This window comes from Bos taurus, chromosome X (assembly GCF_002263795.3).
Source record: "Bos taurus isolate L1 Dominette 01449 registration number 42190680 breed Hereford chromosome X, ARS-UCD2.0, whole genome shotgun sequence".
Classification (NCBI taxonomy): Eukaryota; Metazoa; Chordata; class Mammalia; order Artiodactyla; family Bovidae; genus Bos; species Bos taurus.
In genome coordinates, this window is record NC_037357.1 from 84,343,080 (window position 1) to 84,487,258 (window position 144,179).

Below are 144,179 nucleotides of genomic sequence, written 5' to 3' on the forward strand. Positions count from 1 at the left end.
TTGCATGGCATCACTGATTTGATGGACATGTGTTTGATCAAGCTGCAGGGGTTGGTGATGGATAGGGAAGCCTGGCATGCTACAGTCCATGGGATCACAGAGTCAGACATTACTGAGCTGCTAAACTGAACTGATTCTACTCGTGTGAGGTGATATCTCATTGTAGTTTTGATTTGCATTTCTCTAATAATGAGCAATGTTGAGTATTTTTCCATCTGATTGTTAGCCATTTGTATGTCTTCTTTGGAGAAATGTCTAAGTCTTCTTCCCAGTTTTTGACTGGGTTGTTTGCTTTTCAGGTATTGACTTCTATGAGTTGCTTGCATATTTTGGAAGTTAATCCTTTGTCAGCTGTTTCATTTGCTATTAATTTCTCCCATTAAGGGTGTTGCCTTTTTACCTTGTTTATAGTTTCTTTTGCTGTGCAAAAGCTTTTAAGTTAATTAGGTCCCACTTGTTTATTTTTTTTTTAATTTCCATTACTCTGGTGGGTCATAGAGCATCTTGCTTTGATTTATGTCATTAAATATTCTGCCTATATTTTCCTCTAAGAGTTTTATAGTTTCTGATCTTACATTTAGGTCTTTAATCCATTTTGAATTTATCTTTGTGAATGGTGTTAGAAAGTGTTCTAATTTCATTCTTTTTACATGTAGTTGTCCAGTTTTCCCAACACCACTTTTTGAAGATGCTGTCTTTGGCCCATTGATGGGTCTTGACTCTTTTGTCAAAAATAAGGTACCCATAGGTGCATGGGTTTATCTCTTAGCTATCTTGTTCCAAGTTCTATATTTCTGTTTTGTGCCAGTACTATACTGTCTTGATGAGTATATCTTTGTAGTATAGTCTTAAGTCAAGAAGGATGATATCTCCAGCTCCATTTTTCTTTCTCAAGACTGAGTTAGCTATTCAGGGTCATTTTTGTTTCCATATGAATTGTGAAATTTTTGGTTCTAGTTCTGTGAAAAATGCCATTGGTAATTTGATAGAGATCTCATTGAATCTGTGGACTGCATTTGGTTGTATAGTTGTTTTCATGGTATTGATTATCCCAACCCAGGAACATGGAATATCTCTCCATCTGTTTATGTTGTCTTTGATTTCTTTCATCAGTGTCTTATAATTTTCTGTATATAGTTCTTTTGTCTCCTTAGTTAGGTTTTTCTTAGATTATTCTCTTTGTTGCAATAGTGAATGGGATTCATTGTTTAATTTCTCTTTCTGATTTTTCATTGTTACTAAATAGGAGTGAAAATGATGTATGTGTATTAATTTTGTATTCTTTGACTTTGCTAAATTCACTGATTAACTCTAGTAATTTTCTGATACTATCTTTAGCATTTTCTATGTATAGTATCACGTCATCTGCAAACAGTGAGAGTTTTACATCTTCTTTTCCAATCTACATTCCTTTATTTCTTTTTCTTCTTTGATTGCCATAGCTAGGACTTCCAAAGCTATGTTGAATAATAGTGGTGAGAGTGGACACACTTGTCTTGTTCCTAATCTTAGGGCAAATGCTTTCAATTTTTCACCATTGAGAATAATATTTGCTGTGGTCTTAATATATATGCCTTTACTGTGTTGAGGCAGGTTCCTTCTATGCCCATTTTTGAAGAGTTTTTATTATAAATGGGTGTTAAATTTTGTCATAGGATTTTCTGAATCTACTGAGATTATCATATGGTTTTTACCTTTCAATTTGTTAATATGGGGTATCATATGGATTTGCATATATTGAAAAATCCTTGCATCCCTGGGATAAACCAGACTTGATCCTGGTGTATGAGCTTTTTAATGTGTTGCTGAATTCTATTTGCTAGAATTTTGTTCAGGATTTTTCCATCTATGTTCATCTGTAATATTGGCCTGTAATATTCTTTTCGGTTGTCTTTGCCTGGTTTTGGTATCAGGTGATGGTGGCCTTGTAGAACAAGTTTAGAAGTGTTCCTACCTCTGCAGTTTTTTTAAAGAGGTATAGAAGGATAGACATTAGCTCTTTTCTAAATATTTGATAGAATTCACCTGTGAAGCCATCCGACCTTGGGCTTTTGTTTTGGGGGAGATTTTTTTTTTTTTATCATAGTTTTGGTTTCAGTGCTTGTAATTGGAGTTGTCCATAATTTCTATTTCTTCCTGGATCAGTCTTGGAAAATTGAAATTTTCTAAGACTCTGTCCATTTCTTCCAGATTGTTAATTTTGTTGGCATTTAGTTGCTCATAATAGGCTCTTATAATTCTTTGTATTTCTGCATTGCCTGTTGTAACCTCTCCTTTTTAATTTCTAATTTTACTGATTTGATTCTTCTCTCATTTTTTCTTGATGAGTCTGGCTAAAGGTTTACCAATTTTATTTTCTCAAAGAACCAGCTTTTAGTTTTTATTAATCTTTACTAGTTTCTTTCATTTCTTTATCATTTATTTCTCTTCTGAACTTTATGATTTATTTCCTTCTGCTAACTTTGAGAATTTTTGTTCTTTTTCCATTTGTTTTAGGTGTAAAGTTAGGTTGTATATTCAATGTTTTTCTTGTTTCTTGAGGTAGGATTGTATTGCTATAAACTTCCTTCTTAGAAATGCTTTTGCTGAATTGAATAGGTTGACTTGTTGCGTGTTCACTGCATCTATGTCTAGGAATTATTTTATTTCACTTCTGGTTGCCTTCAGTAATGTGTTCATTATTTAGAAATGTATTGTTTAATCTCCATATGTTTTTTTTTTTTTACAGGTTTTTCTTGTAATTGAGATCTACTCTCATAGCATTGTTGTCAGAAATGATACTTGATATAATATCAGTTTTACTGATTAAAAAATTTACTGAAGTTTTATTTGTGACCCAAGATGTGGTCTATTCTGGAGAATGTTTCCTGTGCACATGTGAAGAAATTGTATTCTTCTGAATTTAGATGGAATTTCCTGAAGATATCAATGATATTTCTGGTCTAATGTGCCCTTTAAGGCTTTTGTTTCCTTATTAAAGTTCTGTTTTGATGATCAGTTCACTGGTGTAAGCAAGATGTTAAAGTCTTCTACTATTAATGTGTTACTGTCAATTTCTCCTTTTATAACCTGTTAGTATTTTCTTATGTATTGAGGTGCTCTTATGTTGGGTGCATAGATATCTACATTTGTTATGTCTTCCTCTTGGATTGATCCCTTGATCACTATGTGGTGTCTTCCCTTATCTCTTGTACTATTCTTTATTTTAAGGTTATTTTGTCTGATATGAGGGTTGATACTCCAGCTTTCTTTTGATTTCCATTTCAGTTCAGCTCAGTTCTGTCACTCAGTCATGTCCGACTCTTTGGGACCCCATGAATTTCAGCACGCCAGGCCTCCCTGTCCATCACCAACTCCCGGAGTTCACCCAAACCCATGTCCATTGAGTTGGTGATGACATCCAGCCATCTCATCCTCTGTCATCCCCTTTTCCTCCTGCCCCCAATCCCTCCCAGCATCAGAGTCTTTTCCAATGAGTCAACACTTCACATGAGGTGGCCACAGTACTGGAGTTTCAGCTTTAGCATCATTCCTTCCAAAGAAATCCCAGGGCTGATCTCCTTCAGAATGGACTGGTTGGATCTCCTTGAAGTCTATGGGACTCTCAAGAGTCTTCTCCAACACCACAGTTCAAAAGCATCAATTCTTCGGCGCTCAGCTTTCCTCACAGTCCAACTCTCACATCCATACATGACTACTGGAAAAACCATAGCCTTGACTAGACAGACCTTTGTTGGCAAAGTAATGTCTCTGCTTTTTAATATGCTATCTAGGTTGGTCATAAAATTTGCATAGTATATATTTTTCCATCCTCTCAGTTTCAGTCTATATGTGTCTTTAGGTCTGAAGTGGGTTTTTGTAAACAGCATATATATGGGTCTTGTTTTGGTATCTGTTCAGCCAATCTGTGTCTTTTGGTTGGAGTATTTAATCCATTTACATTTAAAGTAATTATCGGGGGAGGGAAGGCACCAAGATGGCGGAGGAGTAGGATGCGGAAAACACTTTCTCCCCCACAAATTCATCAAAAGAGCATTTAAACGTCAAGTAAATTCCACAAAACAACTTCTGAATGCCGGCAGAGGACATCAGGCACCCAGAAAAGCAACCCAACTCCTTGAAAGGAGGTAGGAAAAAATATTAAAGACAATAAAAGAGACAAAAGAGGGAGGGACGGAGTTCTGTCCTGGGAAGGGAGTCTTAAAAAGAGAGAAGTTTCCAAACACCAGGAAACCTTCTCACTGCCGAATCCGTGCCGAGCTTTGGAAGCACAGAGGGCAACATAACAGGGAGAAAAAATAAATAAACAATTAAAACTCGCAGATTGCGAGCCCTACGGTAACTCCCCCAGCGGAGAAGCAGCGCAGACGCCTGCATCTGCCATTAGCAAGCGGGGGCTGGGCAGGGAGGCGCGGCGCGGGCTGCATCGCTGAGAGTAAGAATCTGGCCTGAATACCCTGAGCACTATCTGAGCGAAATAATTTGGGCTAGCAAACCAGACTGTGGGATATCTACCATGCGAAAAGCCAGCCCTAACCTAAGACACTGCCAGCCCGCGCACGGAACAAAGGACTAAACAGAGATAGCCGGCTGCAGACCTTCCCCCTCCGATGACAGGCAGCCAGAGCCACAAGGGGGCAATCGCAGCCCCAGAGAGACATTATCTATAAAACTGGCTTCTTTGCTAATTAAAACTTATTGGGGGTCTGGACGGTCAACATCTGCCTGAGAAGGTGCGCCGGTTTTACACCCAGATAACCGAGTGGCGGGGAGGCGATAAGTCGCAGCATTGGCGCTCGCCAAACACCTCATCACCTGAGCTGCTCGGACCTGGGAAGAGCACAAAACGCAGGCCCAACTGAGTCTCCGCCTCTGAGGACTACCTGAGTGCCTGAACCTGAGAGGCTTGGACCTGGGAGGTGCATGCAACCCAGGGTCAGCCTCGGATTGTTCCCGGCGGAACAACCTAGAGCCTGAGCAGTGTGGGCAGGGAGGCTACACGTGCCATGAGCGGGGGGCAGACCCAGTGTGGCTGAGGCACTGCGAGCGCACGCCAGTGTCATTTGTTTGCAGCATCCCTCCCTCCCTCCCCACAGCGTGACTGAACAAAGAGAAGAAATACAGCTCCACCCACCAGAACACCGACACAAGCTTCCCTAACCAGGAAACCTTGACAAGCCACCTCTACATACCCACACACAGCGAGGAAACGCCACAATAAAGAGAACTCCACAAACTGCCAGAATACAGAAAGGACTCCCAAACTCAGCAATTTAAACAAGATGAAGAGACAGAGGAATACCCAGCAGATAAAGGAACAGGATAAACGCCCACCAAACCAAACAAAAGAGGAAGAGATAGGGAATCTACCTGATAAAGAATTCCAAATAATTATAGTGAAATTGATCCAAAATCTTGAAATTAAAATGGAATCACAGATAAATAGCCCTGAGACAAGGATTGAGAAGATGCAAGAAAGGTTTAACAAGGACCTAGAAGAAATAAAAAAGAGTCAATATATAATGAATAATGCAATAAATGAAATTAAAAACACTCTGGAGGCAACAAATAGTAGAATAACAGAGGCAGAAGATAGGATTAGTGAATTAGAAGATAGAATGGTAGAAATAAATGAATCAGAGAGGATAAAAGAAAAACGAATTAAAAGAAATGAGGACAATTTCAGAGACCTCCAGGACAATATTAAACGCTACAACATTCGAATCATAGGGGTTCCAGAAGAAGAAGACAAAAAGAAAGACCATGAGAAAATACTTGAGGAGATAATAGTTGAAAACTTCCCTAAAATGGGGAAGGAAATAATCACCCAAGTCCAAGAAACCCAGAGAGTCCCAAACAGGATAAACCCAAGGAGAAACACCCAAAGACACATATTAATCAAATTAACAAAGATCAAACACAAAGAACAAATATTAAAAGCAGCAAGGGAAAAACAACAAATAACACACAAGGGAATTCCCATAAGGATAACAGCTGATCTTTCAATAGAAACTCTTCAAGCCAGGAGGGAATGGCAAGACATACTTAAAGTGATGAAAGAAAATAACCTACAGCCCAGATTATTGTACCCAGCAAGGATCTCATTCAAGTATGAAGGAGAAATCAAAATCTTTTCAGACAAGCAAAAGCTGAGAGAATTCTGCACCACCAAACCAGCTCTCCAACAAATACTAAAGGATATTCTCTAGACAGGAAACACAAAAATGGTGTATAAACTCGAACCCCAAACAATAAAGTAAATGGCAACGGGATCATACTTATCAGTAATTACCTTAAACGTAAATGGGTTGAATGCCCCAACCAAAAGACAAAGACTGGCTGAATGGATACAAAAACAAGACCCCTACATATGTTGTCTACAAGAGACCCACCTCAAAACAGGGGACATATACAGACTGAAAGTGAAGGGCTGAAAAAAGATTTTCCATGCAAATAGGGACCAAAAGAAAGCAGGAGTCACAATACTGGTATCAGATAAATTACACTTTAAAACAAAGGCTGTGAAAAGAGACAAAGAAGGTCACTACATAATGATCAAAGGATCAATCCAAGAAGAAGATATAACAATTATAAATATATATCCACCCAACATGGGAGCACCGCAGTATGTAAGACAAATGCTAACAAGTATGAAAGCAGAAATTAACAACAACACAATAATAGTGGGAGACTTTAATACCCCACTCACACCTATGGATAGATCAACTAAACAGAAAATTAACAAGGAAAAAAAAAAAAAGAGTTAGATATGACTGAAGTGACTCAGCATGATTAGAATCTGTGAGGTCAGTCAGAGTTTCTCTTCGATGATGGTGATGAAGCAGTATGTCCTGAAACTGATTATTGGACCAGAAACACACTTAATGAAGTCCTTCTTGGGGTCTATTGCCTTTTTTCATCATGAAGGGTAGTCAGAGAGTTTGTACAACTCAGCTCATCACTCATCATTATAATATGTACCAGAGAGTTTCACCCAAATAATGTTAGCTACCATGATGTGAAATTAGATATGAAATAAATAGTGCCACCACAAAAAAAAAAAAAAATTAAATTAAATTAAATTAAATTAAACATAAAAAAAAAAAAAACAGGCAGCTTGGACATTAAGGCTTCCATGTATATATTTTAGGAATTATAATTCACTTTAAATCCATAACTAGTACAATGGCTAAAATAAAAATACTGACAATATGCAGATGTTAGTAAAAGTGCAAAAAAAAAAAAAAATAAAGTAATTATCGATGTATATATCCCTATTGCCATTTTCTTAATAGTTTGGGGTTGGTTTTTGTAGATCTTTTTCTTCACTAGTGTTTCCTGACTATGTAAGTCCCATTAGAGTTTGTTATAAAGCTGCTTTGATGGTACTAAATTCTCTTAATTTTTGTTTGTCTGTAAAGCTTTTGATTTCTCCATCAGTATTGTAAGAGATCCATGTCAGATAGAGTAATCTTGGTAGCAGATTCTTTCCTTTCAGTACTTGAAATATATCCTGCCATTCCCTTCTGCCCGGCAGAGTTTCTGCAGAAAGATCAGTTGTTAAACATAATGTGTTTCCCTTGTATGTTACTTGTTGCTTTTCCCTTGCTGCTTTTAATATTCTTTCTTTGTGTTTAATCTTTGTTAGTTTGATTTTTATGTGTTTCTCTTTTTATTTATCCTGTATCTGACTCTTTGTGCCTCTTGGACCTGACTGACTATTTCCTTTCCCATTTTGGGGAAATTTTCAACTATAATACCTTCAAAAATTTTCTCATACACTATTTTTCCCTTCTTTTTCTGTGACCCTGATAAGTCAAATATTGGTGCATTTAATATCATCCCAGAGATCTCTGATGCTATCCTCAGTTCCTTTAATTCTTTTTACTTTATTCTGCTCCTTAGCAGTAATTGCTACCATTTGACCTTCCATCTCACTGATCCTTTCTTCTGCCTCAGATATTCTTCTATTGATTTCTTCTGGAGTATTTTTGTTTTGCTGGAGAAGGAAATGGCAAACCACTCCTGTATTCTTGCCTTGAGAACCCCCTGAACAGTATGAAAAGGCAAAAAGGTATGTAACTGAAAGATGCACTCTCCAGGTCAGTAGTTGCCCAATATACTACAGGAGAAGAGTGGAGAAATAGCTCCAGAAAGAATGAAGAGCCTGAGCCAAAGCAAAACAACACCCATTTGTGGATTTGACTTGTGATGGAAGTAAAGTCTGTAGAGAACAATACTGCATAGAAACCTGGAATGTTAAGTCCATAAATCAAGGTAAATTGGAAGTGGTCAAACAGTAGATGGCAAGAGTGAACATCGACATTTTAGGACTCAGTGAACTAAAATGCACTGGAATGAACAAATTTAACTCAGATGACCATAATATCTACTACTGTTGGAAGGAATCCCTTAGAATAAATGGAGTAGCCCTCATAGTAAACAAAACACTTTGAAATGCAGTACTTGTGTGCAATGTTTAAAATGACAGAATGATCTCTGTTTGTTTCAAAGGCAAACCATTCCATATCACAGTAATTTTTCAAATCTATGCCTGAAATGCAAATGCTCAAGAAGCTGAAGTCAAATAATTCTATGACCACCTACAAGAACTTCTAGAACTAACACCCCCCCCCAAAAAAAAAAAATCGTTTTCATCATAGGTGACTGGAATGCAAAGGTAGAAAGTCAAGAGATACCTGGAGTAACAGGCAAGTTTGGCCTTGGAGTACAAAATGAAGCAGGGAAAAGGCTAACTGAGTTTTGCCAAGAGAACGCACTTGTCATTGCAAACACTCTCTTCCAACAACACAAGAGATGACTCTACTCATGGACATCACCAGATAGCCAATACCAAAATCAGATTGATTATATTCTTTGCAGGTAAAGATGGAGAAACTCTATACAGACAGAAAAACAAGACTAGGAGCTGACTGTGGCTCAGTTCTTGAACTCCTTATTGCCAAAATCAGACTTAAATTTATGAAAGTAGGGAAAACCACTTGACCATTCAGGTATGACCTAAATCAAAGCCCTTATGATTATACAATGCAAGTGACAAATAGATTCTAGGGACTAGAATTCTAGACAGAGTGCCTAAAGAACTATGTACAGAGGTTCATCACATTGTACAGGAGTCTGTTATCAAAACCATCCCCAAGAAAAAGAAATGCAAAAAGCCAATATAGTTGCCTGAGGAGGCATTATAAATAGCTGAGAAAAGAAGAGAAGCTAAAGGCAAAGAGAAAAAGAAAGATATACCCATTTAAATGTGAAGTCCCAAAGAATAGAAAGGAGAGATAAGAAAGCCTTCCAAGTTATCAATACAAAGAAATAGAGGAAAACAAAAAATGGGAAAGACTAGAGATCTCTTCAAAAAAATTAGAGATACCAAGGGAATATTTCATGCAAAGATGGGCACAATAAATGAAGGAAACTGTATGGACCTAACAGAAGCTGAAGATATTAAGAAGAGGTGGCAAGAATACATGGAAGAACTATGTAAAAAAGATCTTAATGACCCAGATAACCATGATGGTGTTATCATTCACCTAGATTCAGATATCTTGGAATGTGAAGTCAAGTGGGTCTTAGGAAGAATCACTATGAACAAAGCTAGTGTAGGTGATGGAACTCCAGTTGAGCACTTTCAAATCCTGAAAGATGATGCTGTGAAAGTGCTGCACTCAATATGCCAGCAAATTTGGAAAACACAGCAGTGGCCACAGGATTGGAAAAGGTCAGTTTTCATTCCAATCCCAAAGAAAGGCAATGCAAAAGAATGCTCAAACTACCACACAATTGCACTCATCTCACACGCTAGTAAAGTAATGATTAAAATTCTCCAAGCCAGGCTTCAGCAATATGTGAACCGTGAACAGATGTTCAAGCTGGTTTCAGAAAACGCAGAGGAACCAGAGATCAAATTGCCAACATTCGCTGGATCATCAAAAAAGCAAGACAGTTCCAGAAAAAGCATCTCTGTCTGCTTTATTGACTATGCCAAAACCTTTGACTGTGTGGATCACAATAAATTGTGGAAAATTCTGAAAGAGATGGGAATACCAGACCACCTGACCTGCCTCTTGAGAAACCTATGTGCAGGTCAGGAAGCAACAGTTAGAACTGGACATGGAACAACAGACTGGTTCCATATAGGAAAAGGAAGACGTCAAGGCTGTATATTGTCACCCTCCTTATTTAACTTATATGCAGAGTACATCATGAGAAACGCTGGGCTGGAAGAAGCACAAGCTGGAATCAAATTGCTGGGAGAAATATCAATAACCTCACATATGCAGATGACACCACCCTTATGGCAGAGAGTGAAGGGGAACTAAAAAGCCTCTTGAAGAAAGTGAAAGTGGAGAGTGAAAAAGTTGGCTTAAAGCTCAACATTCAGAAAATGAAGATCATGGCATCTGGCCCCATCACTTCAAGGAAATAGATGGGGAAACAGTGGAAACAGTGTCAGACTTTATTTTGGGGAGCTCCAAAATCACTGCAGATGGTGATTGCAGCCATGAAATTAAAAGACGCTTACTCCTTGGAAGAAAAGTTATGACCAACCTAGATAGAATATTCAAAAGCAGAGACATTACTTTGCCAACAAAGGTCCATCTAGTCAAGGCTATGGTTTTCCCAGTGGTCATGTTTGGATGTGAGAGTTGGACTGTGAAGAAGGCTGAGCGCCGAAGAATTGATGCTTTTGAACTGTGGTGTTGGAGAAGACTCTTGAGAGTCCCTTGGCCTGCATGGAGATCCAACCAGTCCATTCTGAAGGAGATCAGCCCTGGGATTTCTTTGGAAGGAATGATGCTAAAGCTGAAACTCCAGTACTTTGGCCACCTCATGTGAAGAGTTGATTCATTGGAAAAGACCCTTATGCTGGGAGGGATTGGGGGCAGGAGGAGAAGGGGACGACACAGGATGAAATGGCTGGATGGCATCACTGACTAGATTGACGTGAGTTTGAGTGAACTCCAGGAGTTGGTGATGGACAGGGAGGCCTGGCGTGCTGCAATTCATGGGGTCCCAAAGAGTCGGATACGACTGAGCGACTGAAGTGAACTGATGGAGGTACCTTAAAAAAATTAAAAATATAACTACTATATTCTATGGTAATCCCACTCCTGGGCATTTATCTGGATAAAACCATAATTGAAAAATAAATATGCACCTGAAAGTTCATTGCAGCACTATTTACAATATCCAGGACATGAAAGCAATATAAATGTACATCAACAGAGGAATGGATAAAAGAAAATGTTGTAATATCAGTGATAAAAAGAATGAAATAACATTGTTTATAGTTACATGGGTGGACCTAGAGATTGTCATACTGAGTGACATGTTCAGACAGAAAAATATCACATGATATTGCTTATATGTGGAATCTAAACAAAGGGAACAAATTAACTTATCTACAAAATCAAAATAGGGTTACAGATTTAGAAATGAACTTATGGTTACCAGGGTTTAATGAGGTTGGCGGGGAGGGAGAGATAAACTGGGAAATTGTGATTGACATATGTACACTGCTATATATATAGTAGATAACTAATAAGAACCTACTGAATAGTACAGGGAACTCTACTCAATATTCTGTAATATCCTATATGGGAAAAGAATTTTTAAAATAGTGGATATATGTAAATACATAGCTAATTCACTTTGCTGTACAGCAGAAACTAATCCAACATTGCATATCAACTATATTCCATTAAAATTAATTTTAAAAAGGCAAAATAATCAGTTGCAATTATCACTATTTTGAAAAAATATATATTTAATATGCCCAAAACCTCATACATGATTCTCTACCTCCATAAAACTGCTTCTCTGCCAGTCTTCTCAACTAAATAAATGTTGTCACCATGCATCCAGTTGTTCAGCCTAGAACCTAGGAATCCATCAAGTCCTACTTTTTTTTTTCACACTGCCCATACCCACTTCAATAGAAAATAATCTAAATCTTAACTTTAAAGTAAATACAAAATCCAACTATTTCTTAACAGTTTCATCAAAGTTCAAAAAAATATTATACATTAAAAGACTCAAATTTTATGCCATATGCAGTGGGAGGCTGTCATATAGGTTTTTGGGACTGCAAGGAGATCCAACCATTCCATCCTAAAGGAGATCAGTCCTTGGTGTTCATTTGAGGGACTGATGTTGAAGCTGAAACTCCAATACTTTGGCCACCTGATGTGGAGAGCTGACTCCTTTGAAAAGCCCCTGATGCTGGAAAAGATTAAGGGCAGGTGGAGAAGGGGATGACAGAGGATGAGAAGGTTGGATGGCATCACCGATGCAACGGACACGGGTTTGGGTGGACTCTGGGAGTTGATGATGGACAGGGAGGCCTTGCGTGCTGCAGTTCATGGGGTCGAAAAAAGTTGGGGAGAAATATCAATAACCTCAGATATGCAGATGACACCACCCTTATGGCAGAAAGTGAAGAGGAACTCAAAAGCCTCTTGATGAAAGTGAAAGTGGAGAGTGAAAAAGTTGGCTTAAAGCTCAACATTCAGAAAACTAAGATCATGGCATCCGGTCCCACAACTTCATGGGAAATAGATGGGCAAACAGTGGAAACAGTGTCAGACTTTATTTTTCTGGGCTCCAAAATCACTGCGGATGGTGACTGCAGCCATGAAATTAAAAGACGCTTACTCCTTGGAAGGAAAGTTATGACCAACCTAGATAGCATATTCAAAAGCAGAGACATTACTTTGCCAACAAAGGTTCGTCTAGTCAAGGCTATGGTTTTTCCTGTGGTCATGTATGGATGTGAGAGTTGGACTGTGAAGAAGGCTGAGTGCCGAAGAATTGATGCTTTTGAACTGTGGTGTTTGAGAAGACTCTTGAGAGTCCCTTGGACTGCAAGGAGATCCAACCAGTCCATTCTGAAGGAGATCAGCCCTGGGATTTCTTTTGAAGGAATGATGCTAAAGCTGAAACTCCAGTACTTTGGCCACCTCATGCAAAGAGTTGACTCATTGGAAAAGACTCTGAGGCTGGGAGGGATTGGGGGCAGGAGGAGAAGGGGACGACAGAGGATGAGATGGTTGGATGGCATCACTGACTCGATGGACATGAGTCTGAGTATACTCTGGGAGTTGGTGATGGACAGGGAGGCCTGGCGTGTGGCGATTCATGGAATCGCAAAGAGTCGGACACGACTGAGCGACTAATTTGATCTGATCTGAGCAATTGAACTGAACGGAGTGATAGAGGAACTGGGTGGAATCTTCTCATTTCTTAAGTGTGGAGCCTCCCCAGCAGGGGGTGACGTGATAACTAATGATGTTCTGAGGCTGAAGATTGATTTCTATGTGGATCAGGTGGGGGAACCTCTTAGCTTAGTGAGACTGCTTCTCTATAGGTGGAGGGCTGGGGATCAGAGAGATAAAGGTTATTAAAGGGAAGTTGAGGGAAGTTGTTGAGTGAAAGTAGGCATGGAGTTATTGCTGGAGAATCTTTAAGTCTCTTGAAATAAACCCAGAGGCATAGTAAATCATGAAGATGTCAAGAGAAAAGGATTCCCCCCTCCCCCCCCACCAATGGGAGGAATTCAAATATGTTTGTGGGTAGAGTGACTGGCCACAAGAGGAAAGGTGAACAATAAAGGTACCTGTGGAAAAGAGGTTAAAACATCAGGGTGCATAGGGTCAGGAGAGAGAGGATAGGCTTATTCTCTCTCCTCTCCACCAAGAGGAAAAGCCAGGGTGGATGGAGAGAGAAACTTACTGGCATAAAGAAAAGTGATGGAAGGGATTCATACCTAATAGCATCTGTTTTCTTGATGATAAGGGTAGGGGTCCATTTTTCTGGACTGATAACAAGATGCCAAAGTAGGGACTTTAGGGAAACTGTAGAAATTTAGAATAGTTGTGCAGGGAAGATGGGAATAGCTTCTAATTGGGAAGGAGAGAAGTTATTTCACTTAGTGCATTAGAACAGTGGTGTTCAAACTTGAGTGGGCATCAGAATTACCTTGGAGGGCTTGTTAAAACACAGATTTCTGGGCCTATCCCTGGAAATTTCTGATTCATTAGATCTGGGTTGGGGTTAGAGAATTTCCATTTAAAAAAAAGATCACAAACACACACACACACACAAAAAAAACTTCCATGTAATGATTCTGCTGCCAGAGACCTGAGTGAGAGTTCTGGAATCCATTGCTGTTTTCTGGCTGTATTACCATGAACAAGCTCCTTGGCCTCTATATATCTTGTTTTCTCATCTGAAAAATAAGGATGGTAATCATGGTACCTATTTCATATGGCTGTTATAAATTAGTTAAGACACACTTAGAACAGGGCCTGATAGTAGCTTAAGAGCAATATGGAGAAGTTAATAATCCTTATTTTTTCTGGCAACTTCTTCTCTTTGCCCTACACCTATCTCTAAGTCCAGGCCCTCAAACTGCCTTCACCTCATTCCTAGGTGCTGACTGGTTTCTAGGGATATTTCTGGAGAGACCTACTCCCTGAGGCTTAGTAGTAACACTGCCTATAGATTCTATAGCTAAGCTTGCATCCACTTCCTCCTCCAGCCTGCCTGGTTAGCACTGAGCTTTCTCATAAGAGGCCAACTTGCACCTCACTGAGTGCAAACACAACCAAAGTTCACAAGATCCTGCTAGGGAGAGTCTTGAGAGGTGGTTGGATGGAGGGCAATCTTGGGTCTAAACTCTCCTCTGGTGGAATCACTCCAAATCCAGACAGGAGGCAGACACTAAAGAAAATAACCATAGCTGCTCAGTTCCAGGCTGGTAACATTATATTAGTGAAGATAAATGTGAGATACTGTTATCTGGAGCACTGGAGACTGACTTAACCCTTCACTGTGATTATTAGAAAACCATGCTTTATACTGAGTATAAATCTGTATGCCTGTACATTCAACCCATATGTCCTCACTTTGCCCACTTAAGATACAAAGATCTAAACATAAGACAGAAACTATAAAACTCCTAGAGGAGAACATAGGCAAAACACTCTCTGACATAAATCACAGCAGGATCCTCTATAACCCACCTCCCATAATATTGGAAATAAAAGCAAAAATAAATAAATGGGACCTAATTAAACTTAAAAGCTTCTGCACAACAAAGGAAACTATTAGCAAGGTGAAAAGACAGCTTTCAGAATGGGAGAAAATAATAGCAAATGAAGCAACTGACAAACAACTAATCTCAAAAATATACAAGCAACTCCTGCAGCTCAATTCCAGAAAAATAAACGACCCAATCAAAAAAATGGGCCAAAGAACTAAATAGACATTTCTCCAAAGAAGACATACAGATGGCTAACAAACACATGAGAAGATGCTCAACATCACTCATTCTTAGAGAAATGAAAACCAAAACCACAACCAGGTACCATTTCACGCCAGTCAGAACGGCTGTAATCCAAAAGTCTACAAGCAATAAATGCTGGAGAGGGTGTGGAGAAAAGGGAACCCTCTTACACTGTTGTTGGGAATGCAAACTAGTACAGCCACTATGGAGAACAGTGTGGAGATTCCTAAAAAAACTGGAAATAGAACTGCCTTATGACCCAGCAATCCCACTGCTGGGCATACACACTGAGGAAACCAGAATTGAAAGAGACACATGTACCCCAATGTTCATTGCAGCACTGTTTACGATAGCTAGGACATGGAAGCAACCTAGATGTCCATCAGCAGATGAATGAATAAGAAAGCTGTGGTACATATACACAATGGAGTATTACTCAGCCATTAAAAAGAATACATTTGAATCAGTTCTAATGAGGTGGATGAAACTGGAGCCTATTATACAGAGTGAAGTAAGCCAGAAAGGAAAACACCAATACAGTATACTAATGCATATATATAGAATTTTAGAAAGATGGTAATGATAACCCTGTATGCAAGACAGCAAAAGAGACACAGATGTATAGAACAGTCTTTTGGACTCTGTGGGAGAGGGAGAGGGTGGGATGATTTGGGAGAATGGCATTGAAACATGTATAATATCATACATGAAATGAATCGCCAGTCCAAGTTCGATGCATGATAGTGGTTGCTTGGGACTGGTGCACTGGGACGACCCAGAGGGATAGTATGGGAAGGGAGGAGGGAGGGGGGTTCGGGATGGGGAACATGTGTATACCTGTGGTGGAGTCATGTTGATGTATGGCAAAACCAATACAATATTGTAAAGTAATTAACCTCCAATTAAAATAAATAATAAAAAAAGAAACAAACCTCATCTAAACCTTCTACCCTGTGAGGGCCTTTCCCTTCAGATATGGGCAGAAAGTGATCAAGGCTTGAGGCTTCTCAAACCAAACATAGTGCGGTGTGGGGTGTGGCAATGCCTGCATATCTGGATGTCTCACCAATGCTAAAAATAAGAATTTTAGAACCTGCTCTCTGGATACTAGATAAATCCCTTCAGTTCAGTTCAGTCGCTCAGTCCTGTCTGACTCTTTGTGACCCCATGAATTGCAGCACGCTAGGGCTCCCTGTCCATCACCAACTCCCGGAGTTCACTCACAGTTATGCCCATCGAGTCAGTGATGCCATCCAGCCATCTCATCCTCTGTCGTCCCCTTCTCCTGCCCCAGTCCCTCCCAGCATCAGGGTCTTTTCCACCGAGTCAACTCTTCGCATGAGGTGGCCAAAGTATTGGAGTTTCAGCTTTAGCATCAGTTCTGCCAAAGAACACCCAGGACTGATCTCTTTTAGAATGGACTGGTTGGATCTCCTTGCAGTCCAAGGGACTCTCAAGAGTCTTCTCAAACACCACAGTTCAAAAGCATCAATTCTTCGGCACTCAGCCTTCTTCACAGTCCAACTCTGACATCCATACATGACCACTGGAAAAACCATAGCCTTGACTAGATGGACCTTTGTTGGCAAAGTAATGTCTCTGCTTTTGAATCTGCTATCTAGGTTGGTCATAACTTTCCTTCCAAGGAGTAAGCGTCTTTTAATTTCATGGCTGCAATCACCATCTGCAGTGATTTTAGAGCCCCGCAAAATAAAGTCTGACACTGTTTCCACTGTTTCCCCATATATTTCCTTGTAGTGATGGGACCAAATGCCATGATCTTAGTTTTCTGAATGTTGAGCTTTAAGCCAACTTTTTCACTCTCCTCTTTCATTTTCATCAAGAGGCTTTTTAGTTCCTCTTCACTTTCTGCCATAAGGATGGTGTCATCTGCATATCTGAGGTTATTGATATTTCTCCCGGCAATCTTGATTCCAGCTTGTGCTTCTTCCAGCCCAGCGTTTCTCATGATGTACTCTGCATATAATTTAAATAAGCAGGGTGACAATATACAGCCTTGACATATTCCTTTTCCTATTTGGAACCAGTCTGTTGTTCCATGCAAAGAAAGAGAGGAAAACAACAGAATGGGAAAGACTAGAGATCTCTTCAAGAAAATTAGAGATACCAAGGGAACATTTCATACAAAGATGGGCTCGATAAAAGACAGAAATGATATGGACCTATCAGAAGCAGAAGATAAGTCCCTTATACGATTATTAATCATTTATGATTGTGTATTCCTTAGTGTGGTCACAATAGCTTTATTCTTTCCCCTATTTATGCATTTATTTATTGTCAACTTATGTGTTTGTTTATGTGCCAAGCATATCATGCTGTGGATTCATTTTGAAACTGAACTGAGATAAACAACTGTAATATTTTGCAGAAATGCTGCTTCAAGTTACTATGGACCTCATCCTATAAGTAGAGCTTTAGAATGAAGTATCTAAATCTTTTTTTTGTTTGTTTCCATTCCTAGTGACAGTTTTCTATCCCCACAAGGCTGTTGGTAGGTAAGAAGTAGCATGGTATAGTAAAAATGGTTCAAATCTCAATACTTCTGCTTAGCAATTCTGTGCTCATTTGGATGTCACTTAATGTTTTATATATTCCATTTAATTTTTTTTCATCTTTAAGATAGAGCTAATAATCCCCAGATCTTGGATGTGCTCTAGAAGGGTTATTCAGATAACATATAAATTGCCTATCTCAGTTCCTGCATATAGTACACATGCAAGAGTTGGCATTTCTGGCGTTTCCAATTAGTGTTGTTGTTGTTTATTTGCCAAGTTGTATCCGAATCTTTTGTGACCTCATGGACTATAGCCCGCCAGGCTCCTCTGTCCATGGGATTTTCCAGGCAAGGATACTGGAGTGAATTGCCATTTCCTTTTCCAGGTTACAATTAGTAAATTGGCATAGTAATAATAATGGCACCTTCCCATAGTAATAATAATTACAGGAAATACATGTGTAAAGAATTCTAGAGGACTATGCTACCTGTTGTTTTAAAAGTAATATTATTAGCAAATACATTTGTAGAATAGTCAGAGTTATGCAGCCTTCTCGTCACTGTGTGCTGAACTTCCAGTCCTAGGCCTAAGAAGGTAGTGTGTAGGGAAAACACAGGGATTTGACTAATTGCCTCAGTCGAAATTACATTCTCTTAGAGGAGGATTGAATCAGGAAAAAACAAATAAAATTAGAAACTAGTGACAAGAAAGTAGACTAATAAGGTTAAAATAATAATAAAAGGTAGAAAAGTAGAGGGAAAAGATTAATAATTATAGACATAGTAGTTATCACTCTCATTCTAACAGGTCTCAGTTATTGAGTTCCTGTGTCTGGAACTGGATTAGAAAGTCTATAAATATTCTCAAATCTTCTGACCTTGTTTCTTTCCATATTTTATAGATAGGGAAACAGAATTTATAAGAGATTAAAGTACTTGCCTAAAATGACACAATATGCAATTTTTTTTTTTTTTAATTTTAAGTGGCCGTTCTGGGATCCCAATTTAGACTCCAAAGACATTCTATTGTGCCCTGTCCTTATTCATTGGAGCAAGACAGCACAATGTAGCATGCTTAGAGTCAGGTTCTGGTTATAATTCTGGATTAAGCTTGTACTTGCTGTGTGCCTTTGGGCTATTCAGTTAACTTGTCTGATCTTGAGTTTCCACATATATAAAATAAGGAAAATAATACTTCAAAGAGTTGTTCTGTGGGATAAATGAGATTGTATGTATAAAGTGTTTTGAGAGTCCCAGCATTGCCAATATTATATCACTGGAGAATATCCAGTGACATAATCTGAGAAGGGTTAGAGAAATAGAGGAAAACCAGGAGATGACCATGTTTTCCAACACAAGAAATAATGTTTCCCAAAATAAAGGGTGGCTGATACTGAAAAAAAAATAAATAAATAAGAAAATGAGTGAAAATGTTCTCTAAAATGTGGAAGTATAAAGGTCATTTGTGACCTCAGGGAAAGAGCATTGGGCTAGAAGCCAGGTTACAATAAATTGGAAAGCTAATGGAAAGTGAAGACATGGAAACAGTGAATGAAGACTACTTTAGCCAGAAATTTGGCTGAGAAAGAAAGAGAGATGAGGCTATTATTTGATGAGGCAATGTGGTAAAAGATTTTACTTTGCAGTGGGAAGAAGGGTATGTTTTGTGAGTAGAAAGGTTGGGCACAAGAGGGAAGGTGAATAATAATGATACTAGTGAGGCAGTAGTTTTAAAATGAGTCTTGGTTCTACTGAGTGAAGTCTAAGAGAGAGAGAAAGACAAATATCATATGATATTACTTATATGTAGAATCTAAAAATGGGAACAAACTAATTTATCTACAAAACAGAAATAAAATTACATATGTAGAAAACAAATTTATGGCTATCAGAGTGTAAGAAGGGGAAGGGATAAATTGGGTGATTGAGATTGACATATATACACTATTATATATAAAATAGATAACTAATAAGGACCTACTTATTAGAGTTCCACAGGGAATGCTATTCAGTACTCTGTAATGGCCTACACAGGAAAAGACTAAAAAAGAGTGGATATATGTATATGTATAACTGATTCACTTTGCTGTACAGCAGAAACTAACACAACATTGTAAATCAACTATACTCCAATAATTTAAAAAAAATAAAAAAACAAAGTACAAAAAAATGAGGCATGGTTTATAGGGAAGGGGTGAAGGGAAGATCTTGAGCTCTTGAGGCTAGGGTTGTTGAAAGTCTCCTAAGTTTGACCTTGAAGAATGTTTCCATCTTAGCTGGAAAGGACTTGTGTTTAAAAAAAAAAAAAAAAGATAGCAAGAATGTGTCCATGGGAGAGTGCCCCCAGGCTAAAGGGTCCTCTTGCAGCCAGCTCACATTTCTTCATCCTGTGGGGCTCTGTGGCTACTCAAATTAAACATATTCAAAGTCTTTCTGACCTCTTCCATTCTGTCCTTTACCCCTGGTTCTCTAGTTAATTTATTTATTCCTTCTTCTATATACCAGTCTCCTTCCCAGCTCTGTCACATATTAGTTATTTGACATTGGGCAATCAGACTATGCCTCAGTTTTCTTATCTCTAAATTGTGAATCAAACTAGAGTAGTTATGAGGATTAAATTAGTTAATATATGTAAAACATTAAGAAGAGTGCCTGGAAGATATCAAGTGTTGCATAAGTGTTGTTATTGAGTGTTAGCTCATAATGTTTACCGATTAGTGGAAGGGAAAGGACAGACATTAAACAACCAAGCAAATTTATCAACTAAATTATTACAGATTACAATCCAGTGACAGTAAGGAAATAAGCATAATGCAGTGGACAAAGGAACGACTTGAATGAGTGAGGCTTATGTACAGAAGTGACACTCTGCCACAAAGACTCAAGTCCTCCCGAGAAGCCACAGATCTTAACCAGTTCCACAACCTCTCCTGCTTCTATTCCCTTTCTCCCTGCTTTAGTACCTGGAGTTTCCAGTTCCTGCCAAAGGTGGGGCTTTTTCACTATTCACCCACCCTTCCCCAACTCCTCCCCTACTCTCCCTGTCAGGGGTGAAACTTCTTTGTGTAGCCACGCCTAGACACTGCAGTGATCCAATAGCTGCTTCATGGGGGTGGGGAAGTAGGCAGTAGTATGAAAGGAAAGAGAATAGGTTCTGGCTGTTATTGCTGCACATGTGAAATGAGTCAGAGCAGAGCTTTGACTGTAATGGATTTCATCTACTGAGTGTGTGGTATGGAGGCTGGGGGCTGAGAAGTGGGGGCTTGGTGGGATATCTGGCCCACGCTGCAGTACACTTGTCCAAGAATTCTGTTGCTGGAGCAAGATCCATCCATCCATTCATTTACAGGGTAAGTGTGGAACACTCTCTGGTGTGGCAAGGTGGTTGAGATTTGTGGAGCATAGATATTGGAGTTCAGGATCATGTTAGGTTGATCCTGCTAAGGTGCTACAAAGTCAGAATGGCTGGGAAGGTGTCCTGTGGCTGTCTGTCTACCCACCCATCTGTATCCAGAAAGTGCTGTATAAGATGCCAGGGACCTGCACTAATACCCTGATGACCTTGGTGAGCCAGTTCCCCTGGGTAGGCTTTTTCTGTACCCCTATGTCCTTTGGAAACATGCCTGGACCGTCCAACACCCCTATCTGCAGTTGGGAGATAAGGAAGAGAAGGAGTCTAGGAGCTTAGGGAAGGGAGGGAGGAGACGGATCATATTTGTAAAGTATCCCTAAGAAAGTTGAGCTGCTGGCCTACCCACGTGGCCCCTGGGCAAGTCGGGGCTTGTGTAAAGAGCTTGTAGGTTCTATTTGGGGGCTTTCAGTTTTCACCCTCACCCACCGGGCTGGGTTTCACTTGATCCTTCATTCCTGGAAACTGAACCCAGGGCAGTGATATTTTGATCCTGCCTTATCTCAAACATTGGCCAAGGCTAAGACAGCTGTGAGAACTGGGGGACAAGAAAAGACCCGCCAGGAAACTAGGCTGGGGAAGCAGAGACTGCAAGATATTATTTAGACAGATGTTGGCAGCTTTGACCAGTATCACACCATGCAGGGTGGCTAAGGCAGGAGAGTATGGGGTATCTTCCCCTACACAATTCTGCAGTCCCTTCCTTCACCCCAGCATACCTCCAATTCAACATAACAGACTCATTGAGCACCTACTCTGTGCCACACTATATGAGACAGACATATGCCTAAAGACATAGTCTGTGCCCACTAGCACCTCGTCATGGGTATATTAGCAATTAAATAAGATAAGCTTTAAAGATCTTGTCAAAATGTTTTGATGTTGTCAGATAAGGATCACATCTAATTAAGCCAGAGAAAATCAGAAAGGGTTTTTGAATTTTTTTTTTTTTGACATTTTAGCACCTTTCAGAGCTGCAAAGCCAGACTACTTGAACTCAAATCCCATCCCTACCATTTATTAACTGTGTGACATTGATCAAGCATAATTACTACACCCTCTCTGAATTCTGTTTTAATCTAGGCTAAAGCCATAGATAATAATAGAGCTTACTTTATTAAGTTTCTGTGAGAATTAAATTAGATAATCTGTGTGAAATAATTGCACACACTTAGCACAGTGGCTGGACCAAAATAAGCATTTTATAAATGTTAACTATTATTATTATTTATGATGAGCCATGAAACACAGATAGGATTTCAACAGGTGGAAACAGGAGAGATGGCAGTCCAAGCAGAGAAAAAAACAAGAACAACTGTTTGGAGTAAGGGAAGCTCTGGGCTTGTGAAAAGAACACCAGCTGAACTGGATTTTAGATTACAATTAGGTGGAAAATGGAAGTTAAAGTTGCCATGGTAGATTGATGACAAACCATGGAAGACTTTTGAATGCTAGATTTTCTCTTTAATTCATTAGACTTTGGAAAATCATTGAAAGTTTCTGAGCTAAAGGAAGAAGACAAATCTGTGTCTCAGAAAGAATAATCTGGTAAACATGAGTTACCTTAATTGGAATAGGAAAACATGAGAGGTAGATAAACCAGATGCAGAGAGGGAATGAGACCCTGGAGGTGGTGACTATGGGAATGGAAATGAGGCAATGAATTTAACAAGATATCACAGAAGATGAATCTGCAGAATTTGGAAGTTAACAAATTACATGAGATTGAAAAAAGAAGAATGAGAGATTCAATATCTTTTGGGGTTGGTTTAGACTTTAAAATGTTGTGTATTCCACTAATTCCATCCATTTTTGTGGATGGTACAAATAGAAAGGGTATCCAATTTCTGAGTTAGACACAGCTTATTAAAGTTCTGAGTCTGCTACTTTTGCTGTTTGTGATCCTAAGCATATCAATTATTCCTTATTTCCAACCAGGACCAAAACAGTACTCATAGGACATTTAGAAATAGGTCCTGGGAGTGTGATTTTTGTACACAAGAAATGAAGTACTACTGCATTTAATGCCAACCAGTTTGATACAGCAAAGCGTTGTTCCTACTACTCACTTATTATGCAGGTAGCTAGCCCACTGAGAAATACGAATTTCTCCAAAACTGTTTAGAGGGAGAATAGTATCCATATCATAAGTTTGTTGAAAGGATTAAAAGAAGTAATCCTTGTAAAATGTCTAGCATGATATCTGATGCATAGTAGGTTTTTATGAATCATAATTTTCTTTCACTCCAATTAACTACACCTTATAAAATCTTTGCTAGTTTCTGCCTGAATACTTTCAGAGGGAATGTACTTAATAATCTCTGAGAGAGTCCATTCCCGTCATAGAAAGCCCTGACTCTGCCAAAGTTCTTCCTTTTGTTAAGCTAAACTCAGTATTCCTGTGGCTTCCAGAGGTTCTAGTCATTCTCTCTGGGGCCACTCAGAGAAGTCTACTCAGTCTCTTCAGGATAGTTCCTCAAAGATCTGAAAACCAAAGACCAGATTCTCATTCATCTTTCATTCCCAGGTCAAAAATTCTTCCATCTTTACTCTTATAGCATGCTGTTATGTCAAATAAGACTCTGAGATTTTAAGCTATGTAAGTTGGAGTGGTGGTGGTACATTCAAAGTGATGGGAAACACTAAAAGGAACATGATGGATGAATGTGACAAGTTCCTTTGTAATTTATTATTTCTTAAATTCCCACTATGTGCCATGTACTTTCAAATACATAATCCCACTGACTACTTAACCCTAGGGAAGGTCCAGGTCTTCTGGTCTTAATTGTACAGGTGGCCAAATAGGCCCAAAGAAAATGAAACTTGCTAGAAATCATCGAGTTAGTAAGTGAGCAAAAACTGGAAACCAGATTTTTCTTACTCCAAGGTCAGTTTTGTTTTGTTTTACTTTTGATACTAGGTCCTAAATTTGGAGGCTTCGAATTCTAGTCCTGGCTCTGCCACTGACTGGCTATGTAAATGAAGAGAAATTCTATACTTTCTAGAGGAGCCTCAGTCTCCCCATCTGGATCATCAAGGAAATGAGGTTAGGTTGTCTTAAAGAATCCTTTTGAGATTCCATGACAATGTTTTCAATTATTTGATGGTTTGAAGTTTTAGCCAGTTACCAAAGATGAGGGAAAAAAAAAAAAAACATAATGAACTGAGGTGCCTGCCTATTACTAAAGGAGTTCAAGTAGATATGGATGGCATTTCTTTATTGAGCAACAGACCTTTGGGAATAAGATGACTTTTGAATTTCTGTCTAATTCTAAGATTGTACAATACTGAACATTGTTTTATAGGATGTACATTTACATATGAGATCATGAACTTCTTGTTATATCAGTTTCACCTTTCCCCCACTATCCCGCCACCTATCTTTTCCTTAGGCAGCCTAAAAAATAAAAGTCAAGCAATATTTTGGCATCAATATCTCATCCTGTACAGACAGGCTTCACTCTATGGACTGATTCTCCCATTCATATTGTGAGGATAAGTAGCCCTGAGCTGTGCTTGCAAATGCTTATCAGTTTGTATGTCTGTTTCCTTAGGATATTTCTGGCCTGTGAGGAAGAGATAGTGCATATGATAGAATTTAGATTGCTTTGTGAGAAAAAGCACTGTTCTTATTGACATCCTCAGAGAGATAAAGCTATTCCAGATAGTCTGGTAAATTGGGCAGGGTGGAGAGAATATGGGGCAAGACCAAAGAACATTAATAAAAATCAGAAATGAGAGCACTTGAATGAGTTTTATCGAGTTCCTAACCCTGTAAAAAAATCATATTACAAATCCAGTTTTCAGCTGGGAGAACTCAGTCAAGAGTATATCCTCCTTGGGAAGTCACCTAGTACTACTGGTGGTGTGTGTGTGCACGCATGCATGTGCATGCTCAGTCAATTCAGTTGTGTCTGATTCTTTGCGACCCTATGAACTATAGCCTGCTAGGCTTCTCTGTCCATGGGGATTCTCCAGGTAAGAATACTGGAGTGGGTTGCCATGCCCTCCTCCAGGGGATCTTCCTGACTCAGGGATCAAACCTATGTCTCTTAAGTCTCCTGAATTGGCAGGTGGGGTTTTTTGTTTGTTTGTTTTATCACTAGAACCACCTGGGAAGCCTACTGCTGGTGATGTAGGTAGCTTTTAATGATACCAGAATTTCATGGTATCTTGTGTTGGTCAGTACATGAATGTGACTCACTTTGGCTAGGGACACTGGGGAACAAAAGCAGTGATTTGGGGTATTGGTTGTTTGTCTGACCTGTGGCCTCTCTTCAATGTCCTTTGCTCCCAAACTCTGGGTGGAATAGAAACAACACTCATAGCAACCCCTCATATGTGTAGCACAATTTGGAGTTTCCAGAGCACTTTCACATACATTATTTCATTTATCCCTTGAACATCATCCAGGGTAGTTTTTGTACCCTTGCTCATACTTGGGAAAACTATTTTAGCAATCATTGTTTTCCTAATATGCTGGGAAAGATTGAGGGCAAGAGGAGTAGGGGATGACAGAGGATGAGATGGTTGGATGGCATCACCGACTCAACAGACGTGAGTTTGGGTAAACTCCGGGAGTTGGTGATGGACAGGGAGGCCTGGCGTGCTGCTGTTCATGGGGTCACAAAGAGTCAGACATGACTGAGCGACTGAACTGAACTGAACTGGATATGTTTTCATAATCAGCCCAAAGATGGCTGGTCTTAATTATATCACCATATTCTTAGCTACACTTTTCTCTTCCCCACTCCCTTTAACAATTTTTTCAGCAGTTTCCAGACACTAACCACATATTTATATACATTTTAGCATGCCCCCCCCCTCAATTTACAGTCTTTTAAGTTATGTTTGTCTTTTTTAGATTTGTGCTTTTTTTTATTGTGTGTTTTCACATGTTTTGAAGGAGAAAGATTTTAACTCACATGGTTAACATTTGCTTTTGGATGAATTAGAATTGCCCCATTGGATATTAATTCTATCTGTACAGTGAGAATTGTTTTTAATAAAATTTTATTTTATTTTTCTACCCCAGCATCTTTATTCTTGCTGAGTCATTATCTGTTGCTCTGTACACTGGAATAAAAAACAAGGTAAATAGTTGTGACATCTTTAACTTTGCTAGCTCTCTTTATTCTCCTCTGTTGATATACTAATCAACAGTATTGGACCAAACATTGCTATCACTAACAGTTGAAATATTTCAACCACTTTGTAAATGAAAAGAGAAGCTTGATAAAAACTGTAACAACCACCTGTGGTCTCTGAATTATTTCTATTCCATGCACATATTGTGATATATTTGAATATTAAAAGACAATCTACTTTTGTCACATACCAACAAAATAATGCATTTCCAGTCCTGATGCTCCTTCACCTACCTGTACCAACAGCTGACACTATTGCTTATCTTTTACTTCTTAAAACTTTGTCCTGTACTATCCCATCCAGGTTCTATTCTTTCTTCCCTGGATTTCCCTTCTTGGTTGCTGCTGGCTATTCTTCTTCTTCCAGCTTCAAATATGGATGTCCATTAGTGTTTCATTCTTAACATTGTTCTTAGCTCATCAAGCCTCTGTTGTGATTTACTTAGGCCAATGCTGCTTAACCTTCCAAAAGTTTTTTTTTTTTTTTTTAACTCATCTAAGGTTTAAGTATGTTTTAAAAGTGAAAGTGTTAGTTGCTCAGTTGTGTCCAACTCTTTGTGACCCATGGACTGTTGTCTGCCAGGCTCCTCTGTCCGTGGAATTCTCCAGGTAAGAAGACTAGAGTGGATAGCCATTCCCTTCTCCAGGGAATCTTCCTGACCCAGGGATCAAACCTAGGTTTCCTGCATTTCAGGCAGACTCTTTACCATCTGAGCCAACAGGGAAGCCCTATGTTTTAAAGTACCCCAGATAATTCTGATGTGCATCCATGAACTGAGCTGGTATTTTTATGCATTTGACTTATTTCTAGCCCTAACCTATGTTCTACATATTTTAATTGCCTGTTGGGCACCACCACTGACATGTTCCTTTGTTTACTCCAACTTTCCAAACTTAAAACAATTTAATACTAAGTATGTTGTTGTTGTCATTGCTTTTAACTAAAAAGGAACTCCCCTTTTGCACTCTTTGTGGTCCCAAGATTAACCTGGCTTCCCAGGCAGAAACCTTTAGAATCTTCTCTGACTTGTGTCTTTCCCTCGATTCTCATGTCCATGTAATTGTAGAGTCCTATGGACTTTCCTTGTAAGATCTGTATCTCCCATCATCACTTCCTTTCTGCTCCTAGTGCTACCATGTTTGTCCTGGCACTTATCTCCTAGGGCTTGAGCAGAAAACCTATCTAGTCATTCTTTAAAGAACAGATGAATGTTCAGAAAATATTTCTGTCCCTATAAGATTACTGAGGAAATAGTAAATTTAAGTGACAGCCTGGGAGGACCTCCATTCCCTAATTTAGAGTTCAATACTGCCTTGGAAAGCATGTCATAATCATAAGTCTTAAATTACCTGTGAGTCCTGGCTTTGTTTAATGCTAGTTAAATAAATTTCAGTTCAGTTCAGGTGCTCAGTCATGTCTGACTCTTTGCAACCTCAAGGACTGCAGCAGGCCAAGCTTTCCTGTCCATCACCAACTCCCAGAGCTTGCTCAAACTCATGTCCATTGAGTCAGTGATGCCACCCAACCATCTCATCCTCTCTCATCCCCTTCTCCCCCTACCTTCAATCTTACCCAGCATCAGGGTCTTTTCCAATGAGTCACTTCTTCCCATCAGGTGGCCAAAGTATTGGAGTTTCAGATTCAGCATCAGTCCTTCCAATGAATATTCAGGATTGATTTCCTTTAGGATTAACTAGTTTGACCTCCTTGCAGTCTGAGAGACTCTCAAGAGTCTTCTCCAACACCACAGTTCAAAAGCATCTATTCTTCAGTGTTCAGCTTTCTTTATAGTCACATCCATCCATGACTACTGGAAAAACCATAGCTTTGACTAGACAGATTTGTTGGCAAAGTAATGTATCTGCTTTTTAATATGCTGTCTAGGTTGGCCATAACTTTTCTTCCAAGGAGCAAGCATCTTTTAATTTCATGGCTGCACTCACCATCTGCAGTGATTTTTGAGCCCCCCAAAATAAAGTCTGTCACTGTTTCCATTGTTTCCCAATCTACTTTCCATGAAGTGATGGGACTGAATGCCATGATCTTAGTTTTCTGAATGTTAAGTTCTAAACCAACTTTTTCACTCTCCTCTTTCACTTTCATCAAGAGGCTCTTTAGTTCTTCTTCACTTTCTGCCATAAGGGTGGTGTCATCTACATATCTGAGGTTATTTATATTTCTCCCAGCAATCTTGATTCCAGCTTGTACTTCATCCAGCACGGCATTTTACATCATATACTCTCATTATAAGGTAAATAAGTTAAATAATGCATATAAGTTAAATAAGCAGGGTGACAATATACAGCCTTGGCATACTCCTTTCCTGATTTGGAACCAGTCTGTTGTTCCATGTCCACTTCTAACTGTTGCTTCTTGAACTGCATACAGATTTCTCAGGAGGCAGGTAAGGTGGTCTGGTATTCCCATCTCTTTAGGAATTTTCAACAGTTTATGATCCACACAATCAAAGGCTTTGGTGTAGTCAATAAAGCAGAAGTAGATTTTTTTTTGCAACTCTCTTGCTTTTTCGATGATCCAACAATTTGATGGGTCAACAATTGCCAACGATTTGTTGGCAATTTTATCTCTGTTTCCCTTTGCCTTTTCTAAATCCAGCTTGAACATCTGGAAGTTCACAGTTCACATACCCTAGAAGCCTGACTTGGAGAATTTTAAGCATTACTTTGCTAGGGTGTGAGATGAGTACAATTGTGTGGTAGTTTGAACATTCTTTGGCATTTCCCTTCTTTGGGTTTGGAATGCAAACTGACCTTTTCCAGTCCTATGGCCACCGCTGAGTTTTCCAAATTTGCTGGCATACTGAGTGCAGAACTGTCACAGCATCATCTTTTAGGATTTGAAATAGCTCAACTGGAATTCCATCACTTCTACTAGCTTTGTTCATAGTGATGTTTCCTAAGGCCCACTTGACTTCACATTCCAGGATGTCTGGCTCTAGGTGAGTGATCACACCATCATGGGTATCTAGGTCATGAAGATCTTTTTTGTATGATTCTTCAGTGTATTTGAGGTATTTTTTTTTTCACTTTAAGCCTCTGTTTTAAAAATCCATTAATTGATGATAACAATCCATGGCTTATTCTCAGAGTTATTGGAAGAAACTATTGAGCTAACTGGTATGAAACCCTTTCCAATTGTAAAACCTTTCACTAGGCCAGAAGATTGTTACCATTTTTTTTTTAAATGTTTACCATTCACTCATTCAACAAATATTTATTTAGTCTCTACTGTATGCCAGGCATGTTCTAGGCATTGGGGATGAAGTACTAAACACAATGACCATGATCTCATGGTGCTTACATTTTAGTTGTGTTAGAAACAAGCAATAAAGAAGTAAATAAGTAAGATATAAAATGTGTCAGATGGTCATAAGTTCAATTGAGAAGAATGAAACAGGAGAAAGACATAGGGAATATGGTGTGAAGTTGAAGTTTTAAGAGGGTGGTTAGAAAAGCCTCCCTAAGAAGATATTATAAGATCAAAGAACTGAAGAAGGTGAGGAAAGTAGTGATGTACATATCTAGGGGAACACATGCCTGACTAAGGGAACAGTGAGTATCAAAGACCTTAAGGTGGGAGCATTTTCAGGTTAGTTTCAGGAAGAGCAAGGAGGTTGGCATGGTTTGAGTTAAGAGAATAATAGGAAGAAGAGTAGATTATGGGATCAAAGAGGTGATGGGGAGATAGGAAGATCACCTAAAGCCTCATTGGCCATTATGAGGACTTTAGTTTTATTGAGTAGGGAGAGCCATCAATGCATTTTGAGGTTGGAAGTGACATGATTTAACATGTTTTAAAGGATCATTCCACCTTCAGCCCATGTCACACTATTACTTATTCTTTCCAGAAAAATAAATGAGTAGGCCTCAAGTTACTCCCTCATCAAGTTCCCTCTAAATGTGACTGCATTTAGACTGCATTTTTCTGACTGCACCTAATATTCAGGAAAAATGTACAAGAGCCAAAAAGGGTCTTAAATGATTTTCAGGGAATTCCTTAACTACCCAGTGGTTAGGACTCTGAACTTCCACTGCTGGAGGCCTGGGTTTGATCCCTGGTTCTGGAACTCAGATCCCACAAGTTGAGTTGAGGAACCAAAACAGAAAAAAAACGATGACTTTCAAAGTTGGCTGTACATGAGAATTACCTCCTGAATTTTTAAAAATTCCAAATACATCAGAATCTCAGAAATGCAAACGAAATATATGTGTTTTTTGGAATTCCCAAGATGCACTAGGTGAGAACCACTAGTCAAAGATTTGACCAAATCCTCATGGTATGATTGGGGACCTTGAGTCCAGCAATGGGGAGGAATACACTTTTGATAGCACAGCTAGACCTGGGACCACTCACCATTCTGAGGAATGCAGAATTCACAAATATGTGGGCAGAAAGAAGATATGAAGTTTGATAGTTTGGAAGCAGATTATGGGCAAGAGAAAGCTGGGATAGAAGTGGCCCTGAGCCATGCCAAGAAAGAGAAGGCTGAGAGCCAGCACCAAGTGATAAAACATCTGGATTATAGGCCAAACATCTGGAAATAATGAAGGCATTGCACATATTAGAAGCTTGATTTTCAAAGAAATTACTATTCTCAAGCCCGCACTGAGCACCTACTTTGATTTTTGCCAGTCCCCTGCATGTGGGTGACTGGGTAGGCTCACAAGGAGAGGAATGGGCAGGGCATGGACCACCTGCTGTCTTCCTCATCCTCTTTAATCTCACATCTCCTGCACTGCCCAGGCAAGGCAAATATCTTCCATTAAGTCCTGAGTTCTTAATTTAGACCTGTCATCCTGTTTTGCCCACCCGTCCTAGATAGAGAAAGCACGTTTCATCCCACAGGCATGTGCAAGTTGAGAAGAACAGCAGTCACAAGCTGTGGCCAAAGGCAGCTGCACTGGCAGTAGTTTAAGTACCTAATATCAGCAGAAACTTGGCAATGTCAATTTTTCAGGGCACCATGAGCTCATGTGGGAATTACTATTAATGTCATTCTCATTGCTTATCCTTTTCCCTGTCAACTTGCATTCTTATTTTTCTAGATTATTTTTTTCAAAGGGGACAGGATCAGGACAAGAGGATAGACAGGGTGAACAGTCACATGACAAAGACAGACAAAATAAGGATATACTCTAGTCATCTTGCCACTTGTCAGCCCCTCTGGTTAAACCCAATCAATAACCCAAACAGCACTTAATAGATAACTTTGCATTAAAAATCATTTGGAGGCATATATAAGAATATTCATAATACCTTTTTAAATTTTAATTTGGGGAATAACAAGCATTGTCTAATAGAATGATATAGGGTAGTTCAAGGTATTAAAGGAAACGCTGAAGAACTAGGATTTTTATGAACTATAATTCTCAGGTCATAAATTTCACTTTTGTAAAGTGTACAGTTCACTGTTTTTTTTTTTTTTTTTTAACATATTCACCAAATCACACACCATCACTACTATCTAGTTCCAGACAGTACCCATTGAGTAGTTATTTCACATTCTCTCCTTCCCTCAGCCCCTGGCAACTACTAGCCTACTTTCTGCCTCTGTGAATTGTCTATTCTGGATATTTCATATAAATGGAATCATGTATTTGTCCTTTTGTGTGGCTTCTTTCACTTAGCATTATACAAGGTCCATCCATGTTGTAGTCCTTACTGAGTATTTCACTCCTTTTTCTAGCTAAATAATATTTAATTGTATTGCCAGTACTCTTGCCTGAAAAATCCCATGGACGGAGGAGCCTGGTAGGCTGCAGTCCTTGGGGCCGCTAAGAGTCGAGCACGACTGAGCGACTTCACTTTCACTTTTCACTTTCATGCATTGGAGAAGGAAATGGCAACCCACTCCAGTATTCTTGCCTGGAGAATCCCAGGGACAGAGGAGCCTAATGGGCTGCCGTCTATGGGGTCACACAGAGTCGGACATGACTGAAGTGACTTAGCAGCAGACTACACTTTGTTTATCCACTTATCAGTTGATTTATATTTGAGTTGTTTCTACGATTTGGGCTATTATGAATAGTGGTGCTAAGAATATTCATGTCCAGATTTTTGTGTGAATATGTATTTTCATTTATTTTGGTTATATAACAAAAGATAGGAATTGCTGGATCACATGGTAACTTTATGTTTAATATTTTCAGGAACTGCAAAACCATTTTTCAAAGAGAGTACACCAGCTTACATTTACCAGCAGTATATGAAGTTGCAATTTACCACATCCTTCCCAACATTTAATCATCCCCCTTTTTTTTATTATGGCCACTTTAGTGGGTATGAAATAGTATTCATGGTGATTTTGATCAACATTCCTCTAATTGCTAATGATGTTAAAGCATCTCTTTTTTTTTTTGTCCTTATTGGCCATTTTAATATGTTTTTTGAGCAACGTATATTCAAATATTTAATTAGATTATTTGTCCTTTTATTGTTGAGTCATAAGATTTCCATATTGTATGTGCTAAGTGTGTGCTAAGTCACTTCAGTCATGTCCGACTCTGTGCAACTCTATAGACTGTAGTCTGCCAGGGTCCTCTGTCCATGAGATTCTCCAGGTAAGAATAGTGAAGTGTGTTGCCATGCCCTCCTGCAGGGGATCTTCCCAACCCAGAGACTGAACCAGTATCTCCTATGTCTCCCGCATTGACAGGCAGTTTCTTTACCACTACTTCCCTGGTAGCTCAGAGGGTAAATCATCTGCCTTCAATGCAGGAGACCTGGGCTTGATCCCTGGGTCGGGAAGATCCCCTGGAGAAGGGAATGGCAACCCACTCCAGTATTTTTGCCTGGAGAATCCCATGGCTGGAGGAGCCTGGTAGGCTACAGTCCACAGGGTCACAAAGAGTTGGACACGACTGAGCAACTTCCCTTTCCCTTTCTTTACCACTAGTGCCACCTGGGAAGCCCATTATATATATATATATATATATATATATATATATATATATATATATATATGTGTGTGTGTGTGTGTGTGTGTGTGTATTACAATATATATATTATATAATATATATATTTTATTACAATATATACATTATACATGTGTATTTTATATATATATATGTGTATATACACACATACATTGATATATAGTTTGTGTGTTCATGCTTAGTTACTCAGTTGTGTCCGACTCTTTGGGACCCCGTGGATTGTAGCCTGCAAAATCTGTCCATGGAATTCTTTAGGCAAGAATACTAAAGTGGGTTGCCATTCCCTTCTCCAAGGGATCTTCCCAACCCAGAGATCGAACCTGGGTGTCCTGCATTGCAGGTGGATACTTTGCTGTCTGAGCCACCAGGGAAGCCCTTCATATAGCTTGTCAGTTCTCTATAACTTACAGTTTTTTTTTTTTTTTCCTGTTATGTGGGTTGTCTTTTTATTTTTTTTAAATTTTATTTTATTTTTAAACTTTATGTAATTGTATTAGTTTTGCCAAATATCAAAATGAATCTGCCACAGGTATACATGTGTTCCCCATCCTGAACCCTCCTCCCTCCTCCCTCCCCATACCATCCCTCTGGGTCGTCCCAGTGCACTAGCCCCAAGCATCCAGTATCGTGCATCAAACCTGGACTGGCATCTCGTTTCATACATGATATTTTACATGTTTCAATGCCATTCTCCCAAATCTTCCCACCCTCTCCCTCTTTTTCTTGATAGTGTCCTTGAAGCACAAAAGTTTTAAATTTTGGTTAAGTAAAATTTATGTATTTTTTTCCTGTTTTGTTGTGTTCCTTTTGGTGCTATGATCTAAGAAATCATTGCCTAATCAAAGATCATGGTTTATACCTATATTTTCCTATAAGAAAAAAATTTAATTATAAACATTTTTGTTTCCTTATAAAAACTCCTTTAAGAGTTTTATAGTTTTATATCTTTCATTTAGAGGTTTGGTCCATTTTAAGTTAATTTTATATATGGTATGAGATAAGAGTCCAATTTGATTCTTTTTCATGTGACTATGCAGTTGTCACAATATGTTTTTTTGAAAAGCTTATTGCTTTCCCATTGAATTGTCTTGGCACTCTCTTTGAAAATCATTTGACCATAGTGTAACAACTTTATTCTAAATGGCCGCAAATTAGAAACAGCCCCAAAAGGGAACCCTCTTACACTGTTGTTGGGAATGCAAACTAGTACAGCCACTATGGAGAACAGTGTGGAGATTCCTTAAAAAACTGGAAATAGAACTGCCTTATGACTCAGCAATCCCACTGCTGGGCATACACACTGAGGAAACCAGAATTGAAAGAGACACGTGTACCCCAATGTTCATTGCAGCACTGTTTATGATAGCTAGGACATGGAAGCAACCTAGATGTCCATCAGCAGATGAATGGATAAGAAAGCTGTGGTACATATGCACAATGGAATATTACTCAGCCATTAAAAAGAATACATTTGAATCAGTTCTAATGAGGTGGATGAAACTGGAGCCTATTATACAGAGTGAAGTAAGCCAGAAAGGAAAACACCAATACAGTATACTAATGCATATATATGGAATTTAGAAAGATGGTAATGATAACCCTATATGCGAGACAGCAAAAGAGACACAGATGTATAGAACAGTCTTTTGGACTCTGTGGGAGAGGGAGAGGGTGGGATGATTTGGGAGAATGGCTTTGAAACATGTATAATATCATATAAGAAATGAATCACCAGTCTAGGTTTGATGCAGGATACAGGATGCTTGGGGTTGGTGCACTGGAATGACCCAGAGAGATGGTATGGGGAGGGACGTGGGAGGGGGGTTCAGGATGGGGAACATGTGTACACCCGTGGTGGATTCATGTTGATATATGGCAAAACCAATACAATATTGTAAAGTAATTAGCCTCCAATTAAAATAAATAAATTTAAATTAAAAATAAAATTAAAAAAAAGAAAGAAACAGCCCAATGCCCATCAACCAAAAGAAAAAAAAAAAAAACACACATAAAATAAATTATGGCATATCCAAACAGTGGAATACTATACAGCAATGGTAAGGAATAAATGTTGCTATACACAATGTCATGGGTAAATCTCACAGATGTTGTACTGAGCAAAGAAAGCCAGAAACAAAAGAAGGCTCTCATATGAATCAAATTTACATGACATTCAAGGACAGGTTAAACTAATAATGGTGATAGAAGTCAGAATAGAAATTACTTCAGAGAAGGAAATGGCATTGACTGGGAAGGGGTATGAGAGAGTCTGCTGAGGTAATGAAAAGGTTTTTTATCTTTATCTGGAAGCATTTGTATGAGTATATTCCCTGGTGGCTCAATGGTAAAGAATCTGCCTGCAATGCAGGAGACACAGGAACTGTGGGTTATATTCCTGGTTCGTGACGATCCCCTGAAGGAGGACATGGCAACCCACTCCAGTATTATTGTCTGGAGAATGCCAGAGACAGAGGAGCCTTGTGTGCAATAGTCCATGGGGTTGCAAAGAGTCAGTGATGACTGAAGTGACTTAGCACACATCCATACATATGTCAAAATTTTATAGATCCATCTATGTTGCTGACTTATACAGCAGTTTGGAGGATTCAGATGTATCTTCTGGGATACTTTGGAAGAGTGTCTAGCTGCAGTTATAGGGCACCTCAGAGTAGCTCTGATTTTCTCAAAACTTAGTTATTCTCTTTCACCTTCTCTTAAAATAAAAAGGCAGTACATGTACTACAGGACACTGCTGACCACAGGGAAGAACTTGACATAAGGCCTGAGTTTGTCCCTTGGTAATAATTTAACCATTATTAGACAATTTTACTCATAGCCATGACCTCTTCATAACAGATCAGAGTCATTGTGGCTTCTCTTTAAAAAAGGTAATTTGTTAAACTTATTGTGAAAGACAGTTTAATTTGCTTGCTTGGGATAAACAGTTTGACAAAGTAGAAGGAAAAAAAAAAAAGCCCTATGTTTGTTCCCTGGAGCCTGATATGGGGATTTGGCCATACACCTAACTTGCCTACTCACAGGTCTCAAAGCCAAGGTTAGAGGGACATATTAAGATTCATGCCACATGACATTTATTAGATGGAAGGGGCTCTGGATACCAAATATAATAAAGTGTCTCAGATACCCAAAGGGCAGAAACAGATGCTATGGAGATTTCAGATGCCTATATTGGGAGCTTATCATAAGGGCATGACTGCTCTTTGGCTCCTGCCAATGATTTTCTGTTTTTGTGGGCAAGAATAGGATACAGGGGAGTTGCCCAGACCAGTATTCTGGCCCTGTGCCCATGACACTTAATTATCTTGTCATGAGAGCTGTGAGACCACTGATAGTTCTTGTTCCTAATGACATGATGCGGGGTAGGGAGGGGAGTGTGCCTACTGAGGCTGACACTATGGGTCAATAATAAAAACAACAGACGGGGGCATCTTAAGCTTATGTAAAAAATAGATTTTGTAGTCTACTTTGTTCTGAATTAAGAAATGGGAAAGAATGGCCCAGTTGATCGTGGGAAAAGGTACATTCAAGCAAGAATCCCAGACAGGAAAACTTACTCCATTGCTACTGGGGACTTTTAAAGGGAGGAATGATGGTATCTAGCACAAGTTATACATACACACTCTCCTCTCTTCTGACTGGAAGTACACATTTAGGATTTTATATACTTTGAGAAACCACCTTAAGTTCACCGTGGTATGAGGTTAAGGAGTGAACAAAAGAACCTCACCCCACCTTTCTCTTTGAGCAATGCAAGCCCCATGTATCAGTTACTTACAGTAAAATTCATCTTTGTAGAAAATTACCTCTCTATATACTCAACTCTATCTTATTTTGTATAACTTCTCAAATCCTTCAGAATGCTTTGATGGACCTTAGTTCATTTAATCATTCCAAGGACTATATAAGGTAGGTAAGGAACGTACCGACCCCTTTCTTCAGATTAAGTAACTGAAGCCAGAAAAAATAAAGTGACTCATACAGAATCATAGATTGAAAGAAGAGCCAAGTAAGTTGACCAACCATCCCAGTTTACCTGAGACTGTCCTAGTTTCAACCCTGAAAGTCCCATATCCTGAGGAAGCTTATTAGTCCTCAACAAACCTGTATCCAGGATAGAACCGATATCTCCCAACTCTTTGACCAATGCTAGTGCCAGTGCCCTATACCATTTGTATTTTGAAACCTGTGAGTAGTGTTTCCTTTTCTCTGCACTTTGATGTACCAGGACATTTCTTCAAGCTGGATCATTCTCCCCTCCCACGCTTCCAAGGACAGAAGCAATGACAGCTAGTTGTCTTCAAAGGTACTTGAGACAGTTTTGGCAAAAGAGAACCATGCTTCAGCTTTCTCATCCACAAAGGGATAATAATCTCTATTGCTTGCAACATGAATGTTATGTGGATCAAATATAATGAGTATGAAAGTGCTTTCAAAACTGTTGATAGCTGGTAACATGTGAGAGATTGTGGCTATACTCTAGTTTCTAGGCAGATACCAGCTCCTTGTCTTATCATTTTCTTTCCAGTTCAGCAAGTGTTACAACCACTAACTGTATGAACATTGGTGAATTCCTTGGCCTTTATGTCTCATTTTTCACATATTCAAAATTAGGTTAATAATAATTTATGATATGGTTGTTTTAAAGCTTGAATTATTACATTTAAACCATTTAAGACTTCTTGGCACATGGTTAGTGCTATCTAGGCATTAGCTGTTTTGATTTGGCTTCCTCAAACCTTCTAACCCAGGTCCAGAGAATAGACTAAGAGGTCCATAAACCAACTAAGATGGAAGCCACTACTTGCCTTGAGATCCTTTCCATTTGTTCCATAATTGTATTCTGTGCCCATAGCCTTCCCACCATGGATTGCCAAGAAAATGAGTACTGGGACCAATGGGGACGGTGTGTCACTTGCCAACTGTGTGGACCTGGACAAGAGCTCTCCAAGGTAAGTACCCCTGGTCAGGATACTTATTTCTGTTACATCCTAGAAAAGCAGAACTGGCAACCAAGAAAGTCCAAGATTAGGAGAGTCAACCCAATCTGTGGCTAATAGGGTTAGCAAATAAAACATATGAAATCCAAAGATTATGACAATAGCATTCACAGTTCCATTAAGAATTCAACCTGGCAGCATCAGAGGCAGGTGAGGATTCCATGAGATAATGGAGTATCTCAAGAGGAGATATATAATACAAAGGCTTAAGAAGGCTGTTAAGTATTATAGACATATGTCAACTAAAGCAAGACCCACTCATTTGGGGTTCAGGAGCCAGCTATCAAGTCTTGGGAATGGAAAAGAGAGAACTGAGTAGGCTGAAATGTGGCCTCTGTATAGAGGAACTGGGCCACTGAGGAAACTGCAAGAGAGGATTCACTGATGGGGAACTAGGAAGGGTCTAGAATCCCAGTTGGTAACAAAACAACCCACAAGGCAGGAATTATATACTCAACCCTGATTTGCAGAGCTGCATTATTGTTTCTGCTTCAGGTCCCCATTGATCCCAGAAACTGAGAGTGGTATTAAATTGAGACTGAAGTTGAGGACACAAAGGTTGGGAGCAGACAGCCAGCAGATTTTTTTCACACTCACATATTTTCTGCAGTTGTCTATTAATTCAGCAATCACTTACTGGTTTTGTTCATTGTTATTCAGTCACTAGGTCATGTCCTACTCTTTGCGACCCCATGGACTACAGCACACCAGGCTTCCCTATCCCTATCCTTCACTATCTCCTGAGTTTGCTCAAACTTATATCCATTGAGTCAATGATGCCATCCAAACATCTCATCCTCTGTCACCCCATTCTCCTCCTACCCTCAATCTTTCCCAGCATCAGGGTCTTTTGCAATGATTCAGCTCTTTGCATCAGGTGGCCAAAGTATTGGAGCTTCAGCATCAGTCCTTTCAGTGAATATTCAGGGTTAATTTCCTTAAAGGTTGACTGCTTTGATCTCCTTGCTGTCCAAGGGACTCTCATGAGTCTTTGCCAACACCACAGTGCAGAAGCATCAAGTCTTCGGTGCTCAGGCTTCTTTATGGTCCAACGCTCACATCCATACATGACTACTGGAAAACCATAGATTTGACTATATGAACCTAGTCAGCAAAGTGGTGTCTCTGCTTTTTAATATGCTGGCTAGGTTTGTCATAGCTTTTCTTCCAAGGAGCAAACGTCTTTTAATTTCTGCAGTCACTGTCCACAGTAATTTTGGAACCCAAGAAAATAAAATATGTCACTGTTTTCATTGTTTCCACATCTATTTGACATGAAGCAATGGGACTGGAGTGAAGAGGAACTAAAAAGCCGCTTGATGAAAGTGAAAGAGGAGAGTGAAAAAGGTGGCTTAAAGCTCAACATTCAGAAAACTAAGATCATGGCATCTGGTCCCATCACTTCATGGGAAATGGATAGGGAAACAGTGGAAACAGTGTCAGATTTTATTTTTCTGGGCTCCAAAATCACTGCAGATGGTGACTGCAGCCATGAAATTAAAAGACGCTTACTGTTTATAATAGCCAAGACATGGAAGCAACCTAGATGTCCATCAGCAGATGAATGGATAAGAAAGCTGTGGTACATATACACAATGGAGTATTACTCAGCCATTAAAAAGAATACATTTGAATCAGTTCTAATGAGGTGGATGAAACTGGAGCCTATTATACAGAGTGAAGTAAGCCAGAAGGAAAAACATAAATACAGTATACTAACGCATATATATGGAATTTAGAAAGATGGTAACAATAACCCGGTGTACGAGACAGCAAAAGAGACACTGATGTATAGAACAGTCTTATGGACTCTGTGGGAGAGGGAGAGGGTGGGAAGATTTGGGAGAATGGCAATGAAACATGTAAAATATCATGTAGGAAACGAGTTGCCAGTCCAGGTTCGATGCACGATGCTGGATGCTTGGGGCTGGTGCACTGGGACGGCCCAGAGGGATGGTATGGGGAGGGAGGAGGGAGGAGGGTTCGGGATGGGGAACACATGTATACCTGTGGTGGATTCATTTTGATATTTGGCAAAACTAATACAATTATGTAAAGTTTAAAAATAAAATAAAATTGGAAGAATAAAAAAAAAAAAAAGACGCTTACTCCTTGGAAGGAAAGTTATTACCAACCTAGATAGCATATTGAAAAGCAGAGACATTACTTTGCCAACAAAGGTCTATCTAGTCAGGGCTATGGTTTTTCTGGTAGTCATATATGGATGTGAGAGTTGAACTGTGAAGAAATCTGAGCGCTGAAGAATTGATGCTTGTGAACTGTCGTGTTGGAGAAGACTCTTGACAGTCCCTTGGACTGCAAGGAGATCCAACCAGTCCATTCTAAAGGAGATCAGCCCTGGGATTTCTTTGGAAGGAATGATGCTAAAGCTGAAACTCCAGTACTTTGGCCACCTGATGCGAAGAGTTGACTCATTGGAAAAGACTATGATACTGGGAGGGATTGGGAGCAGGAGGAAGAGGGGACAGTGGAGGATGAGATGGCTGGATGGCATCACAGACTCTATGGACATGAGTTTGGGTGAACTCGGAGTTGGTGATGGACAGGGAGGCCTGGCATGCTGCAATTCATGGGGTCGCAAAGAGTCGGACACGACTGAGCAACTGAACTGAACTGAACTGAATGGGACCAGATCGCATAATCTTAGTTTTTTGAATGCCGAGTTTTAAGCCAGTGTTTTCACTGTCCTCTTTCACCTTCATCAAGAGGCTATTTAGTTCCTCTCTGCTTTCTGCCATTAAGGTTGTGTCATCTGCATATCTGAGGGTATTGGTATTTCTCTTGGTAATCTTGATTCTAGCTTAAGCTTCATCCAGCCCAACATTTCATATGATGTACTCTGTATATCTGTACACATGATGTACTTTGGTCACCTAATGGGAAGGACTAACTCATTGGCAAAGACTGTGATGCTGGGAAAGATTGAAGGCAGAAGGAGAAGGGGACAACAGAGGATGAGATGGTTGGATGGCATCACTGACTCAATGGACATGAGTTTGAGCAAGCTCTGGAAGTTGGTGATGGACAGGGAACCCTGGCATGCTGCAGTCCATGAGGTTTCAAAGAGTTGGACATGACAGGGTGACTGAACTGACCTGACTGTATATAAGTTAAATAAGCTGGGTGACAATATACAGCCTTGATGTAGTCCTTTCCCTATTTGGAACCAGTTCATTGTTCCATGTCCGGTTCTAGCTGTTGCTTTTTGGTCTGCATACAGGTTTATCAGGAAGCAGGTAAGGTGGTGTGGTACTCTCATATCTTTAAGAATTTTCCACAGTTTGTTGTGATCCACACAGTCAAAGGCTTTAGTATAGTCAATGAAGCAGAAGTAGATGTTTTTCTAGATTCCCTTTCTCTTTCTATGATCCAACAGATGTTGGCAATTTGGTCTCTGGTTCCTTTACCTTTTCTAAATCCATCTTGTACATTTGGAAGTTCTCAGTTGATGTACTGTTGGGGCCTAGCTTGAATTATTTTGAGCATTACCATGCTAGCATGTGAAATGAGTGCAATTGTGTGGTAGTTTGAACATTCTTTCACATTGCCCTTCTTTGTGATTGGAATGAAAACTGACCTTTTCCAGTCCAGTGGCCAGTGCTGGGTTTTCCCAAGTTGCTGGCATATTAAGTGCAGTACTTTAACAGCATCATCTTTCAGGATTTGAAATAGCTCCACTGGAATTCCATCACCTCCACTAGATTTGTTTCTACTAATGCTTCCTAAGGCCTACTTGACTTCACACTCTAGGATCTCTGGCTGTAGGTGAGTGGTCACACCATTGAGGTTATCCAGGTCATTAAGACCTTTTTTGTATAGTTCATCTGTGTTTTCTTGCCACCTCTTCTTAATCTCTTCTGCTGCTCTTAGGTCCATACCATTTCTGTCCTTTATTGTGTCCATCTTTGGAGAAGGGAATGGCAACCCACTCCAATATTCTTGCCTGAAGAATCTCATGGACAGAAGAACCTGGTAGGCTACAGTCCATGGGGTCGCAAAGAGTCAGACATGACTGAGTGACTAACATTTGCATTAAATATTCCCTTGGTATCTCTAATTTTCTTGAAGAGATCTCTAGTCTTTCCAGTTCTATTGTTTTCTCTATTTCTTTGCGTTGTTCACTTAAGAAGTCTTTCTTATCTCTCCTTGCCATTCTCTGAAACTCTGCATTCAGTTTGGTATATTTTTCTCTTTCTTCTTTGCTTTGTGCTTCTCTTCTTTGCACAGTGTTTGTAAGGCCTCCTCAGACAACCATTTTGCCTGTTTTCATTTCTTTTTTGGGAGATAGTTTAAACACCTACAAACTGGCAGGCATGGTTTTAGGCACTGTGGATGTGGCAAAACAAAATTTTTTGCCTTCACCAACCTTACCTTTTTTTCTAAATTTATTTATTTTTTATTGAAGGATAATTGCTTTACAGAATTTTGCTGTTTTCTGTCAAACCTCCACATGAATCAATCATAAGTAAATTAGTGAAACAGTGAAAAAGATACATACATAGATATGGAAGTATGACAAGAATTAAATTACAGTGATCTTATACAGAATGACTGGTTAGCTCCTATCATGTAGTACAGGAATGCCTTTTTAAGGAGGTGCCTTCTGGGAAGAGGATAGAACTACTACAGAGTTCCAAGGTGAGAGTGAACTAGGAATGTTCAAAGAAGAGGAAGAATGTAAGTACAGCTGATGATTGTTGGGTGAGAGACAGAGTAGTACATAATGAAGTCTCAGAGAGAGATATTGCCAAATCATGGGGACTCTTCAAGTTTATGTTGAGAAATTTTTTTTTAAGTGCACCAGGAATCCTTCAGAGAGTTTTAGGTTTGAGCTTCCCTGGTAGCTTATATGGTATATAATCTGCCTGCAATGCAGGAGGCCCCGGTTTGATCCTTGGATCAGGAAGATCCTATGGAAAAAGGAATGGCAACCCATTCTAGTAATCTTGCCTGGAGAATTTCGTAGACAAGGAGCCTGGCAGACTACAGTCCAAGAGTCACAAAGAGTAGGACACAACTGAGCAACTATCACTTCACTTCACAGGTTGGAGAGTGACATGATCCCCTGACTGAAACAAAATGTAGTAATTATTTAGCCTGCCTCTTTTCTACCTATTTTGCAAATAGAGACTAAGGTCCAGGGATATCAAGAAACAAGCACTAATTCTAATTTTAACTCCTCTACACATAACATTCTATACCACAGTGGGGTACCCACATGATTTATAAGGGATCTCAAGACCAAGGAATGATCACCAAGAGTTCAGTCATGCTGGACATTAGGATGGACCCAATGGAATAAGCTGCTTGGCTTGATAAAATCTATTTTAAATATCACCTTGATCTTCATGATCAGAAGTCTCAGCACTTTTATAAGAACAAGGTATTAGATAAGTCACCCATATTTACAAACCCAAACTTCTCCAAGGGGAAAAAACAGGTCTTTCTGTCAAACTGTTATTTGTTACCAAACTCTCAAAATTAGCCCATGATGAAGTGTCTAATCATCTCTTTGGTTGTAATTTGTTTTAGCACTACTATAAAGCTCAGAAAAAAATGAATTAACTGCAATACTGTGTTCTTCCAACAACTTTACATATAAATAGCTTGTGCTTGTATAGCAGTCTGTGCTTTATAAAGAGCTTTCATGTGCATTATCTCATTTGGCTGTCTTTCCCACCAAGAAGGTATTATAAACCCCATTTTAGATGATGAAACTAAGACTCAAAGAGGATATGTGTCTTGCTTAAAGTCACAGTGGTTCAGTAAAAATAAACATGAGACAGATGCACATGGATTTGAGTCCCAGCTTTGCTGTGGGCAAATCAATCTTTTATTCAGTTAGGATGTACTAAGTTAAAAATAACATAAAACTTAAAACTGATTTGAACCATAAACACGTTTACTTATGTAATAAAATCTGGAAGCAAGAAACCTTGGTGTTGGTTGGGCAGAATGTTGTCAACATCCTGGGCACCTTGCTATTTTTTCCTCATGCTTGTGGTCTTTTGGTTACCATAACTGAAAGCATTACATCCTTACATCATAGTCAGTTAGGAAGAAGGGGCAGGGGAAAAAGCAGCTTAATATTGTAAGGGGAGAAGGTGGCGCTAGCAGTAAAGTACCTGCCTGCCTAATGCAGGAGACAGAAGAAACAAAGGTTTGATCCCTGGGTTGAGAAGATCCCCTGGAGAAGGGCATGGCAACCCACTCCAGTATTCTTGCCTGGAGAATGCCACGGACAGAGAGGAGCCTGGTGGGTTATAGTCCATAGGATCGCAAAAAGTTGGACACAACTGAAGTGACTTAGCACACACACACGTTTTCCTAGAAGCTCCCCAACAGATTTCCTTTTGAATCTTTTGTATCATATTAACCAGAGTTGGGCATTATAAGTATCTCAAAATTGCATCAGATGCTAGGACATGAGTACTTGGCAAACAAAAATGAGATTGCCATAACAGAATAAGACCAATTGGATGCTTGGAGCTGGTGCACTGGGACGGCCCAGAGGGATGGTATGGGGAGGGAGGAGGGAGGAGGGTTCGGGATGGGGAACACATGTATACCTGTGGCGGATTCATTTTGATATTGGGCAAAACTAATACAATTATGTAAAGTTTAAAAATAAAATAAAATTAGAAAAAAAAAAAGAATCAGTTCTTGAGACTGGTCACTTTACCACCCAGAATTAAATAAATGTTATGTTAATAAGGAAGAAAATGAGCAATGAATTTTGGATAAGAAGCTAACAGCATCTGACACAATCTTATTTTTATAATTTATTTTATTTAGTTTTTAAGTTCACTCATATGAACTGTAAAGTGTTAGTCACTCAGTCGTGTCCAACTCTTTGTGACCCCATGGACTGTAACCCACCAAGCTCCTCTGCCCATGGACTTGTCCAAGTAAGAATACTAGAGTGGGTTGCCATTTCCTTCTCCAGGATGAACTGTAAACATCACTGTAAATAAATCTTTAGAGAAGAGCAACACTCTTCCAGCAGGACATTTTTAGAAGTAAAATGGTCAATCTAAATAATGCATTCAGTTTTAAGAATCCTGTAATATATTAGCAGATAACACTTTTTTTTCTTTATTTTACTAATTTCCACTATAATTACAATTATTGTCAATAGTGCATGGAGTTAGTATATCCCAGAAACCTAACCAAGCATAAATAATGTATGTGTCTATCATCTATTTTATGTCTTCCTTTGTCACATTACATTACTAACATGAGAGGAGTTTGTTTTGTTTTGTTTTTCCTTTTTTTATTTGATAGGGGAAAATATCACCTTTTGGTGTTTGTTTATTTGCAGTGTTGTGAACTGTTTCTGAATTTTTGTTTTCCTATTCTACTCACTGTTTATCATTCATCCTTCACTCATGTAGGGCACCTGACTAGAAATACATATAGCAGAATATGGAGTATTTTAAAAATCTTTTATATAATGTATAATATTTTTAAAAATCAGAAGTGATTTTTAATTTTATTTCATTTTGTCATTATTTCTTGACTATTTAATGACTGTATCATTGATATATTAATTTGATAACCTATATTAATAAATTCCAAAATTAAAATATCTTCCATCCCCAGGATAAGGCATTTTTTATTGTGATTTTGGGTTAAATGCCCTCTTATGTTTTATGTTAATATTTTATTTATAATAAATAAGTACTCTTATTTATAAATAAGTATAATAAATAAGTTGGAGAAGGCAATGGCAACCCACTCCAGTACTCTTGCCTGGAAAATCCCATGGATGGAGGAGCCTGGTAGGCTGCAGTCCATGGGGTCGCTAAGAGTCCGACACGACTGAGTGACTTCACTTTCACTTTTCACTTTCATGCGTTGGAGAAGGAAATGGCAACCCACTCCAGTGTTCTTGCCTGGAGAATCCCAGGGATGGGGGAGCCTGGTGGGCTGCTGTCTCTGGGGTCGCACAGAGTCGGACATGACTGAAGCGACTTAGCAGTAGCAGCATAATAAATAAGTACACTATCAGCATCAAAATTGATATCAGCACTATGCTGAAAATGAAGTAAAAGTGTTAGTTGCTCAGTCGTGTATGACTTTTTGCGACCCCATGGATGGTAGCCTGCCAAGCTCCACTGTCCATGGAATTCTCCAGGTAAGAATACTGGAGTGGTTAGCTAGTCCCTTCTCCAGGGGATCTTCCCAACATAGGGATCGAACCCAGGACTCCTGCATTGCAGGCAGATTCTTTATAGTCTGAGGCACCAGGGAAGCCCTTGTGCCTCAAATTTTATATCAGAACTGTGTTAGCTTGGTAAAATTAATTAAGAACATCAATATTTTTCTTGTTATAAAACTAGTTAGCAGGAAAAGAATTTGGGCGGACATGATCATTTGAACATGTTTTCTTTGTTTCCCCATTAGGAAACAAAATTTTCAATATAAATTTTTCATGATACTTTCTTCCTTTCTAATTTCTTAAGAAATGAAACTCCTATTTAAGAAATTATTTTTAAAATTAATTAATTTATTTTAATTGTAGGATAATTAGTTTATAAGGTTGTAATGGCCTCTGTCATACATCAGCATGAATTTGCCATAGGCATATGTGTATCGTTGCCCTCCTGAACCCCTCTTCCAACTGCTTCCCTACCCACCCCTCTTCAGGTTGTTACAAAGCACCAGCTTTGGATCCCCTGCATCATAGATGAAACTCCCCTTGGCTATCTATTTCACATTTGTAATGTGTATATTTCAGTGCTATTTTCTCAAATCATCCCACCTCACCTCCCATTGTGTCCAAAAGTCTCATCTTTATGTTGTGTCTCTTTTGTTGCCCTACACATAGGATTGTCAGTACCATCTTTCAAGATTTCATATATGTGCATTAATATATATTTGTCTTTCTCTTTCTGCCTTACTTCACTCTGTATAATAGTCTCTATGTTCATTCACCTCATTGGAACTGACTCAAATGTGTTCTTTTTTATAGTTGAGTAATATTCCATTGTGTATATGCACCATAACTTCCTTATCCATTCATCTGACGACATCTAGGTTGCTATCCATTCTTATCTTATCCTTATCCTTATCTTATCCTTACCCATTAATCTGGACATCTAGGTTGATTCCATATCCTAGCAATTGTAAATAATGCTGCAGTGAACATTGGGGTACATGTGTCTTTTTCAGTTATGGTTTCCTCAGAATATATGCCCAGTACTGGGATTGCTGGGGCACATGGTAGTTTTATTCCTAGTTTTTCAAGGAATCTCCATACTATACTCCATAGTGGTTGTATCAATTTTCATTGCCACCTACAGTGTAAAAGGATTCCCTTTTCTCCACACCCTCTCAGTATTTATTGTTTGTAGACTTTCTGATGGTGGCATTCTGCCCAGTATGAGATGATGTTGTTGAAGACACTATTTTCTCCAGTGTATTTTTTTTTTTTTTTGCCTCGTTTGTCAAAGATAAGGTGTCCATAGGTGTATGGATTTATCTTCTGGTTTTCTATCTTGTTCCATTGGTAAATATTTCTGGGTTTTTGCCAGTAGTATACTATCTTGATGATTGTAGCTTTGTAGTATAGTCTGAAGTCAGGAAGGTTGATTCCTCCAGCTCGATTCTTCTTTCTCAAATTGCTTTGCCTATTCAAAATGTCTTGTGTTTCCATACAAATTGTGAAATTATTTGTTCTAGTTCTGTGAGATGTACAGTTCATAGTTTGATAGGGGTTGCATTGAGTATATAGATTACTTTGGGTAGTATAGTCATTTTCATTATATTGATACTTCCAGTCCAAGAACATGGTGTGTCTCTCTGTTTGTGTCATCTTTGATTTATTTTATCAGTGTCTTATAGTTTTCTGTATATAGGTGTTCTCTTTAGATAAATTTATTCCTAAGTATTTTATTCATTTTGTTGCAATGGTGAATGAAATTGTTTCCTTAATTTCTCTTTCTGATTTTTCATTGTTAGTGTATAGGAATGCAAGGGATTTCTGTGTATTAATTTTATATCCTATGACTTTACTATGTTCATTGATTAGCTCTAGTAATTGTCTGATGGTGTTGTTAAGGTTTTCTATGTAGAGAATCATGTAATCTGCAAACAGTGAAAGTTTTGCTTCTTTTCCAATCTGAATTCCTTTTGTTTCTTTAATTTTCTGACTGCTGTGGTTATGGCTTCCAAAACTATGTTGAATAGTCGTGGTGAAAGTGGCTCCTTCATCTTGATTTTAGAGGAAATGCTTTCAGTTTTTCACCATTGAGGATAGTGTTTGCTATGGGTTTGTTGTATATGGTCTCTATTATGTTGAGGTATGTTTCTTCTGTGCCTACTTTCTGGAGAGTTTTTATCATAATGGGTATTGAATTTTGTCAAAGACTTCCTCTGCATCTACTGAGATGATCATCTTGTTTTTATCTTTCAATTTGTTAGCATGGCATATCACAGTGTTTGATTTGCATATATAGAATAATCTATGTATCCCTGCAGTAAAGCCCATCTGATCATGATGTATGATCTTTTTAATATGTTGTTGAATTCTGTTTGCTAGAATTTAGTTGATGATTTTTTCATCTACGTTCCACAGTGATATTAGCCTGTATTTTTTTTTTTTTTTTTGCATGTGTGTCATCTTTATCTGGTTTTGGTATCAGGGTGATAGTGGCCTCATAGAATGAGTTTGGCAGTTTTCCTTACCCTGAAACTTTCTGGAAGGGTTTGAGTAGGATAAGTGTTAGCTCTTCTCTAAATTTTTGGTATAAATTAACTGTGAAGCCATCTGGTCCTGGGCTTTTGTTTGTTAGGAAGAGTTTTGTTTACAGTTTTGAGTTCCATGCTTGTGATTGGTCTGTTCATATTTTCTGTTTCCTCCTGGTTCAGTTTTAGAGGGCTATATTTTTCTAAGAATTTGCCCATTTCTTCCAAGTTGTCCATTTTATTGGCATATAGTTGCTTGTAGCAGTCTTTTATGATCCTTTTTGTTTCTGATTTGTTTGTGGTAACTTCTCTGTTTTCATTTCTAATTTTATTGATTTGAGTCTTCTCCATGTTTTTTCTTGATGAGTTTGGCTAATGGTTTGTCTATTTTGTTTATCTTCTTAAAGAACCAGCTTTTAGTTTTGTTGATCTTTGCTATAGCTGCCTTCATTTCTTTTTCAGTTATTTCTGCTCTGATCTTTCTGATTTCTTTCATTCTAGTAACTTTGGTTTTTTGTTTTTGTTTTTCTTTCTCTAGTTGCTTTAGGTGTAATGTTAGGTTGTTTACTTTATGTATCTCTTGCTTCTTGAGGTAAGCTTGTATTGCTAAGAACTTCCTTGTTAGCACTGCTTTTAGTGCATCTTGTAGGTTTTGAGTAGTTGTGTTTTCATTTTCACTTGTTTCTATGCATATTTTGATTTACTTTCTCATATCTTCAGTGATCTTCAGAACTGTGTTGTTTATCTTCCATGTGTTTGTGTTTTTTATAGTCTTTTTTTCTGTAGTTGATATCTAATCTTACTGCATAATGATCAAGAAAGATGTTTGAAATGATTTGGTTTTTGTTGTTGTTGTTGTTGTTTTTTAATTAACAGGACTTGATTTATGGTCCAGGATGTGATCTATCCTGAAGAATGTTCCATGTGCACTTGAGAAAATAAGTGAAATCTATTGGTTTTGGATTAAATGCCCTGTAGATATGTTAGGTCCAACTGCTCCAATGTGTCATTTAAAGCTTGTATTTCCTTATTAATTTTCTGTCTAGATGATCTGTCCATTGGTGTGGGTGGAGTATTTATTAAAGGCCTCCATTATTACTGTGTTGCTGTCAATTTTCCCTTTAATAGTTGTTGTCATTTGCCTTATGGATTGAAGTGCCCCTACATTGGGTGCATATATATTTATAATTGTCTTCTTGGATTGATATCTTGATCATTATGCAGTGTTCCTCTTTATCTCTTAAAACAGTCTTTATTTTAAAGTCTATGTTATCTGATATGAGTATTACTACTTCTGCTTCCTTTTGATCTCTTTTTGTATAGAATATCTTTTTCCAGCCCCTCACTTTCAGTCTATGTGTGTCCCTAGATTTGAGGTGAATCTCTTGTAAACACCATATATGGGAGTCTTGTTTTTATATCCATATGGCCAATCTATGTCTTTTTCTTGGAGCATTTAGCCCGTTTACATTTAAGGTAGTTATTGATATGTATGACCCCATTACCATTTACTTTATTGTTTTCAGTTTAATATTGTGTTTATATTTTGTTATTTTGTTTTGGATTTGTTTTTATAGGCCTTTGCTGTGTTTTCTATCTAGAGAAGTTCCTTTATCATTTGTTGAAGCATTGGTTTGGTGGTGCTGAATTCTCTTAGCTTTTGCTTGTATGTAAAGCCTTTGATTTCTCCTTCACATCTGAATGAGATCCTTTCTGAATAGAGTAATCCTGGCTGTAAATTTCTCCCTTTTATCACTTTAAGTATTCCTGCCATTCCTTCCTGGCCTGCAGAGCTTGTGTTGAAATTCAGTCATTCACCTTATGGGGATCCCCTTGTGTGTTATTTGTTGCTGTTCCCTCACTGCTTTTAATATTTGTTTTTAATTTTTGTTAGTTTGATTAATATGTATCTTGACATGTTTCTCCTTTAGCTTATCCTGCCTGGGACTTTCTGGGCTTTTGGGATGGGTATTTCTTCCCTATTTTAGGGAAGTTTTCAGTTATAATCTCATATATTTTCTCATGCCCTTTCCTTTTATCTTCTTCTTCTGGGACATCTATGATTCAAAAGTTGGGGTGCTTAATGGTGTTTCAGTGGTCTCTTATGTTATCTTCATTTCTTTTTATTCTTTTTTCTTTATTCCTCTCTGCTTCATTTATTTTCACCATTCTGTCTTCCAGTTCTCTTATCCATTCTTCTGCCTTAATTACTCTACTGTTGGTTCCCTCCACTGTATTTTTAAACTTAGTTATTGCATTGTTGACTGTTTTTTCATTAATTCTTCTAGGTCCTTGTTAAACATTTCTTGTATCTTCTCAATCCATGCCTCCAACTATTTATCCATGCCTCTATTTTGTTGTCAAGATTTTGGATCATCTTTCCTATCATTATTCTGAATTATTTTTCAGATAGATTCCTTATCTCCTCCTCATTTGTTTGATCTTCTGAGTTTTTTCCATGTTCCTTCATCTGCTGTGTATTTCTCTGTCTTTTCACTTTGTTTAGTTTTCTGTGTTTAGGTTCTCCTTTCTGCAGGCTGGAGGGTGGTAGTTTCTCTTAATTGTGGAGTCTGCTGCCCATGGGTGGGGTTGGACCAGTGCCTTGTGAAAGTTTCATGGGTGGGGGGACTTGTGCCAGTGTTCTGTTGGACAGAACTGGATATCTTCTCTCTGGAGGGCTTTGCAGTGTCCAGTAGTGAGTTTTGGGGTGTCTATGGGTTTGCTATGGCTTTGGGCACCCTGTCTGCTAATATTCAGCATTGTGTTCCTGTTTTGCTGGAGGATTGGAATGGGGCACGCTGCACTGGGAGCTTGCTGGCTCTTGGTGGAGTTTTGTCTCAGTGTAGGTATGGAGGCCTTTGGGTGGGCTCTCATCTATTAATGTTCCATGGCTTTGGGGGTTCTCTGATGGTTCAAAGAACTGGAGTTGAGTCTACTGCCTCTGGGGTTCAGGCCTAACCTCTTACAGTGGCATCAAGACTTCTCAGGCTACACAGCACAGAAGACATAACCCTTCATTCTGAGGAGATTGTTTTGCCATTCTGGACATCTGGGGTCCTCTGCCAGTGTTCAGAAGTTGTTGGGTGTAATTGTTCCACATGGAGATGATCTTTTGATGTGGGAGAGGTGATCTTTTGTAGGGGAGAAGATGCTCTCCCCATTCTATTCCTCCACCATCTTGAAGCCATCCCTGAAATTCTTACTGAGGGCAATTTGATAGTGTTTATTGTATACACTGTGCCAATCTCAGCTCTTAATTGGTGTACTAATTTTTTTATATTTACAGTAACTGTTGATATGTTAGACCCTAAGTATGCCATTTTATCCATTTGTTTTTTATGTTTCTTGTTCTTCCACGCATCATTCCTTGCTTCCCTGTGGATTACTTGAACAAATTTTTAGGATTCCATCTTGATTTATTTGTGATAATTTTGTATAGTTTTCCTTGACATCATTATGGGTATACTAAGTCCCCTACATTTGAACCTTCAAGTTGTGAATTTTCAAAGATACAAGTATGTGTTCCATCAGTGTCAGATGTGAGTGAAATTGCAGCTTGCCCTCCATCTCCTATTGTTGACAATCCTTTATCTCTACTATCTCCCACCTCCTCTCCCTCTCCAGTCATTAAATCTTGCCCATTCAATAGATGCCAACACCTGTGTGCCAGCTGTTGCACTGTACTAATGTACTTTTCAAGGTTATATACAGTAAGATTTAAAATGTTCTCTTTATTTTTTGTTTTTATGTATTATTTGTGTGAAAAGTATTATAAACCTATGACAGTACACTACTGTATAGCCAACTGGGTACCTATGCTAACTTCGTTGGACTTACAAACAAATTGGACTTAATGAACATGCTCTCAGAATGGAATTCATTTGTATATAGTGGACTTAGAGTGGATTTACTGTATTATACACATGTGAATTAACACTCTCCACTGGTATCAACATTTTATCATTTTTTGAATACAGTATGGAAACATTCATTCTACTTAGGTTCCTTTACTTTCTCACTTACAAATATCATTGCTATGAGTATCAGATAATTTTGAGATTTTTCTTTTAACCAATAAACACAATTTATAAAACTCATGAGGACAGTTGATTGTATATACCCATATTTTTGCTCTTTCAATGTTTCTTATTTTCTTCTTGATGCTCCAGAATTTCTTCTTCTATAATTTAATCATTTATTTTCTGTTTGAATTTTTATTTCTCTTTGAAGAACTCAATTTATCCATTCTTTAAGAATAGATCTACTAGAAACACATTCTTTTAGTTTTCCTTTGCCTCAGAATATCTTTATTTCCTCTTAATTCCTGAAGGATACTTTCACTGAATACAGAATTTGCACTTATGACAGTTTTTTTTTTTCTTTCAGCACTTGAGAAACATTGACCTCTTCATTGAAGCCTGCATAACTTCAATTAGAAAACCCCTGTCATTTCTATTGGTATTGTCTTTAGTTGGTGTCATTTATTTCTAGCTACTTCTAAGATTTTTTCTTAGTCTTTAGAAATTTCATTACAATATGTTTTGGTTTGCATTTCTCTAAACTTACTCTATTTAGGAATTTCTCATCCTCTTGAATCAGTAGCTGTTTTGCCAAATTTGTGAAGTATTAACATTTATTTCTTTGAAAATATTTTCAGTCACATATTTTACTTTTATTTTCATGAAATTCTGATAATATAATTGTTTGAACTTTCATTGTTGTCCCACAGGTCCATGATTGCATACATTCTGTTTTTCTGTCCTCAAGTTCAGTGATTCTATTATCTGCCATCTCCTCACTACTACTGACTTCATATAGTGAGATTTATTTCTGTTTTTATTTTTAGAATTTCTATGTAAAATTACATATTTTTATAATTCCTATTTCTTTGCTGTGATTTTCTAATTTTTCTTTTCTCTCAGTAAAATTTGTGATTGCTTGTTGATGCCTGCCTTAAAATCCTTGTCAGGTTATTCCAACATCTGTTTCATCTAAGTATTGATGTCAGTGATTGCCATTTCTTATTCACATTGCATTTCCCTGATTCTTGTTTTGACAGGAGATTTTTCTTTCACATTTTGGACATTTTCTCAATTAGGAGATTCAGGGTTCTATTTAAATCTTTTATTTTAGCAGACAGTTACCTGTTTGTGTTTATCACACAGATCATAGTCTACTTTTGTGAGTCTGGTTCTAATAATTTAAATTTCAGAGTCTTTGTGGTTGTGATTTTGGTCTGTGTGATTTATCTAGTTCTTCTCTGGCTCTCAATACTCTTACCTGATCCTGTCTAGGGGATGTAAGGGATTGAGCCAGGTCTCTGATGCATCTAGATTAGAGGAAAGAAGTCTCTGAGTTGTGGAGGAAAGGAAAGGACACTCCCAGACCAGTGCACTTTTTGAGGTAGGATACCATCACATTTCATAGCTGTGAAAAGCAAAGGAGAAAAGGAAAGATATAAGCATCTGAATGCAGAGTTCCAAAGAGTAGCAAGAAGACATAAGAAAGCCTTCCTCAGCGATCAATGCAAAGAAATAGAGGAAAACAACAGAATGGGAAAGACTAGAGATCTCTTCAAGAAAATTAGAGATACCAAGGGAACATTTCATGCAAAGATGGGCTCGATAAGGAACAGAAATTGTATGGACCTAACAGAAGCAGAAGATATTAAGAAGAGGTAACAAGAATACACAGAAGAGCAGTACAAAAAAGAGCTTCACGACCCACGTAATCACGATGGTGTGATCACTGACCTAGAGCCAGACATCCTGGAATGTGAAGCCAAGTGGGCCTTAGAAAGCATCAGTATGAACAAAGCTAGTGGAGGTGATGGAATTCCAGTGGAGCTATTTCAAATCCTGAAAGATGATGCTGTGAAAGTGCTGCACTCAATATGCAAGCAAATTTGGAAAACTCAGCAGTGGCCACAGGACTGGAAAATGTCAGTTTGCATTCCAATCCCAAAGAAAGGCAATGCCAAAGAATGCTCAAACTACCGCACAGTTGTACTCATCTCACACGCTAGTAAAGTAATGCTCAAAATTCTCCAAGCCAGGCTTCAGCAATACATGAACCGTGAACTTCCCGATGTTCAAGCTGGTTTTAGAAAAGGCAGAGGAACCAGAGATCAAATTGCCAACATCCGCTGGATCATGGAAAAAGCAAGAGAGTTCCAGAAAAACATCTATTTCTGCTTTATTGACTATGCCAAAGCCTTTGACTGTGTGGATCACAATAAACTGTGGAAAATTCTGAAAGAGATGGGAATACCAGACCACCTGACCTGCCTCTTGAGAAATCTGTGTGCAGGTCAGGAAGCAACACTTAGAACTGGACATGGAACAACAGACTGGTTCCAAATAGGAAAAGGAGTATGTCAAGGCTGTATATTGTCACCCTGCTTATTGAACTTATACGCAGAGTACATCATGAGAAACGCTGGACTGGAAGAAACACAAGCTGGAATCAAGATTGCCGGGAGAAATATCAATAACCTCACATATGCAGATGACACCATCCTTATGGCAGAAAGTGAAGAGGAACTAAAAAGCCTCTTGATGAAAGTGAAAGAGGAGAGTGAAAAAGTTGGCTTAAAGCTCAACATTCAGAAAACAAATATCATGGCATCTGGTCCCATCACTTCATGGGAAATAGATGGGGAAACAGTGGAAACAGTGTCAGACTTTATTTTGGGGGGCTCCAAAATCACTGCAGATGGTGACTGCAGCCATGAAATTAAAAGACGCTTACTCCTTGGAAGGAAAGTTATGACCAACCTAGATAGTATATTCAAAAGCAGAGACATTGCTTTGCCAACAAATGTCCGTCTAGTCAAGGCTATGGTTTTTCCTGTGGTCATGTATGGATATGAGAGTTGGACTTTGAAGAAGGCTAAGCGCCGAAGAATTGGTGCTTTTGAACTGTGGTGTTGGAGAAGATTCTTGAAAGTCCCTTGGACTGCAAGGATATCCAACCAGTCCATTCTGAAGGAGATCAGCCCTGGGATTTGTTTGGAAGGAATGATGCTAAAGCTGAAACTCCAGTACTTTGGCCACCTCATGTGAGGAGTTGACTCATTGGAAAAGACTCTGATGCTGGCAGGGATTGGGGACAGGAGGAGAAGGGAACAACAGAGGATGAGATGGCTGGATGGCATCACTGACTTGATGGACGTGAGTCTGGGCGAACTCCGGGAGTTGGTAATGGACAGGGAGGCCTGGCGTGCTGCAATTCATGGGGTCGCAAAGAGTCAGACACGACTGAGCAACTGAACTGAACTGAACCATCACATTGCACCAATACACCATTGCCACATGTCTCTCGGTCGGGGAGAAATTTCAGACTCACAGGACAGAGAGTCTTTTTGGACTGGATACATGTTGCTTTGGAATCCCCCTTGCATCCCAGGTGGCACTGCTACTGCTGCTAAGTTGCTTCAGTCGTGTCTGACTCTGTGCCTCCCCATAGATGTCAGCCTACCAGGCTCCCCTGTCCCTGGAATTCTCCAGGCAAGAACACTGGAGTGGGTTGCCATTTCCTTCTCCAATACATGGAGAGGCAGGTTTTATCCCTGGGTTGGGAAGATGCCCTGGAGAAGGAAATGGCAACCCACTCCAGTATTCTTGCCTGGGAAATCCCATGGACAGAGGAGCCTGGCAGGCTACAGTCCATGGGGCCAGTAAGAGTTGGACACGACTGAACAACTGACCATGTTGCACCCACTGCAGCCTAGTATCTCTGATTATGGAAGAGTTTTCCCAGGATGGGTCACTTGTTGTGATACACCACTGTACCTCAACCCTGCTTATTTGTGAAACATAGATGAGAGTGTACAACTTGGGATTGTTATACAGGAATTTTTCTGATTGATTCATTTTAGTCACAACATCTAGAATAGCATCATTACACAGAGTAGTTGCTCATTAAATATTGTTTGAATTTATGAATAAAATAAAGAGGCATGACTGACACATGGTTGATTCCCAATAAATACTAGCTGGCTAGGTCTCATCATTCCCTTGTCTAGCAAGTGAACAACGGAGGAGTGAGGTCCAGGTCTTTTTATTCCAGTGCTCATGATAAAGAAATGCCTCCGATAAGAACAATACCTAATGTATATTAAAGACTTACTATGTTTCAGTCATGATGATAGCATTATACACACACACACATCCTCCTTCCTCTCCCTTCCTCTTCTCTTTCCTTTCCCTTCTTTCTTCTCCCCTCCCCTCACCTTTCTTCTTCCCCTTCAGTTTCTTCTTTTTCTTCTTCATCATCTTCTTCTTTCTCTCTCTCTCTCTCTCTTTCATTTTAGGTTGACTTGTTTCATTTAAATTTTAAACAATTGGTTTATTTTCAATTTAATCTTGTTATATCATTGTGTAAAACCAATACAATATTGTAAAGTTTAAAAATAAAATAAAATTAAAAAAAATAAAAGCCTAATCTATAAAACAATGCATATTCCCAAATTCTCAGTTCTATGCTTGTCCCATCCAACGTATTCCTTCCTTCTTCTTTTAGGTATGTCCCCTCCTCTCCATTATTGTTTTAATTTTTGTTTTATGGTTTATCCTTCTATTGTTTCTTTTTGTAATATAAGCACATATGTATGTGTGTGTACTTGGACCAACTTTACTCTTTCATATTTAGGTAAATGGTAGCTTGCTTTTCTCGACCTTGATTTTCTTTTTCATTTAACAATATGTCTAGGAGATCATTTCATTGCACTCTATATAGATTATCCTCATCCCTTTCTATACCTGCAAGATACTCTGTTGTTTATCTTCCATAGTTTATTCAACCAGTCTCCTCCTGATGGAATTTTTTTCTATTACAAATAGTACTATAATGAGTAGCTTCACACATGAACCATTTGTCCATTTTTTACAAATGTCATTATATCTGTGAAATACATTTCTAAATGTGTGACATGGGTTTGGGTGGACTCTGGGAGTTGGTAATGGACAGGGAGGCCTGGTGTGCTGCAATTCATGGGGTCACAGGGATTCGGACACGACTGAGCTACTGAACCAAACTGAACTGATACATACATACATATACATATATATATATATATATATATATATATACACATATATATACATATATATATATATACACACACACACACACATATACATATCTACAATTCTACCAAAGAAAGTCTTGCACTGTTAAGAAAGTTCTAGGATCCACAACAGATTTCCCAACCTGGGAATCTGGGAGAGGGACTGAGAACCCCCAGGGAATGTGACTTTGAAGGCTAGTAGGATTTGTTTATAGAACTTCCACAGAACTGGGAAAATAGACTTTTTAAAAGAAGGTGCCATTACTTTCAATAATCCTACCATAGTTTGATCTCAGGCCAAAGAACACGGAGAGTACACAGCCCCACCCATCGGTAGAATATTTGATTAAAGATTTCTTGACCATGGCCCCAACCATCAGAACAAGACCCAGTTTCCCCCCACAGTCATTCTCTACCATCAGGAAACTCCCATAAGCCTCTTATCCTTATCCATCAGAGGGCAGACAGAATGAAAACCACAATCAGACAAAACTAACCAAACTGATCACATGGACCACAGCCTTGTCTAACTCAATGAAACTATGAGCCATGCTGTGTAGGGCCACCCAAGATGGATGGGTTATGGTGGAGAGTTCTCATAAAACATGATCCACTGGAGAAGGGACTGGCAAACCACTTCAGTATTCTTGCCTTGAGAACCCCATGAACAGTATGAAAAGGCACAAAGATATGGCACTGAAAGATGAAGTCCTCAGATCACTAGGTGCCCAATATGCTACTGGAGAAGAGTGGAGAAATAGCTCCAGAAAGAATGAAGAGACAGAGACAAAGTGAAAACAACACCCAGTTGTGGATGTGACTAGTGATGGAAGTAAAGTTCAATGCTATAAGGAACAACATTGCATAGGAACATGGAATGGTAGGTCCATGAATCAAGGTAAATTGGAAGTGGTCAAACAGGAGATGGCAAGAGTGAACATTGACATTTTAGGAATCAGTGAACTAAAATGGACTGGAATGGAAGAATTTAATTCAAATGACCATTATATCTACTACTGTGGGCAAGAATGCCTTAGAAGAAATGGAGTAGCCCTCATAGTTAACAAAACAGTCTGAAATGCAGCACTTGTGTGCAATCTCAAAAATGACAGAATGATCTCTGTTCATTTTCAAGGCAAACCATTCAATATCACAGTTATCTGGGTCTATGCTCCGACTAGTAATGCTGAAGAAACTAAGGCTGAACGGTTCTATGGAAATCTACAAGACCTTCTAGAACTAACACCCAAAAAGCTGTCCTTTTCATCATAAGGGACTGGAATTAAAGAGTAGGATGTTAACATATACCTGGAGTAACAGGCAAGTTTGGCCTTGGACTACAGAATGAAGCAGGGCAAAGGCTAACAGAGTTTTGCCAAAAGAATGCACTGGTCATAGGAAACCCCCTCTTCCAACAACACAAGAGATGACTCTACACATGGATATCACCAGATAGTCAATAATGAAATCAGATTAATTATATTCTTTGCAACCAAAGATGGAGACGCTCTACACAGTCAGCAAAGGCAAGACTGGGTGGTGAATGTGGCTCAGATCATGAACTCCTTATTGCCAAATTCAGACTTAAATTGAAGAAAGCAAGGAAAATCACTAGACCATTCAGCTCAGTTCAGTTCAGTCGCTCAGTTGTGTCCGACTTATTGTGACCCCAAGGACTGCAGCACACCAGTCTTCCCTGTCCATCACCAACTCCCAGAGCTTACCCAAATGCATGTCCATTGAGTCAGTGATGCCATCCAACCATCTCATCCTCTTTCTTCCCCTTCTCATCCCACCTTCAATCTTTCCCAGCATCAGGTTCTTTTCTAGTAAATCAGTCCTTCACATCAGGTGGCCAAAATTTTGGAGCTTCAGCTTCAGCATTAGTCCTTCCAATGAATACTCAGGACTGATTTCCTTTAGGATAGACTGGTTGGATCTCCTTGCAGTCCAATGGACTGTCAAGCCTCTTCTTCAACACCACAGTTCAAAAGCATCAGTTCTTCAGTGCTCATCTTTTTTTATAGTCCAACTCTCACATCCATACATGACTACTGGAAAAATCATAGCTTTGACAAGATGGACCTTTGTTTGCAAAGTAATGTCTCTGCTTTTTAATACACTGTCCAGGTTGGTCATAACTTTTATTCCAAGGAGCAAGAATGTTTTAATTTCATGGCTTCACTTAGCATCTGCAGTGATTTTGGAACCTGAAAAAATAAAATCTCACACTGTTTCCATTGTTTCCCCATCTATTTGCCATGAAGTGATGGGACTGAATGCCATGATATTAGTTTTCTGAATGTTGAGTTTTAAGCCAACTTTTTCACTCTCCTCTTTCACTTTCATCAGGAGGCTATTTAGATCTTCACTTTCTGCCATAAAGGTGGTGTCATCTGCATATCTGAGGTTATTAATATTTCTCCCAGAAATTGTGATTCCAGCTTGTGCTTCATCAAGCCCGCCATTTCACATGTGAATAAACAGCCTGGTGTACTCCTTTCCCAATTTGGAAACAGTCTGTTGTTCCATGTCCAGTTCTAACTGTTGCTTCTTCACCTGCATACAGATTCCTTGGAGGCAGGTAAGGCGATCTGATATTCCCATATCTTGAAGAATTTTCCACAGTTTGTTGTGATCCACACAGTCAAAGCCTTTGGCATAGTCAATAAAGCAGAAGTAGATTTTTTTTAATGGAATTCTCTTGCTTTTTTGGTGATACAGTGGATGTTGGCAATTTGATCTCTGGTTCCTCTGCCTTTTTTTCTAAATTCAGCTTGAACACATTCAGGTATGACCTAAATCAAGTCCCTTATGATTATACAGTGGAAGTGACAAATAGATTCAAGGGAGTAGATTTGATAGACAGATTGCCTGAAGAACTGTGGATGGAAGTTCATGACATTGTACAGGAGGCAGTGATCAAGACCATCCCCAAGAAAAAGAAATTCAAAAAACAAAATGGTTGTCTGAGGAGGCCTTACAAATACCTGATAAAAGAAGAGAAGCTAAAGGCAGAGGAGAAAAGGAAAGATATGCCCATTTGAAAGCAGAGTTCCAAACAATAGCAAGGAGCGACAAGAATGTGTTTCTCAGTGATCAATGCAAAGAAATAGAGGAAAAGAATAGAATGGGCAAGGCTAGATGTCTCTTTAAGAAAATCACAGATACAAATGGACCATTCATGCAAAGATGGCCACAATAAAGGACAGAAACGGTATGGACCTGACAGAAGCAAAAGATATTAAGAAGAGGTGGTAATAATACACAGAAGAACTATCCAAAAAAGATATTAATGACCCAGATAACCACGATGATGTGATCACTCATCTAGAGCCAGATATCCTGGAGTGTGAAGTCAAGTGAGCCTTAGGAAGCATTATTATGAGCAAAGCTAGTGAAGGTGATGGAATTCCAGTGGAGCTATTTCAAATCCTAAAAGAAGATGCTGTTAAAGTGTTGCAGTCAGTATGCCAGCAAATTTGAAAACGCAGCAGTGGCCACAGGACTGGAAAAATGTTGTTTTTCATTCCAATCCCAAAGAAAGACAATGCCAAGGAATGTTCAAACTACAACACAATTGCATTAATCTCACATGCTAGTAAAGTAATGCTCAAAATTCCCCAAGTGAGGCTTCAACAGTATGTAAACTGAGAACTTCCAGATGTTCAAGCTGGATTTAGGAAAGGCAGAGGAACAAGAGATCACATTTCCAACATCAATTGGATCATTGAAAAAGCAAGAGAGTTCCAGAAAAAATCTACTCCTGCTTTATTGACTACACTAAAGCTTTGACTTTGTGGATTACAACAAACTGGAAAATTCAAGAGATGGGAATACTATACCACCTTATCTGCTTCCTGAGAATTCTGTATGCAGGTCAAGAAGCAACAGTTAGAACCGGACATGGACCAAAAAGCTAGTTCCAAATTGGGAAAAGAGTACCTCAAGGCTGTATATTGTCACCCTGTGTATTTAACTTCTATGCACATTACATCATGCCAAATGCTGGGCTCAATGAAGCACAAGCTGGAATCAAGATTGCTTGGAGAAATATCAATAACCTCAGATATGCAGATGACACCACCTTTAGGGGAGAAAGTGAAGAGGAACTGAAGAGCCTCCTGATGAAAGTAAAAGAAGAGAGTGAAAAAGCTGGTTTAAAACTCAACATTCAAAAAATGAAAATCATGGCATCTGGTTCCATCACTTCATGGTAAATAGATGAGAAAAAAAATGGAAACTGTGAGAGACTTTATTATCTTGGGGTCAAAAATCACTGCAAATGATGATTGCAGCAATGAAATGAAAAGATGCTTGTTCCTTTGAAGAAAAGCTATAACCAACCTAGACAGCATATTAAAAAGTAGAGACATTATTTTGCCAACAAAGGTCCATCTAGTCAAAGCTATGGTTTTTCTGTAGTCATGTATGGATGTGAGAGTTGGACCATAAAGAAAGCTGAGCACCAAGGAATTGATGCTTTTGAACTGTGGTGTTGGAGAAGACTCTTGAGAGTCCCTTGGACTGAAAGTGGATCAAACCAATCAACCCTAAAGGAAATCAGTCCTTAATATTCATTGAAAGGAATGATGCTGAAACTGAAGCTCCAGTACTTTGGCCACCTGATTTGAAGAACAGACTCACTGGAAAAGACCCTGATTCTGGGAAAGATTGAAGGCAGGAGCAGAAATGTACAATGGAGGATTAGATGGTTGGATGGCATCACTGAGTCATTGGACATGAGTTTGAGCAAGTTCTGAGATTTGGTGATGGACAGGAAATATTGGCTTGCTACAGTCCATGGGGTCACAAAGAGTTGGACAAGACTGAGCAACTAAGCACACATATTATGGATATTAATATTCAGTCTGTTATGATTTCTTGTGATCAAACACCATTGGCTTTAAAGCCAGATTCTTTGTGGGCTCCTCCTCCCATTGCCAGAACCCCAACTGGGAAGCCTGACATGGACTCAGGACTTTCATTCCTGTGGCAGGGCCTCTGTGATACAATTGCTCTCTAGTCTGTGGGTCAGACTCCCAGCAGGTATGGAATTTGATCTTATCAGTTTCTCCCCTCCTACCATCTCACTGGGGCTTCTTCTTTGTCTTTGATTTTAGGGTATCTTTTTGTTTTTGGCAGGTTCCAGTGTTTACCTGTCAATGATTGTTCAGCAGTTAATTGTGATTTTGGTGTTTCTGCAGAAAGGGTTAAGCCCACGTCCTTCAAATCTGCCATCTTGAACTTATGCTTCTCTCCTCATTTTTTATGTATTTTTTTTTCTTTTTTTCTGTTCTGCTTCAGTGATTTCCACTACTTTGTTTTTCAAGTCACTGATCTGGTCCTCTGTATCATTGTCATATAATCTACTATTGATTCCTTTTATTGTATGTTTCATTTGCTTACTTCATTTTCCACCTCTTTTATTGTTCTTTATAGTTTCTAATTGTTTATTTAAAACTTTAAACATTTCACTCTGTTTATATCATCTTCTCATGAGTTCTTTGAGCATCTTTATGAACATAACTTTGAACTCTTTATCAGGTAGGTTGTCTATCTCCACTTCACTAGTTCTTCTGTAGTTTAACTTATTCCTTCATTTGGAACATATTCATTTTGTTAATTTTGCCTAATCCTCTTTTCATTTCTGTGCATTTGGTATATTGGTTATATTGTATAAGTGGCTTTTGGGGTGAAATGTCCTATGAACCTCAGCATTGCACTCCTTTTTGGTCATCAGAGATAGGGTTATCCCCCATGTGAGTTGTCTGGGTCCTCCTATAGTGGCAGGCTGACTACTGTGTGTGGTATGGAGGTTGTGTCTCACTCCCAGTCAAGTTGGTTGCTAGGCCCTTCCTTGTGAAGAGGCTATCTGCCACAGATTTGTAGGTCCAGATCACAAGGTAGCTGGCTGCAGAACCCTATGTTTTCCCAGGGCTAGTCCTGGCCCTCTTGTTGGGGGAGCCAGGTTCTGCATTGGGTGGCTGAGGGTTGGTATTCCCAGATCTGTTTTTGTTCTACTACTGGGCTAGGTCATTTCCTGACATAACTAGGTACTGGGTCTATGGTGTCCCAAATAGATGCTGGCCTTTTGGTGAATGGATCTACATCATGGGTCACCTGGCTAGGGTCCAAGGTATCTCTGGGCAGTTGTCCACCCACTGGTGAATGAAGCCATGTCCTGGGGCTAGTGCTGGCATACTGGTAGACAGAACCATGTCTTGAGGCCTCTGGCTGCAGGGCCGGGTCATCCCAGAGCTGGTATTGGCCCACTGAGGGTAGGACTGAAGCCTAGAATTTCTCAGGGCTAGTACCAGATCATTGGTGGCAGAACCGGGTCATGCGACCACGGGGATCCCAGTGTTGGTGTTTCAGGTCACTGGTGAGCAGAATTGGACTCACCGGGACCTGGGGATAGTTTCTGTCAACTGGTGAGTGAAGCTGATCTCAGAGCTAATGCTGTCCCAGTAGGTGAACATAGTCAGATTTCAGCATCTGTGGCTGCAAGGCCCTTGTGTTCCCAGGTCTAGTGCTGGTGAACTGGTTTGTTGCAGGCCAAAGTATTAGGCCATCTGGTGGACTGAGTTGTGTTCCTGGTTGGCTGTAGGCTCAAGGGATCTTAAGGCAGCCTTCCTCCTCACCAGTGGGTCTTCATCCCTACCTGGTGACTAGTTGCTTGGCTGTAGGTGTTGCTTACCCAGGCACGGCTGGGTCACTGCACTAATAAACTAGAAGTGTGATTCCAAAATGGCAATAACCAGCACCAGTATCTTCATGGTAGAACCAGCTCACAAAAAAATTGCTGCAATAAGTATCTATATCCCCAGGGTGAGCTGTCTCCAGTTGCATCTTGTCTCTCCAGGAGGCAATCCAAGACCAACAGGTGGGTCTGCCCAGCATCCTATAAGATTACTGCTTCTGATCTGGGTCCTGGAGTGTGTGAAATTTTGTTTGGTACAATTGCTCTCCAGTTTCTCCATCCTCTAAGAATGGAGTCTCTATGGGACTTCCCTGGTGTTCCAGTGGCTAAGATTCCACACTCCCAATGCAGGGGTCCTGGGGTTTGATCCCTGGTCAGAGAACTAGACCCAGCATGCCTCAACTAAGAGTTCACATGGTGTAACTAGAGGATTTTCCATGACAAAACTAAGACCTGTGCAGCCAAATAAATGTATTAATTAGAAAAAAATAAGAACAGAGTCTCTGTTTCCCACAACACTTTGGCTCTCCTGTAAGTAAACCCAAATGGCCAAATGTCCTGGGGACTTGTGTTCCCAGTTCAGGACTCTTGGACTGTAGACCCTAATATGGGTCTCTGCCCCCTTACTCCTTAGGGGAGAACTTCTGCAGTTGTAGTTGTCCTCCCACTTATGGATCACCCACATTGGGATGTATGTCTTGAATATATCATACTTTTATCCTTCCTACATTTTTGGTGTAGTTCTTTCTTTACCTTGAGCTGTGGAAGATCTTTTTTTTCTAATCTTCCAAGCGTTGTTAGCAATAGTCCCTCTGTAAATAATTGCAATTGTATGCCAATGGCAGAGGATTAGCTCAGACTATTCCTATCGTGCCATTTTGGACACTCCTCTCTTCAGTTAAATTAACTTCCAGATATTTTATGTATTTAGATATCATGAAGTGTAACTACTTTTTAATTTCCTCTTTGGATTGTTTCGTGTGGGGTATTAAAATACACCAGATTTTTCTGTGTTTATCTTGCATACTGCTACTTTTCTGAATTCATATATGTATTACTTTGCTAGGCCTACTATAACTATAGAACTATAACTATATATGTGTCTAGAATCTATGCATATATAATTTCTTAAATGAACAATGCAAAGAAATAGAGGAAAACAATATAATGGGAAAGACTAGAGGTAAGAAAATGAGAGCTATCAAGGGGAAATTTCATGCAAAGATAGGCAAAATAAGGACAAAAATGGCAGGGACCTAACAGAAGCAGAAGAGATTAAGAAGAGGTGGTAAGAATACACAGAAGAACTGCACAAAAAAAGGCCTTAGTGACCCAGATAACCACCATGGTGTGATAACTTACCTAGAGACAGATCCTAGAGTGGGAAATCAAGTGGGCCATAGGAAGTATTACTAAAATCAAAGATAGTGTGGATAATGGAATTCTAGCTGAGCCATTTAAAATCTTAAAAGATAATACTATTAAAGTTCTGCACTCAATCTGCCAAAAAACATGTAAAACTCAGCAGTGAACACAGGACTGGAAAAGGTCAGTTTTCATTCCAATCCCAAGGAAGGGCAATACCTAAGACTGTTCAAACTACTGTACAATTGTCTGAATTTCACGTAATAGCAAGGTAATGCTCAAAATTCTTCAAACTAGGCTTCAACAGCATATGAACTGAGAACTTCAAGATGTACAAGCTGTACTTAGAAAAGGCAGAGGAACCTGAAATCAAATTGCCAACAATCGTGGATCATAGAAACTTCAAGAGAAGTCCAGAAAAACATCTACTTCTGTTTCATTGACTATTCTAAATCCTTTGCTGTGTGTATCACAAAAAACTGTGGAAAACAATTAAAGAGATGGCATACCAAAGGACCTTACCTGCCTCCTGAGAAACCTGTATGCAGGACAAGAAGCAACAGTTACAACCATACATGGAACAAAGGACTGGTTGAAAATTGTGAAAAGAGTATGTCAAGGATGTATACTTTCACCCTACTTACTTAAATTTTATGCAGAGTACATCATGGGAAATACTGGGCTTAATGAATCACAAGCTAGAATCAAGATTGCCAGGAGAAATATCAATAACTTCAGATATGCAGACAACACCACCCTAATGACAGAAAGTGAGGAGAAACTAAAGAGTCTCTTGATGAAGATAAATGGGGAAAATGAAAAATTTGGCTTAAAACTCAACATTAAAAAAACTAAGATGCCAAATAAAGATAGCATCTGGTCCCATCATTTCAAGACTAATAGATGGGAAAAACATGGAAACAGTGACAGACATTTTCTTGAGTTCTAAAATCACCGCAGATGGTGACTGCAGCCATGAAACTGAAAGTCGCTTGATACTTGAAAGAAAAGCTATAACAAACCTAGACAGCAAAAATGCAGAAACATCACTTTGCTAACAAAGGTCCATTGGCAAAGAAAAATCATTTTTCCAGTTGTCATGTAGTTGGGCCTTAAAGAAGGCTGAGCACTTTTGAATTGTGCTGCTTGAGAAGACTCTTGAGAGTCTCTTGGACTGCAAGAATATCAAACCAGTCAATCAGAAAGGAAATCAACCCTGAATATTCATTGAAAGTACTGATGTTGAACCTGAAGCTCTAATACTTTGGCCACCTAATGCAAAGAGCTGATTCACTGGAAAAGACCCTGACGCTGGTAATGATTAAGGGCAGGAGAAGTGGGTGACAGAAGATGAGATGGTTGGAGGGCATCACCAACTAAATGAACATGAGTTTGAGCAGACTCCAGGAGATGGTGAAGGACAAGGAAGTCTGGTGTCCTGCAGTCCATGAGGTCACAAAGAGTCAGAAAAGCCTTAGTGACTGAAAAACATCAATAGTTGTTATAAATATGTGTGTGTATGTATATATGTATAACTCAGTGAAACTAAGCCATGCCATGTGGGGCCACCCAAGATGGCCAGGTCATGGTGGAGAGGTCTGACAGAATGTGATCCACTGGAGAAGGGAATGGCAAACCACTTCAGTATTCTTGCCTTGAGAACCCCATGAACAGTATGGAAAAACAAAAATATAGGACACTGAAAGATGAACTCCCCAGGATGGTATGTGTCCAATATGCTACTGGAAATCAGTGGAGAAATAACTCCAGAAAGAATGAAGGGATGGAGCCAAAGCAAAAACAACATCCAGTTGTGGAGATGGTTGGATGGCATCACCGACTCAATGGACATAAATTTGGGCAAACTCTGGGAGCTGGTGATGGACAGGGAGGCCTGGCATGCTGTGGTTCATGGGGTCACAAAGAGTCGGACATGACTGAGTGACTGAACTAAACTGAACTGATTATGTGTGTGTGTGTATATATTAGAGGTTAGAATGCTGAAATCAAAGTGTGGACTAGCTTTTATTCATTCTGAGGCCCTCCTTGCTTACATCTCTCTTCTTGCTCTTTGTTTTCACGATTTTCCCTCTATGCATGTATATATGTGATTTCTCCCTTTCTCTATTCCCTAATCTCTTTCTTATTTTTAATTAATTTATCTCTTTATTTGGAGGGTAATTACTTTACAATATTGTAACAGTTTTCCCATACATCAGTATGAATCGGCCATAAGCATATATGTGTCCCCTCTTTCCTGAATCCCCTCCCATATACCTCCACACCATATTCCTCCAGGTTGTCACAAAGCACCTGTTTTGGGTGCCCTGCTTCATAAATCAAACTCACACTGGTTATCTATTTTACACGTGGTAATGTATACATTTCAATGCTAATATCTCAAATCATCCCACCCTTCCTCCTCCCACTGAGTTCAAAATGTGTTCTTTATGTCTGTGTCTCCTTTGTTGCCCTATACATAGGGTCATTGATACCATCTTTCTAGATTTCATATATATGTGTTAATATATGGTATTTGTCTTTCTCTTTTTGACTTACTTCATTCTATATAATAGGCTCTAGGTTCCTTCACCTCATTAGAACTGACTCAGATTCAATCCTTTTTATAGCTGAGTAATATTCCATCATGTATATATACTATAACTTCCTTATCCATTTATCTATACATGGAAATCTAGGCTGCTTCCAAGTCCTAGCAATTGTAAACAATGCTGTAATGAATACTGGGGTACATGTGTCTTTTTCAATGCCAAGTAGTGGTATTACTGGCTTATATGATAGTTTTATTCCTAGTTTTTTTTTTTTTTTTTTAAGGAATCTCCATATTGTTTTCCATACTACTTGGCATCAGTTTGCATTCACATGAAGAGTATAAGAGGATTCCCTTTTCTCCACACCCTCTCCAGCATTTATTGTTTGTAGACTTTTTGACGATGACCATGCTGACCAGTGTGAGATGATACCTCATTGTAGTTTAGATTTGAATTTCTATAATATGAGTGATGCTGAGCATATGTTAATTAGCCATCTGTATCACGATGGTGTGATCACTCACCTAGAGCCAGACATCATGGAATGTGAAGTCAAGTGGGTCTTAGAAAGCATCACTACAAACAAAGCTAGTGGAGGTGATGGAATTCCAGTTGAGCTATTTCAAATCCTGAAAGATGATGCTGTGAAAGTGCTGCACTCAATATGCCAGCACATTTGGAAAACTCAGCAGTGGCCACAGGACTGGAAAAGGTCAGTTTTCATTCCAATCCCAAAGAAAGGCAATGCCAAAGAATGCTCAAACTACCGCACAATTGCACTCATCTCACACACTACTAAAGTAATGCTTAAAATTCTCCAAGCCAGGCTTCAGCAACACATGAACCGTGAACTTCCAGATGTTCAAGCTAGTTTTAGAAATGGCAGAGGAACCAGAGATCAAATTGCCAACATCTGCTGGATCATCTAAAAAGCAAGAGAGTTCCAGAAAAACATCTATTTCTGCTTTATTGACTATGCCACAGCCTTTGACTGTGTGGTTCACAATAACCTGTGGAAAATTCTGAAAGAGATGGGAATACCAGAACACCTGATCTGCCTCTTGAGAAACCTATATGCAGGTCAGGAAGCAACAGTTAGAACTGGATATGGAACAACAGACTGGTTCCAAATAGGAAAAGGAGTACATCAAGGCTGTATATTGTCACCCTGGTTATGTAACTGATATGCAGAGCACATCATGAGAAATGCTGGGCTGGAAGAAGCACAAGCTGGAATCAAGATTTCCAGGAGAAATATCAATAACTTCAGATATGCAGATGACACCACCCTTATGGCAGAAAGTGAAGAAAAACTAAAGAGCCTCTTGATGAAAGTGAAAGAGGAGAGTGAAAAAGTTGGCTTAAAGCTCAGCATTCAGAAAACTAAGAAAATGGCATCCAGTCCCATCACTTCATGGCAAATAAATGGGGAAACGGTGGAAACAGTGGCTGACTTTATTTTTCTGGGCTCCAAAATCACTGCAGATGGTGATTGCAGCCATGAAATTAAAAGACACTTACTCCTTGGACAGAAAGTTATGACCAACGTAAAGAGCATATTAAAAAGCAGAGACATTACTTTGCCATCAAGGTCCATCTAGTCAAGGCTATGGTTTTTCCATTGGTCATGTATGGATGTGAGAGTTGGACTATAAAGAAAGCTGAGCACCAAAGAATTGATGTTTTTCAACTGTGGTGTTGGAGAAGACTCTTGAGAGTCCCTGGGACTGCAATGAGGTCCAACCAGTCCATCCTAAAGGAGATGAGTCCTGTGTGTTCATTGGAAGGACTGATGTTGAAGCTGAAACTCCAATCCTTTAGCCACCTGATGGGAAGAGCTGATTCATTGGAAAAGATCCTGATGCTGGAAAAGATTGAAGGCATGAGGTAAAGGGGATGACAGAGAATGAGATGGCTGGATGGCATCACCGACCCGATGGACATGGGTTTCAGTGGACTCCAGGAGTTGGTGATGGACAGGGAAGCCTGGCGTGCTGCGGTTCATGGGGTCACAGAGTCGGACACGACTGAGCAACTGAGCTGAATGTCTTCTTTGGAGAAATGTCTGTTTAGGTCTTCAGCTACTTTTGATTGGGTTATCTGTTTTTCTGGCATTGAGCTACATGAGCTGCTTGTATTTTTTGGAGATTAATTCTTTGTGAGCTGTTTCATTTGTTATAGTTTTCTCCCATTCTGAGGGTTGTCTTTTCACCTGCTTATACTTTCCTTCATTGTGCAAAAGATTTTAAGTTTAATTAAGTTCTATCTGTTTATTTTTGGTTTTAATTCTATAACTTTGGGAGGTGGACAATCTTACTGTGATTTATGTCGATAGTGTGTTCTGCCTATGTTTTCCTCTAAGTTTTTATGGTTTCTGTTCTTACACTTAGGTATTTAATCCATTTTGAGTTTATTTTTGTGTATGGTGTTAGAAAGTGTTGCAGTTTCATTCTTTTACATATAATTGACCAGTTTTCCCAGCACCACTTGCTGAAGAGACTGTCTTTACTCTCTTGCATATTTTTGCCTCCTTGGTCAAAGATAAGTTTTTAATAGGTGTTTGGATTTATATCTGGGCTTTCTATATTGTTCCGTTTATCTATATTTTTGTTTCTGTGGCAGTACCATACTCTCTTGATGACTGTAGCTTTGTACTATAGTCTGAAGTCAGGAAGGTAGATTCATCCATTTCCATTCTTTCTCCAGATTGCTTTGGGTATTCAAGATCTTTTGTGTTTCCATACAAATTGTGAAATGATTTGTTCCAGTTCTGTGAACAGTACCATTGGTAGTTTGATAGGGATTGCATTCAATTTATAGATTGCTTTGGGTAATATAGTCATTTTCACATATATTTATTCTTCCAATTCAAGAACATGATGTATTTCTCCTTCTATTTGTCTCATCTTTGATTTCATTCATCAGCATTTTGTAGTTTTCTGTATACAGGTCTTTTATATCTTTAGCTAAATTTATTTGTAAGTATTTTATTCTTTTTGTTGCAGTGGTGAATGAGATTCTTTCCTTAATTTCTCTTTCTGATTTTTCATTATTAGTGTATAGGAATGCAGAGGATTTCTTGTTATTAATTTTATATCCTGTGATTTAGTATAATCATTGATTACCTCTAGTGATTTTCTGGTGACATCTTTAGGGTTTTCTATGTAGAGAATTGTGTAACCTGGAAACAGTGAGAGTTTTACTTCTTTTCCAATCTGAATTATTTTTTATTTATTTTTCTACTCTGATTGCTATGGCTAGGACTTCCAACACTATGGTGAATAGTAGTGATGAGAGGAAGCACCCTTGCCTTGTTCTTGATTTTAGAGGAAATGTTTTCAGTTTTTTACCATTGAGGATAATGTTTGCTGTGGGTTTGCATATATGGCTTTTATTATACTGAATTTGTTCTTTCAGTGCCTACTTTCTTGAGAGTTTTTTTTTTAATATTTTATTTATTTATTTATTTTTTACTTTACAATATTGTATTGGTTTTGCCATACATCAACATGCATCTGCCACAGGTGTACACATGTTCCCCATGTGTACCCCAATGTTCATCGCAGCACTGTTTATAATAGCCAGGACATGGAAGCAATCTAGATGTCCATCAGCAGATGAATGGATAAGAAAGCTGTGGTACATATACACAATGGAGTATTACTCAGCCATTAAAAAGAATACATTTGAATCAGTTCTTGAGAGTTTTTTTAATCATGAATGAGCTTCGAATTTTGTCAAAGACTTTCTCTGCATCTATTGAAATAATTGTATGGCTTTTACCTTTCAATTTCTTAGTATGGTATATCACATTGATTGATTTGCATATATTGAAGAATTCTTTCATCCCTGGGATAAAGCCCACTTGATCATGATGCTTGAACTTTTTAATATGTTGTTGGTTTCTGTTTGCTGGGATTTGGTTGATGATTTTTGCATCTGTGTTCATCAGTAATATTGGCCTGTAATTTTCTCTTTGTGTGGCATCTTTGTTGGGTTTTGGTATCAGAGTGATGGTGGCTTTGTAAAATGATTTTTTGAGTTTTCCTTCCTCTATAAATCTCTGGAAAAGTTTGAGCAGGATAGCTCTTCTCTAAATTTTTGGTAGAACTCTCCTTTGAAGCCATGTGGTCCTGGGCTTTTGTTTATAAACTTATTATCATAGTTTCAATTTCCATGCTTGTGATTGATCGGTTCATATTTTCTATTTCTTCCTGGTTCAGTTTTGAAAGGTTATACTTTACTAAGCATTTTACATTTCTTCCAGGTTGTCCATTTTGTTGGCATATCATTGCTCATTGTAGTCTTTTATGATTCTGTTTCTGTGCTGTCTGTTGTAATTTCTTTTTCACTTGTAATTTTATTGATTTTAGTCTTCTCCCTTCTTTATTGATGAGTCAGCTTAATGTTTTTTCTATTTTATTTTCTCAAAGAACCAATTTTTTCTTTTATTGATTTTTGCTATATTCTCCTTCATTTCCTTTTCATTTATTTCTGCTCTGATCTTTATGATTTCTTTTCTTCTACTAACCATTAGTGGGGTTTTTTTTCTTCTCTTTCTAGTTGCTTTATGTATAATGTAAGGTTGTTTATTTGAAGTTTTTCTTGTTTCTTGAGGTAGACTGTATTACTATAAACTTCCTTCTTGGCACTGCTTTTACTGATTCCATAGGTTTGACTTGTCATTTTTTCATTTTAATTTGTTTCTATGCAGATATTGATTTCCTTTTTGATTTCTTCAGTGATCTGTTGATTATTCAGAAGGGTGGTTCTTCTGAATAATGAACACAATTCCATGTGTTTGTTGTTTTTTTACTGTTGATATCTAATCTTATAGCATTGTGATCAGAAAAGATGTTTGAAAAGATTTCAATTTTTTAAAAAATTTACCAAGACTTGATTTGTGGCCCAGGATATGATTGGTCCTAGAGAATATTCCATGTGCACTTGAGATAAAAGGTGAAATCCATTGTTTTTGTGTGAAATGCCCTATAGATATCAATTATATCCAACTGTTCCAATGTATCATTTAAAGCTTATGTTTTCTTATTAATGTTCTGTCTGGATGATATGTTCATTGTGTGACTGGAGTATTAAAGTCCCCCCTATTATTGTGGTATTGTCAATTTCCCCTTTATTTTTGTTGTTGTTCAGTCACTCAGTTGTGCCTCTTTGTAACCCCATGGACTGCAGCATCCCAGGCTTGCCTGTCCTTCACCATCTCCGAGAGCTTGCTCAAACTCATGTCTATTGAGTCAGTGATGCCATCAAACCATCTGGTCCTCTGTCATCCTCTCCCCCTTCTGCCTTCTATCTTTCCCATCATCAGGGTCTTTTCCAATGGGTCAACTCTTTGCATCATACTGGTATAAGTCCTTTGGAGGAGGTTACCATTACCCCTACCATAGTTTGGCCTTACGCCAAACTACAGGGAGGGAACATAGCCCCACCCATCGGCAGAAAATTGTATTAAATATTTACTGAGCATAGCCTTGCACACTAGAGCAAGACCCAGTTCTCCCCACAGCCAGACCCTTCCATCAGGAAGTTTCCAAAAGCCTCTTATCCTCATCCATCAGAGGGGAGACAGAATGAAAACCACAATCACAGGAAACTAACTAAACTGATCACATGGATCACAGTCTTGTCTAATTCAGTGAAGCTATGAGCCATGCCATGTAGGGCCACCCAGGACGGACGGGTCATGGTGGAGAGTTCAGACAAAACGTGGTCCACTGAAGAAGGGAATGGCAAACCACTTCAGTATTCTTTCCTTGAGAACCCCATGAATGGTATGAAAAGGCAAAAAGATATGATACTAAAAGATGAACTCCCCTTTAATAGTTCTTAGCATTTACCTTATGTATTTTGGTTCTCCTATGTTGGGTGCATATATAATAATAATATTTATGTCTTCTTCTTGGAATGGTCCCTGCATTATGTAGTGACCTTCATCGTCTCTCATAACAGTCTTTATTTTACAGTCTATTTTATTTGATATGAGCATTGCCACTCCCACTTTCTTTTGGTCTCCATTTGCATGAAATAGTATTTTCCAGCCCCTCACTTTCAGTCTGTATGTGCCCCTAAGTTTGAAGTGAGTCTCTTGTAGACAGCATATATAGGGTCTTATTTTTATATCTATTCAGCCAATTTGTGTCTTTTGTTTGGAGCACCTAACCTGTTTACATTAATGTAATTAGTGAGAAGTATGATCCCATTATCATTTACTTCACTGTTTTGAATTCCCTTTTATTGACTTTGTCTCTGTTTCCCTTTCGCATTTGTTGAAGAGACAGGTTTGAGGTGCTGAATCATCTTTGTTTTTGCTTATCTGTAAAGTTTTTTATTTCTCCTTCACATCTGAATGAGACCCTTGCTCTATAGTGTAATCTTGCTTGTAGGTTTTTCCCTTTCATCACTTTAAGTATATCCTGCCATTTCCTTCTGGCCAGCAGAGTTTCTGTTGAAAGTTCAGCTGTTAGCCTTTTAGGGATCACCCTGTATGTTATTTGTTGCTTTTTCCTTGCTGCATTTAATATTTGCTCTATGTGGTTAATTTTTGTTAGTTTGATTAATATGTATCTTGGTGTGTTTCTCCTTGAGATGATCCTGTATGGGACTCTCTGAGCTTCTTGGAGTTGGGTGACTATTCCCTTCCCCATTTTAGGGAAGTTTTTGACTATTATCTCTCAAGCATTTTCAAATACCCTTTCCTTTTGTCTTCTTCTTCTAGGACACCTATGATTCAAAAGTTGGGGTGCTTAACATTGTTGCAGAGATCTCTGAGGCTGTCCTCATTTCTTTTTATTGTTTTTTCATTATACTACTCTGCTTCATTTATTTCCACCATTTGCTTTTAGCTCACTTATCCATTCTTCTACCACAGTTACTCTACTTTTGGTTTCCTCTCAGATCAGATCAGATCAGTCGCTCAGTCATGTCCGACTCTTTGCGACCCCATGAATCGCAGCACGCCAGGCCTCCCTGTCCATCGCCAACTCCCAGAGTTCACTGAGACTCACGTCCATCGAGTCAGTGATGCCATCCAGCCATCTCATCCTCTGTCGTCCCCTACTCCTCCTGCCCCCAATCCCTCCCAGCCTCAGAGTCTTTTCCAATGAGTCAACTCTTCACATGAGGTGGCCAAAGTACTGGAGTTTCAGCTTTAGCATCATTCCTTCCAAAGAAATCCCAGGGCTGATCTCCTTTAGAATGGAGTGGTTAGATCTCCTTGCAGTCCAAGGGACTCTCAAGAGTCTTCTCCAACACCACAGTTCAAAAGCATCAATTCTTCGGCACTCAGCCTTCTTCACAGTCCAACTCTCACATCCATACATGACCACAGGAAAAACCATAGCCTTGACTAGACGAACCTTTGTCGGCAAAGTAATGTCTTTGCTTTTCAATATGCTGTCTAGGTTGGTCATAACTTTCCTTTCAGGAGTAAGCGTCTTTTAATTTCATGGCTGCAGTCACCCTCTGTAGTGATTTTGGAGCCCAGAAAAATAAAGTCTGACACTGTTTCCACTGTTTCCCCATCTCTTTCCCATGAAGTGGTGAGACTGGATGCCATGATCTTCATTTTCTGAATGTTGAGCTTTAAGCCAACTTTTTCACCCTCCTCTTTCACTTTCATCAAGAGGGTCTTTAAGCTCTTCACTTTCTGCCATAAGGGTGGTGTCATCTGCATATCTGAGGTTATTGATATTTCTCCCGGCAGTCTTGATTCCAGCTTGTGTTTCTTCCAGTCCAGCGTTTCTCATGATGTACTCTGCATATAAGTTAAATAAACAGGGTGACAATATACAGCCTTGACGGACTCCTTTTCCTATTTGGAACCAGTCTGTTGTTCCATGTCCCATTCTAACTGTTGCTTCCTGACCTGCATACAAATTTCTCAAGAGGCAGATCAGGTGTTCTGGTATTCCCATCTCTTTCAGAATTTTCCACAGGTTAGTGTGATCCACACAGTCAAAGGCTTTGGCATAGTCAATAAAGCAGACATAGATGTTTTTCTGGAACTCTCTTGCTTTTTCCGTGATCCAGTGGATGTTGGCAATTTGATCTCTGGCTCCTCTGCCTTTTCTAAAACCAGCTTGAACATCAGGAAGTTCACGGCTCATATATTGCTGAAGCCTGGCTTGGAGAATTTTGAGCATTACTTTACTAGCCTGGGAGATGAGTGCAATTGTACGGTAGTTTGAGCCTTAATCTCAGTTATTGTGTTGTTTATTGTTAATTGGCTGTTCTTTAATTCTTCTAGGTCCTTGTTAAACATATCTTGCACCTTCTTAATCCTTATCTCTAGTCTAGTTATCTGTATCTCCCTTTTGTTTTCAAAATTTTGAATTATCTTTGCTATCATTATTCTGAATTCTTTTTCAGGTAGACTCTCTATCTCCTCCTCTTTCGTTTGGTTTGGTAGGTTTTTATCCTCTTCCTTCACTGCTGGAAATTCTCTATCTTTTCATTTTGTTTAGTTTTCTGTGTTTGGGGTCTCCTTTCTGTAGACTGGAAGGTTGTAGTTCCTCTTAATTTTGGAGTCTGCTCCCTCTGGGTTGGGTTGGACCAGTACCTTGTGATGGTTTCTTGGGTGGGGGAAATTTTGTCTGTGTTCTGGTGGGTAGAGCTGGATCTCATCTCTCTGAAGGCCAGTACAGTGTCCAGTAGTGAGTTTTGGGGTGTCTCTGGGTTTGGCATGGCTTTGGGTGGCCTGTCTGTTAATGTTCAGGATTATTTTCCTGTTTTTCTGGAGGATAAGCATGGGAAGTCTTGCACTGGAACTTTGGCTCTTGGGTGGTGCTTGGTTTCAGTAGAGCTGTAGAGGCTTTTGGGCGGACTCTCATCTGTTAATGTTCCCTGGGGTGAGGATTTCTATGATAGCCCAAAGTTCTGGAGTTGAGCCTCTTGCCTCAGGTTTTCACTTCTCAGTCCACACAGAACTGAAGACAAAACCCATAGGTTAATGCTGGAACAACTCTCCACAGCCAAGAACATCCTAGGAGATTCACAGAGTTATATAGAGAAGAGAAGAGGGAGGAGGGGGAAAGAGGTGACAAGGAGGAGAAAAAGGGAGGGTCAGTAGGGAAGAGAGCAATCAAGCCAATAAGCAAATCCCTAACTGAAAATTAATACTAAAAAATTAGAATTTTAAGATACAAAATTAATAACAAAAGATCAAAATGCAAAAATTAAAAACCTAAAATAAAAATTAGACTCTCAAAAGTACAATATAAAAAAATCAAACACATTTTTAAAGTTATTGAATTTATTTTAAAATAAGTTTTTTTAGAAAGATAAAAGTAGAGTAAAAAATGAAAGCTAAAAGAGTAATAAAGAAACATATAGGACAGTATGAGGGAAAAAAAGAAAAAGGGGGGCAAAGAAAGGGGGAAAATTAGGAAAAAAGAAAAAAGAATTAAAATTTTAAAATAATAAAATAAAAATTTAAATAATAATTATAATAAAAAATTTATAGGAGGTGGAGATTATGTATCCGGTGGTACTGAGATGAATGTTCTCTTTTCCTGCTGTAGCTGAGTTGCTCACTCAGAAGGCTCCTGATATATCTAGGAAGGCCTGCAGAATTTTAATCTGTTGCACCTGCCATTTCCGGGGTGGTTCCCCTTCTTTCTTTACTCTTGCTGGCTGCCTCCGCTTGCAAGTATCTCTTCAGTGTCTGAACTCCACCCTGACACAAGGGGGCAAGAGTGGCCACTTATTCGGGCTCACTTGCTCAGTTGTGCTGTGGAGAGGGAGGGATACTGCTAGCATGTATGAGTGGATGGACCACACAGGGATTGCCACAGCTCACGGTGGGTGTGCACCTCCTAGGGCCATCCATTTGGGCTCCCAGGTACGTTGTGAGGTCACAGTCCCAGGTGGACCATGAGTCTCCTCAGGGGAGCTGGTCTCAAGCTATGACACTCCCAGTAGATCTGAGCTGTCCAGGATCCCAGGAAGACATGGGTAGTGGCTGGCTGTCTGCTCACAGCTTGGCAGCAGATGTGGTCTCTGAGGCTGAGATTGCAGGGGCCCTTTGCCTTCTGCCTCTGGCTGGTGCACATCTGCCTCTCTGCTTCCTGGGCTGTAAATGACAGCAAGTTCACCCCACTTTGATACTCTGATTCTATGAGCACACCAGGAATCAAAATGAGGTGTTAGAGCTGTCCCGTGGGAACGGTCCTTTGTTTCTCTGGAAATCCCACGTTTTCCCCATTCTGTCTGTGCTATGTCACATTAGCCCCCTCAGAGTGTCCTCACAGCATTCAACCTAGGTCCTTTCCCTGAGAATCAATGACACAGCCCATGCCTCTGCACCCAGCTCTCACTCGTTGTCTGTGGATGCAAGCATGTGAGCCTCTTCTCAGTACTATTTCTGTGGTGAAATTTTCTCAGTCTTCCCTCTGAGTTTCCTAAGCTCCCATTGACCCTGCTTTGAGAAGGTTTCCTATTGTGTGTGAACTTCTTCTCCTTCATGACTCCCTCCCCAAGGAGAGTCCCTGTACCAAAACCCTTTGTCTCTCTTTTCATCCTTATCCTCATTCTGAGGAGATTGGTTTGCATTTCTGGGCGTTTGGTGTCCTTCGCCAGTGTTCAGAAGTTGTTCTGTGGGAGTTGCTCCACATGCAGATGATCTTTTGTTGTACTTTGGGAGGAGAAAGTGAACCCCCTATCCAATTCCTCCTCCATCTTGGGACTGCCCCCCAAAATCTCTTCTTGTAAGGATATTAGTCATATTGCATTAGGGTACACCCTACCATCCCATTTTAATTGAATTATCTCTGTAAATATTCCAGCTTGGAAATACAGTCACATTCTGAGGTATAAGAGTAATGGCCTCAACATATGATTTGGGGGGTGGGAGGTAATTCTGTGGTCTTCTCTGGTAGCTCAGCTGGTGAAGAATCCACCCGCAATGCAGGAGACCCTGGTTCGATTCCTTGGTTGGGAAGATCCACTGGAGGAGGGATAGGCTACCCACTCTAGTATTCTTGGGCTTCCCTGGTGGCTAAACTGATAGAGAATCCACCTGCAATGTGGGAGACCTGGATTCCATTCCTGGGTTGGGAAGATCCCCTGGAGAAGGGAACGGCTATCCACTCTAGTATTCTTGCCTGGAGAATTCCATGGACAGAGGAGATTGGCAGGCTACAGTACATGAGGTCACAAAGAGTTGGACATGACTGAGTGAATAAGCGCACCACAGCACATAATTTAGCCTATAAAAATTGACTAGTAGGCATTTGTGTGTAATAATTGGATTTGCTACCCATAGGATCTTGTGATCTACAAATATAGTTTTACTTTTTTTTTTTTTCTTGGCCATGTTGCACAGCACATGGGATCTTAATTCCCCAATTAGGGATCGAACCTTCACCCTCTACATTGTAAGTGCAGAGTCTTAACCACTGGACCACCAGGGGAGTCCCTAGTGGTCCAGGGACTTCTTTATTTCCAATTTGTATCCATTTTATATATTTTCCTTCTATAATAACTTTGGCTAGAACTTCTATTAAGATGCTGACTTGTAGTAGTAAAAGTGGCCATTCTTTTTGTTTGTCATAGGGGGAAGGTGTCAGTATTTTACCATTGAATTTGATATAAACTTTGGATTTTTCATGTATGTTTTTTACCATAATGGGGAAGTTCCCTTTTATTTCTAGTTTAATTTGGCAATTGAGATGATCATGTCTTTTTTTTTCCTCTTTATTCTATTAGTGAATGATGTTAACACTGATTTTCTTATGTTAAATCATCCAAGCATGCTTATGATAAGCTTCTCTTGGTATGTAATCCTTTTAATATGCTATAGGATTCATTATGCTTATATTTTTTGAAATGTTTAAGTGAATATACATGGTGAATGTTGGTGTATAATTTTCTTTTCTTGTTGTGTGTTTTTATCTGATATTTTATCAGGTTATTGCTGGCTTCATAACATGAGTTAGGTATTAAATTTCATTTAATTTTTTGGTAAACTTTGAAAAAGATTAGGAGTAATTCTTTTATTTTTTTTTTCTCTTTTATTTATTTATTTTTTTTTAAACTTTACATAATTGTATTAGTTTTGCCAAATATCAAAATGAATCCGCCACAGGAGTAATTCTTTTAATGTTTGTTAGAGTGAGTAGAGAAGCTGTCTCTTCCTGAATTTTTCTACTTTGAGAGATTTATGATTACTGATTCATGGTCTTTCCTTGTTATAATTCTGTTGATATTATCTATTTCTTATTGACTCAGCTTAGGTAATTTGTGGATTTCTAGGAACTTACCCCCTTCATCTAGATTATCTAATATGTTGGTATATAATTGTTCAAATATTCTTTGCTAATTTTATTTAATTTCTGTAAGCTTGTAGTTAATAATAGTATACCCAAATTCATTTCTTTGTTATTAATATTTATTTTACATGTATACTTGTTTTACAATGTTGTGTTAGTTTCAGATATACAGAAAAGTGATTTTGTTATATATCTATACATAATATATTATTTTTCAGATCCTTTTCCCATATAGGTTATTAGAGAATACTGAGACAAGTTCTCTGTTCTATACAGTAGATCCTTGTTGATTATCTATTTTATATATAGTAATGTGTATCTGTTAAAACCAACCTCCTAATTTATCCCTCCACTCAACCTTTCATTTGTTAACCATAAATTTATTTTCTAAGTCTGTGAGTCCCTTTATGTTTCTTGAATAAGTTTATTTGTATCATTTTTTAGATTCCACATATGGATGATATAGTATTTGTTTTTTTCTGTCTGACTTACTTAGCATGATAATCTATAGTTCCATTTGTGTTGTGGCAAAAGGCACTATTTCAATTTTTATGATGAAATAATATTCCATTATACAAATGTACATCTCTTTAACCTTTCACTGTAGATGGACATTTAGGTTATTTCCATGCCTTGACTATTGTAAATAGTGCTCAATGAACATTTGAGTTCAAGTATCTTTCTGAAGTATGGTTTTTGCCATATATATGCCCAGGAGTGGGATTGCTGGATCTTCTGGTAACTCTACTTTTAGTTTTCTAAAGAACCTCCATCAGACAAGGCAATGGCAACCCACTCCAGTACTCTTGCCTGGAAAACCCCATGGATGGAGGAGCCTGGTAGGCTGCAGTCCATGGGGTCACTAGGAGTCGGACACGACTGAGCGACTTCACTTTCACTTTTCACTTTCATGCATTGGAGAAGGAAATGGCAACCCACTCCAGTGTTCTTGCCTGGAGAATCCCAGGGACAGGGGAGCCTGGTGGGCTTCCGTCTCTGGGGTCGCACCGAGTTGGACACGACTGAAGCGACTTAGCAGCAGCAGCAGCAGCAAAGAACCTCCATACTGTTCTCTATAGTAGCTTTATCATTTTACATTCCCATCAACAATGCAAGAGGGTTCCCTTCTCCCCCCGTCCTCTCCAGCATTTATTGTCTATAGATTTTTTGAAGATGGTCATTCTGACCAGTGAGAGGTGATACTGCATTGCAGTTTTGATTTGTATTTCTCTAATAATTAGTTATTATTAATTCCAAAAATGCTCACTCAGTCATGTCCAGCTCTTTGTGACACCATGGACTGTAGCCCACCAGGCCCCTCTATCCACAGGATTTTCCAGGCAAGAACACTGGAATGGGTTGCCATTCCCTTCTCCAGGGGATCTACGTGACATAGGGTTTGAACCTGCATTTCCTGCATCTCCTGCATTGGCAGGTGGATTCTTTATGGCTGGCACCACCTGGAAAGCCCAATAATGAGTGATGTTGAGCATTTTTTCATGTGTTTTTTTGCCATCCATTATTCCTCTTTGAAGAAGGATCTATTTAGATCATTTCCCCATTTTTTGATAAGGTTCTTTGCATATATATATATTGAGCTGTTTGTATATTTTGGAGATTAATCCTTTGTCAGTTGCATTGTTTGGAAATATCTTATCCCATTCTGTGGGTTACCTTTTTGATTTGTTTATTGTTTCTACTGCCATGAAAAACCTTTTAAGTTTAATTAGGTCCTATTTGTTTATATTTATTTCTATTTTCATTACTCTGGAGGTGAATCCAAAAAGATATTTCTGTTATTTATATCATAGAGTGTTCTCCTTATGTTTTCCTCTATGAGTTTTCTAGCATGTGGTCTTATAATTATGACCTGAATCCATTTTGAGTTTATTTTTTGTGTATTTTGTTTGAGAATGTTCTTTTTTAAAATTTATTTATTTTAATTGGAGGCTAATTACTTTACAATATTGTAGTGGTTTTTGCCACACATTGACATGAATCAGCCATGGGTGTACATGTGTTCCCCATCCTGAACATCCCACTCACCTCCCTCCCCATCCCATCCCTCAGGGTCATCCCAGTACACCAGCCTTGAGCACCCTGTCTCATGCATCAAACCTGGACTGGTGATCTGTTTCACATATGATAATATACATGTTTCAATGCTATTTTCTCAAATCATCCCATGCTCGCCTTCTCCCACAGAGTCCAGAAGACTGTTCTATACTTCTGTGTCTCTTTTGCTGTCTCACATATAGGGCCATCGTTATCATCTTTCTAAATTCCATATGTATGTGTTAGTATACTGTATGGGTGTTTTTCTTTCTGGCTTACTTCACTCTGTATAATAGGCTCCAGTTTCATCCACCTTATTAGAACTGATTCAAATGTATTCTTTTTAATGGCTGAGTAATATTCCATTGTGAATTTGTACCACAGATTTCTTATCCATTCATCTGCCAATGGACATCTAAGTTGCTTCGATGTCCTGGCTATTATAAGCAGTGCTGCAATGAGCATTGGGGTACATGTGTCTCTTTCAATTCTGGTTTCCTTGGTGTGTATGCCCAGCAGTAGCATTACTGGGTCATATGGCAGTTCTACTTCCAGTTGTTTAAGGAATCTTCACACTGTTCTCCATAGTGGCTGTACTAGTTTACATTCCCACCAACATTGTAAGAGGGTTCCCTTTTCTCCACACCCTCTCAAGTATTTATTGTTTGTAGACTTTTGGATAGCAGCCATTCTGATGAGTGTGAGATGGTACCTCATTTTGGTTTTGATTTGCATTTCTCTGATAATGAGTGATGTTGAGCATCTTTTCATGTGTTTGTTAGCCATCTGTATGTCTTCTTTGGAGAAATGTCTGTTTAGTTCTTGAGCCCATTTTTTGATTGAGTTTTTTTTTTTTTTCCTGGTATAGAGCTGCATGAGCTTCTTGTATATTTTTAAGATTAATTCTTTAGCAGTTGCTTCATTTGCTATTATTTTCTCCCATTCTGAAGGCTGTCTTTTCACCTTGCTTATAGTTTGCTTCATTGTACAAAAGCTTTTAAGTTTAATTAGGTCCTATTTGTTTATTTTTGCCTTTATTTCCATTACTCTGGGAAGTGGATCATAGAGGATCTTGCTGTGATTTATGTCAGCGAGTGTTTTGCCTATGTTTTTCTCTAGGAGTGTTATAGTTTCTGGTCTTACATTTAGATCTTTAATCCATTTTGAGTTTATTTTTGTGTATGGTGTTAGAAAATGTTCTAGTTTCATTCTTTTACAAGTGGTTGACCAGTTTTCCCAGCACCACTTGTTAAAGAGATTGTCTTTTCTCCATTGTATATTTTTGCCTCTTTTGTCAAAGATACGGTGTCCATAGGTGCATGGATTTATCTCTGGGCTTTCTATTTTGTTCCATTGATGTATATAGCTGTCTTTGTGTCAGTAACATGCTGTCTTGATGACTGTAGCTTTGTAGAATAGTCTAAAGTCAGGCAGATTGATTTCTCCAGTTCCATTCTTCTTTCTCAAGATTTCTTTGGCTATTCGAGGTTTTTTTTTTCCATACAAATTGTGAAATTATTTGTTCTAGTTCTCTGAAAAACACCGTTGGTAGCTAGATAGGGATTGCACTGAATATATAGATTGCTTTGGGTAATATATTCATTTTCACTATATTGATTCTTCTGATCCATGAACATGGTATATTTCTCCATCTATTTGTGTCATCTTTTATTACTTTCATCAGTGTTTTATAGTTTTCTATACTTAGGTCTTTTGTTTCTTTAGGTTGATTTATTCCTAAGTATTTTATTCTTTCCTTTGCAATGATGAATGGAATTGTTTCCTTAACATCTCTTTCTGTTTTCTCATTTTTAGTGTATAGGAATGAATTCCTATACACTAACAGTTTCTTTCTTTTGACAGTTAAGTATGTCATCTTATTGCCTTCAAACGTCCACAGATTCTGAAAAGATATCAACTTTGAATTTATTGAGGATCCCTTGTACTAGACAAATTGTTTCTCTCCTTCTGCTTCAAGATTTTCATTTTGTCTTTGACTATCTACATATTGTTTATGTCTCAATATGGGTCTTTTTGAGTTTTTCCAACTTAATGTTTGTTGAGCATGGTGAATGTGTTATTCATGTCTCTTCTAAATCTTTAGAAATTTCAGCCATTATTTATTCAAAAAAAATTTTTGGCTTTTTTTTCTCTCTCTCTTACTTCTGGGTCTCCCATAATGTGTCTATTGGCCCACTTGATGGTGTCTCCCCAGGTTTTGTTTGCTCCTTTCATTATTTTTATGTTTATGCTCCTCTGACTTTATACATTCAACTGTCAGGTTTCAGGTTTGCTCATTTATTCTTAAACCTGCTCAGATCAGCTGTTGAACTCTTCTAGTGAATTTTTTATTTCACTTATTTTACTTTTCAATTCTATTACTTCTGTTTTGTTCCTTTTTACAATTTTTCTTTACTGATAGTCCCATTTTCCTCATACATTTATTTCCTTGTATTCTTTAATTCTTTGTCTCTGTTTTTCCATGTCTTTCTTTGAGCACATTTAAGAAAGTACTTTTCCATCTTTGTCTAGTATGTCTGATGTCTGGACTTCCTCTGGAACAGTTTCTGTCAATTTTATTCGTTATTTTAAATGAGTCATACATTCCTGTTTCTTTTTATGCCTTGTGTTTTTTGTTGTCATTGTTAAAAACTGGTCACTGTTTTAATTATAATGTGGTAAATCTGGAAATCAGATTCTCCCCCTTCCCCATTGTTAACTGTTTTCAGTTGTTACTTTATTTGATGATGGCTATAGTAGTCCATTTGTTTAGGAGTTTTAACCAAATTGTTAGGTAGGAAGATAGGCATGAGCAATGAGGGGTGGTCTAGCTGAAAAAGATGCAAGCTTATCTCTAAATCCTACCCCAGACATGCCCCAGTGCAGCCAAGGAGAATTCACAGATATGGTACAAAATAACCACGGAGACCTTTCCAACTCCAGTGTATGCTCCCTAGGCACACAGTGGATACAAACTAACAATAGGGCTTCTCCAGGTCTGGTACACGCCCTCTTGATACACAGCTGAGACCTTAGGCAGCTGGGAACCTGTTCAGTTCAGTTCAGTCACTCAGACATGTCTGACTCTTTGCGATCCCATGAACCGCAGCACGCTAGGCCTCCCTGTCCATCACCAACTCCCGGAGTTCACCCAAACCCATGTCCATCGTGTCGGTGATGCCATCCAACCATCTCATCCTCCGTCGTCCCCTTCTCTTCCTGTCCTCAATCTTTCCCAGCATCAGGGTCTTTTCAAATGAGTCAGCTCTTTGCGTCAGGTGGCCAAAGTATTGGATTCAGCTTCAACATCAGTCCTTCCAATGAACACCCAGGACTGATCTCCTTTAGGATGGACTGGTTGGATCTCCTTGCAGTCCAAGGGACTCTCAAGAGTCTTCTCCAATACCACAGTTCAAAAGCATCAATTGTTTGGTGCTCAGATTTCTTTATAGTCCAACTCTCACATCCATACATGACCACTGGAAAAACCATAGCCTTGACTAGAGGGACCTTTGTTGGCAAAGTAATGTTTGCTTTTTAATATGCTGTCTAGGTTGTTCATAACTTTCCTTCCAAGGAGTAAGCGTCTTTTAATTTCCTGGCTGCAATCACCATCTGCAGTGATTTTGGAGCCCGGAAAAATAAAGTCAGCCACTGTTTCCACTGTTTCCCCATCTATTTTCCATGAAGTGATGGGACAGGATGCCATGATCTTAGTTTTCTGAATGTTAAACTTTAAGCCAACTTTTTCACTCTCCTCTTTCACTTTCACCAAGAGGCTCTTTAGTTCTTCAATTTCTGCCATAAGGGTGGTGTCATCTGCATATCTGAAGTTATTGATATTTGTCCTGGCAATCTATTAAGGGTTCATAAATACTCTATATATACATGTGCCGTGTGTTTAGTTACTTAGTTATGTTTGACTCTTTGTGACCTTATGGACTGTAGCCCACCAGAGACCTCTGTCTATGGGGATTCGCCAGGCAAGAATACTGGAGTGGGTTGCCATGCCCTCCTCCAGGGGATCTTCCTAACCCAAGGATCCAACCCAGGTCTCCTGCATTGCAGGCATACATATGTCTTATTGTAGCAGACTGAATTATGGGAAAGATATGCACAGTAGAACCTGTTGGTATGTAACTTGCAACGATCAATCAAAATTGTCAGTTCATGCCCACCTAAACAAATATGTAAATGCCCTGCCATCAAAATCCCTGATACTTCATCATTTCTGGTCCAGTGCCTCTCTTGGCTTGGCCTACCTCCCCCTTGAGGTGTTCTTTATGATCTTTCCTTAAAAAACTTGATTTTGCCACAGGTAAGAGCTCATATTCTTCTTTGTGTCCTCAACAAGAACCGAGGCCCATGAGGGAGGTTCCTCTTGGACCCTCTCCCTACCCAGTAACAGAACTATTTGCACAAAAGCTGTATTTCTTGTTATATGTGATCGCTGAAATCTGTATTCATTTAGATCATATTCAGCTAATATTTTAACAGGGATTTCCTTGAATCCAGCAGTTAAAAGCAAGCAACAACATAACAACCAAAACCCCCACATATCTCAGGCTTTGCAGATTGGTTCTGTGCTGAAGCATTCCTTCAACACTTAGCCAAACTGTCACTTAGCCTGTAGGTCAGTCTTGCATGTAAGCTTTGGGTGTTTTCCACTTTTTTCTAATCATGTATCTTGCCATAGACATGCTGGTACCTTTTTACACTACCCCTCCAAATATAGTGGTGCTTTTGAATGTCTTAATTTCCCAAATAATCTTCTCCAGCTTTTTCTTAGGCAGTCTATTATATGTCTCCACTCATAGTTTCTTTCCCCAGGCATCTCTGGCTTATTACTTTGCTTTGAAAATATTTTACACAAATACCCACCCATTTTCCAGGCTAAATTCTGAATTCAGTGAAACAGAGAAGAGAACCATGTATCTATCCTTCAGATAATAGTTTAAAATAGACATACATAATAATTTTTCAAGAATTTTTGTTTAATTCACTCTGGAACTAGGAGTGAGGGTTTCACATTAGGAACATAGGCTGCCGCTACTTTAAGACTTTTTTCATTTGAGGACTCTTGCTAGGGAGAAGGGTGCAGTAAAGGCAACTAAAAATGGCATAAAACTTTCCTATCATTTTCAGGATGACTTTTTCTTATTTCAGCATTTGCTTCATTGCTGTAAACATTTGACTCTTTTCCAGGGTTCTAATAACATTGATTTGGACACCTTCTGTTTGTCTTTCTACACCTCTGTGAGGGAATGAAAGCTTAGAGCTGCTGTTTCCTCCATTTCTCTGATGTCCTTGTCATTTTTAATATATTGATTCCAAAATCTCTCTGGAAGTCCCTGTACACAAGAAAAATCAAAATATAAAGAAAGTTAGGGAGATTCTAATTATAAAATAAGCATAAATAAAAAAAGGGGTTTTTTTTTGGCCAGTCCTGAGAGATACATGCATCATTTTATCCATATTCCATTGTCTGGAAATTAAGCACATGGACCTACAGAAATGCAGTGGAGTAAGGCAATGTTGACTAGTGGTATTCTGAGGAGAAAAGGAGAATGAGTTTAGTGAACAACCAGCAAGCTTCTTTCACAGCTGCTGCTGTTGCTGCTGTTAAGTCGCTTCAGTCGTGTCTGACTCTGTACGACCCCATAGATGGCAGCCCACCAGGCTCCCCCATCCCTGGGATTCTCCAGGAAAGAACAGTGGAGTGGGTTACCATTTTCTTCTCCAATGCATGAAAATGAAAAGTGAAAGTGAAGTCGCTCAGTCATGTCTGACTCTTCACGACCCCATGGACTGCAGCCTACCAGGCTCCTCCATCCATGGGGTTTTCCAGGCAAGAGTACTGGAGTGCATTTCCAATGCCTTCTTTCACAGCTAACAAATAAATAATATCCCTTGTTAAGTAGATTTGTGTCTTTGACAAAGAGCTATGACATAAGAACCAGGAGCCTTGTTCCTAGGTTATAATGTCAGAGCTTGAAGAATATTTAAAGACCATCTATTTCAGTATCTCCAGATGTCAGGAACTCTAATGCCTGGAAATGTAGAGGGGCTGGCCTGTCACATTGTTACATTGAATCAATACCAAACATGAGACAAGATCCAGCTGGATCACTCATCTCCCCTCTATACCATCTTCATTCAAACATTTTTGAGCTTCTACAAGAGTAAGATTAAGTCTTAAAAGAGTGTATTTTCCTAGAAATGTATCCATGTTTTCTAGGTTGTCCAACTTGTTGGCATATAATTATTCATGATTATTTGTACTTCTGTGATACTGTCTGTAACATGCACAGCAAAGGACATCAACAAAACAAAAAGACAACCTACTAGATAGGAGAATATATTTGCAAGTGAAATATACATTAAGAGGTTATACAAAGAACTGATAACATTAAACATCCAAAGAAAAAAGCCACACAAATAATCCAATTAAAAATGGGCAGAGGGATGGTGGTCCTAAGATGGCGGGGGAATAGGATGGGGAGATCACTTTCTCCCCCACAAATTCATCAAAAGAACATATTTAAACACTGAGTAAATTCCACAAAACAACTTCTGAATGCCAGCAGAGGACATCAGGTACCCAGAAAAGCAGACCATTGTCGTCAAAAGGAGGTAAGAAAAAATATAAAAGACAAAAAAAAAGAGACAAAAGAGGTAGGGACGGAGCTCTGTCCCAGGAAGGGAGTCTTAAAAAGAGAAGTTTCCAAACACCAGGAAACATTCTCACTGCCGAGTCTGCGGCGAGCCTTGCAAGCACAGAGGGCAACGTAAGAGGGAGGAAAAATAAATAAATAATTAAAACCCACAGATTATGAACCCAACAGTAACTCCCCCAGTGGAGGAGCAGCATAGATGCCTGCACCCACCACTAGAAAGTGGGGACTGGGCAGGGAGGCACAGGCTGCATTGCTTAGAGTAAGGACCAGGCCTGAATGCCCTGAGGGCAATCTGAGGGAACTAAGTTGGTCTAGCAAACCAGACTGCGGGATAGCTACCACAGGAAAATCCCTAACCTATGAAACTGCCAGGCCTGCGCACAGAACAAAGGGCTGAACAGAACCAGCCGGCTGCAGACCATACCCCTCCTGTGACAGGCAGCCAGAGCCAGAAGAGGGCAATCACAGACCCAGAGAGACATTATCTACCAAACTGCAAGCAGGCTTCTTTGCTAACTAAGACTTCTTGGGGTTCTGGACAGTCAACATCTGCCTGAGAAGGTGTGCCGGTTGTACACCCAGAAAACCGAGCAGCAGGGACGGGGGAGGTGATAAGTCGCAGCAACCACACTCGCCAAACACCTCATCACCTCAGCTGCTCGTACCTGGGAAGGGCACTAAACGCAGGCCCAATGGAGTCTGTGCCTCTGAGGACTAACCGAGTGCCTGAACTTGAGGGGCTTAGACCTGGGAGGTGCATGTAGCTCAGGGCCAGACTCGGACGGTTCCTGGTGGAGCAACCTAGAGCCTGAGCAGTGTGGGCAGAGAGGGCACACACAACGTGAGCGGGGGCAGGCCCAGTGTGGCTGAGACACTGCAAGCACACACCAGTGTTATTTGTTAGCAGTGTCCCTCCCTCCCCATAGCACGACTGAACAAGTGAAGCTAAAAAAGTGTCCACCACCGCCCCACTTGTGTCAGGGCAGAAATCAGACACTGAAGAGACCAGCAAACAGAAAAAGCTAAAACAGAGGGAACCACCTTGGAAGTGACAGGTGCAATAGGTTAAAATCCTGTAGTTAGTACCGACTACATAGGAAGGGGCCTATAGATCTTGAGAAATATAAGTCGGAACAAGGAACTATCCGAAAATGAACTGACCTCACACTGCCCACAACAATACAGAGAAAGTCGTACATATATTTTTACTATTATTACAATCATTCTTTTTTTAATTATTTAAAATTGTAAGTCCTCTATTACTCCTTTAATTTTCATTTTTATAGCCTATTACTTTGCAAAAAATACCCTATTTTTTAAAGCAAACTTCATATACATATTTTTTATATAATTTTTGTGACTTTATTTTTTCTTCTTCTTTTCTTTAATATTGTATTTTTGAAAATCCAACCTCTAGATTTTTAATCTTCGCTTTTTGGTATTTGTTTTCAATTTTGTGCCTTTAAGAACCCAATCTTCAGTACCCACTTTTACTTGGGAGTGAGATTATTGGCTTGAATGCTCTCTCCCCCTTTGGACTCTCCTTTTTCTCCACCAGCTCACCTCTGTCTCCTCCCTCCCACTTCTCTTCTCTATCCAACTCTGTGAATCTCTGTGTGTTCCAGACAGTGGAGAGCACTTAGGGAACTGAATACTGGCTGGATCTGTCTCTCTCCTTTTGATTCCCCCCTTTTTTCCTCCTGGCCACCTCTGTCTCCTTCCTCCCTCTTCTCTTTTCTGTATAACTCCATGAATATCTCTGAGCGGTCCAGACTGTGGAGTGCACATAGGGAAGTGATAACTGGCTAGCTTACTCTCTCCTCTTTTGATTCCACCTCATCTCATTTGAGTCACCTCTAACTCCTTCCTCCCTCTTCTCTTCTCCATGTAACTCTGTGAACCTCTCTGGATGTCCCTCACTGTGGAGAAACTTTTCATCTTTAACCTAGATTTTTTATCAGTGGTGCTGTATAGAAGGAGAAGTCTTGAGACTACTGTAAAATAAGACTGAAAACCAGAAGCAGGAGGCTTAAGTCCAAATCCTGAGAACACCAGAGAACTCCTGACTCCAGGGAACATTAATAGACAGGAGCTCATCAAATGCCTACATACCTACACTGAAACCAAGCACCACCCACGGGCAAACAAGTTCCAGAGCAAGACATACCATGCAAATTCTCCAGCAACACAGGAACATAGCCCTGAGCTTCAATATACAGGCTGCCCAAAGTTACTCCAGAACCACTGACATCTCAAAACTCATTACTGAACACTTCATTGCACTCCAGAGAGAAGAAATCCAGCCCCACCCACCAGAACACCAACACAACAAATAGTAGAATAAAGGAGGCAGAAGATAGGATTAGTGAAGTAGAAGACAGAATGGTAGAAATTAATGAATCAGAGAGGAAAAAAAGAAAAACAAATTAAAAGAAATGAGGACAATCTCAGAGACCTCCAGGACAATATTAAATGCCACAACTTTCAAATCATAGGAGTTGCAGAAGGAGAAGACAAAAGAAAGAACACGAAAAAATACTTGAGGAGATAATAGTTGAAAACTTCCCTAAAATGGGGAAGGAAATAATCACCCAAGTCCAAGAAACCCAGAGAGCTCCAAACAGGATAAATCCAAGGCAAAGCACCCCAAGACACATATTAATCAAATGAACAAAGATCAAACAAAAGAACAGATATTAAAAGAAACAAGGGAAAAACAACAAATAACACACAAGGGGAGTCCCATAAGAATAACAGCTCATCTTTCAATAGAAACTCTTCAGTCCAGGAGGGAATGGCAAGACATACTTAAAGTGATGAAAGAAAATAACCTAGAGTCCAGATTACTGTACCAAGAAAGGATCTCATTCAAATATGAAGGAGAAATCAAAAGATTTACAGACAAGCAAAAGCTGAGAGAATTCAGCACCACCAAACCAGCTCTCCAACAAATCCTAATGGATCATCTCTAGACAGGAAACACAAACAGGTGTATAAACTCGAACCCCCCAAAATAAAGTAAATGGCAATGGAATCATACTTATCAATAATTACCTTAAACATAAATGGTTTGAATGCCCCAACCAAAAGACAAAGACTGACTGAATGGATACAAAAATAAGACCCCTACATATGTTGTCTACAAGAGACCCACCTCAAAACAGGGGACACATACAGACTGAAAGTGAAGGGCTGGAAAAAGGTATTCCATGCAAATAGAGACCAAAAAAAAGCAGAAGTAGCAATACTCATATCAGAAAAATAGACTTTAAAACAAAGGCTGTGAAAAGAGACAAAGAAGGACACTACATAATGATCAAAGGATCAATCCAAGAAGATGAAATAACAATTATAAATATATATGCACCCAACATAGGAGCACCGAATATGTAAGACAAATGCTAACAAGTATGAAAGGGGAAATTAACAATAACACAATAATAGTGGGAGACTTTAATACCGCACTCACACTTATGGATAGATCAACTAAACAGAAAATTAACAGGAAACACAAACTTTAAATGATACAATAGACCAGTTAGACCTAATTGATATCTATAGGAGATTTCACCTCAAAATAATGAATTTCACATTTTTCTCAAGCGCACATGGAACCTTCTCCAGGATAGATCACATCCTAGGCCATAAATCTAGCCTTGGTAAATTCAAAAAATTTGAAATCATTCCAAGCATCTTTTCTGACCACAATGCAGTAAGATTAGATCTCAATTACAGGAGAAAAACTATCAAAAATTCCAACATATAGGAGGCTGAACAACACTCTGCTGAATAACCAACAAATCACAGAAGAAATCAAAAAAGAAATCAAAATACGCATAGAAATGAATGAAAATGAAAACACAACAACCCAAAACCAGTGGGATACTGTAAAACCAGTGCTAAGGGGAAAGTTTATAGCAATACAGGCTTACCTCAAGAAACAAGAAAAAAACTCAAATAAATAACCTAACTCTACAACTAAAGCAACTAGAAAAGGAAGAAATGAAGAACCCCAGGGTTAGTAGAAGCAAAGAAATCTTAAAAATTAGGGCAGAAATAAGTGCAAAAGAAACAGAAGAGACCATAGCAAAAATCAACAAAACCAAGAGCAGGTTCTTTGAAAGAATACATAAAATTGACAAACCATTAGCCAGACTCATCAAGAAACAAAGGGAGAAAAATCAAATCAATAAAAGTATAAATGAAAATGGAGAGATTACAGCAGACAACACAGAAATACAAAGGATCATAAGAGACTACTATCAGCAATTATATGCCAATAAGATGGACAACATGGAAGAAATGGACAAATTCTTAGAAAAGTACGACTTTCCAAAACTGAACCAGGAAGAAATAGAAAATCTTAACAGACCCATCACAAGCACGGAAATTGAAACTGTAATCAGAAATCTTCCAGCAAACAAAAGCCCAGGTCCAGATGGCTTCACAGCTGAATTCTACCAAAAATTGAGAGAAGACCTAACACCTATCCTGCTCAAACTCTTCCAGAAAATTGCATAGGAAGGTAAATTTCCAACCTCATTCTATGAGGCCACCATCACCCTAATACCAAAACCTGCCAAAGATGCCACAAAAAAAAAAGAAAAAGAAAACTACAGGCCAATATCACTGATGAACATAGATGCAAAAATCCTTAACAAAATTCTAGCAATCAGAATCCAACAACACATTAAAAAGATCATATACCATAACCAAGTGAGCTTTATCCCAGGGATGCAAGGATTCTTCTATATCTGCAAATCAATCAATGTAACACACCACATTAACAAATTGAAAAATAAAAGCCATATGAGTATCTCAATAGATGCAGAAAAAGCTTTTGACAAAATTGAACATCCATTTATGATAAAACTCTCCAGAAAGCAGGAATAGAAGGAACATACCTCAACATAATAAAAGCTATATATGACAAACCCACAGCAAACATTATCCTCAATGGTGAAAAATTGAAAGCATTTCCCGTAAAGTCAGGAACAAGACAGGGTGCCCAGTTTCACCACTCTATTCAACATAGTTTTGGAAGTTTTAGCCACAGCAATCAGAGCAGAAAAAGAAATGAAAGGAATCCAAATTGGAAAAGAAGAATTAAAACTCTCACTATTTGCAAATGACATGATCCTCTACATAGAAAACTCTAAAGACTCCACCAGAAAATTACTAGAGCTAATCAGTGAATATAGTAAAGTTGCAGGATATAAAATCAATATACAGAAATCCCTTGCATTCCTATACACTAATAATGAGAAAATAGAAAGAGAAATTAAGGAAACAATTCCATTCACCATTGCAATGAAAAGAATAAAATACTTAGAAATATATCTACCTAAAGAAACTAAAGACCTATATATACAAAACTATAAAACACTAGTGAATGAAATCAGAGGACACTAATAGAGAAATATACCATGGTCATGGATCGGAAGAATCAATATAGTGAAAATGAGTATAGTACCCAAAGCAATCTATAGATTCAATGCAATCCCTATCAAGCTACCAATGGTATTTTTCACAGAGCTACAACAAATAATTTCAAAATTTGTATGGAAATAATAAAAACCTCGAATAGCCAAAGCTATCTTGAGAAAGAAGAATGGAACTGGAGGAATCAACCTGCCTGACTTAAGGCTCTACTACAAAGCCACAGTCATCAAGACAGTATGATACTGGCACAGAGACAGAAATATATATCAATGGAATAAAATAGAAAGCCCAGAGATAAATCCATGCACCTTTGTACACCGTATCTTTGACAAAAGAGGCAAGGATATACAATGTAGAAAAGGCAATCTCTTTAACAAGTGGTGCTGGGAAAACTGGTCAACCACTTGAAAAGAATGAAACTAGAACACTTTCTAACACCATACACCAAAATAAACTCAAAATGGATTAAAGATCTAAACATAAGATGAGAAACTATAAAACTGCTAGAGGAGAACATAGGCAAAATCCTCTCCAACGTAAATCACAGCAGGATCCTTTATGACCCACCTCCCAGAATATTGGAAATAAAAGCAAAAATAAACAAATGGAACCTAATTAAAATTAAAAGCTTCTGCACAACAAAGGAAACTATAAACAAGGTGCAAAGACAGCCTTCAGAATGGGAGAAAATAATAGCAAATGAGTCAACTGACAAACAACTAATCTCAAAAATATACAAGCAACTCCTGCAGCTCAATTCCAGAAAAAATAAACGACCCAATCAAAAAATTGGCCAAAGAACTAAGTAGACATTTCTCCAAAGCAGACATACAGATGGCTAACAAACACACGAAAAGATGCTCAACATCACTCATTATCAGAGAAATGCAAATCAAAACCACAATGAGGTACCATTTCACACCAGTCAGAATGGCTGCGATCCAAAATCTACAAACAATAAATGCTAGAGAGGGTATGGAGAAAAGGGAACCCTCTCACACTGTTGGTGGGAATTATCAGAGAAATGCAAATCAAAACCACAATGAGGTACCATTTCACGCCAGTCAGAATGGCTGCGATCCAAAATCTACAAACAATAAATGCTAGAGAGGGTATGGAGAAAAGGGAACCCTCTTACACTGTTGGTGGGAATGCAAACTGGTACAGTCACTATGTAGAACAGTGTGGAGATTCCTTAAAAACCTGGAAATAAAACTGCCTTATGACCCAGCAATCCCACTGCTGGGCATACACACCATGGAAACCAGAATTGAAAGAGACACATGTACCCCAATGTTCATCACAGCACTGTTTACGATAGCTAGGACATGGAAGCAACCTAGATGTCCATCAGCAGATGAATGAATAAGAAAGCTGTGGTACATATACACAATGGAGTATTACTCAGCCATTAAAAAGAATACATTTGAATCAGTTCTAATGAGGTGGATGAAACTGGAGCCTATTACACAGAGTGAAGTAAGCCAGAAAGAAAAACACCAATACAGTATACTAACTCATATATATGGAATTTTAGAAAAATGGTAATGATAACCCTGTATGTGAGACAGCAGAAGAGCCACAGATGTATAGAACAGTCTTTTGGACTCTGTGGGAGAGAGAGGGGGTGGGATGATTTGGGAGAACAGCATTGAAACATGTATAATATCATATAAGAAATGAGTCACCAGTCCAGGTTCGATGCAGGATACAGGATTCTTGGGGCTGATGCACTGGGATTACCCAGAGGGATGGTATGGGGAGGGAGGTGGGAGGCTGGTGGGGAGGGGGGTTCAGGATGGGGAGCACGTGTACACCCATAGTGGATTCATGTTGATATATGGCAAAACCAATACAATATTGTAAAGTAATTAAACTCCAATTAAAATAAATAAATTTAAATTAAATAAAAATGGACAGAGGACCAGAATAGACATTTTTCTAAAGAGGATATATAGATGGCCAATAGACATGTGAAAAAATGTTCAACATCACTAATCATCAGAGAAAATGGAAATCAAAATCACAATGAGATATCACCTTATATATCTTAGAATGGCTATTACAAAAAAGACAAGAAATAACAAATTTTGGAGAGGATATAGAAAAAAAAAAGAACCCTCATGTACTGTTGGTGGGAATGTAAATTGGTGCAACCTTTATGGAAAACACTATAAAGTTTCCTCAAAAAAATTAAAAATAGAACTACCACTTGATACATCAATGAAAAGCTACCATATGATCCAGAAAATGAAATCATTAATTCATTTCTGATATGAAAACAAAAGATATATGCACCCCAGTATTTATTGCAGCATTATTTATAATAGCCAAGATGTGGAAGCAACCTAAGTGTCCTTCAACAGATGAATGGATAAAGAAGATATATATAGACAGATATATACAAGGAAATATTACTCAGCCATAAAAATGAAACCTTGTCATTTACAACAACATGGATGGATCTAGATGGTATAATGTGAAGTGAAATAAGTCAGAAAGACAGATGTTGTATGTTTTCACTTATATGTGGAATCTAAAAATATAAAACAAAAAAAAAGTGTAATAAAACTGAGACAGAATTACACATGTAGAGAACAAGATAGTGGTTGCCAGAGAGGAGAGAGGTAGAGTAAAATAGGTGAAATCAGACAGAGAAAAAAAATACTGTATGTTTTCACCTACATGTGACATCCAAAAACATCTAAAAACAAATAAACAATTCTAACCAAACAAAAATAGACTCACAGATACAGAGAATAAACTAGTGTTTGCCAGGGGTGAGGAGGATAGGGGTAGGGGGAAAATAGGTGAAGGGAATTAAGAGGTATAAACTACCAATTAAAAAATGAATACCTCACGGGGATATAATGTACATTATAGAGATTATAGTCAATAATATAATAACTTTGTATGATGTGTAATCTATAAAAATTATTGAATCACTGTTGTACCCCTGAAACTAATATAATGTTGTGTCAACTATATATACTTCAATAAAATCTAAGAAATAAAATTTTCATCACAACCTAACATATGCTTACATATTTTATCTGTAAAAGTTCTATAAAATAATACTGAGAATAGGTAGTGATTAGACTTCATTGTCAAATATTTCCAGCTCCCCTCCTCTGGCACATTATAGAACTGTGTTTTATTTTGCTTTGTAGTTACTAATGATCAGATCAGATCAGATCAGTCGCTCAGTTGTGTCCGACTCTTTGCAACCCATGAATCGCAGCACACCAGGCCTCCCTGTGCATCACCAACTCCTGGAGTTCACTCAGACTCACGTCCATCGAGTCAGTGATGCCATCCAGCCATCTCATACTCTGTTGTCCCCTTCTCTTCTTGCCCCCAGTCCCTCCCAGCATCAGAGTCTTTTCCAATGAGTCAACTCTTCGCATGAGGTGGCCAAAGGACTGGAGTTTCAGCTTTAGCATCATTCCTTCCAAAGAAATCCCAGGGATGATCTCCTTCAGAATGGACTGGTTGGATCTCCTTGCAGTCCAAGGGACTCTCAAGAGTCTTCTTCAACACCACAGTTCAAAGGCATCAATTCTTTGGTGTTCAGCCTTCTTCACAGTCCAACTTTCACATCCATACATGACCACAGGAAAAACCATAGCCTTGACTAGACGAACCTTTGCTGGCAAAGTAATGTCTCTGCTTTTGAATATGCTATCTAGGCTGATCATAACTTTCCTTCCAAGGAGTAAGTGTCTTTGATAAGCTCACAATATTTTCTTTTCTCTGATGCTCCAATGATAGCAGCATAAAAATGAAGCCTCTGTCATCCTATGTAGTCAAGGCAGAGTCCCTAGGAAATCTCTGGTAGCCAAATAGTGTGAGAAATAAATAACTTTTTGTTCTTTTGAGACATAGAAGTTTGGAGTTTGCCTGTCTGTCATAGCATTACCTACCCCAAAGGGAAGACTCTACAAATGGACATCACCAGATGGTCAATACCGAAATCAGATTGATTATATTCTTTGTAGCCAAAGATGGAGAAGCTCTATACAGTCAGCAAAGGAGGTGACAGTGGCTCAGATCATGAACTCCTTATTGCCAAATTCAGACTTAAATTGAAGAAACTAGGGAAAACCACTAAACCATTCAGGTATGACCTAAAGAAAACCCATATAATTATACAGTGGAAGTGAGAACTAGATTGACGGGATTAGATCTGATAGACAGAGTGCCTGAAGAACTGTGGACAGAGGTTCATGACATTGTACAGGAGTCAGGGATGAAGACCATCACCAAAAAAAGAAATGTAAAAAGGTAAAATGGTTTTCTGAGGAGGCCTTACCAGTAGCTGTGAAAAGAAGAGAAGTGAAAGGCAAAGGAGAAAAGGAAAGATACAACCATTTGAATTCAGAGATCCAAGAAATAGCTAGGAGAGATAAGAAAGCCTTCCTCAGTGATCAATGCAAATAAATAGAGGAAAACAATAGAATGGGAAAGACTAGAAATCTCTTCAACAAAATGAGAGATACCAAGGGAACATTTTATGCAAAGATGGCACAATAAAGGACAGAAATGGTATAGACCTAACAGAAGCAGAAGATATTAAGAAGAGGTGGCAAGGATACACGGAAGAACTACACAAAAAGATCTTCACAACCCAGATAATCACAATAGTATGATCATTCACCTGGAGCCAGACATCCTGGACTGCGAAGTCAAGTGGGTCTTAGGAAGCATCACTACAAACAAAACTAGTGATGGTGATGGAATTCAGTTGAGCTATTTAAAATCCTAAAGATGATGCTGTGAAACTGCTGCACGCAATATGCCAGCAAATCTGGAAAACTCAGCAGTGGCCACGGGACTGAAAAAGGTCAATTTTCATTCCAATCCCAAAGAAAGGCAATGCCAAAGAATGCTCAAACTACCACACAATTGCACTCATCTCACATGCTAGTAAATTAATGCTCAAAATTCTCCAAGCTATGCTTCAACAGTACGTGAACCATGAAATTCCAGATGTTCAAGCTGGTTTTAGAAAAAACAGAGGAACCAGAGATCAAATTGCCAACATCTGTTGGGTCATTGAAAAAGCAAGCAAGTTCCAGAAAAACATCTATTATTGCTTTATTGACTATGCCAAAGCTTTGACTGTGTGATCACAACAAAATGTGGAACATTCTTAAATAGACCAGACCGCCTGACCTGTCTCTTGAGAAATCTGTATTCAGGTCAGGAAGCAACAGTTAGAACTGGACATGGAGCAACAGACTGGTTCCAAATAAGAAAAGGAGTACGTCAAGGCTGTATATTGTCACCCTGCTTTTTAAACTGATTTGCAAAGTACATCATTAGAAATGCTGGGCTGGATGAAACACAAGCTGGAATCAAGATTGCTGGGATAAATATCAATAACCTCTGATATGCAAATGATACCACCCTTATGGCAGAAAGTGAAAAGCTAAAGACCCTCTTGATGAAAGTGAAAGAGGAGAGTGAAAAAGTTGGCTTACAGCTCAACATTCAGAAAACCAAGATCATGGCATCTGGTTCCGTCACTTCATGGCAAATAGATGGGGAAACAGTGGAAACAGTGACAGACTTTATCTTTTGGGGCTGCAAAATCACTGAAGATGGTGATTGCAGCCATGAAATTAAAAGAAGCTTGCTCCTTGGAAGAAAAGTTATGACCAACCTAGATAGCATATTAAAAAGCAGACATTACTTTGCCGACAAAGGTCCGTCTAGTCAAAGCTATGCTTTTTCCAGTAGTCATGTATAGATGTGAGAGTTGGACTATAAAGAAAGCTGAACACAGAATTGATGCTTTTGAACTGTGGTGTTGGAGAAGACTCTTGAGAGTCCCTTGGACTGCAAAGAGTTCCAATCCATCCTAAATGAAGTCAGTCCTGAATAGTCATCGGAACAACTGATGCTGAAGCTGAAACTCCAATACATTGGCCACCTGATGCGAAGAGCTGACTAATTGGAAAAGACCCTGATGCTGGGCAAGATTGAAGGCGGGAGGAGAAGGGGACTACAGAGGATGAGATGGTTGGACGGCACCACCGACTCAATGGACATGAGTTTGAGTAAACTCAGGGAGTTGATGATGGACAGGGAGACCTGGCGTGCTGCAGTCCATGGGGTCGCAAAGAGTAGGACATGACTGAGCAAGTGAACTGTACTGAACTGACCTAGCTTATGATAATTGATATAAATACCTAGCTTTAGTACATGCTCTTCACTCTGATATTTAGTGTCATTATGTTATTTTATCTTATTTCAGCTTTCAATAATAACTGGTTTAAACCTTTTAAATTGATGTCATGATTCAGTAGTGGGTTGCAACCTGCAGTTTGTAAAATGTTGCTCTATGCAGTGTCCATTAGTCCCATAGCTAATCCTATCTCAAAATTTCTGTAATGTTAGTAACTTACATTTCTCTACAGGATTGTGGTTATGGAGAGGGTGGAGATGCATACTGCACAGCCTGCCCTCCCCGCAGATACAAAAGCAGCTGGGGACACCATAGATGTCAGACTTGCATCACCTGTGCTGTCATCAATCGTATCCAGCAGGCCAATTGTACAGCTACCTCTAATGCCATCTGTGGGAACTGTCTGCCCAGGTGAGACTTCTGTATGAGGGCAAACTCTTCTGGTCCTTCTCTAGCCCTTGGAGATCTCACTGACCCTTACCTCTCAGAGCATAGTTGAAGTATTCTAACTGTCCATATAATGATGAGGTTAAGCTCCCATAAGGGCAAAACAGTATCTTCTCAAGATCCTCCTATAAAGTGCCTAGCACACAGTCAGTTATAGATGAGTTGTAAACAGCTTTTTTTTTTTTTTTTTTTTATCATGCTGGCATACTTTGCTCAGACCCAAGTTTCAAGGTAAATCTCATTGTTGATCTAAAAGAGATTAGGAAGCAGTTGGTATCAAAGCAGTGTTTCCTTCTCTTGTGAGACCAGTTCCTCTTTGGCTATAGGGTCTGGTGAATGGGGGAAGAGGTGAGGAGTCTGGAATTCTAAGTCAGAAACAGACACAGAGGCAGAGAACTCAAGAGGAGTCAGAATGAGAGATGGCTTCCTAGAGGGCGAGACTCTTAGAAGCGCCCTATGGTTCAAGACACACCAATCCAAGTACATTACTTGTTTGATCACCTTGCCATTTCTTTTTGTTCTGACCACAGATTCTACCAAAAGACACGTATTGGAGGCCTACAAGATCAAGAATGTATCCCGTGCACAAAACAGACACCCACCTCTGAAGTTCAGTGTGTGTATCCAGTTCTCTTCTCTCCTTTCTTCCCCAATCCATTGGATGACAGCAAAATGGGGTAGAAAAGTATTCCCCTATCCCCTCCTCCTCCTTCCTATAGGGTAAATTGGCAAGAGAATCTGTTACATTTGAATAATAGTTTCACAATATATTTTCTGTGTAACCTTCTAAAAATCATTGGAACTCATTGAACTTCATTTCCCTTATCTCAAAAAAATGTAAGTCATGAAAATTGTTCTTTATACCTTGTGGGATGCTATTTCTAATGAAATAATAGGTTAGAAGCACTTTATAAATTATAACATTTGTACACTTGTGCATTATTTATTTGAAGTTTATAGAAGTCCCTAATTGTTAGAAATGGTAACAGACTGAAATACTAGGATCTAGTCTTTAGCCATATCACTATCCATTTATATGTCCATCATTTTTGTCTATCTACTGTCTATATGTCAACACACATTTTTGAGTGATATCTTTTTAAAGCATAAAGTATTTCAAACATGTAAAAATATTTTAAATGCAGAAAAATATAAAAAAAATAAAAATGTTCAGTTATACAGTATCAGTTCAGTTTAGTTCAGTTCAGTTCAGTCACTCAGTCGTGTCCGACTCTTTGAGACCCCATGAACTGCAGCATGCCAGGCCTCCCTGTCCATCACCAACTCCTGGAGTCCACCCAAACCCATGTCCATTGAGTTGGTGATGCCATCCAACCATCTCATCCTCTGTCGTCCCCTTCTTCTCCTGCCCTCAATCTTCCCCAGCATCAGGGCCTTTTCCAATGAGTGAGCTCTTCGCCTCAGGTGGCCAAAGTATTGGAGTTTCAGCTTCAACATCAGTCCTTCCAATGAACATCCAGGACTGATCTCCTTTAGGATGGACTGGTTGGATCTCCTTGCAGCCCAAGGGACTCTCAAGAGTCTTTTCCAACACCACAGTTCAAAAGCATCAATTCTTCGGTGCTCAGCTTTCTTTATAGTCCAACTCTCACATCCATACATGATTACTGGAAAAACCATAGCCTTGACTAGACGGCTTTGTTGGCATTACTTTGTTGGCAAAGTAATGTCTCTGCTTTTTAATATGCTGCCTAGGTTGGTCATAATTTTCCTTCCAAGGAGCAAGTGTCTTTTAATTTCATGGCTGCAATCACCATCTGCTGTGATTTTGGAGCCCCCAAAAATAAAGTAGCCACCGTTTCCACTGTTTCCCCATCTATTTGCCATGAAGTGATGGGACTGGATGCCATGGTCTTAGTTTTCTGATTGTTGAGCTTTAAACCAACATTTTCACTTTCCTCTTTCACTTTCATCAAGAGGCTTTTTAGTTCTTCTTCACTTTCTGCCAAAAGGGTGGTGTCATCTGCATATCTGAGTTTATTGATATTTCTCCCAGCAATCTTGATTCCAGCTTGTGCTTCCTCCAGCCCAGCGTTTCTCATGATTTACTCTGCATATGAGTTAAATAGGCAGGGTGACAATATATAGCCTTGATGTACTCCTTTTCCTATTTGGAACCAGTCTGTTGCTCCATGTCCAGTTCTAACTGTTGCTTCCTAACCTGCATACAGGTTTCTCAAGAGACAGGTCAGGTGGTCTGGTATCCCCATCTCTTTCAGAATTTTCCACAGTTTATTGTGATAAATCTCAAAATCGTACATATTTGCTTCAGATATTTTTTAAAACGAAGATTCCACAGGTTAAACAGAGCTCATTTTTCTGTCCTTTCTGAGTTTCAGTCTTTCTTTACCTCCCCAGAGGCAACCAGTAACATAAAATTGTGTGTATCTTGTTGGTAGGATATACTACAGTAACAAACTCCCAAATCTCAGTGGTTTAATATAATAAAAGTTTGCTTTTTGCTATGCAAAGGTCTTCTCCCATCTTGTGACTATACCATCAAATTATGTGACTTCCACATTGGTGGGACAGGGGTAAGAGATAGAGGAGACAGACATATTAGCTGTTAACTATTTCAGTCTGAAGGTAACATATATTACTCCCACTCACAGTTCATTGGCCAGAATTACTCTGATGGCCTTACTACAAGGGTATTTGGGATATGTAGAGAAGCATGTGGATAACTGGTGAGCATTATGACTGCCATACTCTCCAACCATATTTTGATACATGCAAATGCATATATATATTGATAGCCAATATATGCTATTTTTAAATTTTGTAATATTTTGCATAAATGATATCAAACTATATACTCTCCAGTTTACTTTTCCCCTCTGGTTTATTTATATTGAACCATATAGGTCTTTTATTTCAAATGCTGTATAATATTACATTATAGAATTATATCATAATTTATTTATCCTGTGCCCTGATGAACATTTTAGTTTGTTTCTATTTTTCTAGGTTATATAACTAGATGTGACATGGAAAGACCACAAGATATGTGAATCTTCAAGTAGCTATACTAATTTATACCATATCAGCAATATATTTGAATTCCTCACTTTGTTCTGTACACTTTTCCTTGCTCTACAAGGGAGTAGAACCAATTTAGCAGCCCTAATTGAAGAATACCCTAGGGAGAGGGTGCTGGCCTGAGGAAGTCCAGACCCAGTGTCAGGATCACTACTGACTGCCTATAGTGACTGACCTCCCCCACTTTCTTGTCTCACAGGTGCCTTCCAGCTGAGCTTAGTGAAGGCAGATGTACCCACAGTATCCCCTCAGGAGGCCACACTTGTTGCACTGGTGAGCAGTCTGCTCGTGGTGTTTACCCTGGCCTTCCTGGGGCTCTTCTTCCTCTACTGCAAGCAGTTCTTCAACAGACATTGCCAGCGTGGTAAGGGTAGCTGCTTCACATATTACATGAATCAGGAACAAGTTTCTGACTAGCTGGATAGAGGAACTTTATGGGATTGAGAGTTAATGGACTTTCCCTACAGTGATGAAAAGCCTCAGAGGTAGACTATCTGGGGGTAGCAATGGGCACAAGACTTCAGAGATAATTGAGGGTGACCCTGTGAGTTTATGGGACCTGGTTCATTAAGGTATGGGAGTTCATAAAGGACTACAACATTATGGGAAAACCCTTAAGAAAGGCATCTGGAGACCTAGGTTCTAAATCTACCTCTAAATCACTGTGTAATTTCAAATAAGTCATCTAGCTTCTTTCTCCTTAATATTTAAATCTTTCTCCTTAACCTTTAAAATGATAGAGTTAATTTCTAAGTTCTTTTCTAGCTAGTCATTTCTACAAATAGGTATAGATTCTGGAGCATGTCAGGAAGGGAGGAAGGCTGGCTGGAAGGAGACGTGACTATAATTAAAGTGAGTGAGGTCTCAGGCAATGGTTATCAGTATAGTGATATACCAGATGTGAGTAACAGAGTCCAATGTCCAGAGGAATTCACAAAATTAGAGATTTTTTTCTCAGAGCGTAATGATACCCAAAGAGGTCTGGCCCAGACCATAGGAGATTTAAAGTCAGGAATGACATCATGATCTGTTTTCAGCACAAGTCCAGCCATTAGCCGAGAATGTGGGGCAGAAAGTCCAGGTCACTGAGGGCAAATATGGGGGAGGTGGGATGGTGGCAGGCCAAAATCAAACAAGCGGTTAAATTTTTAATCACAAGTACTGAGTCTTGGTGTACCTTCAGTGCCCTCAAGGGAGCTGAGAGCTAAACAGAAACACCAAAATAGGAACCCAGGCTGGTAAATGGAGTTGACTTAGTAAAGGGAAGATACATTCTAATAGATACACAGATGCTTAGGACTCCTCATCAGTCTACTGGATATTGGATCCAAAGCAACACAACTTTTTTCAACCTCTCTGTATAAAGATACTGCTTATATAGATCTGCCTTTTACAGGTTCAGATATAGGGCCTGCTATATGATTTTCAAAAGGATTAGCAGATATGTTTGACTCTACCACTTAAGTGGAGATAAATCTAGAATTTCCAGGGATGCAGGGCACAAGGGGAACACTATTATCCCTTAGTGGTTTAGTCGCTAAGTCGTGTCTGACTCTTGTGACCCCATGGACTGTAGCCTGCCAGATTCCTCTGTCCATGGGATTCTCCAAGAAAGAATACTGGAGTGGGTTGCCATTTCCTTATTATCCCTTTATGATCCTTCTAAAACTCTGCTTCTCTCACCTCTACTCTCTGATGTCTCCCGGAACATTGTGGCTCAGGCTGAACCATCTTGTCTCTGACTTTGGAGGCCAGTTTCTCAAATAAGAGCAGTTGACCAATCCCTGGGCATGGGCAATGAAACATGTTGGCTCCAGAGCCCAGAAGGAAGGAGATGAAGCAATATTTGAGAGCTGCCTGTTTCCCTCCCCCTGCCTTAGGAGAGGGGAAATAAGTAACCTTTCTTGGCGCCTCCTCTGTCTTCAAAATAATAATGCAGTACTCTTCTCTGAGGATACAAGGGCAGGTATCATGTTCTCCATAGGGGAAATAGGGTAAGACATTTTCTCATTTGGGGAAGGTGTTTATCAGAAGTCACTGACTTTTATGCATACTGGGCTTGTATAGATGAGATTAATATGTGAATTGGATCCAACATAAGGTACAACAGAGAGGAGTAAGAATTGTGACAAACTGAATAGTTCATCCCCTGTCTAAAGGGAATCTACTATCCAGCTTTAGCTGTTTATGACCATGTAGGAATATTCAATGTTTCAAAACCTTCTGAATTTTCAAGAGAAGCCAAGAATCTAAATTTTTGTATGAAATAGTGTTAAGTTCTAGCAATGAGTTGTAATTAAAAGCAACCAAAGGCACAATGCAGGGGTCAAACAAACATACATCCCATAGGCTCTTAGTTTGTAACCTGATGTTGAATCAGATTTATGGATGAAAGGAATATTAATTTTCAATCACTTCTATAGTAAATTCAGTTCAGTTCAGTCGCTCAGTCATGTCCGTCTCTTTGCAACCCCATGAATTGCAACACGCCAGGCCTCCCTGTCCATCACCAATTCCCGAGTTCACCCAAACTCATGTGCATTGAGTCAGTGATGCCATCCAGCCATCTCATCCTTTGTCGTCCCCTTCTGCTCCTGCCCCCAATCCCTCCCAGCATCAGGGTCTTTTCCAATGAGTCAACTCTTCGCATGAGGTAGCCAAAGTATTGCAAAGTTAATAGCTTAAAATAACACTCATTTATTATCTTACCATTTCCATAGATCAGAAGCTTTGTAAGCTTGGCTGGATCTCCACTTAGAGTCTAATGAGGCTGAAATCAAGGTGTTGCCAAGGCTATATCCCTTTCTGGAGGCTTCAGAAGATAATCTACTTCCTGAATCATTCAGAAAGATAGAAAAATTCAGTTCCTTGCAGTTATAGGGCTGAGGTCCCATTTCCTTCCTGAGGGCCAGTCCCGGTTTCTGTATACCACCTGCTTTTTGGCTTATGACCCCTTCCCATTTTCAAAACTACCAATGGTGGTCAAGTCCTTTTCATTTCACATATTTGATACTCTCTCTGACTCTTCTTACTCCATATTCCCTTTATAAGGACACGTGTGATTACAGTGGGCCCACTTGGGAAATCCAGGATAATCTACCTAGTTTAAGGTCCATAATCTTAATTCCACCTGAAAATTGCCTTTTGCCATATAACACAACATATACACAGGAATAGCACCAGGAAATAAAGCTCATATTCAAATCTATAGTGGAGATTGTTAGACTCCTGTTTCCCACAAAGGATTCCCTTTCTCTGGGGAAATTCCTTTTTCTCTGATCCACCACCAGGTAGCCTCAGTCTGAAACCCCAATGTAAATGTGTTTCTCAACTGTATCATCTTAGCCTGTTGCTATGTGCTCTGATTCCCAGGGATGGGGAGGAGTGCACTAGTTCCCAGATATTTCCCAATTTTGTGCTCAGGACCAGCTGCTCCACTGAGAGGAGCCCCTACTTTTGGCTTCCTCTGACCCAGTGGCTTTCTGTTTCAAGTTGCAGGAGGTTCACTGCAGTATGAGGCTGGCGAGACAGCAGAGGAAGGATCTCTCTTCCCCATACCACCTGGCCAGAAGACCAGCCCTGAGTCCCCACTGAGTGAAAGCATATTTGAGACCCAGCCACTTAATTCCATCCTAGATGACAACGGCAGCTCAACTCATGGCTTCCCCATACAAGAATCTTTTACCTTGGCCTCCTGTGCCTCAGAGAGCCATTCCCACTGGGTCCACACTCCCATTGAATGCACAGAGCTGGATCTGCGAAAGTTTTCCAGTTCTGCTTCCTATACTGGAGCTGAGACCTTAGCAGGAAATGCAGCTGAAAGCTCTGGAGACAGGCCAGAGCTCACTGTGCTCTTTGAAGTCCTCAGCCCTTAACTCTACTGAGGTGAGCTGGAAAGGTAAGACAGAAAGGCCAGAAACTGGGGACTATCCCCAGAGGAATTATCCCCTGGAGTTCAGTAGGGCTAGGGGTAGAGGAACAGCAAGCTAGGAACACTGGTGGATGGAGGGACAACAATGGTAATGCTAATTATTTTGAGCCAGTCAGTCATACATCACAGATCTGGGCCTACAGTTTTCAAGGAACTGGCCACGTTGACATAATAACAATTTCTATATCCTGGCCTTTTGCAAGCTTTCTTGGGGCCCCACTGTCTAATAGTTATATTCAGTTATCTCCCATCATGTGTTCAAGCAGCAAGGTACAGTGGGAAAATACAAAAACCTCGGTATCTGGCAGTCCTATATTTCAAATCTACCTCTATTCCTTAATAGCTGTGTGAACCTTGTATAAATTCCTTCACCTCTCTGAGTCTCAGGTCCTTAATCTGTGAAAATAAGAAATACTATTCACCTTATAGTGTGAGAGGTGAGTGAGAAATGGCATGTGCAATTGCCTTTTACAGTGTCTAATTCATTAGAGGTATTTAAACCATGTTAGTTTTTCTTTCCCATCCTTGCTCCCAGTCACAATTTATATATCCCTACATATACACTACAGTTACCTGGTCTTCATAACATCCCTTTGTGGTAAGCAGTTCAAGGTTTGTTAGCCTCATTTTATAGAGGCAAGACCTGAGACACAGAGAGGAGAAATGATTTGCTCAAAGTCACAGAGCATTTCAGTGGCAGAACTGAGCTAGAGCCCAGGTATTGAAGCTCCAATCCAGAGCTTGTCCAATTCAATCAATGTGACTATTCCATGGCCAGTGTTACTTTCTCAAAAGCTTAAGGAAGTAACAGGGGACAATATGAAGCATGAGAGTGGACTCTTGTTTTTCAACTAACCAACTACTTTCACCACCCATTTCAATATTTCTCCTAAGCTATGATAGTGTCCAGGTTCCCCATTGACTACCCCTCCCTATATCTCACCTAAGAAAATGTAAACAATATGTAGGTGAAAGCCAAGACTGCTACTAAGGTCAGTCTAGATACCTTCAAGGTCATACAGTCCAACCTCCCTTCCAAGTCCTTCAATCCATGCTTGAGTCCCTTTTATAATATCCCCACAAAGTGTTGGTGTCATCCTTGCTCCTACTTACAATGTCAGGAAGCTATACTCATCAATGTGTATTGTTGCTATGACTGATGGATTTGAGCTCAATGTAAAGAAAAACTTTCTTTCTCTCTATAGTAACCAACCCTGGGTCCTGCTCTGCTCCTTGGGCCACACAGACCTCATCTGCTTCCTGTGTCATGAGATAGCCCTGAAGAAGTCTAAAGAGAGCTTCTCCTGTCTGGAAAGTACCACTTTGATTCATTTAAAGTATGGAGTATTTAAAACTGAATCCAGTTTCATGTGAAATTGTCTTACCAATGTAGAGTAAGATAGAATTGTTAAGTCATCACCTCAAACAGGTGATGTTTTTCTGCTATTGTACCCTAACCACTGGCATAAACCATTTTTTGAGGGATGGAGAGAAGAAGCAGCTAATGAGATTGCCCCATTGGTTTCTAACTTGCTCTACTCCCTTCCTGGGTCTCTTGGGCTTCTGGCAGCCCAATCATTCTCTCTGGACTCTCCTGCCTTGTTCTTAAACCACAACAGCAGCAGGGGCATGGGATATGATATCTACAACAACCTGTACTCTACAGACAGAGCGCATCCTATCTCATCCTACCAAAGGATTGATTCTTCATTATTTTCCCAAGACTGACCAGCAGCATTTCTTGCTTTCCTATCCTAGCTAGAAAGCTAGCCTAGAAAGCCAGATTACCCAGTCGTGGGACTACCAGATATGTTCCTAGCTTAGCTTGATTATAGACAGGAGGAGAATAGATGGCAATGGATTATAGACAGGAGGAGAATAGAAGGCAATGAATGGGGTAGAGTTTTACTGCCTGCCTTTTTCGTCAGGTGAACCTAAAGGAGGAGCCTCTCAGTATCCTGTTGATACATCTGCCTTGCACTGTAGGGACAAAATCAAAGTTTTCCTCTTCAGCTACTCTGCACTGCTCCCCTCCCCAGTACACACACACACACACACACACACACACACACACACACACCTACACACATGTTAGGAGAGGCGTGAAACCTCAATTCCCCACACATCTCTTAGACTGCTGAGGCTGTGACAATTGCAGAGCTAATCCCTTTGCCCCCTGGGGTTTTCCTTTCCACCTATAGGTTTCTTACCTTCTTTAGTGGGGATCCAACTCAGTTTCTTTTTTACCTTTAAAATGGTACTTCCTAAAGTTCCTTTTATCTTATTTTTCTTCTTTTCTTGCCTCTTTTGTCCCTTCATGGTGCCTGATTTTCTTAAGCCCAAGGCTGATTCTCTACATCCCCAGGGCCAAACTCAGAGCTCAGAGCATTGGTCTTTATGGTGACTGTGAAGTCCCTGAGCTCTAGGGGAGACACTTAAGACCTTGGGTTTTCATTAAAGCCTGCCCTAGGGCCTCTCAGGAAACATTGGTGCTTTCTTAGTTTAGAGACAACCAATCAATTGCTAAGCCTTCACGACCAGTTTCACACGCTTCTTAGAATAAAGTAAAACTGCTCCCTTCATGGCTGATGCCACGGGGTAGGTTAGAACATCGAGGCTCAGGTGTAGCCACCATGTATTGTTTTTAAGTCTCCCTTATGTCCATAATAGGCCAATTAAGCTGACATCTACTCCCTCACATAGGTCAGATTTTGAAATAAAAGTTGCCCAGATGAATAGAGCAACTATTTTATTTGCTTGGTATTAATAGCAGCCTATATAGTCCAGCATACCCAGAAAAGAGCTATACAAAATATATCTTAGTGACCTGGATAACCACGATGGTGTGGTCACTCACCCAGAGCCAGTATGAAGTATGGAGTATGAAGTTAAGTGGGCCCTAGGAAGCACTGCTGTCAATAAAGCTAGTGGAGGTGATAGAATTCCGGCAGAGCTATTTAAATTCCTAAAAGATGATGCTATCACAGTGCTGCACTCAATACGTCAGCAAATTTGGAAAACCCAGTGGTGGGCACAGGACTGGAAAAGGTCAATCCTCATCCAAATTCCCAAGAAGGGCAGTACAAAAGAATGTTAAAACCACCAGACAGTCGCACTCATCTCCCATGCTAGTAAGGGTATGCTCAAAATCCTGCATGCTAGGCTTCAGCAGTACGTTAACTGAGAATGTCCAGATGTCCAAGCTGGGTTTAGAAAAGGCAAAGGAACCAGAGACCAAATTGCCAACATTCACTGGATCATAGAGAAAGCAAGGGAATTCCAGAAAAACATCTGCCTCTGTTTCATCTGCCACACTAAAGCCTTTGACTCTGTGGAGCATAACAAACTGTGGAAAGCTCTTAGAGAGATTTTACCTGTCTCCAAGAAACCTATATGCTAGTTAAGAAGCAACGGTTAGAACCTTATATGGAACAACTGCCATAAGGGTGGTGTCACCTGCATATCTGAGGTTATTGATTTTTCCCCAGCAATCTTGATTCCAGTTTGTGCTTCATCCATCCCAGCATTTCTCATGATGTACTCTGCATATAAGTTAAATAAGCAGGGTGACAATATACAACCTTGTCATACTCTTTTCCCAATTTGGAACCAGTCCATTGTTCCATGTCCAGTTCTAACTGTTGCTTCTTGACCTGCATACAAGTTTCTTAGGAGGCAAGTAATGTGGTCTAGTATTCCCATCTCTTTAAGAATTTCCCACAGTTTCCTATGATTCACACAAAGGCTTTGGAGTAGTCAATGAAGCATAAGTAGATGCTTTTCTGGAATTCTCTTGCTTTTTTCTATGATCCAACAGATGTTGGCAATGTGATCTCTGGTTTTTCTGCCTTTTCTAAATCAACCTTGAGCATCTGGGAGTTCTTGGTTCACATACTGTTGAAGCCCAGCATAGAGAATTTTGAGCATTACTTTGCTAGCATGTGAAATGAGTGCAATTGTGCAGTAGTTTGAACATTCTTTGGCATTGCCTTTCTTTGGAATTGGAATGAAAACTGACCTTTCCCAGTCCTGTGTCCACTCCTGGTTTTCCAAATTTACTGGCATATTGAGTGCAGCACTTTAACACCATCCTTATGGCAGAAAACAAAGAGAAACTAAAGAGCCTCTTGATGAAGGTGAAAGGAGAGTGAAAAAGCTAGCTTAAAACTCAACATTCAAAAAACAAAGATCATGGCACGCGGCCCCATCACTTCATGGCAAATAGGTGGGGAAACAATGAAAACAGAGACAGACTTTATTTTCTAGGACTCCAAAATCCTTGCAGATGATGACTGTAGCCATGACATTAAAAGATGCTTGCACCTTGGAAGAAAAGCTATGACCAACCTAGACAGCATATTAAAAAGCAGAGACATTACTTTGCCAACAAAGGGCCATCTAGTCAAAGCTATGGTTTTTCCCATAGTCATGTATGGATGTGAGAGTTGGACCATAAAGAAAGCTGAGCGCCAAACACTTGATGCTTCTGCACTGTGATGTTGGAAAAGACTCTTGAGAATCCCTTGTACTACAAGGAAATCAAACCAGTCAGTCTTAAGGCAGATCAACCCTGAATACTCATTGGAAGGACTGATGCCGAAGCTGATGCTCCAATACTTTGAATAGCTGATGCAAATAGCCAACTCATTAGAAAAGACCCTGAAGCTTGGAAAGATTGAAGGAGAAGAGGGTGACAGAGGATGAGATGGTTGGATGGTGTCACTAATGCAATGCACATGAACTTGAGCAAACTCCAGGAGATAATGAGGGACAAGGAAGCCTGGCGTGCTGCAGTCCACGGGGTCATGAAGAGTTGGATATGACTTGGTGACTGAACATCAACATAATCCAGAATGTTGGAGGTCATTTAACTTGTAAAAACCAAGACTGGACATAATTATCTTAGGATGCGAATGCTGGAATTTACTACGTATATGCACTAAACTTTGCAGTTTGCATTCAGAACAATCATCTCATTGGATCTTTATACAAACCCAAGGCCAGGAAACAGTGGCTGACTTTATTTTGGGGGGCTCCAAAATCACTGCAGATGGTGATTGCAGCCATGAAATTAAAAGACGCTTACTCCTTATAAGGAAAGTTATGAGCAACCTAGACAGCATATTGAAAAGCAGAGACATTACTTTTCCAACAAAGGTCCGTCTAGTCAAGGCTCTGGTTTTTCCAGTGGTCATGTATGGATGTAAGAGTTGGACTATAAAGAAAGCTGAGCATAGAAGAATTGATGCTTTTGAACTGTGGTGTTGGAGAAGACTCTTGAGGGTCCCTTGGACTGCAAGGAGATCCAACCAGTCCATGCTAAAGGAGATCAGTCCCGGGTGTTCATTAGAAGGACTGATGTTGAAGCTGAATCCAATACTTTGGCCACCTGACGCAAAGAGTTGACTCATTTGAAAAGACCCTGATGATGGGAAAGATTGAGGGCAGGAAGAGAAGGGGATGACAGAGGATGAGATGATTGGATGCCATCACTGACTCAATGAACATGAGTTTGGGTAAACTCTGGGAGCTGGTGATGGACAGGGAAGCCTGGTATGCTGCGGTTCATGGGGTCTCAAAGAGTCGGACGTGACTGAGTGACTGAACTGAACTGAAGGCCAGGATTACCATCCCCAGTTTGCATATGATGAAGCTGAGGCTCAGAGACAAAAGGTGACTGACCTTAGATTATTCAGTGATGTATATCATAATTATTAAAGCTAGGGGCCTCTCCAGTATCTTGAAATTTTCATTTTCTAGAAGTGTTTGTAGTAGCAGGTTTTCTGGCATATCTGTTCCAGAAAACAACTCTGGGGGAGGAAAATGGGTGAGGGGCCAAATAAGACCCCTATGCCTGAACGTATTAAGGTAATATCCTTGCCCACAATACCGGGCCTATTCTCTCTGCCTCCCATCAGCTCCCCTACTCCCACCCTATATCTGGCTTTGATGTATATTCTCTGCCAGTGGAAAGGTAAGAGACTTTCCATCAGCACTATCTCTCAAGAGATTGAAAAGTGAGAAGAGCTGTAAGGTCAGACAAGACTCCATCTGTCTATCTTACTCATTTTCCCCTGGTGGGTAAGAGAGAAAGGAGAAAGATTGAAACCAGTAGAAGCGTACACCCTACTTGTCCTTCCTACCCTCCTGTGTTCAATTTAAGAGTCTCTGATCTTAGTTTTGGCAGTGACTTGAGTCTTCAACTTTATTTCGAGGTAGGAGAGGGCAAATATCCCATCTTTAAAAGCCTCTCCCAGATAGATTGCAGATATTTGGAAAAAAATCTGTCAATTATAATACTTTAGTGCTTTAGATTGTAAAAAAAGTTCTTTCATACATTATACCTGTCTTAAAGATGAGGAACCTGAGTTCAAGACAGGAATAGTAACTTACTCAAAGCAATTCATATTTGGGAAAGGCAGCCTGCTCCACATTCCCATCCCCAGACCAAAGTATGGATTCCATGGCTGAGAACAGAGCCCAGGGAAGATCAGGTAAAGCAGAAATTTCTCTTGACTGTGGCAGAAGGGCTTCCCTGGTGTCTCAATCCATAAAGAATTCACCTAAAATTCAGGAGATCCAGGGTTGATCCCTGGGTCAGGAAGATACCCTGGAGAAGGAAATGGCAATGTACTCCAGTATTTTGCCTGGGAAATCCCATGGACAGGGGAGCCTGGTGGGGTGCAGTCCATGGGGTCACAAAGAGTCAGACATGACTCAGCGACTAAACCAGTACCACCATGGCAGGACAGACAGAGGTGTCGGGGGGCACTGGTTATTTCTCTCCACTAGACATTGCCTAAATAACCTTTAAAAGATCATTAAGGACCATAGGGAAGAGACTTTGGATAGTGAGTAAAGCAGTTCATTTCCACCACCAGAAAAATCAGCTGGCTCCATAATCTAAGTTGTGGAGGCAGCAGCATAGTCTTCCATTGAAAAACAACACATGGCTTTATCCACATCCAGGATGGAGAGGGTTTCTTTTCGTTTTTGCTTTACTCTCTGAATAGCTCTTACCGCCTATGGCCTACAAGTTTTCTCCTCCCTTATTCCAAGTCACTTTAGACTCATCACACTCCGTGTCAGCTGGACCGTCTTATGCATGTTTGAAGAGTGATGATCCTGTGTTGCAACATAGGGCGTGGCAAATATTTTCCCTGTGAGTCTCCCAGGCCTCACCCTTTACTTGAAGTCCTATAACTCCCTGCCTCCAACAGGGAGCATGGTGGGAATTTGCCTTCTTGGAACCTTACAGAATATTTAGGAGCCAAAGTGACCTTCCCTCTTGGGCCTGAATTCCCCAAAGTACCTCCTAGCAGACCTCAAAAGATACCCTCCAACATACTTAGGGGTGGCTGAGTGGGGACAGGAAAGAAGACCTACTGCCTCTTCCTATTGAAATGTCAGTTGGATCTCAGATTTCTCATCATTCCTTCCTGTTTGATTCCTTCAGAATTATGCTTTTCCTTTAATTTCTACTTATATATCTCATGGGAGAAATATAAATAACCTCAGATATGCAGATAACACCACCTTTATGACAGGAAGCAAAGAGGAACTGAAGAGCCTCATGATGAAAGTGAAAGAAGAGAGTGAAAAAGCTGATTTAAAACTCAACATTCAAAAAAGGAAGATCATGGCATCCGGTTCCATCACTTCATGGAAAATAGATGGTGAAACAATGACAGACTATTTTCTTGGGCTCAAAAATCACTGCAGATGGTGGCTGCAACCATGAAATTAAGAGATCCTTACTCCTTGGAAGAAAAACTATGACCAACTTAGACAGCATATTAAAAAGCAGAGATACTACTTTGCCAACAAAGGTCCTTATAGTCAAAGCTATGGTTTTTCCAGTAGTTATGTATGGATGTGAGAGTTGGACCATAAAGTAAGCTGAACACCAAAGAATTTATCCTTTTGAACTGTGGTATTGGAGAAGACTCTTGAGAGTCCCTTGGGCATCAAGGACATCACACCATTCAATTATTAAGGAAATCAATCCTGAATATTCATTGGAAGGACTGATGCTGAAGCTGAAGCTCCAATACTTTGGCCACCTTATGCGAAGAACTGACTCATTAAAAAAGACCCTGATCCTGGGAAAGATTGAAGGTGGGAGGAGAAGGGGATGACAGAGGATGAGATGGTTGGATGGCATATCTGACTTGATGGACATGAGTTTGAGCAAGGTCTGGGAGTTTGTAATAGACAGAGAAGCCTGGTGTGCTGCAGTCCATGGGGTCGCAAAGAGTAGGACATGACTGAGCAACTGAACTGAACTTATATATCTCATGAGCATGATGTAATAAGTAACTTGGAGGCTATATTCTTCTGTATTATCAGTTGTTGTTGTTGTTGTTGTTGTTGTTTTTCAGTCCTGTACAGCTAATTCTTGTCCCACAATTACTTGGTGGTTAATTAAGTACATTAAACAGCATGTGCACTTCAATAGGTCCTAGTACTGGCAAATGAATGCTCTCTACAACAGGACTTCTGCTTTCAAGGTTTTATTAAATGTATCGTAGGGAACAGTTCATCTACAAACACTGATTAAGGGTTCCCAGGGCAACCCACTAGTTAAGTTCTAAAAAGCACCTAGGAAAAAATTAAAAGTTCCCATTGTACTGCACTGGGGATTAGAAGCAATTGAATTGCAAGCCTGCATCAAGCAGCCTGACTTAACACAGGTATTGGCAAATATGTGTGAGCCAAGGGTTTAGGTCTTGACTTTTAAGTTCTCTGTTATTTTTTTCTGGGACAGCTTATTCTTATCTCACTGATTCTAATTAGCCATGTCTGGAGCTTCTGGTAGTGCAAGAACCAGTATCCAAATTGAAGATGATTCAGCTAGAGGAGGTCTTAGGTGTTCAAAAGTTACCATTTGCATTGTTGTGATTCAAGTCTAATATTGCTGCATCTATGGGAAAGGTAGTGATTGTGTCACAATTATATTAACAATAATATAATGATAAAATATTACAGCCAGCCATCTTCACTGTGCCTGCTCTAGACTGTAATTGACAGAGCTCTTTTATATTTATGGTCTCATTTCATCCTCACAATCCCCTGAATAGGGTGTTATAATATTCCTTTTGAAGAAGAGAAAAGCAGCTTATATTAGATATGTCACTTGTCAGACTAGAAGTCAGTCTAACCTAAGTCTCTTGATCCCTAGACCAGGGCTTTCTCCACTGTTTACCCCTAATAATTTCACTTTAACAATTGCTTTAACATGGTACAGTTACCATAGTGACACTGAGAGCAACATTGCAGGGGAAAAAAAAAAAAAAAAAAAAAAACAGCAGCCATGTAGCAAAATTGCCCAATGGTATATCCTTAAACACAATCAATACAAAGCTCATTGTAAGCTCCACCCAAGACAAGAAACTTTCTGGCTAGAATACACAGCCCAGAATAACTTCTTAGCAGTGGCCTTTTCTGTAGCAATTAAGACACCAGCCTTTGTTGCCAGGCTTACCTCAGTACATGAGTATGCCAATCAAGAGCAAGGTCCTCATGGTATGAACATTGTATGATCATCCCAAGTCATACCCAGGATCACCTTGGTTCTAGGGGAGTTCAGGATGAGGAGAACACATGTATGCCTGTGACTGATTCATGTTGATGTATGGCAAAAACCATCACAATATCATAAAGTAATTATCCTCCAATTAAATAAGTTAACTTTAAAAATTTGTAGTTAGCAATTGAGCTAGGGAAATGTTTTACTTTGCTTTTTAAGACATCTTGGGTGGAGGTGAGGTGAAGGATGTTTTTCTTCTTTATAATTACTGCTTATAGTGAAGTCACTCAGTCATGTCTGACTCCTTGCAACCCAATGGACTGCAGCACACCAGGCTCCTCCGTCCAGTCCTTGGGGTTTTCCAGGCAAGAATACTGGAGGGGGTTGCCATTTTCTCCATAATTGCTGCTTGGCCATAGCAAATGTCACACTCAAGTTTTTGTTCCTGGGGAGTGCTTTTAAAGATTTCATTGCTCTTAAAGTACAGGTATCTTTGAATGCCTTGCTTTCATGTATCTTTTCTACTTGGGTAATATTTGTTAGTGGAATCACAAAAGACACATGACAGAAAGATTTTCAACATGCCCCTAAGACTAGATAATAATTGAGTCGTCTATATTTGAACTAGCAAAAGAAAATTGTTTTTGTTTGTAAGGGAGGAGAAGTATTTGCTGTGGATGAGTTTACTTTTTTGATTTAGTATTTTCTTCTCTGTATACTTAGATTTGAATTTTGACAAAGAGGAGCCTAGGAGAGCCGCTTTCTTCTTCTAGGTTCTCAGACTCAGGCTCAGTAAGAGTGTCAATACTGTAGCACCTTCTCCAAAACACAAACCCCTACTGTACTGAGAAGATAATTTCTTATGCATGTAACACCCTGCTAACCTCACTACCAAGGTCTCTGGTGTTTTACATTGAATGTAGGTAAATTTCAATTACTTTTATTATCCTAAATTGGTTATTTGGAGACATTTTGTTGAATCTTGAGCCTTATATATGTGGTAGCTACTGACAGAATGTTTTATTTCTGATGCTCTGGAGATATTTCATATTAGCCAATAAATTAAAAATGCATCCAAAAACCTTGTTTATTCCTCTACTTTCAAATAACTAAGATGCCTCCTTTGGTTGGTGTGTCTTTGCTCATGAAACATATTTCTTATCAGTGAATTCAGCACCAAGGGTAGTTGGATTCACTGAGTTTCCACCCAAGAGATCTGGGTGATAATCCAAGTTTTCCTTCAATATTTCTGAATTTCTTATGGCATCTGTCTTTTCGTAGGCTACAGATCTACTAAAATTTTTTGTGTGCTAAACTAACACTTCTTAAAACAGGGTTCCATGTTAAGAGGACTAAGCACATGTCTTGTGACATCTGCAAAGTGTCTGAGTTTGTATGTTTTTTCATTTTGATCATAGCATTTTTTAAAGCATAGAAGCATATTATCTTTAGATTATCTAGATTATTATCTCTTAGAAGTACTACCTGGCCATTTTAGAGTCTGTTTACAATCTCATTGAATTTAAAGAACCACCTAAAGATATACTATTTAACTTTGAATTCTGTGTTTTACTATAATCTTACTCAAGACCTAGAGTGATCTAAGTTTCTCCCATATTTAATATGCTAACAACACATGTTGGCAAGGATGTGGAGAATGGGAAAGCCCATATGTTGTCAGTGGGATTGTAAAATGGTGCACCAACTTTTGAAAACAGCCTAACAATTCCTCTAAAATTTAAAGTTAGAATTACTATATGATCCAATAATTTCACTATGTATGTGGAAATAAATACGTGTCCGACTCTATGCGACCCAACAGATGGCAGCCCACCAGGCTCCCCCATCCCTGGGATTCTCCAGGCAAGAACATTGAAGTGGGTTGCCATTTCCTTCTCCAACGCATCAAAGTGAAAAGTGAAAGTAAAGTCGCTCAGTCATGTCTGACTCCCTGCGGCCCCATGGACTGCAGCCTACCAGGCTCCCCGATTCATGGGATTTTCCAGGCAAGAGTACTGGAGTGGGGTGCCATTGCCTTCTCCCCACTATGTATGTACCTCAAGATAATTAAAAATATATGTGCACAAAAAACTTTTACACAAATATTCATAGAAACATTATCTATAGTATCCAAATAGTAGAAACAACTTAAATGCCTATCAACTGATGAATGGATAAACAAATTGTCAAATAAACATATAATGTAATGTTCAGTAATAAAGATGATTGAACTAACACATAATATGTCATAAATGAACCTCAAACAAGCTAAATGAAACAGCCGGACAAAAGAGACTGCATATTGTATGAATCCATTTGTATAAAATATCCACATAGGCAAGCTAATAGAGACAGAAGTTAGATTAAAGTTGACTGAGGCTGGAAAGGAATTATAGACAGTCCCCAATTTATGATAATTAAGTTGTTCAGCTTACAACTATTGACTTTATGGCAGTGTGAAAGTGATAAACATTCAACAGAAACCATACTTCAAATTTTGAGTTTTGATCTTTTCCTGAGCTATCAGTGTGCACTCAAATTACTTTTTTTTACTTCTTTTTAATAAATTTATTCATTTAAGTTGGAGGCTAATTACTTTACAATGTTGTGGTGGTTTTGCCATACATTGCCATGAATCAGCCATGGGTGTACATGTGTTCCCCATCCTGAACACCCCTCCCACCTCCTTCCCCATCCCATCCCACTGGGTCATCCCAGTGCACCCGCCCCGAGCACCCTGTCCCATGCATCAAACCTGGACTGGTGACCCGTTTCACATATGATAATATACATGTTTCAATGTCATTCTTCCAAATCAACCTACCCTCGCCCTCTCCCACAGAGTCGAAAAGATTGTTCTATATATCTGTGTCTCTTTTGCTGTCTCACATACAGGGTCATTGCTACCATCTTTCTAAATTCCATATATATGCATTTGTATACTATATTGATGTTTTTCTTTCTGGCTTACTTCACCCTGTTTAATATACTCCAGTTTCATCCACCTCATTAGAACTGATTCAAATGTATTCTTTTTAATGGCTGAGTAATACTCTATTGTGTATATGTACCACAGCTTTCTTATCCATTCATCTGCTGATGGACATCTAGGTTGCTTCCATGTCCTGGCTATTATAAACAGTGCTGCGATGAACATTGAGGTACACGTGTCTCTTTAAATTCTGGTTTCCTTAGTGTGTATGCCCAGCAGTAGGATTGCTGGGTCATATGGCAGTTCTGTTTCCATTTTTTTAAGGAATCTCCGCACTGTGGCTGTGAATCTCCATAGTGGCTGTACCAGTTTGCATTCCCACCAACATGGTAAGAGGGCTCCCTTTTCTCCATACTCTCTCCAGCAATTATTGTTTGTAGACTTTTGGATAGCAGACACTCTAACTGGCATGAAATGGTACCTCATTGTGGTTTTGATTTGCATTTCTCTGAGAATGAGTGATGTTGAGCATCTTTTCATGTGTTTGTTAGCCATCTGTATGTCTTCTTTTGGGAAATGTCTATTTAGTTCTTTGGCTCATTTTTTGATTAGGTCATTTATTTTTCTGGAATTGAGCTGTAGGAGTTGCTTGTATATTTTTGAGATTAATTCTTTGTCAGTTGCTTTGTTTGCTATTATTTTCTCCCATTCTGAAGGCTGTCTTTTCACCTTGCTTATAGTTTCCTACATTATTCAAAAGCTTTTAAGTTTAATTAGGTCCCATTTGTTTATTTTTGCTTGTATTTCCATTACTCTGGGAGGTGTGTCATAGAAGATCCTGCTGTGGTTTATGTCAGAGAGTGTTTTGCCTATGTTTTCCTCTAGGAGTTTTATAGTTTCTGCTCTTATGTTTAGATCTTTAATCCAGTTTGAGTTTATTTTGGTGTATGGTGTTAGAAAGTGTTCTAGTTTCATTCTTTTCAAGTGGTTGACCAGTTTTCCCAGCACCACTTGTTAAAGAGATTGTCTTTTCTCCATTGTATATTTTTGCCTCCTTTGTCAAAGATAAGCTATCTATAGGTTCATGGATTTATCTCTGGGCTTTCTATTTTGTTCCATTGATCTATATTTCTGTCTTTGTGCCAGTACCATACTGTCTTGATGACTGTGGCTTTGTAGTAGAGCCTGAAGTCAGGCAGGTTGATTCCTCCAGTTCCGTTCTTCTTTCTCAAGATTGCTTTGGCTATTTGAGATTTTTTTTATTTCCATACAAATTGTGAAATTATTTGTTCTAGTTCTATGAAAAATACTAATGGTAGCTTGATAGGGATTGCATTGAATGTATAGATTGCTTTGGGTAGTATACTCATTTTCACTATATTGATTCTTCCAATCCATGAACATGGTATATTTCTCCATCTATTAGTGTCCTCTTTGATTTCTTTCATCAGTGTTTTATAGTTTTCTATATATAGGCCTTTAATTTCTTTAGGTAGATATATTCCTAAGTATTTTATTCTTTTCGTTGCAATGGTAAATGAAATTGTTTCCTTAATTTCTCTATTTTCTCATTGTTAGTGTATAGGAATGCAAAGGATTTCTGTGTGTTAACTTTATATCCTGCAAGTTTACTATATTCATTGATTAGCTCTAGTAATTTTCTGGTGGAGTCTTTAGGGTTTTCTATGTAGAGGATCATATCATCTGCAAACAGTGAGAGTTTTACTTCTTATTTTCCAATCTGGATTCCTTTTATATCTTTTTCTGCTCTGATTGCTGTGGCCAACACTTCCAAAACACTATTGAACAGTAGTGGTGAGAGTGGGCACCCTTGTCTTGTTCCTGACTTTAGGGGAAATGCTTTCAATATTTCACCATTAAGGAGAATGTTTGCTGTAGGTTTGTCACATACAGCTTTTATTATGTTGAGGTATGTTCCTTCTATTCCTGCTTTCTGGAGGGTTCTTATCATAAATGAATGTTGAATTTTGTCAAAGGCTTTCTCTGCGTCTATTGAGATAATCATATGGTTTTTATCTTTCAACTTGTTAATGTGGTGTATTACATTGATTGATTTGCGGATATTGAAGAATCTTTGCCTCCCTGGGATAAAGCCCATTTGGCCATGATGTATGATCATTTTAATATGTTGCTGGATTCTGTTTGCTAGAATTTTGTTAAGGATTTTTGCATCTATGTTCATCAGTGATATTGGCCTGTAGTTTTCTTTTTTTGTGGCGTATTTGTCTGGTTTTGGTATTAGAATGATGGTGGCCTCATAGAATGAGTTTGGCAGTTTACCTTCCTCTGCAATTTTCTGGAAGAGTTTGAGTAGGATAGGTGTTAGCTCTTGTCTAAATTCTTGGTAGAATTCAGCTGTGAATCCATCTGGTCCTTAGCTTTTGTTTGCTGGAAGATTTCTGATTACAGTTTCAGTTCCCTTGCTTGTGATGGATCTGTTAAGATTTTCTACTCTTTCCTGGTTTAGTTTTAGAAAGTTGTACTTTTCTAAGAATTTGTCCATTTCTTCCATGTTGTCCATTTTATTGGCATATAGCTGCTGATAGTACTCTCTTATGATTCTTTGTATTTCTGTGTTGTCTGTTTTGGTTTCTCCATTTTCATTTCTAATTTTGTTTATTTGATTCTTTTCCCTTTGTTTCTTGATGAGTCTGGCTAATGGTTTGTCAATTTTATGTATCTTCTCAAAGAACCAGCTTTTAGCTTTGTTGATTTTTGCTATGATCTCTTTTCTTTTGCATTTATTTCTGCCCTAATTTTTAAGATTTCTTTCCTTCTACTAACCCTGGGGTTCTTCATTTCTTCCTTTTCTAGTTGCTTTAGGTGGAGAGTTAGGTTATTTATTTCACTTTTTTCCTGTTTCTTGAGGTAAGCCTGTATTGCTATTAACCTTCCCCTTAGCACTGCTTTCACAGTGTCCCACAGGTTTGGGGTTATTGTGTTTTCATTTTCATTCATTCCTATGCATATTTTGTTTTCTTTATTGATTTCTTCTGTGATTTGTTGGTTATTCAGCAGCGTGTTGTTCAGCCTCCATATGTTGGAATTTTTAATACTTTTTTCTCCTGTAATTGACATCTAATCTTACTGCATTATGGTCAGAGAAGATGCTTGGAATGATTTCAATTTTTTTTTTAATTTACCAAGGCTAGATTTATGGCCCAGGATGTGATCTATCCTGGAGAAGTTTCCTTGTGCACTTGAGAAAAAGGTGAAATTCATTGTTTTGGGGTAAAATGTCCTATAGATATCAATTAGGTCTAACTGGTCTATTGTATCATTTAAAGTTTGTGTTTCCTTGTTAATGTTCTGTTTAGTTGATCTATCCATAGGTGTGAGTGAGGTATTAAAGTCTCCCACTATTATTGTGTTATTGTTAATTTCCCCTTTCATACTTGTTAGTATTTGCCTTACATATTGTGGTACTTCTATGTTGGGTGCATATATATTTATAATTGTTGTATCTTCTTCCTGGATTGATCATTTGATCATTATGTAGTGTCCTACTTTGTCTCTTTTCACAGCCTTTATTTTAAAGTCTATTTTACTTAATATGAGTATTGCCACTCCTGCTTTCTTTAGGTCTCTATTTGCGTGGAATCTTTTTCCAGCCCTTCACTTTCAGTCTGTATATGTTCCTTGTTTTGAGGTGGGTCTGTTGTAGACAACATATATAGGGGTCTTGTTCTTGTATCCATTCAGCCAGCTTTTGTCTTTTGGTTGGAGCATTCAACCCATATACATTTAAGGTAATTATTGATAAATATGATTGCATTGCCATTTTCTTTATTGTTTTGAGTTCGAGTTTATACACCCTTGTTGTGTTTCCTATCTAGAGAAGAACCTTTAGCATTTGTTGGAGAGCTGGTTTGGTGATGCTGAATTCTCTCAGCTTTTGCTTGTCTGTAAAGCTTTTGATTTCTCTTTCATATTTGAATGAGATCCTTGCTGGGTACAGTAATCTGGGTTGTAGGTTTTTCTCTTTCATCTCTTTAAGTATGCCCTGCCATTCCCTTCTGGCCTGAAGAGTTTCTATTGAAAGATCAGCTGTTGTCCTTATGGGAATCCCCTTGTGTATTATTTGTGGGTTTTTTTTTTTTTTTTCCCTTGCTGCTTTTAACATTTGCTCTTTGTGTTTGATCTTTGTTAATTTGATTAATATGTGTCTTGGGGTGTTTCACCTTGTGTTTATCCTGTTTGGGACTCTCTGGGTTTCTTGGACTTGGGTGACTATTTCCTTCCCCCTTTTAGGGAACTTTTCAACTATTATCTCCTCAAGTATTTTCTCATAGTCTTTCCTTTTAGGGAAGTTTTCAACTATTATCTCCTCAAGTATTTTCTCATAGTCTTTCTTTTTGTCTTCTTCTTCTGGGACTCCTATGATTCAAATGTTTGGGCAATAACAGTGTCCCAGTGGTCTCTGAGGTTGTCCTCATTTCTTTTCATTCTTTTTTCTTTTTTCCTCTCTGCTTCATTTATTTCTACCATTCTATCTTCTATCTCACCTATCCTATCTTCTGCCTCCGTTATTCTACTGTTGGTAACCTCCAGAGTGTTTTTTTAATCTCATTTATTGCATTATTCATTATATATATATATTGACTCTTTTTATTTCTTTTAGGTCCTTGTTAAACATTTCTTGCATCTTCTCAATCCTTGTCTCCAGTCTATTTATCTGTAACTCCATTTTGTTTTCAAGATTTTGGATGATTTTCACTATCAGTATTCTGAATTTTTTTTCAGGTAGATTCCCTATCTCTTCCTCTTTTGTTTGGTTTGGTGGGCATTTATCCTGTTCCTTTACCTGCTGAGTATTTCTCTGCCTTTTCATTTTGTTTAGATTTCTGTGTTTGGGGTGGCCTTTCTGTGTTCTGGCAGTTTGTATCTCCTCTTTATTGTAGAGGTTCCTCACTGTGGGCGAGGTTGGATGGGTGGCTTGTCAAGGTTTCCTGGTTCGGGAAGCTTGTGTCTGTTCTGGTGGGTGGAGCTGGATTTCTTCTCTCTGGAGTGCAATAAAGTACCCAGTAATGAGTTTTGAGATGTCACTTGGTTTGGTGTGACTTTTGGCAGCCAGTATATTGAAGCTTAGGGCTATGTTTCTGTTGCTGGAGAATTTGCATGGTATGTCTTTCTCTGGAACTTGTTGGCCTTTGGGTGGTGCTTGGTTTCAGTGTAGGTATGGAGGCTTTTGGATGAGCTCCTATCAATGAATGTTCCCTGGAGTCAGGAGTTCTCTGGTGTTCTCAGGTTTTGAACTTAAGCCTCCTGCCTCTGGTTTTCAGTCTTATTCTTACAGTAGTCTCAAGACTTCTCCATCTATACAGCACCAATGATAAAACATCTAGGTTAATGATGAAAAGTTTATCCACAGTGAGGGACACCCAGAGAGATTCACAGTGTTACATGGAGAAGAGAAGAGGGAAGAGGGAGATAGATGTGACCAGGAGGAGAAGAAGGGGAATCAAAAGGGGTGAAAGCAAGCTAGCAAGCAATCACTTCCCTATGTACTCTCCACAGTCTGGATCCCTCAGAAATGTTCATGGAGTTACACAGAGAAGAGAAGAGGGAGGAAGGAGAAAGAGGTGGCCAGGAGGATAAAAGGGGGAATCAAAAGGAGAGTGACAGATCCAGACAATAATCAGTTCCCTATGTGTTCTCCACAGCCTGGAACACACAAAGAGATTCACATGGTTGGATAGAGAAGAGAAGGGGGAGGGAGGAGATAGTGGCGACCTGGTGGAGAAAGAGGAGAGTCAAAATGGGGAGAGAGCAATCAAGCCAGTAATCACACTCCCAAGTAAAAATGGGTACTGAAGATTGGATTCTCAAATGTACAAAATTTATAACAAATACCAAAAAGCAAAGATTAAAAATCCAGAGTAGAGGTTAGACTCTCAACAATACAATATTAAAAAAACAAAACAGAGTCACAAACATTATAAAATATATATATGAAGTTTACTTTAAAAATAGGATCTTTTTTTTTTGCAAGGTAATAGTAGATTATAAAAATGAAAATTAAAGGAGTAATAGAGGACTTAAATTTTTTAAAAATTTTAATTTAAAAAGTGATAATAGTAAAAATATATCTAGGAATTTCTCTGGAGTTCTTGTGGACAGTGGGGGGTCAGTTCAGTTTCAGATAGTTCCTTGATCCAGCTTATACTACTCAAGATCTATAGGCCCCTTCTGATGTAGTCAGTGCTAACTACAGGGTTTTATTCTGTTGCACCTGTCACTTCCAAAGCGGTTCCCTCTGTTTATTTTAGCTTCTTCTGTTTGCTGGTCTCTTCAGTGTTTAATTTCAGCCCTGACACCAGGGGGTGAAAGTGGTCACTTTTTTATGCTCACTTGTTCAGTCGTTCTGTGGGGAGGGAGGAACACTGCAAACAAATATCCCTAGCATATGTGGGGGGTGCTCACAGTGTTTCAACCACACTGGGTTTGCCCCTGATCATGACATGTGTGCTTTCCCAGTCTATACTGCTCAGGCTCCAGGTTACTCTGCTGGGAACTGTCTGAGGCAGGCCCTGGGTTGCGTGCACTTCCCAGGTCTAAGCCGCTCAGGTTCAGGTTCTCGAGTACTCCCCAAAGGCGCAGACTCGATTGGGCCTGTGCCCTTCCCAGGTCCGAGCAGCTCAGGTAACCATGTGTTTGGCGAGTGCACTCTCCTCAGGTGGGCGGTGCATCTTATTGCCTCCCCAGTTCCAGCCGCTCGGTTTCCTTGGTGTACAAGGGTCACACCTTCTCAGGTGTGCCGTATGTCTCTTCTGGGGAGTTGATTTCTGGCTGCGACCCTCCCAGCGGATGTCAACCATCCAGAATCCCAGGAACTCTTGATCAGCAATGGAGCCTGTTTGCAGTTTGCTAGAGGATACCTCTCTGGGGCTGCAATTGCCCCTTTCTGGCTCTGGCTGTGCCACCCAACACCCCCTCCCCCCACCTGCTTGTCTCCGGTGGGGAATGGGGTGGTTCACAGCCTGCTAGCTCTCCTCAGTCCTTTGTTCTATGAGCAGGCCTGGCAGTGCCTCAGGTTAGGGCTTTTTGCAGGATAGTTTTCTCTCTCTCTCCCTTTTTTTTTTTTCCCTCTCTCTCTGGCTATCCCACAGTTTGGATTGCTATCTCACTTTAGCTCCCTCAGATTGCCCTCAGGGCACTCCAGCTGGTCCTTACCCTAAGCAATGCAGCCGGCGCCTCCTTGTTCAGCCCCTGCTTGTTGGTGGCATCTGCGAGTACTGGGAGTTGCTGTTTAGCACGTAATCTGTGGGTTTTATTTATTTATTTATTTATTTATCCTCCTGGTTATGTTTCCCTCTGAGATTCCAAGATTCCCCACAGACCTGCTGGTGAGAGTGTTTCCTGGTGTTTGGAAACTTCTCTTTTGACACTCCCATCCCAGGATGGATCTCCATTCCTACCTCTTTTGTCTCTCTTTTTATCTTTTATATTTTGTCCTACCTCCTTTTGAAGACAATGGGCTGCCTTCTGGGTGCCTGATGTCCTCTTCCAGCATTCAGAAGTTGTTTTGTGGAATTAGCTCAGCGTTCAAATATTCTTTCAATGAATTTGTAGGGGAGAAAGTGGTCTCCCCATCCTATTTCTCTGCCATCTTAGGACCACCCCTCTCTAATTACTTTTGTAATGCTGAGAGTCACAGCTTCTAGTCAGCTATAAAATCACAAAGGTGAACAATTGATACACTTATAACCATTCACTACCATATAGCCATTCTGTTTTTCACTTTCAGTGCACTATTCAATAAATCACATGAGATATTCAAGACATTGTTATAAAAATCAACTTTGTGTTTTATGATTTTTCCCAACTGTAAAATAATATAAGTGTTCTGAACACGTTTAAGGCAGGCTGGACTAAGCTGTGATGATTGGTAGGTTAAGAATATTAAATGCATTTTACACAGGATAGTTTCAAATTATGGTGAATTTATCAGGATGTAACCTGATTGTAAGTCAGGAAAAATCTATAAATGTAAATATGCATGAGGGATCTTATTTGGGGATGAAAATGTTCTAAAATTGAGCTATGATGATTGCTGCAACTTTCAGTAAAGTTAATAAAAATTATTGAAAAGCATACTTGAAATGGATGAATTTTGTCATGTGTAAAATATCCTTCAATAATACATTTTAAAAATATTATGTGACCATTGATCTAAGTAGACTTGAGTTTGTTTTAACAATTTGATTACTTTCCAAATACTTGCACTGACAGAAATAATATAAATTTCTCTCTTCCCCTTTCTCTCCCTCTCTCTCTCTTGCCCTCTCTCAGGTAGACAGACAGACATACTCACACACACACACACATACACAAACATGATCCAATTACTCAAGACAAAAGAAAGAGACAAAACTAGAGTCCTATTTGCTTCTCTTCATTTTGAGCTCTCTATTTAGCCTGAAGGAAAGAGAAAGGATGATCAAGAAGGAACTTACAGGAAATATCATTCAAAACCAAAGGAGAAAGAACAAAGGAAACTGCTATAGCTTTAAGGGTGGGTATAGGAAAAGAGATATTGGAAAATACAGTCACAGGCTACAGTTTTTTGAAGGAACCACTATGGAATGAGAAAGAGTGACTGGGAATTAATTGGCAGGTAAGAATCCAGGCCCTTTGGTAAGTCTGTCCTGCTATTGTGTCATAAAAGACCTTTTTCCCCAATCAGACTTCCCATTCTTAGTCAAAAAAATTGAATTCTGCTACAGTAGAAGAGATTTAACCCTCTAATTTATAGACGGTGACTAAGGCATAGGAAGGGTTAGCATTTATCTGTTGTAGCCAATATCAGCGTGTGCTTGTACAAGTCATAGGGCAGTGAACTCCTACTCCTTACCCAAGAAGGACATAGGGAAATCAGATGGATTAAAGCAGCAAGCAAGTCATCAAACTCTTAAATAAGGCATGCTTTGATGATTTTTATTAGGGACTAGGACCACTTGTATATTTATACTAATATCATGATCTTTCATTTTATGTTCACAACATGATTGGCAAGTTTCTGTATACCCAACAGGTAGTTTTTTAAGGCTTTCTAAAGCATATGTGTGTGTGTGTGTGTGTGTGTGTGTGTGTGTGTGTGTGTCTCAAGTGCTGCCTACCTGGACAAAATAGATCTCCAGTTAAAGCAGCTGCCTAGTCACATGATCATCATCCCCAAAGCTTTTGTTTGCCTTGTGGTCTCTAGTGCCAGTATATTCCCTTCTTTCATATCTCCTTTCTAAGTAATAGTGCAACAATGAAATAGAAGAGGAAAGTAGAATCAGTATTTAGTGGTTATCTCTCATGTACTCTTTCATTTTCATATTTTGTCTCATTCAATCCTCATGATATCCCTAAGCAGTAGATACTCTTTATAACCTTCGTTTTACAAAAGAAACTCAAATTCCCAGATTTAATAATTTTTTATGGTGATGCAATAGTAAATGATGTGCTGGAATTCCAGTCTAAGTCTGTCTGACTCTGAGGCACAAGCATTTCCCACTATGCCACAGCTGCCTCTCTAAGACATACCTCAGGAAAGAGAAAACAATTTATTCCACTGGATTTCTCATAGTTCATAGCTTGATAGGCTACATCAGAGAGTCTCCCCAGGCATCTCTAAGTATCACATAGCAGTGTCAAAGTATTATGAACTCATGATACATTAATCATTCCCATATAATCAGAAGGACCACATTGATCATGTTGTCTCCTTGGCCACAATGTTGTCATTGAAAGAACATGCTGGAGATCTGAATTGCTAGAGTAAGAAAAGGGTACTTTTTGTGGCCTCAGTTTCCCCCATGGTGCACAAGGAAGATTGGACTCAATGATCTATGAGAGGTTTCCAACACTGATGTACAATGAACATACAAGAACTAGTTTTGCTATAGACTCACTTTTGGTAGCAGGATATTTCGAAGAGGAAGGACAGAGAAGATAACAAGAAATAGTGACTAGAATGCAACTGAGTAAATGCAACTTTTTTAACCTATGAGTTTTATTGATGTTTTCCATTCTATTTTGTAATCATCTGTTTTTAATACCCTGAAATTTTAACTAAATGTTCATTAAAGGTGCCTCTAGAGGTAATTTTCAGATCCTCCAGATTCATCTGAGAAATTAAGCTTTCAATAGGAAGAACAAAAGAGCCAGACCATGATGCATTTTTTCTTCTCATTTGTATGCTGTATATAACACTAGATCTCTTGTTAAAGTCATAAATTAGTAACAATATTGAAAAGTATTATATTAAACAACACATTTGGATAAAAATTAAAAGCCTGGGTTTTGGTCAGAGACTCTCTCCAAGAAGCCTTAGTTGTTGATAATCACTGATTAATCACTTCTTCATTCTACCTTCCAATTGTCTTGTATGGGATGTATTTCTTATTAATGTGAATTGAACCTTCCTACTCTAGTCCAACACCCCTGCAGCAGTGATTCTTAACCTTGGTTTTATACTGGAATCACTTGGGGAGTTTTTAAAATACTGATGCATAGATCCCCATCTCTAGAGATTTTAACTTATTTTGGAGTACAGCCTGAACATAATTAAAAAAAAAAAAAAAAAGCCTCTCCAAGTGATACTAATGAGTAGCCAGGGGTTGAGAACCTCTTCCCCATAGAAAAATTCTCTCCCCTACTTACAGCTTTATTTATCATGGTTATGGCCGCAGGTAATCTACTTGCTCCTCTAAAAGACCCTTCAAAAACTTCCATCAACTTTGTTTCCTGCCTCTGCATCCTTCTCTTAAACTCAACTCTTTGCCCTTTGAGGTTGAAACTGGTATTATTCCTAATGTATATTAACTAATCCCCTACAAATCATCCCAATTACAGAATCATATGTAAGCTTATGCTCAAATACAGACGATTTCTAATATGTCAGCTTCCTGGACAGAGTCTTCAGGCTGTGAAAGCAAGCGACATCCAAACTTAACTTTAAAAGGAGGGTTAAGGAGATTTCAAGATGACAGAGGAGTAGGTGGACTTGGAGTACTCTCTATGGATGCATCAGGAATACATCTTCAGATGCAAAGGATCTCACAGAGCACCAGCTGAGAGCTGGCTGGAATCCCTGATCACTGAAAAGGAATATATAGATCCACATAAAACTCAGGCCTCCCTGGTGGCTCAGATGATAAAGATTTGCCTGCAATGCAGGAGCCACAGGAGACCCGGGTTTGATCTCTGGGTTGGGAAGACCCCCTGGAGAAGGGAATGACAGCCCACTCCAGTATTCTTGCCTAGAGAATTCCATGGACAGAGGAGCCTGGCAGGCTATAGTCCATGGGATCACAAAGAGTCTGACATGACTGAGCAACTTTCACTTCACTTCACTTCTTCACACAAAACTCCGTGGGAAGAAGGAATGAAGGGAAAAAGAGGAGGAAAGTGAGTGGGGCTGAACAAGCACCAGAGGGGTGGAGGAACTGAAGCAGGGGCAGATTCCCACATCAGGACAATTGTTTGGGACAGAAAGTAAGCATTTGAGGCTGTTGGAGAGTGCAGCAGCTCATCTGTGACAGTCTGAATGGGGTGAGAACCACACAGACAATTCCGTACCTCAGCCCTACATACTCTGAACAGGGACACTGGTCCTTGGTAAAAGCAGTGGATGGGAGCTGGAATGTAGGGATTGGACGGCAACCCCAAGGTGAGGACAGCTACTGACTGTGTGGAGATAACCCAAGGGGAGCTGAGGAAGGAGATCCCAGCAGGGAATGCCCTGGGAGGAAAGCCTGGTGGCCACGGAGGAAGGGCAAAACTGCTCACTCACATGCAGGGGGTGAAGCTATCACTGTAGCCTCTCCCTCTCCCCACATGCTGGTGCACAGCAGCTAACCAATGGAGGAAGACCTCGGACATGGTGGCCCTTTGAGTACCTCATTCATGGGACAATTGAGAAAGACCCCAGCCAGGTGGGGTGGGGAGGGGCACTGGGGGGCTTTGAGCACCTGCTGCACCAAGCAACACAGAAGGACCAGCCAGGGAAGCCCTTTTGAATGCAAGATGTCAAAGGCTAGAAAAAGGCTCTAATAGCGCCTTATCTCCTACACCCATGGATGCAGGCTTCCTTGAACACCTGACACGACCAGGTTCCCCACAATCTGAGCAGCCATGACTAACTCAATGTCCTGTCCTCATTTAGGCAGAAATACCAGAGGCAAGGGAAAAAAAAAAAAAAAACTAACAGCACCATATACCCCTGCATCTGTGGCCATTGGCTCCCCTGTGTACCTGGTGCTGCCAAGGTCCCCATGATCCAAGCAGCTGCACCACCTCCATGATCGGTCCTCACTGGGGCAGAGCCAAGTCCTCCAGGGCAGCCTTAGGAGCAGACTCCTGTAGGTGATGCATATGCAGAAGTGGGGATAAAACCACAGCTGAACTCCAGGGGCAGTGTGGTTAAGGAGGAGGACCAAAAACCTTTCCCCAACTGTACGAATTGCAGATTAAGTCCACATGATCAACTAGGTAGACTTTGTGTCTATGGAGCATATAAAAGGACAATGAGTGCTTACACAAAAGAAAAAGCCCTGGCTCTGGCAACAGTGGACACTGGAGACAAGTACAAGCATGAATAGGGCCAGATTAGAATCTGAGCTGTTGCCAAAGCAGGTCCAGAGAACACTCTGGTATTGGAGGGTCTCCTAGGGAGGCAGAGGTAGAGCTACCAACCTATATACTTTATTCTCCTTTCTTTTTTTCCTTACTTCCTTTATCCTCATTTCCCCCTATATTGTTCTTATGTTCTTTCTCTATTATTCCTTTAATTTTTATTTTTTACAACTGGTATTTTCCATGTGTAAAACGTCTTATTTCTAAATAAATTTATTTTATATTTCTTCTTATTTTTAAAGTATTATTACACTCTTCTTTTTGACTCTTGTTTTCATCCTTTTTTTTTTTCACCTTTTTCTCTCTTCCTTTCTCTTTGTAAGTATGCAAGCTTTGTCTTCTGCGTTGTGAGGCCTGTGAATTCTTGGTGCTGCAGTTGGTTGGGCCTGAACCCCCAAGGTGGTAGATCTGAGTCCAGGACATTGAACCACCAGAGGCCTGAAGACCCCATTGAGCATTAATTGAAGAGAACTCTTCCAAATCCCTTCATCTCAACACTAAGACCAATCACTACCCAAAGGCCGAAAAGCTCCAATGTCAGACACCTCATGCCAAACCATTAGCAAAAGAGAAAAACAAATCTGACCATTAGTATGAAGGATTCCTAAAGCCATACCAAGCCCATGGACATCCCAAAGCATAATACTGGACATGGCACTATCCTTCAGAAAGACAAGATCCAGGTCCATCCACCAGAGCTCAGTCTCAAGTCCTCCCAACCAGGAAAACTTCACAAGGCACTTCTTCAACTTCACCTGTGGGGAGCAGACTTCACAATTAAGAGGAACAATAACCCCCAGACCTGCAGAAAGGAGACCCCAAACACAGTAAATTAAAGAATTGAAAAGACAGAGAAGCATGTAACAAATGAAGGGACATAGTAAAAACCCACAAGACCAAACAAAGGAAGAGAAAATAAGCAGTCTACCTGAAAAAAGAATTCAGAGCAATAATAATACAGATGATCCAAAATCTTGAAAATAAAATGAGATTGGCTAAATGGATAAAAAACCAAAACTCCTATAAATGCTGTCTACAAAAGACTCACCCCTGACCTAGGGACATGCACAGACTGAAAGTGAGGGGCTAGAAAAAAATATTCCATGCAAATAAAAATCAAAAGAAAATGGGAGTAGCAATACTCATATCAGATGAAATAGACTTTTAAATGAAGAATGCACAAGACACAATGAAGAATACTACATAATGATCAAGGGATCAATCTAAGAAGATATAAGAATTATAAATATCTATGCACCCAACATAAGAGCACATCAATACATTTTAAAAAATGTCAAAAACTATTAAAGCAGAAATAGACAGCTACAAAAAAATAGTTCAGGACTTTAATACCACTTGCACACCAATGGACAGGTCATCCAGATAGAAAATTAATAAGGACATGAAAAGTTGTGGTCATGAAACGTGAGCTACACCAGTATTCATGACCTCCAGAGGAGAGGATTTTGATCTGGGGCCAGAGACGAGGCTTGATCACTTGCAGATTTTTTGTAGCAGAGTTTTATTAAAGTATAAAATGAGACAGAGAAAGCTTCTGACATAGAAATCAGAAGGAGACAGAAAGAATGCCGCCTTGCTAGTTCTTAGCAAGGTGTTTTATACCTGTTCAGTTCAGTTCAGTTCAGTTTAGTCACTCAGTCGTGTCCAACTCTGCAACCCCATGAATCGCAGCATGCCAGGCCTCCCTGTCCATCACCAACTCCCAGAGTTCACTCAGATCCACGTCCATCGAGTCAGTGATGCCATCCAGCCATCTCATCCTCTGTCGTCCCCTTCTCCTCCTGCCCCCAATCCCTCCCAGCATCAGAGTCTTTCCCAATGAGTCAACTTTTCGCATGAGGTAGCCAAAGTACTGGAGTTTCAGCTTTAGCATCATTCCTTCCAAAGAAATCCCGGGGCTGATCTCCTTCAGAATGGACTGGTTGGATCTCCTTGCAGTCCAAGGGACTCTCAAGAGTCTTCTTCAACACCACAGTTCAAAAGCATCAAAACTTCGGTGTTCAAACTTCTTCACAGTCCAACTCTCACATCCATACATGACCACAGGAAAAACCATAGCCTTGACTAGACAGACCTTTGTTGGCAAAGTAATGTCTCTGCTTTTGAATATGCTATCTAGGTTGGTCATAACTTTTCTTCCAAAGAGTAAGCACCTTTTAATTTCATGGCTGCAGACACCATCAGCAGTGATTTTGGAGCCCAAAAAAATAAAGTCTGACACTGTTTCCCCATCTATTTCCCATGAAGTGATGGGACCAGATGCCATGATCTTCGTTTTCTGAATGTTGAGCTTTAAGCCAACTTTTTCCACTCTCCACTTTCACTTTCATCAAGAGGCTTTTGAGTTCCTCTTCACTTTCTGCCATAAGGGTGGTGTCATCTGCATATCTGAGGTTATTGATATTTCTCCTGGCTATCTTGATTCCAGCTTGTGTTTCTTCCAGTCCAGCGTTTCTCATGATGTACTCTGTATATAATTTAAATAAGCAGGGTGACAATATACAGCCTTGACGTACTCCTTTTCCTATTTGGAACCAGTCTGTTGTTCCATGTCCAGTTCTAACTGTTGCTTCCTGACCTGCATACAGATTTCTCAAGAGGCAGGTCAGGTGGTCTGGTATTCCCATCTCTTTCAGAATTTTCCACAGTTTATTGTGATCCACACAGTCAAAGGCTTTGGCATAGTCAATAAAGCAGACATAGATGTTTTTCTGGAACTTTCTTGCTTTCTCCATGATCCAGCTGATGTTGGCAATTTGATCTCTGGTTCCTCTGCCTTTTCTAAAACTAGCTTGAACATCGGGAAGTTCACGGTTCACGTATTGCTGAAGCCTGGCTTGGAGAATATTGAGCATTACTTTACTAGCATGTGAGATGAGTGCATTTGTGCAGTAGTTTGAGCATTCTTTGGCATTGCCTTTCTTTGGGATTGGAATGAAAACTGACCTTTTCCAGTCCTGTGGCCACTGCTGAGTTTTCCAAATTTGATGGCATATTGAGTGCAGCACTTTCACAGCATCATCTTTCAGGATTTGAAATAGCCCAACTGGAATTCCATCACCTCCACTAGCTTTGTTCGTAGTGATGCTTTCTAAGTCCCACTTGACTTCACATTCCATGATGTCTGGCTCTAGGTCAGTGATCACACCATCGTGATTATCTGGGTCATGAAGATCTTTTTTGTACAGTTCTTCTGTGTATTCTTGCCACCTCTTCTTAATATCTTCTGCTTCTGTTAGGTCCATACCATTTCTGTCCCTTATCGAGTCCATCTTTGCATGAAATGTTCCCTTGGTATCTCTAATTTTCTTGAAGAGATCTCTAGTCTTTCCCATTCTATTGTTTTCCTCTATTTCTTTGCATTGTTAGCAAGTTTCTAATCGGATAAAAGAAACACCTTAAGACTGAGAGAGTTGCACTAGGCCCCTCTCCCACAGCATGCATTTTGAAATAGAATGGCACTAGGGGAGTCATCTCCAGCCATAAAACAATTGACATGAATCTTGAAGAAAGGCATATTCCCAAGCAAATATTTAGTTTCATTAACATAGTTTAAGAAAACTTTTCCATGAGTAAGACACACTGGTTTGCTGAGCTATTATCAACTCAAGGTTTGAGAAAAATGTTAGCCTTAGGTGGAACCGATTTGAAGAAAGGCAGATTCCAAAGCAAATACAGTTTCATTAACATAGCTTAAGAAAAACATTTCCATAGCTAACATTGCATTGGTTAGCTCAAGGTTTGAGAAAAGTATTAATTCAGGTAGAACCAGGTGTTGTCATGGCAACACAGAATTAAAAGAAGCTTCCTTTAATTTTGTATAGGGAAGGAAAAAAAAAGTCTGCCACTTGCAGTTTATTTCCCCCTGCTGCTTGGGGACCTCTGACCTCCCTACCAAGGCTGTTAACCCTTTCAGAAACACAAGCTTTGAAAGATACATTGGATCACATGGACCTAATCAATATCTGCAGGATATTTCATCCAAAAACAGGAGATTTCACTTTTTTTCTCAAGTGCACATGGAACTTACTCCAGGATGGATCACATCTTGGGCCACAAATCAAGCCTTGGTAAATTTAGGGGAAAAAAAGAAATCATTTCAAGCCTGTTTTCTGACCACAACACTATCAGATTAGATATCAAATACAGGGAAAAAATACAAAAACCACAACACATGGAGAGTAAACAATACACTTCTGAACAACCAATAGGTCACTGAAGAAATCAAAAAGCAACTGAAAATATACCTAGAAACAAATGACAATGAAAACATGACAACTCAGAACCTATGAGATGCACTAAAAGCACTGCTGAGAGAGGCCTATCCCAAGAAACAAGAAAAACATTGAATAAAGAATTTAACCTTACACCTAAAGCAACTAGAAAAACAATTTAAAAAACCTCAAAGTTAGAAGAAGGAAAGAAATCATAAAAATCAGAACAGAAATAAGTAAAAAATAAAAGGAGATAATAGCAAAGATCAATAAACTAAAAACTGGCTCTTTGAGAAGATAAACAATATTGACAAACCATTAGCCAGACTCATCAAGAAAAAAATGGGAGAAGACCCATGTTAACAAAATTTATACACAGAAATCCTCTGCATTTCTATACACTAACAATAAAAAATCAGAAAGAGAAATTAAGGAAATATTCCCTATTCACCACTGCAACAAAAAAGAATAAAACACCTATGAAAAAAAAATCTACCTAAAGAGACAAAAGACAAGTATGCATAAAACTATAAGACATTGATGAAAGAAATCAAAGATGACACAAACAGATGGGGAGATATATCAAGTTCTTGGATTGGAAGAATCAATATTGTGAAATAACTAAATATACAGGTTCAATACAATTCATATCAAACTACTGATGGTATTTTTCATAGAATTAGAACAAAAAACACACAATTTATGTGGAAACACAACATACACCAAATAGGCAAAGCAATCTTGAGAAAGAAGAATGGAGCTGGAGGAATCAAACTGCCTGACTTCTGACTATACTACAAAGCCACAGTCATTAAGACAGTATGGTACTGGCACAAAAAAGGAAATATAGACCAATGGAACAAGATAAAAGCCCAGAGATAAACCCACACACCCATGGGTACCATATCTTTGACAAAGGACACAATACACAATGAGAAAAGATAGTCTCTTCAATAACTGGTGCTGGGAAAACTGGACATGTGCATGTAAAAAAAAAAATGGAATTTTAACACTTTCTAACATCATGTGCATATGTGCATGCTCAGTTGCTTCAGTCGTGTCTGACTCTTTGTGACCTTGTGGACTGGAGCCTGCCAGGCTCCTCTGTCCATGGGATTTTCCAGGCAAGAATACTGGAGTGGTTTGCCATGCCCTCCTCCAGGGATCTTTCTGACCCAGAGATTGCATTGCAGGTAGATTCTTTACCCACTGAGCCACTTGAGAATCCTGTTACTAACATCATACACAAAGATAAACACAAAATGGATTAAAGACCTGAATGTAAGGCCAGAAACTTTAAAACTCTTAGAGGAAAACATAGGCAGAACACACTCTGACATAAATCACAGCAAGATCCTCTATAACACACCTGCTAGACTAAAAGAAATAAAAAGAAAAATAAACAAATGAGACCTAATTAATCTTTTCATTTGTTTGTTTTACCAGATTTATTTTACTTATACACAGATGATACAAACTTGTTATATACAGACAATACAAACGAGCAAAAAACAAAACATTTCTCAATGGAGTGTGTACTTGTATAAATTATTCAGTTCACAGACAAAGCAAAACAAATATAAAAATCACAACATTAGATTTACAGAAGAGCCAAAATATACACAGGTTTAGACCCTGAATTACTATTAGGAAAAAAAAATCTCCCCAATGGACTGGAATCTAGATTGAATATTGTATATGAGGCATATTTCACATTAATTTTAAAATAAAAAGAAAAAGTATAGGTCTACTACACAACATTAGAAATCCTACTGATCTATTTTCAGGGGGAATCAGAGCTCCTTATCAAATATAACAAGACTTAAAAGGGGGAATAAACAGTCTTATTTGCATTGATGCTAGTGTTTTCCCAAGGAAGTCAAATTTCAGCTCTTTCTAGGTGGTGGGGAAATCATTTTCAAAACTAAAAGGCAGTAAAATATATAACTCACAAAATTCATCTTCACTAAACTACACTATAGTTACCAACAATTCAGTCATCTATATCATTAGTAGAATATTCATTACAAAGATTTACAGCATATAAAGGTGGAGAGGGGGGGGGACTGAAAAGATATTCAGAAACAGTTTGTCAGCATATTTGGCACCTGCACAGACCAGTAATGGATTTGTCACTTTGGGGAAAAACAAACAAGGCAAAATAATATTGCTGATGTTGAGCTATTCTATTTAGAAGGAAGGAGGAAAAAACATGTAATTCCAGTTAACTTTGCTTTGCAGGCATCATGCCACTTAATCTGCTTGCCTGTGAACAGACACCTATCCTCTCCTTAGCTATTTGTGTGCAGTAGGGCATGGAGTAGTTTTTTCATGCAATGGATTGAGGAGAAGCGAGAAACTCTTCATTATCTAGTCTTTCAAGCTTCCAGAGCCTCTTAAAATACTGTTAATAATCTCACAAGAAAACATTTTCAGGGGCGGGGGTGGATGGAGAAAAAGGAAATTAATGAGAAAGTTTAAGCGTGAACTGGTTTTGTGCCTTGACAATGTAAATAAAAACTAGTCATTCATTACAGTAAATTAACACTATATACAGTCATTTCACAGGCTTTGTTCCACTTGAGTTATTAACATCCCTACCATTCATCCATCCATCCACTCGGGAATAAGAAAGGACACACTGGGTGGGTCCAGGTTCTACAGTCAACATCCTATGGTTAATGGTGAGTCTGAGACTTGGCGGGTCGGAATCGCTACTACCTGACAGGACTGCCCAGGTCTCCTAAAGGTGAAGAGTTTCATGACAAGAGAAAGACAAGGAGAGCATGAGAAAAAGAAGGGGAGGGGAAGGGGAACTGTTACGATAACTTCACAGAAGGAGAGTTAAGTAGGCAAACCAAAAAGGTTTATAGCCAAGTTGAAGGTCGATGTGGTAACTGCAGAAACTGCTGTGCAAAAAAAAAAAAAAAAAAGTTAAAATCACACTCAGGAGACCTGTACGAATTCGCTGCAGGTATTCGAAGGTCAAATAAACTGAGGGAGTGTTCCAGGTGGGGCGTTAGCAGAGGGAGAGGCATGAGGGGCCGGCCAAGCTGTGCGAGTAGAAGCCGTAGTAGCAGCCTATGTCCTTGGCACAGTTCTCGCAGTCCCGCTGGGCCAGCACCTCGCTCTTGAGCAGGGACGAGGTCTCAGACATGGGCATGTTTGTGGGCGAGATCTGCCTCCTTTTGGCCTGCCTGTAAATCCCAGAGTCGCTCAAGTCCAAGGATTTGATGGAGGAGGGCATCTGTATCCAGCCGGTGTCAAGTCCTTGGGCTTGGCGTCCTTGGTGGGCCAGGCAGCAGCAGTGAGTACTCTGCGGACAGACCCTTAACCTCCTCGCCCAGGTAGGGGTTGGCACCAGCTATGTGGTGGTGACTGCAGCATTATTGGGCCAGCAGAGCAGCACCTAGCCCGACTTGGCACCTCATTTTACTGCAGGGGAGCTGCACACACTCCAGCCCTATGATCTGTGCATAGTAACTGAGCAGGTAGCCGGTGCAGCCAGTGGCCTGCTGCTGCAGCGCCTTCATGCCTGCCACCAAATAGAAGAGCAGCAGGGCCACACTGCGTGCGAAGTCTGTGGCCACATCACAGGTCGAGTTGGCAAAGTCCAGCCGGTTGTTGGCCAGCATCACAAACCAGCGCTGAGGCCCAGGTCCTAGGACTACTGCAACAACAGCAGCCCATTGATGTGCGACATGCACACCGGACCTAATTAATCTTAAAAAACTTTCACACAGTCAAGGAAACTATAAGAACAGTGAATGAACAAACCTCAGAATGGTGGAAAATAATAGCAAATGGAACAAATGACAAAGGATTAATCTCCAAAATATACAACCAACCCATTCAGCTCAATACCAGAGAAGCAAACAACCCAATCAAAAAGTGAGCAAGAGATCTACAGACATTTCTCCAATGTAGACATACAGATGGCTAGTAAACACATGAAGAAATGCTCAACATTACTCATTATTAGAGAAATGCAAGTGAAGACTAAAATGAGATATCATCTCATATCAGTCAGAATGGATATCTTCAAATAATCAACAAACAATAAATGCTGGAGAGGGTGTGGAGAAAAGGGAGCACTCTTGTACTGTTGGTGGGAATGCAAATTAATACAGCCACTGTGGAAGATGGTATGGTGATTCCTTTAAAAATTAGGAATAAAACCACCATATGACCCAGCAATCCCACTCCTAGGCATATACTTGAGGAAACCAAAATTTAAAAAGACACATGTACCCCATTTTTCATTGCAACACTATTTACAACAGCTAGAACATGGAAGCAACATTGATGTCCATTGATAGATGAATAGATAAAGAAATTTTGGTACATATACACAATGGAATATTACTCAGCCATGAAAAGGAACACATTTGAGTCAGTTCTGATGAGGTGGATGAACCTAGAACCTATTATACAGAGTAAAGTGAGTCAGAAAGAGAAAGATAAGTATCATATTCCAACACATTTATATGGAATCTAGTAAAATGGTACTGAAGAATTTACAGGGCAGCAGTACAGAAACAGACACAGAGAATAGACTTATGGACATGGGGAGAGGGGAAGAGGGGGTGAGATGTATGGAAAGAGTGACGTGGAAACTTACGTTACCATATGTAAAATAGATAGCCAATGGGAATTTGCTGTATGGCTCAGGAAACTCAAACTGGGGCTCTGTATCAATCTAGAGGGGTGGGATGGGGCAGGAGGTGAGAGGGAGGTTCAAAAGGGAGGGTATATATGTATCACATCCGATCAGATCAGATCAGTCACTCAGTCGTGTCCGACTCTTTGCGACCCCATGAATCGCAGCATGCCAGGCCTCCCTGTCCATCACCAACTCCCGGAGTTCACTCAGACTCACGTCCATCGAGTCAGTGATGCCATCCAGCCATCTCACCCTCTGTCGTCCCCTTCTCCTCCTGCCCCCAATCCCTCCCAGCATCAGAGTCTTTTCCAATGAGCCAACTCTTCGCATATATGTATACCTATGGCTAATTCATGTTGAGGTTTGACAGAAAACAAAATTCTGTAAAGCAATTATCTTTCAATAAAAAAAATAAATTGAAAAGAAAAAAAAAATGAAAGCATTTCCCATAAGATCAGTTGAAAGACAAGGGTGCCCACTTTTGTAAGTATTATTCAATATAGTTTTGAAAGTCCTATCCACAGAAATCAGAGAAAACATAATAAAATAATCCAGACAGGAAACAAAGAAATAAAACTCAAACAGTTTGCAGGTGACATGATACCATACATGTCATGATACTATACCCTAAAGATATCACCAGAAAACTAGAACTACTTGATAAGCATAGTAAATTCATAAGATACAAAATTACTACACTGAAATTTATTGCATTCCTATACACTAACAATCAAAAATCAGAAAGAAATTAAGGAAACACTCCCATTCACCATTGAAACAATAAAATAAAATACCTTGGAATAAACCTACCTAAAGAAACAAAATACCTGCATGAAAAAAATTATAAGACAATGATGAAAGAAATCAGACAGCACAAACAGATGGAGAGATATACCATGTTCATGGATTGGAATAATCAATATTGTGAAAATAACTGTACTACCCAAGACAATCTACAGATTCAATGCAACCCCTAGCAAATTACCAGTGCACTTTTCCCAGAACTATAAGAAAATATCTCACAATTAGTTTGGAAGCATAAAGAAATCCTGAATAGCCATAGCAATCTTGAGAAAGAAAAATAGAGCTGGAGAAATCAACCTTCCTGACTTCCAACTATACAACAAAGCTACAGTCATCAAGACAGTATGATATAGACACAAAAGCAGAAATATAGATCAATGAAACAAGATAGAAAGCCCAGAGACAAACTCATGCAGCTGTGGGCAACTTATCTTTGACAAAGGGGGCTAGAATATACAATGGGAAAAAAAACAGCCTCTTCAATATGTGGTGCTAAGCTATTTACAATAGCTAGGACATGAAAGCAATC

At 39.4% G+C, this 144,179-nt stretch overlaps 1 protein-coding gene across 3 annotated transcripts; it reads left to right on the plus strand.

Annotated features, from left to right (window-relative positions):
- The first annotated feature begins 20,948 nt into the window (after positions 1 to 20,948).
- EDA2R (ectodysplasin A2 receptor) lies at positions 20,949 to 110,134 on the plus strand. Of its 3 annotated transcripts, XM_015461659.3 has the most exons (8): positions 20,949 to 21,172; positions 26,267 to 26,324; positions 38,209 to 38,305; positions 101,637 to 101,815; positions 102,382 to 102,467; positions 105,111 to 105,275; positions 108,404 to 108,809; positions 110,048 to 110,134. In XM_015461659.3, the coding sequence occupies exons 3-7, from the start codon at positions 38,219 to 38,221 to the stop codon at positions 108,784 to 108,786; spliced, it is 900 nt and encodes a 299-aa protein (XP_015317145.1). In that variant the 5' UTR covers positions 20,949 to 21,172; positions 26,267 to 26,324; positions 38,209 to 38,218; the 3' UTR covers positions 108,787 to 108,809; positions 110,048 to 110,134. The 3 variants fall into 3 exon arrangements, with proteins under 3 accessions (XP_015317145.1, XP_015317146.1, XP_005228114.1); XM_015461660.3 differs by lacking the exon at positions 26,267 to 26,324 and having other exon boundaries at positions 20,950 to 21,172; positions 108,404 to 108,796; positions 110,048 to 110,132; XM_005228057.5 differs by lacking the exon at positions 26,267 to 26,324 and having other exon boundaries at positions 20,951 to 21,172.
- Positions 110,135 to 144,179: the final 34,045 nt, after the last annotated feature.

Bases quoted from the DNA above. Each gene is read 5' to 3' on its own strand.
- EDA2R (XM_015461659.3), top strand. From the start codon at position 38,219: ATGGATTGCCAAGAAAATGAGTACTGGGACCAATGGGGACGGTGTGTC. The intron at 101,816-102,381 runs GTGAGACTTCTG...TTCTGACCACAG, and splicing joins TGTGGGAACTGTCTGCCCAG to ATTCTACCAAAAGACACGTA. The intron at 102,468-105,110 runs GTGTGTATCCAG...CTTGTCTCACAG, and splicing joins ACCCACCTCTGAAGTTCAGT to GTGCCTTCCAGCTGAGCTTA.